We start from the raw sequence: 121103 nt of genomic DNA, 5'->3' as shown, positions 1-121103 counted from the left end.
AACTTTGCTGTCCTAAAGAATCAGTCTTTTGGATGGTGCTCTGTTTCTTTCAGGATAGTGCCTTTGGGCCTTTGAAGTGGCATCAAGTTTGGCAGGTGTCTTGTCAAAGAAAATTTTTCTCTGCTGCAGGTGTCACATTGATGTTCGTGACATGATCATCACCAGTGCCTGTAACGTGTCCATCTTGTTGGATGCAGTTGACTCAGGTGCGTTCTTCAATTGAGCATCCAGTATCTACTCCACATGACATCTCCATGTCGGATCTCAAACATCTACTGGGTACATCAGAGGTCCAGTTCTTTTAGCCATCCTACTGGGTGTCCACTTGTCTTCTCAGTAATCACACACTAGGACTTCCTGTCCAAACTTGAAGCTCCTAGATGATTCACTTGGCAAAAGGCTGAACTGTTTATTTTGCACTTCGCTCCGTAGATCTGGGTTTAGGAAGTCCACACGAGATCTCAGATTCCTGCTCATTATAACATTGCAGGTGGTTGATTTGTCATTGCGTGAACAGAATTCTGATACACAAAAAGGAGATTGTCCACCTTGTGTTGTAGAGAAATGTCCTGCTTGTCCATAGTTTTAATGGACTTCTTAAACATTTGGACAAACCTTTCAGCTAACCCATTCGTTGCTGGGTGGTGAGGAACTGACCTGAAATATTTGATGCCATTTTTCTTCATGAATAGTATGAACTCTTCTGAATATATTCCATCTGGGTAGCTTCAACCTGAAGGCATGAACATCGGTTTCTCAAATTTCCGGTAATGGCTCAACACCCCCCCCCCAACCTCACCATTCCGCATCCACTTTTTCCCTCTCCCACTTTATCTCCTTGCCTGCCCATCTTTGGTGCTCCTCCCCTTTTATTTTCTTCCAGGGCCTTCTGTCCTCTCCTATTAGATACCCCCTTCTCCAGCCCTGTATCTCTTTCAACAATCAACTTCTGAACTCTTTACTTCACTCCTCTCCCTCCCAGTTTCATCTTGTGTTTCTACCTCCCCTCTCCCAACCTTTTAACTCTACTCCTCATCTTTTTTTTCTCCAGTCCTGCTCAGCCCGAAACGTCAACTGTACTCCTTTCCATAGATGCTGCCTGGCCTGCTGAGCTCCACCTGCGTTTTGTGTGTGATGTTTGGGTTCTGGGTCATTTTCCTTGCATTGGTTCAGATTTTTAAACATTTATCAGCAAGTTCAGCTCACACTGTGTATTTATTTCCAAAATCATACCTTCAAGTTCTTCATATATCCATAACAGTACTGAAAGGATTATACAGCCTAGTTACAAGACATATGACTCACTTTTATCAGTCATAACTTGTTCCCCATTCATGGACACTGATGCCTGCATGTCTATTTAGATATCACTCTGGCAGGCCTTTAACAGTGCTATCAAATGGGCCCAGGGCCTCTGCAGCTGATTTGCTTCTGTTAGTTTATGATTACCTTAATCAATTGTTCTTTAATGTGTCTCCTCAGATGATGAAGCATTCATTTGGGAAGGCTTGCTGTTGCCTGAGTCCCTGCATTTTCTCATCCTGGCCCTCAGCAGACCTTAACTTCACATCCAGGTTTAATGGAGTTTCCACATTTCCCGATGTTGTCCGTCTTTGGCCATGGATGATCACAACTGCTGTGTGATTACAGTTGAAGCAGATTTCTGAATTTCCCATTGCCTTGCTATGGCTATTGGACTGTTTTAGTCCTTCGTTGTCTGTGTAAGGTTTCATAACTTTCCCATCTTAATCAATTCTGTCTTGTAAAATTTTCTGGAGTGCTATGCCAAAATTATCCATCAACAGCCTGAAAAAATGTGTCATTTGTTTAAGTTGCTGGCACACCCACTTGCTATCTTGGTCTTCTTATGCTGGCTTTCCTTTGTCCTGTCTCACTCCCATGGCCTGGTTTACTGGTGCTGTTCCTGTGATTGTGGCCGTTGCGGCTTTAAAAATATGCAGTTAGCGTAAAAGCTTTACAGTGCTAGTAGTAAGCTCGGGGTGTGATCCTGCCCCTGTCTGTAAGGAGTTTTCCTGTAACGACCTGGGCTTCTTCTGGCTGCTGCGGTTTCCTCCCACATCCCAAACACCTACCGTTAAGGTTACGGACTTGTGAACATGCTACACTGGTACGAGAAGCGTAACCATACTAGTGAGCTACCTAGCACAATCCTTGCTGGTTTGATTTGACATAAATGATACATTTCACTGTATGTTTTAATGTACATGTGGTTCATAAAGCTACTCTTAAAGGGTGACTGTTCCAGTTTTCAGATAACCCTTATGAGGCAAGGAATTGGACAAATGTGCCACATTAAGTTAGTTATATCCAGGTTATGTAACTGCTGGATTATTTCATACATAGAACATAGAACAAAAAAATTTACAGCTCATTACAGGCCCTTTGGTCCACAATGTTGTACCGACCAGGTAACCTACTCTAGAGACTGCCTAGAATTTCCCTCGTGCATAGCCCTCTATTTTTCTAAGCTCTATGCACCTATCTAAGAGGCTCTTAGAAGACCCTATTGTATCCACTTCCATCACCGCCACTGGCAGTGCATTCCATGCACCCACCACTCTCAGTGTGAAAAACTTACCCCGACATCCCCTCGGTACCTATTTCCATGCACCTTAAAACTATGTTCCTTCGCGTTAGCCATTTTAGTGCTGGGAAAAAGCCTCTGGCTATCCACATGGTTAATGCCCCTCATCATCTTATACACCTCTGTCAGGTCACCTCTCATCCTCCATCATTCCAAGGAAAAAAGGCCAAATACACTCAACCTATTCTCATAAGGTACACCCTCCAATCCAGGCAACATCCTTGTAAATCTCCTCTGCACTCTCTCTATAATATCCACATCCTTCCTGTAGTGAGGTGACCAGACTGAACACAATACTCCAAGTGGGGTCTGACCAAGGTCTTATGTAGCTGTAACATTACCTCACGGCTCTTGAACTCAATCCCACAGTTGATGAATGCCAACACACCATACGGCTTCTTAACAACATAAGACCATAAGACCATAAGACAAAGGAGCAGAAGTGGGCCATTCGGCCCATCGAGTCTGCTCCGCCATTTTATCATGAGCTGATCCATTTTATCCTATTTAGTTCCACTGCCCCACCTTCTCACCATAACCTTTGATGCCCTGGCTACTCATATACCTATCAATCTCTGCCTTAAATACACCCAATGACTTGGCCTCCACTGTGGCCCGTGGCAACAAATTCCATAGATTCACCACCCTCTGACTAAAAAAATTTCTTCGCATTTCTGTTCTGAAAGGGCGCCCTTCAATCCTGAAGTCATGCCCTCTCATACTAGACTCCCCCATCATGGGAAACAACTTTGCCACATCCACTCTGTCCATGCCTTTTAACATTCGAAATGTTTCTATGAGGTCTCCCCTCATTCTTCTAAACTCCAAGGAATACAGTCCAAGCCCGGACAAACATTCCTCATATGTTAACCCTCTCATTCCCGGAATCATTCTAGTGAATCTTCTCTGTACCCTCTCCAACGTCAGCACATTCTTTCTTAAATAAGGAGACCAAAACTGCCCACAGTACTCCAAGTGAGGTCTCACCAGCGCCTTATAGAGACTCAACATCACATCCCTGCTCCTATACTCTATTCCTCTAGAAATGAATGCCAACATTGCATTCGCCTCCTTCACTGCCGACTCAACCTGGAGGTTAACTTTAAGGGAATCCTGTACGAGGACTCCCAAGTCCCGTTGCATCTCAGAACTTTGAATTCTTTCCCTATTTAAATAATAGTCTGCCCGTTTATTTTTTCTGCCAAAGTGCATAACCATACACTTTCCAACATTGTACTTCATTTGCCACTTCTCTGCCCATTCTTCCAATCTATCCAAGTCTCTCTGCAGACTCTCCGTTTCCTCAGCACTACTGGCCCCTCCACCTATCTTCGTATCGTCAGCAAACTTAGCCACAAAGCCATCTATTCCATAATCCAAATCGTTGATGTACAATGTAAAAAGAAGCGGCCCCAACACTGATCCCTGTGGAATACCACTGGTAACCGGCAGCCAACCAGAATAGGATCCCTTTATTCCCACTCTCTGTTTCCTGCCAATCAGCCAACGCTCTATCCACGTATGTAACTTTCCCGTAATTCCATGGGCTCTTATCTTGTTAAGCAGCCTCATGTGTGGCACCTTGTCAAAGGCCTTCTGAAAATCCAAATATACAACATCCACTGCATCTCCCTTGTCTAGCCTACTGGTAATTTCCTCAAAAAATTGTAATAGGTTTGTCAGGCAGGATTTTCCTTTAAGGAATCCATGCTGAGTTCTGCCTATCTTGTCATATGCCTCCAGGTACTCTGTAACCTCATCCTTGACAATCGACTCCAACAACTTCCCAACCACCGACGTCAAGCTAACAGGTCTATAATTTCCTTTTTGCTTCCTTGCCCCCTTCTTAAATAGCGGAGTGACATTTGCAATCTTCCAGTCTTCTGGAACCATGCCAGAATCTATCGACTTTTGAAAGATCATCGCTAATGCCTCCACAATCTCCACAGCTACTTCCTTCAGAACACGAGGGTGCATTCCATCTGGTCCAGGAGATTTATCGACTTTTAGCTTATTTAGCTTCCTGAGTACTTTCTCTGTCGTAATTGTGACTGCGCACACTTCTCTTCCCTGCCACCCTTGAGTGTCCGGTATCCTGCTGTCTTCCTCAGTGAAGACTGATGCAAAATACTTGTTCAGTTCCTCTGCCATCTCCTCATCTCCCATTACAATTTCTCCAGTATCATTTTCTATCGGTCCTATATCTACTCTCACCTGTCTTTTACTCTTTATATACTTGAAAAAGCTGCGAAACAGCTTTAAGTGTCCTATTGACACAGACCCCAAGATCTCTGAGATACTCCACACTGCCAAGAGTCTTACCATTCATATTATATTCTGTCTTCAAATTGGTCCTACCAAAATTAACTACATCACACTTATCTGGGTTGAACTCCATCTGACACTTCTCAGCCCAGCTCTGCATCCTATCGATGTCTCACTGTAACCTCTGACAACCCTCCAGACTATCCACAACACCCCCAACCTTTGTGTCATCAGAAAACTTAGTAACCCACCCTTCTACTTCTTCATCCAGGTCATTTATAAAAATCACAAAAAAGAGGGGTCTCAGAACAGATCCCTGAGGAACACCACTGGTCACCGACCTCCATGCAGAATACAAACCATCTACAACCACCCTTTGCCTTCTGTAATCGAGCCAATTCTGGATCCACAAAGCAAGGTCTCCTTGGATCCCATGCCTCCTTACTTTCTGAAGGGGCCTTGCATGGAAAACCTTATCAAATGCCTTACTGAAATCTAAATACACTACGTCCACTGCTCTATCTTCATCAATGTGTTTTGTTACATATTCAAAGAATTCAATCAGACTCATAAGGCACGACCTGCCCTTGACGAAGCCATGCTGACTATTCCTAATCATATCATGTCTCTCCAAATGCTCATAAATCCTGCCTCTCAGGATCTTCTCCAACAACTTGCTCACCACTAAAGTCAGACTCACTGGTCTACAATTTCCTGGGTTATCTCTACTTCCTTTCTTGATCAAGGGAACAACATTTGCAACCCTCTACTCCTCCGGTTCTTCTCCCGTGCTTATTGACGACACAAAGATCATTGCAAGATGCCCAGCAATCTCCTCCCTCACTTCCCACAGTAGCCTGGAGGTATTTCTGGTCCCTGTGACTTATCTAACTTAATGCTTTTCAAAAGGTCCAGCACATCCTCTTTCTTAATGTCTATAGGCTCAAGTGTTTCAGTATTTCCATTTTGCTTTTTCCCCCAAATTTTTTTTCTTTGTGCAATTCATCCACAAGTCAGCAGATGATACCACCACATCCCAAGTAATGATGTTTCAAAGTGCAGGAAGGAGATAGAGAGCTTAATAATTTGGTATCTTACTCTCAATGTCAGCAAAACAAAAGAATTGGTCATTGACTTCACGAAGTGCACATTACTCCTGTCTACATCAATGGTGCAGAGGTGGAGAGGATTGGGAGCTGCAAGCCCCTGGAGTGAACATCACCAACAGACTGTCCTTGTCCAACCGTATAGATGTTCACCATGTTGGAAAGTTCACCAACATCTCTATTTTCTCAGGAGGATAAAGAAATTTGCCATGTCTCTATCGACGCTTAAATATTTTTAACGACACACAGCAGAAAGCATTCTATCTGGATGCTCTACTCTCCCTACCATCATGACTGTGTGGATAAGCACAGCACAAAAGTCGTCTATAAATTTCGCAGTGACACTAGTATTGCAGGCAGAATCAAAGATGGTGATGAGGAGGCGTACAAGTGTGAGGTAAGTTATAACAAAAACCTTCCGCTCAAAGTCAGTGAGACCAAGGAATTAATTGTGGAATTTAAGAAGGGGAAGTTGGAAATGGATTTTTTTTTTTGCATCTGTATTTATTCAGGAGACGTACATAGCATCTATTGAAGTGAGGCAAAACGGCAGTGAAGTCATGGACTCTATACAGATTACATAGGAGAAGGTGTTTGCTGTCTTGAGGCAAATTAGAGTGGATAAATCCCCAGGACCTGACAAGGTGTTCCCTCAAACCCTGTGGGTGGCAAATGCAGAAATTACAGGGGCCCTAGCAGAGATATTTAAATTATTTTTAACGGCAAGTGAGGTACTAGAGGACTGGAGGATAGCTAACGTTGTTCTTCTGTTTAAGAAAGGCTCTAAAAATAAACCAAGAAATTATAGACCGGTGAGCCTGATGTCAGTCGTGGAGAAGTTATTGGAAGGTATTCCAAGAAATACCTGGTAGGAGTTGTGTACAGGCCACCTAACAGTAGTAGTGAGGTCGGAGATGGTATTAAACAGGAGATTAGAAATGTGTGCAATAAAGGAACAGCAGTTATAATGGGTGACTTCAATTTACATGTAGATTGGGTGAACCAAATTGGTAAAGGTGCTGAGGAAGAGGATTTCTTGGAATGTATGCGGGATGGTTTTTTGAACCAACATGTCGAGGAACCAACTAGAGAGCAGGCTGTTCTAGACTGGGTTTTGAGCAATGAGGAAGGGTTAATTAGCAATCTTGTCGTGAGAGGCCCCTTGGGTAAGAGTGACCATAATATGGTGGAATTCTTCATTAAGATGGAGAGTGACATAGTTAATTCAGAAACAAAGGTTCTGAACTTAAAGAGGGGTAACTTTGAAGGTATGAGTCGTGAATTAGCTAAGATAGACTGGCAAATGACACTTAAAGGATTGACGGTGGATATGCAATGGCAAGCATTTAAAGATTGCATGGATGAACTACAACAATTGTTCATCCCAGTTTGGCAAAAGAATAAATCAAGGAAGGTAGTGCACCCGTGGCTGACAAGAGAAATTAGAGATAGTATCAATTCCAAAGAAGAAGCATACAAATTAGCCAGAAAAAGTGGCTCACCTGAGGACAGGGAGAAATTCAGAGTTCAGCAGAGGAGGACAAAGGGCTTAATTAGGAAAGGGAAAAAAGATTATGAGAGAAAACTGGCGGGGAACATAAAAACTGACTGTAAAAGCTTTTATAGATATGTAAAAAGGAAAAGACTGGTAAAGACAAATGTAGGTCCCCTACAGACAGAAACAGGTGAATTGATTATGGGGAGCAAGGACATGGCAGACCAATTGAATAATTACTTTGGTTCTGTCTTCACTAAGGAGGACATAAATAATCTTCCAGAAATAGTAGGGGACAGAGGGTCCAGTGAGATGGAGGAACTGAGCGAAATACATGTTAGTAGGGAAGTGGTGTTAGGTAAATTGAAGGGATTAAAGGCAGATAAATCCCCAGGGCCAGATGGTCTGCATCCCAGAGTGCTTAAGGAAGTAGCCCAAGAAATAGTGGATGCATTAGTGATAATTTTTCAAAACTCGTTAGATTCTGGACTAGTTCCTGAGGATTGGAGGGTGGCTAATGTAACCCCACTTTTTAAAAAAGGAGGGAGAGAGAAACCGGGGAATTATAGACCGGTTAGCCTAACATCGGTGGTGGGGAAACTGCTGGAGTCAGTTATCAAAGATGTGATAACAGCACATTTGGAAAGTGGTGAAATCATCGGACAAAGTCAGCATGGATTTGTGAAAGGAAAATCATGTCTGACGAATCTCATAGAATTTTTTGAGGATGTAACTAGTAGAGTGGATAGGGGAGAACCAGTGGATGTGGTATATTTGGATTTTCAAAAGGCTTTTGACAAGGTCCCACACAGGAGATTAGTGTGCAAACTTAAAGCACACTGTATTGGGGGTAAGGTATTGATGTGGATAGAGAATTGGTTAGCAGACAGGAAGCAAAGAGTGGGAATAAACGGGACCTTTTCAGAATGGCAGGCAGTGACTAGTGGGGTACCGCAAGGCTCAGTGCTGGGACCCCAGTTGTTTACAATATATATTAATGACTTGGATGAGGGAATTAAATGCAGCATCTCCAAGTTTGCGGATGACACGAAGCTGGGCGGCAGTGTTAGCTGTGAGGAGGATGCTAAGAGGATGCAGGGTGACTTGGATAGGTTGGGTGAGTGGGCAAATTCATGGCAGATATGATTTAATGTGGATAAATGTGAAGTTATCCACTTTGGTGGCAAAAATAGGAAAACAGATTATTATCTGAATGGTGGCCGACTAGGAAAAGGGGAGGTGCAACGAGACCTGGGTGTCATTGTACACAAGTCATTGAAAGTGGGCATGCAGGTACAGCAGGCGGTGAAAAAGGCGAACTGTATGCTGGCATTTATAGCAGGAGGATTTGAGTACAGGAGCAGGGAGGTACTACTGCAGTTGTACAAGGCCTTGGTGAGACCACACCTGGAGTATTGTGTGCAGTTTTGGTCCCCTAATGTGAGGAAAGACATCCTTGCCATAGAGGGAGTACAAAGAAGGTTCACCAGATTGATTCCTGGGATGGCAGGACTTTCATATGATGAAAGACTGGATGAACTAGGCTTGTACTCGTTGGAATTTAGAAGATTGAGGGGGGATCTGATTGAAGCTTATAAAATCCTAAAGGGATTGGACAGGCTAGATGCAGGAAGATTGTTCCCGATGTTGGGGAAGTCCAGAACGAGGGGTCACAGTTTGAGGATAAAGGGGAAGCCTTTTAGGACTGAGATTAGGAAAAACTTCTTCACACAGAGAGTGGTGAATCTGTGGAATTCTCTGCCACAGGAAACAGTTGAGGCCGGTTCATTGGCTATATTTAAGAGGGAGTTAGATATGGCCCTTGTGGCTACGGGGATCAGGGGGTATGGAGGGAAGGCTGGTGCAGGGTTCTGAGTTGGATGATCAGCCATTATCATAATAAATGGCGATGCAGGCTCAAAGGGCCGAATGGCCTACTCCTGCACCTATTTTCTATGTTTCTATGAAACTGGATTTTTGAGTATTTGGATAGACATAAGAACATAAGAAATAGGAGCAGGAGTAGGCCATCTGGCCCATCAAGCCTGCTCCGTCATTTAACAAGGTCATGGCTGATCTGGCCATGGACTCATCTCCACCTACCTGCCTTTTCCCCATAACACTTAATTCCCCAACTAGATAAAAATTTTTCCAACCTTGTCTTAAATATGTTTACTGAGGTAGCCTCCACTGCTTCATTGGGTAGAGAATTCCACAGATTCACCACTCTCTGGGAAAAGCAGCTCCTCCTCATCTCCATCCTAAATCTACTCCCCTGAATTTTGAGGCTATGTCCCCTAGTTCTAGTCTCACATACCAGTGGAAACAACTTTCCTGCCTCTATCTTATCTATCCCTTTCATGATTTTATATGTTTCTATAAGATCTCCTCTCATTCTTCTGAATTCCAGTGAGTATAGTCCTAGGTGACTCAATATCTCCTCATAGTCTAACCCCCTCATCTATGGAATCAACCAGGTGAACCTCCTCTGCACTGCTTCCAAAGCATGTATATCCTTCCTTAAGTAAAGAGACCAGAACTGCACGCAGTACTCCAGGTACGGCTTCACCAGTACCCTGTACAGCATAACCTTCCTGCTCTTGAATTCAATCCCTCGAGCAATGAAGGCCAACATTCAATTTGCCTTCTTGATAGTCTGCTGCACCTGCAAACCAACCTTTTGTAGTTCATGCACAAGCACTCCCAAGTCTCTCTGCACAGCAGCATGCTTCAATTTTTTTACCATTTAAATAAAAATCTGCTCTTTCATTTTTCCTTCCAAAGTGGATGATTTTGCATTTACCAACCTTGTACTCCATCTGCCAGAACCTTGCCCACTCACTTAACCTATCTATATCGCTTTGCAGACTCACTGTATCTTCTGCACAATTTGCTTTTCCACTCAATTTAGTATCATCAGCAAACTTAGATACGCTGCACTCGGCCCCCTCTTCCAGATCGTTAATGTGTATATCGTGAACAGTTGTGGGCCCAGCAGCCCTGCGGCACACCACTCACCACTGATTGCCAACTAGAGTATCACCCATGTATCCCAACTCTCTGCTTTCTATAAGCTAACCAATCATCTATCCATGCTAACATATCACCCCCAACTCTGTGCATCCTTATCTTATGGATAAGTCTTGTATGCAGCATCTTATCAAACGTGTTCTGGAAATCCAATGTCCATCTGTTCCCCTCTATCCACCGCGCTCGTTATATCCTCAAAGAACTCCAGTAAGTTTGTTAAACAGGACCCGCCTTTGCTGAATCCATGCTGTGTCTGCTTGATGGATCCATTTCTTTCCAGATGCCTCACTATTCTTCTTTAATGATATCTTCAAGCATTTTCCCAACTACAGATGTTTATCTAACTTGCCTATAGTTACCTGCCTTTTGCCTACATCTTTTTTGAACGGTGGAGTGACATTCACTGTCTTTGAATTTGCTGGGACCTGCCCAGAGTCCAGAGGATTTTGATAATTTATCACCAAAGCCCCTCCTATTACTTCTGTCATTTCTTTCAGTACACTGGGATGCATTCCTTCAGGACCAGGGGGTTTATCCATCTTAAGGCCCAAAATTTTGATCAGCACTACCTCTATAGTGATAGCTACTGTATCGAGGTCGTCACTTCCCATCGCATCCATAACATCTTCCTTTGGCATGTTAGATGTGTCCTCCACCATGAAGACCGACACAGAGTAATCATTCAAAGCCTCTGCCATTTCCTCGTTACCCAAATCAATTCCCCCTTCTCCTCCTCCAAGGGACCTATAGTCTGTGAGCCAGGACCCCAAATTTGGGCCACTGGTACCATCTGGGGGGACAATCCTTATAGTGATTTTTGGCAAGGTATACACCCCCAGTGCTAGAAAATATGTGATAGTATTGCAGCAGTGGTAGCTTTCTGAGAGGGGCACTGGGAGTTGCACTCCCATGCTATAAGAACCATGATCCCATGGTGCTTTGTCTATGATAAGATGAATTATGCCAGATACCTGTCCCCTTACTTTGCTCAGATGATGAACCTCCCAGAGAAGAATCCTTCTGTGTATGAGGCCTTCAAGACAGGCCAATTCTCAGTGCAGCTGTCAAGTGACAAGCCTTTGGGCAGATCCCTGTGGACCAGGCTATTGAAACCACAGTGAACAAAGATACACTGTCTCCTGGAGGCACATCACGGTTCAACCTGAATGCTGGAGCTATCGAGCGTTACTACATAACAGCTGAGCACCGCAGTGCATTCCTGGGACAGTTAAGGGAGATGGTGCAAGGCCACAAATCAGAGCTTTGTCACGTGGAACTACAGCATCAAGAATCCAGAAAGATGAGGAAGCAGTTTCAGCAGTGGTTAGCCTCATACATGAATGGGTCAACCTATTTGCAGAGAAGCGGGACCTCATTAGCATCTCTATGGCAAAGACAGCCCCCAAGGACATTGCCTCCGACCTGATGAAGGCATATGAGATTGGTGAGCAATGCTATGCAACCTTCAAGGATGAGAGACTAGAGGAAGACCCTCCAGCAAAGAAATTCCATGACCCAATGAAAAGCAACAAGTTGAAAATATTCAGTGATATGTGTAAGAAGAGAGAAGTGAAATCAAATGAGAGGGCGATCTTCTTGAAAGCAGATAGGTCTTTGTTTGGACGCATCATAGTGATGGCACAAGGGCGCAGTCAATTTATTAGAGGTACACAAAATTGAGAGAAGTATAGATAGGTAAATGCAAGTAGGGTTTTTCCACAGAGGTTAGGTGGGACTACAGCTAGAGGTCATGGGGTAAGGGTGAAAGGTGAAAAGCTTAAGGGGAACATGAGGGAAAACTTCTTCACTAATGAGAGATGTGGACTGAGCTGCCAGCACAAGTGGTGCATGCGAGCTTGATTTGAACATTTAAGATAAGTTTGAATAGGTACATGGATGGTAGGGATATGGAAGACTATGGTCTGGGTGTAGGTTGAAGGGAGTAGGCAGTTTGAATGGTTTACCTTGGACTAGATAGGCTGAAGGGATCGCTTCTGTGCTGTACTTTTCTATGACTCTATAACACACACTACCAAACTCCTAAGCAGTCCATGAACTCATGGACACTGCCTTACCATTCCTCTTTTGCACTGTATTTTTATTGTAACTTGTAGTGTTTTTATTAGGTCCTGCTGCCCACCAAACAATAAATTTCATGACACGTCAGTAATAATAAATATGATTCTGGATGCATCACTTCATGATAGAGCAACTGCTCTGCCTGTGATAGCAATAAACTGCAGAGAGTTGTGGACACAGCTCAGCACATCATGGAAACTAACCTCACCTCCATGGATTCTCTCCATACTTTTTGTCTCAGTAAAGCAGTCAGCACAATCAAAGATCCCACCCTGGACATTTTCTCTTCTCCCTTCTCCCACTGGGCAGAAAATACAAAAGCCCGCATGCATAGACACAAGGACAGCTTCTATACCACTGTTATAATGATTCCTCCACCAAATTGCAGCGTCCATGGAAATGAACAAATAGTCAACATTTTGGATCAAGACCCTTCTAGAGGAGTGGAAAGTAAGGGGAAGGCACCAGAATAAAAAGGTGGGAGGAGGGGAAGAAAGCTAGCTAGAAGGTGATAGATGAAACCAGGCAGGTGAGAAAGGTAAAGGGCAGGAGAGGAAAGAATCTGATAGGAGAAGAGAGTGGACCATAGGAGAAAGGGAGGAGGAAGTATAAGGGGAAACTGATAGGCAGCTGGGAAGAGGTAAGAGGCCAGAGCGCGGAATAGAAGGGGGGGAGGGGAAATTTCTTTTACAACAAAATAGACTCTTGAGTTTGCAGTCTACCTCATGACAAGTTTGTACCTTATTGTCTACCTCCACTGGACTTTTTCTACAGCTGTTGCACTGTATTCTACATTGTTGTTATTTTACTTTGTGGTACCTCAATGCACTGCGCAATGAAATGGTATGTACGAACAGTATTCAAGACCAGCTTTTCACTGTGCCTCAGTAGGTTTGGACTGTTTGTTGGGAGTCCACCTCTTTAAGACCCGCCCAAAGTGAGTGTGTCACTATCATCTCATGCTGAGTAGTACCTTGCGGTGCCGGTTTCATCCACACCCTTGCTAACTGACTCAAACGAACCCACGGTAGTAGACCCTGGCGATTCTGTCTCTTCAACCCTGAATGGCAGCTTAAAAGGTACTCACAAGATGGCGCGGCCCATACCCGTCTGCTTCCACAGTCCTCAGTGAGATCTCCAGATTGCTGTGGAGCACTTTGCGCCCATGCCTAGCACATGGCCTTTTAATCAAATCTCAGTCAGTCTTTAGATTACACCACTAGTAGGATGACTTTTCCTGTGTTCTGAGAAATTGTTTCCTGAAAGTACAGGTCACAAGTCCCCTGGCATAACATTAGCAACTATTCAAAATGCTACACACTACTCTGCTTGTTCATCCTCAATCACTATTCATTACATCACAACTAGTTGTTGTATTTCACCTGGGGTAATTTGTCCTGCCTAGGACCGCATCATTTTGACACGTGCATGTCCTTGGGTTGTTTGTACGTAAGACTTAGTGAAGCCTGTCTGAGTCCTTTGAGCTTGCACCAGGCACGTTACTGTGTTGGCTGACATACTCATCCCCTTGCAAGCTGCGATCATTCCCTTCAATGCTCATGCTGCATTAACTGGTTCCCAGCATCTCCTTCCTGACAGTACAGTAAACCACTTCAGTGACGAATTGAAAAACTGACGGTATGTTGACATTTGTAAATTGTGTAACTAAATATAATGATGGACTTGGTAGAGTGAATGAAGACATGGCAATGTCCCATTTTTCACGTGTAATGTATGTTTTTGGAGAAGAAGCACTCTACATTTTACGTGATATTGTAAATTGAATGATATAGTGTATGTCTTTTCTATGTTGCCTGGGTTGTGTAGTTTGCTCTTCACCTGTTCTCTCCTTTTGTTTCTTTCTCAGTTAGTGTTTTGTGTCTGTTTTCTTTGCATATTATTCACTTGTATTCATGTTTGGTGCTGAAGCTAAATCCCTCGTGTTACAGTTGTGATTCCTTTCCTTTTTCACTGTTGGTTCTTAAAAAAACTTTGGCTCTTGCTGTAAACCTATTGCCTTTTAGTCAGATGATCAATTCTTTTGTCATTTTATTACCTTATTTGACACTACTCTCTTCCTCATTCTTCCATGACTACTTGCTGCTCAGATACCGCCCACTAACATGCTCTGTTCAGCTGCTTTCCCACAGTTTGTGTGAAAACCTCTAAGGCTCTTCACATTTTGTGCTCTCTTCCCAACCCATTCACCCACATCATACTGCTATCCCTTAGACATCTTTCAATCTGAGTCTCGAAAACCAGCCCTTCTCAACCATTGCTTAACTTGAACAGGAAATACTCACGCTTTAATCCATCATTCCCTCTGTCGGTCATCTCCTTAGCTGTAATACTGCACATCAATGCCAATTGGCTTTCTTAATTGTAAAACCGCCCCTTGATTATATTTATATTTTTTTAAAAAAACAGCTTGTTTCAGGAAGGGGTCAAATCAGAGCTCCTAAATACAAAAAGGTTTCGAAGACTGGAATAGACATAGAAACATAGAAAACCTACAACACAATACAGGCCCTTTGGCCCACAGAGTTCTGCCGAACATGTCCCTACCTTAGAAATTACTAGGCTTACCTATAGCCCTCTATTTTACTCAGCTCCATGTACCTATCGAAAAGTCTCTTAAAAAACCCTATCGTATCCGCCTCCACCACCGTTGCTGGCAGCCCATTCCACGCACTCACCACTCTCTGAGTAAAAAACTTACCCCTGACATCTCCTCTGTACCTACTCCCCAGCACCTTAAACCTGTGTCCTCTTGTGGCAACCATTTCAGCCCTGGGAAAAAGCCTCTGACTATCCACACAATCAATGTGTCTCATTATCTTATACACCTCTATCAGGTCACCTCTCATCCTCCATCGCTCCAAGGAGAAAAGGCCGAGTTCACTCAACCTGTTCTCATAAGGCATGCTCCCCAATCCAGGCAACATCCTTGTAAATCTCCTCTGCACACTTTCTATGGCTTCCACATCCTTCCTGTAGTGAGGCAACCAGAACTGAGCACAGTACTCCAAGTGTGGTCTGACAAGGGTCCTATATAGCTGCAACATTACCTCTTGGCTCCTAAATTCAGTTCCATGATTGATGAAGGCCAATACACCGTACACCTTCTTAACCACAGAGTCAACCTGCACAGCTGCCTTGAGCGTCCTATGGACTGGGACCCCAAGATCCCTCTGATCCTCCACACTGCCAAGAGTCTTACCACTAATACTATATTCTGCCATCATACTTGACCGACCAAAATGAACCACTTCATACTTATCTGGGTTGAACTCCATCTGTCACTTCTCAGCCCAGTTTTGCATCCTATCAATGTCCCTCTGTAACTTCTGACAGCCCTCCACACTATCCACAACACCTCCAACCTTTGTGTCATCAGCAAACTTACTAACCCAGCCCTCCACTTCCTCATCCAGGTCATTTATAAAAATCACGAAGAGTAAGGGTCCCAGAACAGATCCTTGAGGCACACCACTGGTCACCGACCTCCATGCAGAATATGACCCGTTTACAACCACTCCTTGCCTTCTGTGGGCAAGCCAGTTCTGGATAAGAGATTGGCCGGATGAACAACTGAGTTTGACATGGATAACTGGATGGAAATTTCAGGAGGGTCTAAGAACCAGGTTACACAGCTGGAAAATGTGGTTAACCACAGTTTAAAAAATTCAGTGAAGTTGTTTTCTTCCAGAGAGCATTAAGAAAACTGAGGAAATCAAAGAAGCAACTGATTCAAATGTACCAGTCCCAGCATTACTTAACAGCAGGAGGGCTTTAACTCAGCAACGCCCAGTTGTTTATGTACAGATATGTTTTAAATATTTACATCAGCAGTTTTTATTTTAAATGTTTAGGGAAAATGTCAAAATGATGACAAATGACAGATTCATGGACAGAAGGTGTATGTCATATATGAAATTTCATAATATCCATTTGCTTGCATTTCATTTTGCTGCTCAGGCCTTTATATATTAACTTGTGTTTGAATTTCCTCAAAGACACATATAAAATTATTAACATTGCATCTCAGAAAATAAAACAAAATCATAAACACAAGAGATTCTTCAGATGTTGGAAATCCAGAGCAACATACAAAATGATGGAGGAACTCAACAGGTCAGGCAGCATCTATGGAGAGGTCAACATTTTGAGCTGAGTCCCTTCGTCAGAACTTTTTAAATATTTGATATTCAAAAAATGTCATTTGGCCTCACCTCACTTGGAATATTTTGAGCAGTTTTGGGCCCTTTATCTTAGAAAGGATGTGCTGAAACTGGAGAGGGTGCCAAGGAGGTTCGTAAAAATGATTCTTGGATTGAATGGCTTGTGGTATGAATAGTGTTTGATGGCTTCGGGCCTGTGTTCACTAGAGTTCAGAAGAATGAGCGATGACTTTATTGAAACCTATCGAATGGAGTAAGGCCTTGAAAGAGTGGATGTGGAGAGGATGTGCAGGCTCGAAGGGCCGAATGGCCTACTCCTGCACCTATTTTCTATGTTTCTATGTTTCTATATATATATAGGCAGAGGTTGGTAGATTCTTGAATGGTCAGAACATGAAGGGATGGGATAGGGAGAAAGCCAGGAGACTGTGGATGAGAGGAAAATTGGGACAGCCGTGATGAAATGGTGGAGCAGACTATTATTGCCGGGATTTTTTCTGCGGAGGTCAGTGATTGTTATTGCCGCTGTTCTTTCTCTGTGGGGGGTGGGGGGTGGGGGAAAATTTGCTGCTATTGTTTTTTTCCTGCCAGGAGCAAGTGGGAGATTCTGAGGTCTGCAAGTTTTGTTTCTTTTACTTTTTCATGTGTATTTCATGGCTATCTGGAGAAGACAAATATCAGAGTTGTATTGTACACGCATACTTTGACAATAAAATGAACCTTGAACTTTCAACTATGGGTAATGTGAGTGGTTCAGTAATGGGACAAGTGAAGTTGAGTGAATTTATTCACTCTGGTTCCAGAGCCTGATGGTTGAGGGGTAATAACTGTTACTGAACCTGGTGGTGTGAGTCCTGAGGCTTCTGTACCTTCTTCCTGATGGCAGCAGCAAAAAGAAAGCATGGGCTAGGTGATGGGGGTCCCTGATGATGGATGCCATTTTCCAGTGACAGTGTAGATGTGCTCAATAGTTGGGAGGGCTTTACCCATGGTGAAATGGGCCTTATCCATTACTTTATGTAGGACTTTCTGTTCAAGGGCTTTGGTATTTTCATACTAAGCCATATTGCAGCCAGTCAATGTACTCTTAATCACACATTTATACAAGTTTGTCAAAATTTTAAATGTCATGCCATATCTTTGCAAACTTCTAAGGAAGTAGAGGTGCTGCCATGCTTTCTTCATAACCGCACTTACGTGCTTGACCTAGGACAGGTCCTCTGAAATGATAGTATCAAGGACTTTGAAGTTGCTAACCCTCTCTCTCTCTCTCTCTCTCTGACTCCCTGATGAAGGCTGGCTCATTTACCTTCAGTTCTCTCCTCCTGAAGGCAATGAACAACTCCTTGGTCTTACTGACATTTAGTGGGAGGTTGTTGTTGTGGCACCACTCAAGACAGATTTTCAACCCCCTCCGATATGCTGATTCAGCACCACCTTAGATTTGGTGTTGTCAGCTAACTCAAATCTGTTGTTGGAGCTATGCTTAGCCTCACAGTTGTATTGGCCATTAAAGTAAATGTTTGGGTTTCTCTGTGAGTCTACAAGATAAAGCAGAGTGGGAAATATACAGGTCTACATGCTACTTTGACACTTTCCCCTTGTGTTGGGCTGACTGGTTCTGTTTGCAGTAACTGAATACCTCGCTTCTGTTGGACTTTCCTGATAAATGGGACATTTCTGGGCAAGTACAAGGCTAGTACTTGCTTTAAATTATGGAGTAGCTGTCTCTGCTTCAGGATACAGCTGATTTCCTTTGTGTGCTTCAACTGTTCAAGGCACAACAGAAAGGCTCTGCATCAAATGCAGAGGCACCATAGCATAGCCCAGCACAGCAGTGCCTCTAATTCCTCAGGAGTTTGCAAAGATTTGACATAGCATCTAAAAATCTGCCAACCTCTAAATGTATCATAAACACAAGGAAATCTGCAGATGCTGGAAATCCATTGCAATGCACACAAAATGCTGGAGTAACTCAGCAAGCCTGGCAGCATTTATGGAAAAGAGTAAACAGTCAACATTTCAGGCCAAGAACCTTCTTCAGAACATTTTTAGAGAAGGCACAAAATTATAGTAGTAATCTAAAATCAGGTTCTGATGAAGGGTCTTGGCTTGAAACATCGACTATTTACTCTTTTCCATAGGTACTGCCTGGCCTGCTGAGTTCCTCCAGCATTTTGAGAGTGTTGCTTCTATAAATGTGTGGTGGAGTGTATACTAAATGGCTGCATCACAGCCTGGTAGGGAAATACCAATGCTCTTGAATGGAAAATCCTACATAAATTAATGGATAAAGCTGATTCTATCCTGGATAAAGCCCTCCCCACCACTGAGCACATCTACACTGAGCATTGTTGCAGGAAAGCAGCATCCATCATCAGGGACCCCACTACCCGATTCATGCTCTCTTCTCACTGCCGCTATCAGGAAGGTGGTAAAGGAGCCTCAGGACTCACATCACCAGGTTCAAGAATAGTTAATACACTTCAGCCATCATGCCCTTGATCCAAAGGGGATAACGTCATGGATTCACTTTCAAGGACTCTATTTCATGTTCACAGTACTTATTGCTTATTTATTATTACTTTCTTTTTGCAGTTTGTCATCTTTTGCACACTAGTTGAATGCCCAGTTGGTGCAGTCTTTCATAGATTCTATTATAGTTATTATTCTTTTATGGATTTATTGAATATGCCCATAAAAATGATCATCAGGGTTGATGTACTTTGATAATAAGTTTACCTTGAACAAATTTCAGTTGGTACACCAGATTCACTCTACCTGCTGGGAGGTGGAAATTATTGAAAGCTTCTTTCCTATTTCCTCTATGGGTGATCTTTCCATATACCTTTCACCCTACTAGTTTCTTTAAAAGAAAGTGCTCGATCATGTTCTATTTCCTGTTCTTTAATCTTTTAAGCATAGCATTTTGTGATTTAATGTGTTATCCATGACAAGAAGATTGCACGTCTAAATCTTCCATTATTCTAATAATTATCCTGACAGTCTCATTTTTTCCCCCAAGAGTTGATATCCACAGTAACCAACATGTCCTCGTATGATCATTCCATGCTCTAAAGTCAACTATAAAGTCCTTTTCCTCTTTTTTCCCCCAATAACTATGTTTTGTAAGTATAAAACCAATTAACCAACATTCCAGATATTTTATCAGGGCTAAATAATTTTAGTATGTTTTTTGTATATCTGCTACCAATGTTAATTGATTTGTGCAAAATCAAAATGCATTTTAAAATCATTCTGCACTGCAGATAATATTTTGTAAACAAATAAACATCTTAAAAAATGTTAGAGGCCAATGTTGGAAAATAGTGCTTCTTTAGAATCTCCACGAAGACAGTTTTAGTCCTGCCTTAGATAATTTCCCATGGCTAAAGAGCCTATAATTATCCACAATAAAGGCTCATATGTTCAAAATATTAGTGAACTGTAACTAGATCTTGACAAGAGTCAACATGCTCAAGGGTAGAGCCAAGAGAATTAAGGAGAAAGATGCAAACAATCCCAGTAGCAAGTAAAAAGGACAATTTTTTTTTGCCTTTTGAGCCATTGCCTATTTTAATTTGTTCTCCTGCAGTTGCAAGCTACCCTTTCAATACCGACTAAGCTTCATATCATCTGGGGTGCAATAGAGAATCTGTATTGGAGTGTACCACTTCAGACCTTGTACGGGGAGCAAAAAATTCTTTCTTTAAGAGAGCTCACAAAATTAAACAAAAAAAGTTGAGCTAAAAAAACTAGCATTTGATCTCTTCTACATTTTCTATAAAATCCAGTTAAGAAAGAACACAAACATAGGAAACCTGTATTGTCTATTTTACAAATGAATAATAAAAATTAAAGTCACTGCCCCTCTAAAGTCAGACAAACTAGAATGCCCTGGAGTGATCTCAAAAGTAATGGCAAGTGTGGCTGTTATAATTAACCACAGCATTCTTCTACACTGCTGCTGACCCATGCCAAATCTGGCATTCTGGAATACTGAAAGTCAGCTGTGAGGACATCTACAGTTGAAAGACTTCCTGATAATCTTGACAAAATTTGTGTATAAGTAATGTTTGCTTGACTTGGTAGCAGTCTATAGTAAATTCTACTTGTGCATTATTTACTTGAAGATGGAGGGAAAAATATTACAGGTCACATTCCAAAATGGTATACGTACATAGCTGGAAATAAGTGAATATAAAGGAAATCATATTGCTATTGGAAATACTCAACTTTGAGTTAAAAATATTTAGATTTTCATTTTGGGAGCTTTCCCTTGATGGAAGAAAATAGCAAAATACATTCAAATGTTTATACTTAAAGCAAAATAAAAGTCATCAAAAAATGGCCACAGGAACTGAAAGTATGTATTAAAGTCTGACAAACTAGTTAAGGCAAGTTGCACTTCATCCTCATTTGAAAATACATTGTCAATCTTTATCATTGGAATTAAATCCTGGCACATCCTCCCAAACAGAACTGTGGGAATACCCAAGAGCTGCTTTAGTTCAAGAAGGCAGCTCACCACTGTCTACAAGTGCTGACGGGAATGGGCAATGTTGGCTTTGCCTGATTCAGCCAGGTTTTGAAAATGAAATGAAAGAAAAAAATGTATCGAGGATTGAAAGAATGATAAGTCTTTTGACTCATGCCAGATTCATCAAGCCAGGAAGGCTTCTACCTTTTACCTAAATGCATGTCACAACAATGCAGAGTGGAGTTAATTGGGGGAAAATAGAGCTGTTGGAAATCATAGTCAAACTTTATTGATCCCGGGGGAAATTGGTTTTCGTGACAGTTGCACCATAAATAATTAAATAGTAATAAAACCATAAATAGTTAAATAGTAATATGTAAATTATGCCAGGAAATAGGTCCAGGACCAGCCTATTGGCTCAGGGTGTCTGACCCTCCAGGGGAGGAGTTGTAAAGTTTGATGGCCACAGGCAGGAATGACTTCCTATGACGCTCTGTGTTGCATCTCAGTGGAATAAGTCTCTGGCTGAATGTACTCCTGTGCCCAACCAGTGCATTATGTAGTGGATGGGAGACATTGTCCAAGATGGCATGCAACTTGGACAGCATCCTCTTTTCAGACACCACCGTCAGAGTGTCCAGTTCTATCCCCACAACATCACTGGCTTTACAAATGAGTTTGTTGATTCTGTTGGTGTCTGCTACTCTCAGCCTGCTGCCCCAGCACACAACAGCAAACATGATCGCACTGGCCACCACAGACTCGTAGAACATCCTCAGCATCGTCCGGCAGATGTTAAAGGACCTCAGTCTCCTCAGGAAATAGAGACGGCTCTGACCCTTCTTGTAGACAGCCTCAGTGTTCTTTGACCAGTCCAGTTTATTGTCAATTCATATCCCCAGGTATTTGTAATCCTCCACCATGTTCACACTGACCCCCTGGATGGAAACAGGGGTCACCAGTACCTTAGCTCTCCTCAGGTCTACCACCAGCTCCTTAGTCTTTTTCACATTAAGCTGCAGATAATTCTGCTCACACCATGTGACAAAGTTTCCCACCGTAGCCCTGTGCTCAGCCTCATCTCCCTTGCTGATGCATCCAACTATGGCAGAGTCATCAGAAAACTTCTGAAGATGACAAGACTCCGTGCAGTAGTTGAAGTCCAAGATGTAAATGGTGAAGAGAAAGGGAGACAAGACAGTCCCCTGTGGAGCCCCAGTGCTGCTGATCACTCTGTCGGACACACAGTGTTGCAAGCACATGTACTGTGGTCTGCCAGTCAGGTAATCAAGAATCCATGACACCAGGAAAGCATCCACCTACATCGCTGTCAGCTGGGGGGAATCTAAAAATTCTGGACTCAACAGGTTAGGCAGTATTATGTGGAGCCAGGCACATTAATGAATCACAACAATGAACCTTCCAGCATTTGTTATTTTAAGAGTGTCGATCAGCTCTTATATGAATATGGACAATTTGCTAGCCTGACGAGCTAACGCTGAATGTCCAACTTAGTGAGGTGGAACTCACTCATTTATCAAACCCAATTTACTATAGCAGGTCTTCTCAAAAATCTTGAAGCAACATTCTTTTTTCTGTTCTATACAATAAACAATGATATGTCATCAAGCAAATTCAATGCAACCCATATCTAATTTAATAAAAGTTCCAACCTCGAAGAGTTTTAAGGAACTTCCATGAAAGTTCATCCCAAAATATTGCTGTTAAATTGAAAACACAATCTTGAGTGATATGTAATAATCTGAATAGCAAATTACATTTCCTCAATGAATTCTCAAATAGTTGGCATTAACTTATGAAGGAACTACCTGTGTTAAAACAAACTACGTCAAATGCCCAACCATAATTTTTTTTCTTCATGTATTTATTGCACAGAATTCTCCAAAAGTAACAAATGGTTAATACATAGTGCACACTGAAAGAAGAATATTTACAGGATGCCCTGGATGTTTTGTGCAGTTTAGACAACTTCCATTTGAGTCAAATAAATTAAAAATACTGTAAAAGACAATTACAATTGACAAAATATTAAATACAATAATATCTTGCTCTTAAATCAGCATTCATGTTGCAATTTAGAAATTACTTTGTAATAGTTATTTTGAAAAATTACTCAAAATCTCCCTTAAGACTTTAAAACCATAATGCATGAAAGAAAAGCTTTGTATAAACCCACTGCCTTTAACTACAGTAGAGGATGAGAAATTAACAGGATTTTTTCCCAAGCAATCCAAGTATCCCTTATTAAAGTAAACTCATCTTTTTAAATTGTACCTTGCAATGCATCCATTACTACCTTAACCAAATACGTTTTTATTATTGTTAGCCCATGCCTTGATGGAAATTTCCTTTAAGGCTGTGATTATATTAACAAAATCAATTCAATAGCTCAGAACCTTATGCAGAATAAAATCCAAGCGATATCAAAGATACTTCATCTTGTACTTTAACATCTCTGTGAAGGGTTCAAAAGGCACTCTCATTTTAAATTGCCCTCTCATACCTTTGTCTGGCTAAGATTTATATTTCCTTTTCTCCATGATATATCTTGACCAGGACAGTAAATGGTGTCTGCAATCCTAGCTTCTGCTAGTGCTGCTATAAAAACTAATCTTCCACTCTCTAAAAGGCTTTAGCTGGAATACTTTTCTATGAATACTGAAGAGAGGGAAAAGAAAAAAAACATAAATAACTCTTGCAGCATCACATAGATACAGTTTTGACATCAGTACAAACACCAGGAGTTCCAATGGAAAATATTAATAACTATTTAACTACTTTTCCCCAGAGTGGATGGCTATTTTAAAAGATTTTATTTACTTTGGTATTGTCTGCATTTCACCCTCATACTACTTCACACTTGAAAGATTTTAGTTGTTATAGTGATGGTCAAACTGGATTGCTAAATGATATCCTAACCTAACATTCCCAATCCTGGTTGGCACTGGGCTCTGAGAATATGCAAAAGTCTTAGAGAGATTACTATATTGTAAAAACATTGAAAAATACTGCAAAAATTAATGTAGTTAGGATCATGTACAGAATTCAGTATGAACATGAAAATACGATTGTCTTTTCACTTTATTTTATTCACATGATCGACCAGGAATGCATTAAACCATCCAGATCCAGAACCACATGTTGAAGATGATCATGCCTATTCTCACCAATTAATTAGCTAAAATTTACATTTCTTCTTCCACTTCTAGTTTCTTCTCATGAGCTCTACTCACATGTGGTGCCAGTGCCTGAACTTGGTACATTACCGCATCACTTAGCACCATGAGCTGAATAACATGCATAACATTGGCAGACAAATTATAAATAAAACCCAGCTAAACTAGAATTTGGTAGCAGAGAAATGAGAGTATGTTACATCCCTTGATGCAGAATTAACTGAGGTAGTACAGCATTGAACTGATTTTCCCTCTCCATTACAAAGCATTTTCAAATAAGTTTTGGTCAGATTCCTGACTGAAGGTCTGTTACTGATACAAATGAATGTATGTATTGAATTTTTGACTGATCTTTCCTATATGATTTTAACCAAATTGTTGCAACAATGCTTAAATTTTAGAAAGGTGAAGCAAAAGCAATCACAGATAACAATTCCTCTAATTAAAGGCAATAATTAGCACTGTTCGATTCCTGTCAGTTACATCAATATACTTAAAACATTAAAACAGACTTTTTTAAAAAAGTTTATTCTTAAGAGGGTTTTTGTAAAAGTAAACATACAAAACATCTTTCCAAATACTCTGTCCATGGAGTACAAAAAATAAAAATGCGCAAATATGTGCAGGTTCAGTAAAAACAGGAGTTAGTCCGACTTCCCTGAAGTCAAAAAATTTCCATACATGCAACATCATAGTTTTAGATCAAGTCAGAAGAAAAAGCTGAAATTTCTTGCTCTTGGTTTAAAAATGTAGTTGTTCAAATACCAGTTAAACACTGAAAAAGAATATTTCACTATTCTTTTTTTTTGGTCTCCCCTTCCAAAACTTTCTACTTGCTTTAGACAGTTTAACAGTGAGAAAAATAACTGTTTTGCTCAATACCGATCTTCTTCCTTCTACCAGCGTGATATTCTTCTGTGGCATTTTCATGCCATTAAAATGCAAGGACCTTGCCATATAAGACAAGAACATAGGATTACACGCATGGAAAATGTAAATATTTTGGTGTTGTCTTCCATTCTGTGCAGTCATTTCCTTTTCCAAATGTTTAACACAACTTGGCAATCGGGAAATTCAAAGCAATATCTGGGCCACATATGGAGAATGAGTGCTCGCTACAGCTGCCAGCAACGGCAGGTCACTGGATTCAATCCTATGAGAGAAGAAAATATGAGTAATTTTACAGAGTTCCAGAAAGCAAATTAAATATTTGTGTATTCCTTCACCTTGTGCATTTGGAAGTTTTTGTTTAAAGAGGGGCAAAAATAGCTTCCCAGTCTATTCCAGTTCAAATTGACACAGACATAATGCATCTTTACCATAATAATACAGAGCTTGCTCTATCCAATGCATTTCATTATCCAAAATTAAACTTGCTATGTTTCTGGATCTTGACCTTAAATTTTATTTAGAGATACTGCGCCGAACTGGTCCTTCTGGCCCAACTAGCCATGCCGTCCAACAACCTAATCACAGGATAATTTACAATGACCAATTAGCCTACTAACTGGTATATTGTTGGATCATGGGAGCAAACCGGAGCACCCGGAGGAAACCTGTATACACACGGGAAGGATGTACAAACTTTTTAACCAGATGACGCCAAAATTGAACTCCGAATTCTGATGCACTGTACTGTAATAGAGTTGAATAACTGCTACGCTGCTGTGGTGCCTCAGCAGCAAGTGTGACGCTATTACAGTTTGGGGCGTTGTAGTTAGGAGTTCAATTCCAGCATCCTCTGTAAGCAATATCTGTACAGCCTCACCACGGAATGCATCGGTTTTCCCCGGAGTGCTCCAGTTTCCTCCCACAGTCCAAAGACATACTGGGTAAGTTAATTGGTCATTGTAAGTTGTCCCTTGATTAGGTTAGGGTTAAATCGGAGTTGCTGCGGCTGTGAGGTTCAAGGTACCAGAAGGGCCTACTCTGCAATGCATCTCTGAATAAATACATACGTCCATTTGTTTAAGTCAGACATAGCACTGAGAGGAATTAAAATAATCCTTGGGTTACAGGAAAATAAGTAAATAAAATTGTCAGTTATTGTTTCTGATTGTTAATCAATAAAACTGGTGGTTGTTAAACAAAATAAATGACAAGAAGTTTTCAGGTTTTAAAAAACATATTACAAGGAAAAGGAATCTCCAGTCTTTAATCAATCTGATATACAAACACTCTCCGAGTCCCCCCCCTAGGTGGTAGACTTAATTCCCTGGCAGAAAGTAAAATTTAAAGGGTGAAGAGGAGGGGGGAGATTTTCCACATCCACACTCTCAACTTTATTATTCATATAACGTGAAAAGTATACAGTCAATGGCTGACAAGATTGTAGCTAAATATGATGGCTGTAGCTGAAAAGGTTACAAAAAGAAATCAAACCAAGACTCAAATACAAATAACAGGAATTCTGCAGATGCTGGAAATTCAAGCAACACACATAAAAGTTGCTGGTGAACGCAGCAGGCCAGGCAGCATCTCTAGGAAGAGGTGCAGTCGATGTTTCAGGCCGAGACCCTTCGTCAGGACTCTCGGCCTGAAACGTCGACTGCACCTCTTCCTAGAGATGCTGCCTGGCCTGCTGCGTTCACCAGCAACTTTTATGTGTGTTACTCAAATACAAATGGAACTTTACAGTAAATCATTGAGGTGCATTAAAAATGTGCTTTTGCATGGAACTGAATAAATAATTGAGAAAAAAAGTTGAGGGAAAATTAAGAACACCCCTGGAAGATGCTTGCAGCACAAAGGCATATTGTTGACGCCACACTGCCCCAATGACCTGACGTGTGACATCTGTGTGGAATTTATACATTTTTCCTGTGATCCCTTGGGATCCCCACCATCACATGTTCCTGTTGTTTTGAATATCAGAACCAGGGGGAGATCTGATAGAAATGTGGACAGTATGAAATGATGCTTAATGATTGGCCTAGACTAGTTAGGTCAAAGTGCCTGTTTCTGAGGTTTATCATTCCAAGTCGGAGTCTCAATACTTGTGTATTGTGCCACTCTGTCACTCATTCCCCAAAAGACTTTAAAATTAAACTGCAAGGCCTTCATTTGCAGCAAGAAAGGCGAAATAAATGACACTAGAGATCATGACAGATAACCTTGGGATCTTGCTAGTTTAAGTGACTTAACTGATACCACCAGTGAATGTGTACATTTGGAATCAGCTAAAATAGGGGAAAGGAAGTTACAACAGCAAAAGATAGAAATAATTTGGTTGATATCAATTAATACCCTTATTGAAACTGTGACTCAGAGCATTACAACACAGGTGGATGACATATTTCCTGTAAAAGTTTCCTCTTCATGTAGAATTTTAAAAAAAACAGCTGGAATAATGACATACATAATTCACTGCCTGAAAGATTAAAACTCCTTACCCCAAAACCATACCCAACTCCTTCACATGAACTCTCATTTGGCCCTTCAGATATTCCGACAACATCTTGCTTTTGAAGTATAGCTCCTGCAAGCGATCTTCTAGGTGCATTATACACTAGATATAAACAAGTATAGATTAATTCAATATTTTATACATAAGTAATCATTGTCCTTTTTAATATTCAAAACAAGTTGTGAAGATTCTTGGCATTCTGCTCATGACTAGCACAATGAAATACATAATGTCTTCCTGAACAGCTGGTGTAAGTGGTAGGAGGGGAGCAGCTGTCCTTTGCATGAAAATCAGATCTACAGCCAGAACTAATTACTGCAATGTTAAAGGAGAAGAGCCTCTATTTAATTCCTGGTGTTGTGAAGTGAAGATGCCCCATATTAAAGGTTAGAGCCATTTGGGGGACAACAGAACAGTAAAAATGTTACAGAATAAAATTGATTTGTTCTGAATCAATTTCTCCAACTCATTTGCAATGAGTTTCCCCAAGCCCCTACTTATCCTCTAATCACTGGTACTGCCTTGTAAACTGTACTCTTTTCCTCAGATCTGCAATTTCATCCCAAAGAGAATACAGATGTACCATGACCAAGCCTGGCTTTACCAGCAACCATTCACCAAATTTGACCAGATAATGACTTGCTATCACAGCAACAGTCAAATACCTTCTGGTGGAGTTTTTCTTATTCCTGATTTCAAACATCTTTTTAGAATCCACATGTACAGTACTGTGCAAAAGTGTTAGGCACAAATATATAGCCAGGATACTAAGACTTTTGCACAGTATTTGTGAACATGGAATGTAGAGTGAATTTGTAAATATGGTGGGAGAAAAAGATGTAGGGAACAGTGAGGGTGGAGCGCCACGGGAGGGACATGAGACAGATAGCAGAGAAGGAGTGCCAGAGGAGGGGGGACTCTGGGGCGGGGTGCACACACCCAGCCCTGAGACACCAGGCAAGATCATTTGATTCCAAACAATTGCTTTATTGATCATGACAGAATGTTTCTCTGGTGCTTTCCACTCCCTCCCCTCTTCCCAACCATGATTCCCCTCTCCCTGGCCCCTTCCCACTCACAATCCACAACAGAGACCTGTATCAGAATCAGGTTTATCATCACACACACACCCCCCAAGGCTTTTGCACAGTACTGTATATAATTGGTTTCTTTCAAATTAATTTGACCATTCTTCAAAAATAAAGCAAAGGGTTTTTCTTCATTTCCAGTCTCTTTTCAATTTGCCCATGCTTTTAACCTACAAGATTTAGTCCCATCTTTTTATCTTCTTAAACTCTTTGACTAAGTTTCTTCTTTTGGCAATTCTGCTGCCAAAATCATTAGCCCCTTTTCTCAGATGTAATAATTAAAACAACATTCACTGCTTTAAAAAAAAATGGTTTATTTCTTTTCTGTATGTATCATCCATCCTAAAGTGCACGAGTGTTACACTGTCACACACATAAACAGGCACATTGGAGGCAGAAGCAGTCTGAAGTTTTTTTTTGAATCTTCTAGTACGATTCTAAAATAGAATTTGGCTGCTGCCTTAGATATACAAACATCTGTACATGTCATTTCTTGGTAATAGGCTTTAGAATAGGTTTACACATTTATTAACCTCTGGTGGTTCTATTGAGATGAGTGATCAACCGCAATTGTGGGTTTAAGGATGATGGAAGCTAGATGTGAACATAGTCAACAGCAGCAGTGGTACTTCGTTTGACCTGATATTTTTATTTTATATCCGAGTAAACCTCAAATAAGATAACAGATCCCTCCCAGTCTCGAATACTTACAAAGTTTGGAGACAGATTTAGTTTGTAAAGTTGTAGAGTGGAATGAAGCAGATTAGACACCAAACTGGATACAAGTACTTCTTTCCCCAGTTTGTTGCTGTCCGTGACACGTCTCTGGCTACTTGCAACCTGGACTGTCCACTTATCCATATCTGCGATAATGCAAATTGCTTCTGCTATAGGTTCATCCAAAACAGGATGCTGAGCAAAAAAAAACATAAAATGGTTAATATATTCTCTATCTTGGAACATTAAACATAATGCAATTCTAAAATCAATGTCATCATAGCAAATCTGTAGTGGCTAATATTGGGAATATCTCATCCATCTTCTAACATGGAGGAAAAAATATTATTTACTTTTATTATTTTGTAATCAACAGTTTCTTTCTTCTTACAAGCTGGTAGTAACAGGGTCTTTTGTAAATTAAATACACAAATAGCATAGAGATTATTTACTGTACAATCTACAGTACTAATAACATAGGCCAGGGCTTATAATCTGAAGACACATTCCTCCCACACCATTTGAGTAATTTGAAGTCAATTGATTAAATTATCTGGAACAGGAGGAAGTGTGCAGATACTGGAAATCCAAAGCAATTCAAACGAAATGCTAGAGGAACTCAGGTCAGGCAGTATCAATGAAAATGAACAAACAATTAACATTTCAGGCTGAGAACCCTTCAGGACTGAGAAGGAAGGGTGGGGGGGAGAAGAGACACCAGACTAAAGAAGTGGGGAAGCGGGGTGGTGGGGAGGGGAAGGAAGTTAGCTGGTAGGTGATAGGTGAAGCCAGGTGGGTGGGAAAGGTAAAGGGCTGAAGAAGGAGGAATCTGCTTGGAGAAAGGGAAAGAAGAGGGGACCCAAGGGGAGGTGATGGGCAGGTGAGAAGGGGTAAAAGGTAAGAATAGGAAACAGAGGAGGAGGTGGGGGTATTTTTTTTTAAAACAGAAGGGGAAATCAATATTCATGGCATCAAGTTGGAGGCTACCAAGACGGGATAGAAAGAGTTGCTCCTCCAACCTGAGGATGGCCTCATCTTAGCACATGAGGAAGGCCATGGATTGATATGTTGGAATGGGAATGGGAATGGGAATTGGAATTAAAATTAAAATTAAAAGGCTTTGCTACTGGATAGTTCTACTTATGGCAGATGGAGTGGAGAAGCTCGACAAAGCAATCCCCCAATTTACTACAGGTCTCACCAATGAAGAGGAGGCCACAACGGGAGTATCAGACACAATGGAAGACCCCAGCAGATTTACAGGTGCGGTGTTGCCTTACCTGGAAGCTCAGATAAATTATCTGGAGTCTCATATCAATAAAAGCCACATGAAACTAGCACATTTGAAATGGAGAAGATCTGTTGTCCTTTGGAAATCAAAATACTGCAGATGATGGAAATGGAAACTGAATAGCCTGATGTGTCGTGGGAGTACATGGAGGATCGAAAGCAGCAAGCTGGCTGCATGCTCAGAGACCCGAGTTCTTTGGGCACAGAGCTCGGAAAAAGCAACGCAACAGATTAACACCATAATTCAGCGAGTTGTTTTTGTTATGTCTCCTCTCTCGCTGTGAAACGGGGACACGTCTTTTTCCCTCATTAGGGAGAGAGCGAGCCTGTGGTATGCTGAATTACCAGCTGAATGAGTAGTCTTTGAGGTACTGCAAGTCTGTGTCTTTGTTGATGCTTTGCTGCATGCTTGAGTGCTCGATGGAGGGTGCAGATGCTTTTTTGCTGGTGGGGGGGTCGTTGCTTTGTTGCTGCTTGTGCGTGGGAGGGGGGAGCTGGGGTGGGGGCTTTGCGATTCTAACATTTAACTGTCATTCATTCTTTGGTGCACTCGTGTTCTCGTGGATGTTTGTGAAGAAAAAGAATTTCAGGATGTATACTGTATACATGTCTCTGATATTAACTGTACCGACTGAAAATGCTGGAAATACTCAGCACAGGCAGCATCAGTGGAGACAGAAACAGAGTTAATGTTTCAGGTCAAAGACTAGAAACTGAAAATCTAGAAGAGGGAAATTTAAACCACTGTTCCTCTTGTCATTGTTCTTACCTCTTGTGACGTTACGTGAAACCTTTATAACTATGGGGCTCATTTTTGGCTGCTCCTTTAAATAGCTAAGCAAATAATTTAATTATGTTATAGATGGCAAATTCTGATAGGACACACAGTAAATGGCAGGGACCTTGAGGAACTTGATTCAAAAGGCATCTCATGGTGCAAGTCCATGGCTTGTTGAAAGTGGTGACACTGATGGATAGGGCAGCAAAAGCAGCACTGAAATGCTTGTCTTCATGGCCAAAGTATTGAGCACAAAACATTTACTCAACAGTGCTTGGTTATTGAATGGAGTTCTGGTCACCATGCTACAGAAAGGATGTAGTAGCAATAGATGTAAAGAAAATTCACCAGGATGTTACCTGGAATGTGGCACAGTAATTATATGGAAACTGAACAGACTGGGTTCATTCTCTTTGAAACATAAGGAGCCAAGGGGTGATCTATATATAGTGTTCTTAGTGTGAGATGTGGGAATTCTGGAAAACCTCCAGCCTCTCAGATAACCACATCTGCATCAAGCTGCAGCTTGATGACCTTTGGCTTATAGGGGAGACTGAGGAAGTGATAGATACGAGCTACAGGGAGATAGTCACCCCTAGGTTACAGGAGGCAGGTAACTGTGTGACCGTCAGGAGAAGGAAGGGAAATGGGCAGCCAGTGCAGAGTACACCTTTGGCTATTCCCCTCAAAAATAAGTGTACCATTTTGGATACTGTTGAGGGGGACAACCTACCAAGGGGAGCTGCAGTGACTAGGACTCTAGTACTGAGTCTGGTGCTGTGACTCAGATGAGAAGAGGTGAAGAGGACTCAGAGTTTCCACAGTTAGAGGAAAAGAGACGATATTTTGTGGAGACATACCCTGATGGTATGTTGCCTCCAAGGTGCCAGCGTCAGGGATGCATCAGATTGGATCCACGGCATTCTAAAGGGGAAGAGTGCAGAAGTCTTGGTACATACTTGCACAATGACATAGGTAGGAAAGGTGAGGATGTCCTGAAGAGAGGTTTTAAGGAGTTAGCTGAAAAGCAGGACTGCTGGAGTAGTAATCTCTGGATTGCTGCCTGTGCTACGTACTAATAAGGGCAAGAATAAGCACAATTGGCAGATAAATGCATAGCTGAGGAACTGGTGCAGGTGGTAGGAGTTCAGATTTATGGTTCATTGAGATTTCTTCTGGTAAAGGTAATAACTGTAAAAAGGGACACGCTACACCTGAACCTGAGGGGGACCAATATCCTTGTGGGTAGGTTTGCTAGAGCTGTTCGGCAGGGTTCAAACTAATTTAGCAGCAGGATGGGACCCAGAGCAATAGGGCTGAGGATGGGTTTACAAACAAAGGCAAAATGTAGTGACACTGCAAGGAGAGGGTGATAATAGGGTGAAACTGCAGTCAATGGGGTGAGTCACAAAGTAAAAGGTGGACAAAATCGAAAGAACTGAGTATGGGACTGAAGGTGTTATATTTGAATACATGCAGTACATGGAATAAAGCAGGGAAACGTAGCATGGTTAAAGATTGGCATATATGTCATTGTGGGCATCACTGATTCGTGGCTGAAAGTAGTTTATAGCTGGGAGCTTAACATCCAAGAATACACACTGTATTGAAAGGACAGGCAGGCAGGTAGGCAGAAGGGGTGGGGTGGCTCTTTTGGTAAAAATGAAATCAAATCCTTAGAAAGAGGTGACATAGGATGGGAAGGTGTAGAATCTTTGTGGGTAGAGCTAAGAAACTGCAAAGATAAAAAAAAACCCTGATGGGAGTTAGACACAGGCCTCCAAACAGTAGTAAGGATGTGGGCTACAAACTACAATGGGAGACAGAAACTGCTTGTCAAAAGAGCAACATTATGATAGTCATGGAGTATTTCAATATAACAAGTAGATTGGGAAATTTTGGTTGGTGCTGGATCCCAAGATGGCTTTTTAAAGCAGCTCGTAGTTGAGCCCACTTGGGGATCAATTATTCTGGACTGGGTGTTGTGCAATGAATCAGAATTAATTAGAGAGCTTAAGGTAAAAGAATCCTTCGGGGAAAGTGATCATAATATGATAAAATTCACCCTGAAATTTGAGTGAGAGAAGCTGAAGTCAGATGTATCAGTATTACAGGAGAGTAAAGGGAATTACAGAGGCTTGAGGGAGATGGCGGCCAAAGTTGATTGCAAGGGGACACTAGCAAGGATTGTGGCAATGGCCAAGTTTCTGGGAGCAATTCAGAAGGCACAGGATGAATCCATCCCAAAGAAGAAATATTCTCAAGGCAGGATAATGCAACAGTGGCTGAACAAGGGAAGTCAAAACCAACATAAAAGCCAAAGTGAGGACATATAATACAGCAAAATGGGAATGGGAAACTAGAAGACTGAGAAGCTTTTTAAAACCAACACAAGAGAAATAAAAAAAGTCATAAAGGGGGTAAAGATGGAAGATGAAAGTAAGCTAGCCAATACCAAAAGTTCCTTCAGATACATAAAGAGGAAAAGAGTGACGAGAGTAGATATTGGACTGCTGGAAAATGATGCTGGAGAGGTGGTAAAGGGGCACAAGGAAATGGCCAACGAACTGAATACGTATTTTGCATCAGTCTTCACTATGGAAGACACTAGCAGTATGGTGGAAGTTGAAGAGCGTCAGGGGGCAGAACTGAGTGAAATTGCCGCTACTAGAGAGGTGGTGTTTGGGAAGCCAAAAGGTAATTAAATCACCTGGACGAGATAGTGTGCACCCCAGCATTTTGAAAGAGGTGGCTGAAGAAATTGTGGAAGCAGTAGTAATGGTCTTTCAAGAATCAGTAGATTCTGGCATGGTTGCAAGGGACTAGAAAATTACAAATGTCACCCTTCTCTTCAAGAAGCGGGAGATGCAGAAGAAAGGACACTGTAGGTCAACTAGTCTGACCTGAATGGTTGGGAAGATGTTTGGAGTCGATTATTAAGGATGAGGTCTCAGGGTACTTGGAGGCACATGATAAAATAGGCCATGTCAGCAATCTGTGAAAATTATTGCCACAGGAGGCTGTAGAGGCCATCATTGAGCATATTTAAAGCAAAGGTTGAGAGATTCTTGATTGGTTAGGACATGAAGGGTTAGGGGAAAAAGGCAGAGAGGAAAATTGATCAGCTATGATGAAATGCGAGAGCAGACTCAATGGGCCAACTGGCCTAATTCTGCTCCTGTATCTTATGGTGATTTATTAATGTGAATTAACAATGGTTTGCTATAACAGTGTCAGTGACAGACCTTTTCCATTCAAAAAAACACTATTTTGGACATTGTAAAATGAAGTGAGCAGTACCATGGATGACATACCTGAACAGCATGTGTTAGATCTGAGGGCAAACACTGCTTTAATCTCTCATCACTGCCTGTTCCATGCAAAACAAAGTCTGATACATAATGAGGACAATAACCACCGAAAAGAGACCTTCCAAAATTTGCCATGCTGGGTTTGTTGCAGTTTATTTCAATTGCATTTGATCTATAGGGAGGGAAAAGAACAATTAAATTCAAGTTTCGGTAAAACGTTACGCAGCTGATCACCACTGAGTACATCTACATGGAGCACCGTCACGAAAAATCCAACATCAAGGAGTCCCACTACCCAGGCCATGCTCTCTACTTGCTGTTACCATTAAGGAGGTGGTATAGGAGCCTCAAGACTCACATCACCAGGCTCAAGAACAGTTATTACTCCTCAACCATCAGTCTCTTGAACCAGAGGAGATAACTTGACTCACTCCAACAGTAAACTGTTCCCACAAACTATGGACTCGCTCTCAAGGACTCTTTATCTCTCGTACTCAATATTTATTGTTTATTTATTTTTTACTATCATGTTTGCTTTTTTTTCTTTCTTTTTGTATTTGCTCAGATTGTCTTTTGCACATTGGTTCTTTGTTTCTTCCCCCAAGCCACTAGACTCCTCAATTCCCAGTCTAGTCTGACACCAACCTACACACACACACTGAACTGAACACCACTCCACTCCCTTTGCAATTTTTGCTCATTTTTCTCAATTCCTGTTAAAACATTTACATTTACATCATTTATTTTGTAATTTGTCCTTTACTGTGGCTATTGTCTTGTTTATTAATTATTGTACTGTCTTGCACTGTTTTGTGCACTTTATGTAGTCCCGTGTAGGTCTGAAGTCTAAGGTAGTTTTGGGTTGTTTCATGTAGTCTAGTGTAGTTTTGTGTTGTTTCATGTAGAACCATCGTCCTGGAGGAACGTTGTTTCGTTTTTACTGTGTACTGTACCAGAAGTTATGGTTGAAATGACAATAAAAGCGACTTGTCTGTCTTATTGTGCACAGTCCTTCATTGATTGTACTGTGTTTCTTTGTGTTAATTGATAATATCCACAAGAAAAATGAATCTTGGGGTTCTATATGGTGACATATATGACTTTGACAATAAATTTATTTGAACTTTGATCTCTTGAAATTTGCTTTCATGATCTTTTTACATTATATTTGCTTTCTTGTTTCTGAAGCTGAAACCATGTTGTGACTGAAGACACTGCAGTCAAACAAGGATTCGCAATGTAAATATTAAAGCAGGGATATAGGTATGTAGTGGTCACTTTATTGGGTACATCTGTTTGTTAATGTAAATATCTAATCAGCTAATCATGAGGCAGAAATGGAAAGCAAAAGGGCATGCAGACATGGTCAGGAGGTTCAGTTGTTGCTCAGGTCAAACATTTGAATGGAGAAGAAATGACTGTGGAATGACCGTTGGTGCCTGATGGGGTAGCCTGAGTATCTCAGAAATTGTTGATCTCCTGGAATTTTCACGCACAACAGTTTCTAGAGTTTACAAAGAATGGTGTGGAAAAAAAAAATCCAGTGAACAGCAGTTCTGTAGGCAAGAACACCTTGTTCATGAGAGGGGTGGGATGAGAATGGCCAAACCGGTTCAAGGTGGCAGTAAATTAAATAACCATGCGTTACAACAGTAATGTGCAGAAGAGCATCTCTGAACACACAACACCTCAGATCTTGGAAGTGGACGCCCTACAGAAGCAGAAAATCACGAACATATAGAAATACACTCAGCAGCCACTTTATTAGGTACTTCTGAGAATGTAATAGTGGCTGCTGTGTAGGTGAAAAAGTTAAGCAATTGCTTAAGTTTGCTTGTTTCTGAAGCAGAAACCTACATTGTAAGAAACAGGATGTGACTGGAGACACTTTGGAAACAAACAAGGATCTACAGCATAACTATCATAATGGAGATATATGAATATATAACCCAGTTAATCCTTTAAATTTCGCTTTTCATGATTAAGAATTAATGAACTACTCTGGTAAGATAATTTTGTTATATACAACTGATTAAACATTGAACAGTTGATTTTGCTTCGAACCTGGAGGTACAGTGGCATGCAAAAGTACAGGCACCCCTGGTCAAAATCTCTGTTACCGTGAATAGCTAAGTGAGTAAAAGATGACCTGATTTGCAAAAAGCATAAAGTTAATGATGGCACATTTCTTTAATATTTTAAGCAAGATTATTTTTATTTCCATCTTTTACAGTTTCAAAATAATAAAAAAGGAAAAGGGCCCAGAGCAAGTTTGGGCACCCTGCATGGTCAGTACTTAGTAACACCCCCTTTGGCAAGTATCACAGCTTGTAAATGCTTTTTGTAGCCAGCTAAGTGTCTTTCAATTCTTGTTTGGGGGATTTTCGCCCATTCTTCCTTGCAAAAGGCTTCTAGTTTTGTGAGATTCTTGGGCCATCTTGCATGCACTGCTCTTTTGCGGTCTAGCCACAGATTCTCGATGATGTTTAGGTCGGGGGACTGAGAGGCCATGGCAAAACCTTCAGCTTGCGCCTCTTGAGGTAGTCCATTGTGGATTTTGAGGTGTGTTTAGGATCATTATCCTGTTGTAGAAGCCATTCTCTTTTCATCTTCGGCTTTTTTACAGATGGTGGATGTTTGCTTCCAGAACTTGCTGGTATTTAATTGAATTCATTCTTCCCTCTACCAGTGAAATGTTCCCCATGCTACTGGCTGCAACACAAGCTCAAAGCATGATCGATCCACCCCCATGCTGAACAGTTGGAGAGGTGTTCTTTTCATGAAATTCTGCACCCTTTTTTCTCCAAACATACCTCTGCTCACTGCGGCCAAAAAGTTCTATTTTAACTTCATCAGTCCACAGAACTTGTTTCCTAAATGCATCAGGCTTGTTTAGTTGTTTCTTTGCAAACTTCTGACGCTGAATTTTGTGGTGAGGACGTAGCAAAGGTTTTCTTCTGATGACTCTTCCATGAAGGTCATATTTGTGCAGGTGTCGCTGCACAGTAGAACAGTGCACCACCACTCCAGAGTCTGCTAAATCTTCCTGATGGTCTTTTGCAGTCAAACGGGGGTTTCGATTTGCTTTTCTAGCAATCCTACGAGCAGTTCTCTTGGAAAGTTTTCTTGGTCTTCCAGACCTCAACTTAACCTCCACCATTCCTGTTAACTGCCATTTCTTAATTACATTACGAACTGAGGAAATGGCTAGCTGAAAACGCCTTGCTATCTTCTTATAGCCTGCTCCTGCTTTGTGGGCATCATTTATTTTAATTTTTAGAGTGCTAGGCAGCTGCTTAGAGGAGCCTATGGCTGCTGATTGTTGGGACAAGGTTTGAGGAGTCAGGGTATTTATGAAGCTTTGAAATTTGCATCACCTGGCCTTTCCTAACGATGACTGTGAGCAAGCCATAGGCCTAACAAACTATTTAAGGTCTGAGACCTTGGTAAAAGTTATCTGAGAGCTCAAATCTCTTGGGGTGCCCAAACGTTTGGACAGTGCTCTTTTCCTTTTTTTCCCCACTCTAAAATTGTACAAAACAGAAATAATACACTAGCCTTGCTTAAAATGTTGAAAAGAATGTTTCCTCTTTAACTTTATGACTTTTGGAGATCAGTTCATCTTCTACTCACTTAACTATTCACAGTAACAGAAATTTTGACCAGGGGTGCCCAAACTTTTGCATGCCACTGTATCTGTGTCATTCATTATGAAAAATGACTCCCACTTCATAGGTTTCATGCAGTTGTCTGCAAACAGAAATGCACAGGAATTTATAGGTTTATCATGTCCAGAACAGCAAAAAATTAAAAGCAAGTTTTGAGGGTATTCTGGGTTTAACAAAGAATAAAGCCTGTGCTTAAGTTTTACTTTATTTCTGCTTTAAAAAAACATTTACAGGGTCGTTATAATTCATGGAAGATCAACCCACATGCCAAAAGTTTTAAAGTTAACACAACAGCAAGGTTAGCAAGGTAGTGAAATGGTTGAATGATAAACTGAAATTTTGCTTGTCCTCAACTGACCTACATACTTCATAGTATTCCTGTTCAGTTCAGAAACTAATCTAGTACAGAAACAAATTTGTAAATCATTAGCAGAATTTCACCCCATCCCTGCCCAAAGGAATTTTCACAAAAAAGACAATCTGCAGATGCTGGAAATCCGAGCAACACACAAAATGCTGGAGGAACTCAGCAGGACAGGCAGCATCAATGGAAAGAAGTACAGTCAACGTTTCAGCCTGAAATGTCGACTGTACTTTTCTCTCCCCCCATAGATGCTGCCTAGTCTGCTGAGTTCCTCTAGCATTTTGTGTATGTCGCTCCAAAGGAATTTTAAATGCACAGTTATGAGTTGTTTTATTAGGAAATGCTTCATTAATATAATTTATCTACTTGATGGTGTTTTGAGCCATGAGACACCCAAAAAACTCTCTTTCACATCCAATTTCTAAAAGTATACTATATAGAACATTCTGTGCCTCAGTTATTAGACAAGATATACTGCAGAGCAGTGGTCCCCAACCACCAGCCCGTCAGTAAACGATATAATTTGGCAATATGAAATGATATGGGTCAGCTGCACCTCTCCTCATTCTGTCATGCACTGTTGAACTTGAACACCCCCCCCCCCACGTCAGGTGGTCCGCAAGAATATTGTCAATATTAAACCAGTCCACAGTGCAAAAAAGGTTGGGGACCCCTGCTGCAGAATATCCATCAAAAGCAGGAAATCCTAGAAACATTTAAGTTATAGAACTGCAAAATTTTTTTTGTTATAAGTTAGTCATTGAAAGCAACAGAATGCACTGGTCAGCAGCAGCAAAAATGAAAGTGGAAAACTATAAATAGTAAATGATTCCTAATCTTATACATCATGTAGAAGACAAAAGTCCAACATGTAATTTGTAGAGCTAAGTTCATCCTCCAGTCTCAGGCAGCAAATGTCAATTTACAAGGCAGACCCATTCTAAATAATGTTTTGCATATTGATGATATCATTTTTCCCCACTAGAATTCTGAACTGTACCCACTACAGCCAATAAAGAGCTATTCTGTAGCCACATATGTATATAATAAACTACTTCTGGTCCTGAATTTTAAAAAACTGACTAACGTTGTGCTTGAAGGTGAGAATCATTCTTCAGAGCCTGCCAACATTCTTATGTAGTAGCAATAATAAGTTTTGCTGAAAATGCAGGAAGTGAACTTTGCCTCACATGAAATAAATTCTTGCATCGATACTGCTTGATTGCCTGTTGCCTCATCACAATCACATCAATTATTCCCCATTATAAAATTTCACATCTATATTTATAGCTGCTATTGTCTCAACAATAAAATTAACATCCTTCACTGCAGAGAAATTTCATATTCAAAATCCATTTTCTGAACTGAAGCAATGCTAGTGTTTTCAATTAATGTCTACACAATTGTAGAACTGCCATGTGTACACAATTGCTGCGTGCTTAAAACAGGAGATAACCAACCATTTTGGGAATGGACATGGTTAAGTCAAACATAAAAGCACTAAAGTAATCACAGTCAATCCACTACACTGACTCTGTGGGAAATTTGCCACAACACTAGATTAGTACTTGTCTATCAAGCAGTGACAGGGTGAATTCAGCTTAATCTGCTCTAGCAATTAAGATTTTATTCACAATTTGTTTTGTTTTTAATTCAATTTCTTTCTTTGCACTATCTCCTAAGAGCAGCATGTCACTGCAAGGCTACATGGGGGCGAAGGTTGCCCTCTTTATCATTACAACCAATCCTGAAGTTTGAACTTCCAACCAGACTAAGTGGTTGGGGGGGGGGGGGGGAGAGAAAAAGATGTAATATATTCTGACTGTGTTAGATGTGAACAGTGAGTAGCATATATTCAGAGGGCTTCTAGCAAGCTTCCCGATGGATGAGTCATCTCCAACTCCACATGTCCTTATCACTCAAGCAAAACATCCAATTTCAAATTCATGTCAACTTTCCTGAATAATGCAACTCAACAAAAGTAATCTCATTTGATTGTTTGTACATATGTCACAGAAAATACACAAATTAATATAGTGCAAGATATTCTTGCTCGGTACAAAATATTTGCTCTTACCCAGGAAAAGGTATGTGTTCCAGCCAGTCATCTTGCTCTGAACTGTAGTAATTATGTCTGGACAATTCATGCCCTGCATCTTCATTCTCACTGTCACCCAAGGCACTATCTGAGCTTTCATTTCTGGGAATATCCCACTCAACCACAGGTGGTGCTTTTTTCTGTAGATGGCCTTCTGCACAGTGATTAAGAAGGGAGGCCTTGTCTCTGGTGTTCTGCCCAGCAGAACTGAGTGAATGCGATTCTAAATCCGTTACATACACTTTACAAGTGCAAATGCAACTGCTTCCATTCATGCCATATTGCTGGTCATTGTCCTGAATACCAAGCCCCAGATCCAAAATATTTTGCTGCTCGCCTTGCAAATCTTCTTTAGGAAGATCATCGATGGTCTTTGCTTCTATTAAATTGCCTTCATTAAAATACTCATCAAATAGACTCAAGCTTCCTTCATGTGACGCATCCCATTCATAACTGTGTGTACTGGACAATGTTTCCTCTATCCGATTTGTTTTGTTTTGGCCCAAAGATTTGTTCAGTAAGTCTTTCTGTGCTCTTTTTTTAAGCTCCCCAATGCCCTTTTGTAGTGCCTCATTGGTTTCTTTTCTCTTGGTTTCTGTATCAGAGTCAGGTGAGAGTGATTCACCAATCTGAAAAGTGACTTTTTGCATTGAAATGGGACAATTTTGGAGATGATTTTCACTACAGGGAATGGAAGAAGGCAACTGTTTATCAGGAGGCTGTTTTTCAATTACCGGTTCTATGATGTGGCTTTGGTCTACAGCAGCAGATCTGACAGAGAGCAATGTTTCGGTCTTGGCTTCTGGCACACTGTGTATGCTTTCTTTGTATGGCTTGATGGCATCTTCCCTACAAAGAGCCGGCAGGTTTGCAGTACAGCTGCTTGGGCCACAATTGGTTTCCCACAAGTTCCTGTGAGATTGTACCAATGCATCATTTGAACCACTTGCCTCTTCCTGCCTGTTATCATCTTGCTGTCCTTTCCTAGGATGAAGGGGACATTTCTCGCTCTGGATACTAACAGTGCTGTTCTCTGAAAGAATATTCTGATTTTGCAAAATGGTTGGAAAATGGGAGCTTTTATTTCGGTGAATTGTAACCACGACATACTCGGACTCTTCTATCTCTCCTTTCTCAAGGGATGTGGTCATTACTGACTCAGTCATTTCAGAATCACCATCCCCCTCCACCACTAGATGGGTTTCCTGCAGCTCTGAGCATCGAATGAAGTAGGTGAGGAAGTGCAGTAGGCGCTGGACCAGTTCTTGCCGCTTGCCGACCACTACTGTCCGGGCTAATCTTACAGGAGAACCTATTGCACCATGCAGATCAACTGTCACAAAATCAAATGGTTAAAATTAGAAGAGAATATTTTTGATGGTTGTATGAAGATTAAGGTAAACTGATGCTTTGAAACAGTATTATTTTCCTATGCAAAAGAACTTGAGCTTCCTCACAAACTAGATACAAAACAGTCTATGAATGGCTCTACAATAATATAAATTTCCCTCCATAACCTTATGTTAAGCATCCACACAACAAATTTTCTTTTGTATTTCTCCAGTGTCTCCAATTCAATGCAGTTCCAAAAAAATACAGAGCCCAACTGCAGTTATCTCAATGGATGTAAAACCACAGGAACTGGATTCTCAAAGTCTATTTCAAATGGATTAAGTGCACTAAGATTTTGCCTTAATCCATTCTGGGAAAATCAGGTTGGTACTGGACCCCAAGAAAGGGAGTTTGTGGAGTGCCTCCGAGATGGATTCTTAGAGCAGCTTATACTGGAGCCCATCAGGGAGAAGGCAATTCTGGATTTAGTGTTATGTAATGAACTGGATTTGATAAGGGAAATCAAAGGAGCCATTAGGAGGTAGTGACCATAATATGATGTTTTAATCTACAATTTGAGAGGGAGAAGGAAAAATCAGAAGTGTCAGTGTTACAGTTGAACAAAGGGGACTATGGAGCCATGAGGGAGGAGCTGGCCAAAGTTGACTGTAAAGTTACCCTAGCAGGGATGACAGTGGAACAACAATGGCAGGTATTTCTGGGAATAATACAGAAGGTGCAGGATCAGTTCATTCCAAAGAGGAAGAAAGATTCTAAGGGAAGTAAGGGGCAACCGTGGCTGACAAGGAAAGTCAAGGACACTATAAAAATAAAAGAGAAGTATAACATAGCGGGAAGATGAGCAGGAAGCCAGAGGATTGGGAAACTTTTAAAGAGCAACAGAAGATTACTAAAAAGGCAATATGGGGAGAAAAGATGAGATACGAAGGTAAGGAAGCCAAGAATATAAAGGAGGATAGCAAAAGCTTCTTTAGGTATGTGAAGACAAAAAAATTAATTAAGACCAAAGTTGGGCCCTTGAAGACAGAAACGGGTGAATTTATTATGGGGAACAAGGAAATGGCAGATGAGTTGAACAGGTATTTTGGATCTGTCTTCACTAGGGAAGACACAAACAATCTCCCAGATGTAAAAGTGGCCAGAGGACCTAGAGTAACAGAGGAACTGAAGGAAATTCACATTAGGCAGAAAATGGTGTTGAGTAGACTGACGGGACTTAAGGTTGATAAATCCCCAGGGCCTGATGGTCTGCATCCCAGGGTACTTAAGGAGGTGGTTCTTGAAATTGTGGGCGCATTGGTAATCATTTTCCAATGTTCTATAGATTCAGGATCAGTTCCTGAGGATTGGAGGGCAGCTAATGTTACCCCAATTTTTAAGAAAGGAGGGAGAGTGAAAACAGGGAATTATAGACCAGTTAGCCTGACATCAGTGGTGGGGAAGATGCTGGAGTCAATTATAAAAGATGAAATAACAGCACATTTGGACAGTAACAGGATCAGTCCGAGTCAGCATGGATTTACAAAGGGGAAATCATGCTTGACTAATCTTCTGGAAAGTTTTGAGAATTTTTGAAAATGGACAAGGGGGAGCCAGTGGATGTAGTGTACCTGGACTTTCAGAAAGCCTTTGATAAGGTCCCACATAGGAGATTAGTGGGCAAAATTAGAGCATGTGGTATTGGGGGTAGGGTACTGACATGGATAGAAAAAGAGTAGGGATTAACGGGTCCCTTTCAGAATGGCAGGCAGTGACTAGTGGGGTACTGCAAGGCTCGGTGCTGGGACTGCAGCTATTTACAATATACATTAATGATTTAGAGGAAGGGATTAAAAGTAACATTAGCAAATTTGCAGATGACAAAGCTGGGTGGCAGCGTGAAATGTGAGGAGGATGTTGTGAGAATGCAGGGTGACGAGTTGGATGAGTAGGCAAATGCATGACAGATGCAGTTTAATGTGGATAAATGTGAGAGTATCCACTTTGGTGGCAAGGACAGGAAGGCAAATTACTATCTGAATGGTGTCAAGTTAGGAAAAGGGAAAGTACAACGAGATCTAGCTGTCCTTGTTCATCAGTCATTGAAAGTAAGTATGCAGGTACAGCAGGCAGTGAAGAAAGCTAATGGCATGTTGACCTTCATAACAACGGGAGTTGAGTATAGGAGCAAAGAGGTCCTTCTGCAGTTGTACAGGGCCCTGGTGAGACCACACCTGGAGTATCATGTGCAGTTTTGGTCTCCCAAATTTGAGGAAGGACATTCTTGCTATTGAGGGAGTGCAGCGCAGGTTCACGAGATTAATTCCCAGGATTGCAGGACTGTCATATGTTGAAAGATTGGAGCGTCTGGGCTTGTATACACTGGAATTTAGAAGGATGAGAGGGGAACTGATTGAAACATATAAGATTATTAAGGGATCGGACATGCTAGAGGCAGGAAACATGTACCTGATGTTGGGGGAGTCCAAAACCAGAGGCCACAGTTTAAGAATAAGGGGTAGGCCATTCAAAACGGAATTGAGGAAAAAGTTTTTCACCCAGTGAGTTGTGGATCTGTGGAATGCTCTGCCTCAGAAGGCAGTGGAGGCCAATTCTCTGGATGCTTTCAAGAAAGAGTTAGATAGAGCTCTTAAAGATAGTGGAGTGAAGGGATATGGGGAGAAGGCATGAACGGGGTACTGAATGTGGATAATCAGCCATGATCACAGTGAATGGCGGTGCTGGCTTGAAGGGCCAAACGGCCTACTCCTGCACCTATTGTCTATTGCCTTAGTCTAACACTAAACCCTAATCCCTTAATATCTGGAAAAAAAAGCTTCAAATGGCTTTGAACATACTTAGCAATTAAGCACCTACAGTCTTCTGGAATAAAGAATTTTAAAAATTGACTACACCGAGTTAAGAAATTTACTCTGAGTACAGTACTCTTTGGCTGTACGCTGCTTTTGAGATTGTGACCACAGGTTATAGGCACCCTGACCTAGGGGGGATATCACTTCCGTGTCTACCCTGTCAAGCCTGTTAGGAGAAGGTTTGCAGAGATAACACCCCCCCAGAAAGGAAAACAGTCACCTTAACTTTGACAGCTTGGATAGGCATAGACATTAAACTCAAGCTCAACAATTCATGTGATCTATTGTATATTTGACCATTCCAATAGATTTTATTAAAGCACATTGGTGTGGTGTGGGTCACTTGCACAACTCAAATGGATTTAGTAATTGTCCAGTTTGTAAAAACATCTTTTAAAATAAAACATACCTAATTGGGCCCACAGCGGATTATAGGGGTTGGATTTCGAAAGCATATCAACACTTTGAGAGGAATGCTTTTCCAAGAAAATTTTAATAGGTGGTTGACCATTTGGCATAACAGTGGGGACCCAGGCAAGATGATTTGTGAGTACAGCAGTAATCAAGGCAGGTAGAAACCTGATTAAACACAAAAATAAAGATTTAAGCAAATTTGTTAAATCATGTACATCTATGCAAATACAATTTGTTCATTTAATAAGTACACAGCTTATCTCATAACAAAGAGGAATGTAACAGCTAACAAATATCTTATGGCATCATTTCACTGTGAGAGATAATAGAAGTGTTTAAATTTCAGTCTGTCAATCTTCTTACCTGATGCCAGATCAAATATGGTCAAGAAGCCTTATAAATACTGACATATTGCTGAAGGACTTCTGAACTTTTTGCTTGAGCTATTGAAACTTAGAATCAACTATCCAAAATAAAACTCTGCAATCAACGAAGAAAGCTGCCTTAATTATTGCAGAGCAACATGGTTATGCAAGCATGACACTAGATGAATATTTTGGAATCAAAAAACTGACAACCACTCAGAAATGACCAGGACTCCAATCACCTTGTGAAACTTAAGGATTGAAAAAAGGCAGGAAAAATGCTGCAACCACATGAAGCTCTAGCCCTTACTCATGGAAAGCGGATTTATCCCTGTGAAGCCCTTTGATTGTCCTGAAAAAAGGCCACACACTCGTGCTAGCAAGCTCGAGCCTTTTCTGTCTCTGTCTCTCTCTCACACACACACACACAAAACAAGGAGTGCAGAGGAAGTAGTAAATACATTTTGGCTGCACACAAAATAGCAAGGATTATTCAATAACCAACAAGACAAATGATGAGACTTTTTTTAAGCCAAAGCCATAGGTTAAAATGCATTTTAACCTATGTATCTACAAACATAGTATAGATAAGATGTACCATGAGATTTAAATTTTTGCAGAGAGTGGCAAAATGGACCTGACTCTCAGAGAGAACTAGGAGGCACTTCATCAGACGGAAGTGAGCATTTGAAAATAAGATCGTTACCATGTGCCTTTCTGACAAGTTCTAAAGTGGTTGAGAAGTGGGTTAGTACACAAAAAGCAAAGCACCATGGACAGATAATATGCAGTGTTTTTTTAAAAAGTTTTTTTTTGCAAAGATTCCTGTTTTCTTCAGATAGAGAGGAAATGAATAGATTTTTAAGTGCAATTCCTTGTGCAACCACTAGATGACGAACATGAGACAATGGACTGAACCAAAATCCAGTTTTATCTCTGTATAATGAATTTGGTCTCCACACTTCACCTCTCACCCTCCATCACCAATCAGTTCTAAGGGCAGAAACTACAGTGCAGCCCCTACCCTGTCTATGAATCACAGATTAATTAAAAAATATAATTGGTTTTTGCCATGCAACTTGAAAGATTCAAACAAGTCAAATGCAATTTTTAAAAGTCATAGAATTATACATGAACTATCGAACTTCATCAGGACCTGATGAAAACATGTCTAACGCTCCACCACGTTGTCTCCTCAGTTCTGTCAAGCTGTAGATATAATGTGGCAAGTTAAAGACCAAATTTCCAACTTTCCCTGACTTTGCTGGTAATAGGTGGGGAGAAAAGTCAGTTTCTCTTTCACCAGCCTCAGTTCAAACGATGCAGGGAAGTTGCACTAATGATCAGGAAGAATAACACAATAGGTGTGGGAGAGCACTCTGAGTACATTTTAAGAAATCTATTTATATGGAGAAGACTGGACCTTGAGAGAAAGTGCTAAAGTGGGAGAAGGTAATATTTGGCAGGAGATGAGAGCAGTTTAGGAATTGCTGTTATTGGGCAAGTTCACATCTACCATGTAGCAGTCATTTGAAAGGTCAGCTGGTCAGAATTCAGGATCAAAGTGTTCTTGTGTAGGACAGCAAGAAGAGCATGTTTTGGAAACCTTGAGTGACAAGCAATGTTGCAAATTTAGTCAAAAAGTAAAAATCATATGAGAAATTAAACAGGGAGTCAGGAAGGGTAAAAGAGTCTGGGAAATATCCATGGTGAGTAAGATTACAGTGAATCCCAAGGCATTTTATACATACATTAAAAGCAAAAGGATAGCCAAGCAGACTGCAAGATCACTTCAAAACTAAGGAGGGACTTCGTGCCCAGAGCTAGAGAAAGTGGGTGAGCTGCTAATCAGTACTTAGCATTAGTATTCACCATGGTGTGGACTCCCAAGCTAGGCTCCACAGACCCTTTGGTTAATGGTAGGGGTCCATGGCATAGAAAAGGTTGGGAACCCTGCATCAAGGAGAAGGGCATGGAGAATAATGAGGTCAGGAAGACATAAGCTGATATTCTAGGAAATGTTTTTATTGGTGTTGAGTGTCTTGAAGAATGCAAAAGTGGAAAGCCCCCATTTCTTCATGACGTCTCTCACAGGTTATGGAGATATGCAAGAGATGAGATTGCAGGCACCTTGAGAGAGGGATATAAAGATCCTCTGAAGGCAAGATACCAGAGGACTGGTGAAAAGCCACTGACATTCCTTTGTTAAAAAAAAGGAATAGGGATAATCCAGCAAATTACAGGACTTTGAGCCTAACAGTGGAGAAATTACTCAGCTACGGTACTACTACTTACTCAGTATTTACTCACATCTGGAAAAGCATGAACATGGATATTCAAGCATTGCACGGGGAAGTTATGCCACACAAACCTGATTATCAAAGTAGTAGTACCATTGTCGAGTAATTTTGAGGTGATGAAGATGATTGATGAGGGTAGGGCAGTGTATTCCACAATGTGTCTCATGGTTGGCTGATCCAGAAGATTAAGCACAAGGGACCCACAGAGACTCGGCAGATTAGATTTAAAATTGACTTGGCCGCAGAAGCTTGAGTGCAGTGGAGGGGTAAGTGCTACTCTGACTAGAAGGCCATGTCCAGTGGTGTTTACAGAGATCAGTGCTGGACCTTCTTTTATTTGTGATATATAACTGATATGGACAAAAATGTAGTGTGGCTGACTATCCACAAAAAAAAAAGCAGATAATGAGAAAGATTGCTGAAGGACACATTTGGATATAGATCAGTTTGAAATTGAGCAGAGAAGTGGCAGATGAAGATCAGTCCAGATAAGTATGAGGTGCTGCACCTTGGGAATTCAATCAGAATCAGAATAGTGTTTATTATCATTGGCATCAGTTGTGAAATTTGTAGAAGAGATGTATTGCAACAGTAGTACAGTGCAATACATTAAAGTTGCATTAAATATTTAAAAATAATAAATTGTGCAAAAATAGAGCAAAATGGTGTTCGTGAACCTTTCCGATATCTGATGGCAGAGGGGAAGAAGCGTATTCCTAAAATGCAGAATGAGTATCTTCAAGCTCCTGTACCTCCACCCTGATGGTAGTACTGAGAAGAGGTCATGTCCTGGGTGTTAGAGGTCCTTAATGATAGATGCCATCTTTTTTGAGGCATTACCTTTTAAAGATGGCCTCAATAGTGGAGAGGCTGGTGCCCATAATGGAGGTGACTGAGATGACAACCCTCTGCAGCCTTTTTCCGATCCTGTGCATTGTCCTCTCAATACCAGATATTGTTGCAACCGGTAAGAATATTCTCCACTGTACATCTGTAGATAGCTGCTAGAGTCTTTGGTGTTACACCAAAGTACAAGAAGAAAGTATACAATAAATGACAAGACCCTTAGGTGCCTTGTTGTGCAGAGGGGTCTTGGGGTGGAAGTCTACAGCTTCCTAAAAGTAGCAACACAATTAGACAGGGTGGTAAAGGCGGCATACAGCATGGTTGCCTTCGTCAGTCAGGGAACAGAGTATAAAAGTTGGCAAGTCATGACAGCTATATAAAACTTCATCCAAGTCATATTTGCAGTATTTTGTGCAGCTCTGCTTGCTGCATTACTGGAAGAAATGTGAAAACTTTGGTGAGGGTACAAAAGAGGTTCATCAGGATGTAAACCTGGATTATACAGCATTAGCTATGGTACATGGAAAGATTGGACAAATTTGGGATAATTTTCTCTGTACTTGTTGGAGGTTGAGGGGAGGCTGGGGTAATTGTGTGGCATGGACAGGATAGTCAGTCACAGGCATTTCCCAGGATGGAAATTGTCATATACTAAAGGGCATATTTTTAAGGTGAAAGGGAGAAAGTTTTAAGGATGTTTGCAACATTTTATGTTTCCATAGAGTGGTAGATATCTGGAATGTACTCCCAGGGGAGGTGGTGGAACCAGGTACAACTGCAGCATTTAATAGGTGTTTAGAAAGGCACATGAACAGGCAGGGCTTGGTTCATTTCTGACTCCTCCCCCCTCCCTTTCTTGATCTCTGTTTCCATATCTGGAGACAAACTGTCAATGAACATCTTTTATAAACCTACTGATTCCCATGGTAATTTCGACCACCCTATCTCCTGTAAAAATGTTATTCCCTTTTCTCAGTTTCTTCGCCTCCACATCTGTTCCCAGGATGTGGCTTTCCGTTCCAGGACAGAGGTATCCTTCTTAAGGAATGGGATTTCCCTCCCTCTATTGTTGATATTGCCACCCTCACCCACATCTCCATTTCCCATAGATCCACACCCACTCCATCTTCCCACCACTATAATAGTGATAGAGTCCCTCTTGTCCCTACTTCCATCCCATCAGCCTCTGCATCCAACATTCTCCACAACTTCTGCCATCCCCAAAGGGATCCTACCACCAAACATACCCCCCCCCCACCCCCCGGATTTCAGCAGGGATCGCTCCCTCCTTAATTCGTTCCTCTGATCTCCCTCCAGTCTTTGCAATCGGCCTAAGTGCTACACTTGCCCTTACACCTCCTTCCTCACTTCTATATAAGACCCCAAACAGACCTTCCGGGTGAGATAACACTTCACCTGCAAATCTGCTGGGGTCATCTATTGTATCCAGTGCTCCTGATGCTGTCTCCTCTACATTGGTGAGAATTGTCGTAAATTGGGGGAGCACTTCATCGAGCACCTCCACAACATTCGCCACAGATGGGACTTCCCGGAGGCCAACCATTTTAATTCCAATTCCCATTCCGACATGTCGATCCATGCCCTCTTATGCCAAGGTGAAGGCACCTTCAGGGAGGAGTAACACCTTATGTCCCATCATGGAACCCTCTAACCTGATGGCATGAATATTGATCTCTCCTTCCTGTGAACAAATTTCCCCTCTCCCCCCTTCCTCTATTTTCCACTCTGACCTTTAACTCCTTCCCACCTGCCTATTACTTCCCTCTGGGTCCCTTCCTCCTTCTTTCTCCTAGTGTCCATTCTCCTCTCCGGTCAGATTCTTTCTCCAGATCTTCACCTTTCTCACCCACCAGGCTTCACTCATCATCTAGCCAGCCCCTTTCCCCTCCCCCCACCTTTTTATTCTGGCATCTTTCCCTTTCCTTCTCAGTCCTGAAGGGTCTCAGCCCAAAATGTCAACTGTTTACTCTTTCCCATAGATGCCGCCTGGCCTGTTGAGTTGCTCCAGCATTCTGTGTGGACTGCTTTGGATTTTCAACATCTGCAGACTGCCTCATGTTTACAGACAGAGATAGACCACATGCATACAGATGGGATTAGTTTAATTTGGCATCAAACATCGTGGGCCTGTTCCTGTGCTATATTTTCCACGTTCTATGCTACATTTCATGGCAGTAATTGTGGGTATTTAGAATCAAACCATTAATACAAATATTTTTTCATACATGCAAGGAAAAGGGAAATGTTAGAAAAATTCCAAGTGAAAGAATAACAGGGAAACATTCAACAGAAAATTTTTGTAAGTGACAATTAACAATTAAGTTTAACTTAATTTCAATTAAGTTTGAAAGTAACAATCACATCTTTCCTGCAAAACAAAAAAGGACGAAAAGTTTTCTCAATACTAACTGGTTCTTTGAAGCTTGCTCCATCAATAAAGCAAATTCTCTCATAAGCTGTTGACAAAGGAGGTTTTTCTCAGGAGCTCCAGACATCATAGTTAACCAGACTGGCTCTGCAATCCTCGGCATTGTATATAGATTATGTATTGCTGTCCTAATTTGAGATAAAGGTACGAGAGAGAAAAAAAAGTCAAGTGTTTGTGGTCTGAAAGTATCAAACCTTTTTTTTAAATTTAAAAAGACAGTTTGTGCAGACTTCACTTTTCCTCATTCCAGCCATAATACTTAAGCAAAAACTACTGTTTCCACACTGGCCAATTAAGGTGAGTTATTCCTGTACAATATTCAAGAGTGCCCAAATATGTAGCACATCATACACTTGTTGTGGTTAGAAGGCTGACCATTTATCACTGAAGAACATTCTGCTTTCTATTCTTACAGCCTCTGGCATAAACTGCAATTGATACACCTCCCCCTGAAAGCTATCAAATTCTACTGGCATTGGACCAGCAGACATATGACCAGTTGAGAAGAAATCTAAATCTCGGGCAATTTAGTCTGCATCCAAAAAAAAAGCATTCTCCACAGCTGCTGCAATTCTTTCATTTCAAAGTGGAAGATGTTTATTTTTCTGTCTACAAAGATGTTAACAGAATAGTGTTAAGTTAAAAACTCTTCCATTTAATTCCATGTTTGTTTGCTACAGCAGTTTAAACAGACCTCAGAGCCCTAAGTCTGATCAAACAGCCAGATTTTTGATTTAAATGCTCTTCATAAATAATTCACAGGAACATTTCCAGTTATAAGGGGAGTTGGCAGTTGTTATGAACTACAGCAATTCATTGTCTATAAATAGCATTGGCAGCAAGGTACAAACAGGCATGTGTAACTGCAGTAGATGTGACAGCAGTTAGGTAACCTCTGACTCAAGGACAAGACCCCAGAAAAACCCTCAGCTCCTAATTGAAAATGCTGTCACTATTTATGAAGCTGTTTTGGTCTTATTCCAGACTATTGTAAAATGAAAGTGCTTTTTACAGCAGATTTTTACTTTATAAAATAACCTATTGATAATGTCATATCCTACATCAAAATTTGTAGTTGTGAATAGAACATGGGTACTACTACCGCCACACAGTCCTTAATATGTTGCCACCAGTTGAAAATCTAAATTGGAATGATAACTAACACCAAAGTTCAGCTCTTCCGAATTAAAGTAATGGATGTGATTGAGCTTAAGAAAATCAATGATACAAAACATTAATTTACCATAATGAATTTCATAATTACATTTTCAATTTGAAGCATAAGACAACTTATTACTGTCCATCAAACTAATTTAGCTATATTACAAACAATAAACAAGTGCAAATTATAAGTTGCAAAATGACAAACTATGTATGGAGTAGATTATTAGCATGTTGGTCCCTGCCTACTTCACTAACTTTATGAATGGAGCGCCTTGATGGAATCTTCACTGCTCAGTCAAAAACTGGAGAAGCAATCAATATTCAAATGTTAATTCTATCCAGATAATGAGTTTTTAAATGCTGCAATAGCTCATTTCAAAGGGATCTTTACTTAAAGCAAGACTTCTGCATTAATCCTAAGGCAACAGAAGCTTTCAAAATGCATGGTAAATATATTTAACATTGAAATAGTCACCTGAATTCATTTAAAGCATCCACAATTCTATTGGAACTCACAACACGCTGGTTTGTCTCAGAAATTCTATTTCTCATTTTCATGGCCTGAAAAAAAACAAGAAATCAAACAGTTCAGCAAGTTACCCATGCAAATCATACCTTTTGAAAATGTTTAAAGAAGGTTATAGCTTTATATGAGAATACAAGGATTCAGATCAATGTATTAACACTGCTTTCATAACGCTTACTTTATAGTGCAATAACGCATGTTTCATGCTGTTCTACTCAACAGCTATCGCAGTACCTATCAAATTCTTGGATTTTAACCAGTATTTAATTGATTGCTGCTAAAGCTCCTTTGAATGTATAAATAATTCTACATATATATATTTAAATTTTGTGACCAAATTATCATAGAACATTACAGATAGGAAAGTATCTCTATAGCAAATTCAGCTCTTGGCTAAGGGCACTTGGCATCCAGTGAAGATGGTTACCTGCAAACCAGACACATTGGCTCAGTGGCTTATTGCCAAAATTAGAGAGAGAATCAGTTCCCTGATTGTTCTCCACACTCTACTCTCTAATTGGGGCAGCATTTATTCACAGGGTATTGATTTAGTTCACCTTGGTCAATATTTTTGTGAACAATGATTGGAGCAGTTCACCATACTTAACTATTTCACGTTGTTATTCTTCCCACAAAAAAACTTAAAATAATACTTGAGTTTTCTAAGGCTAACTGTTTGCAATCGTTCCAATGAATGAATGGGAGGAATCGAGGTGTTTTTGAAATGACGTACCTACCGATGATGAGGAAGCACCTACAAAAACAGATTAAGTCCAATATACTTCAAGCCACTCAGTTGACTAGTCACTCTGTCCAATGAAGCCAGCAGAGATAGATATTTCACTCAGGACAAGATTTAATTCTAGTTTATTCCAAATTAATGCAGGCCTCCGATTGATCTGACAGCCCAACCTTGATATGCAGGAAGTTTTCAAGTATAGGTCTCCCCGGCTTTCCGAACGTTCGCTTTACGACATTTCGCTTTTATGAAAGACCTACATTAGTACCTGTTTTCACTAAGCGAAAGAGGATTTTCGCTTTTACGAAAAGACCCCAGCTTTAAACTTGTGTTTACCCCGAGAAAGACTACCATGACCATGAAGCCTTGCGTGGGCAGGTGTGTGCGCATGAGTGACGTGCACATGCGTGTACGTGCCTACTTTTTTCTACAAATCGGTTTTGGTTCAATCTTCTCGATTCTGTTAAGTGAAACTACACTGTACATACATTATTTCTACTTTATATTGGCTGTGTATTTATCATATCATTCCTGCTTTTACTATATATTAGTGTTATTTTAGGTTTTATGTGCTCTTGTCATCTTCAGAAGTTTTCGGATGACTCTGCCATTGTTGGATGCATCAGCAAGGGAGATGAGGTTGAGTACAGGTCTACGGTAGGAAACTGTGTCACATGGTGTGAGCAGAATTATCTGCAGCTTAATGTGAAAAAGACTAAGGAGCTGGTGGTAGACCTGAGGAGAGCTAAGGTACCGGCGACCCCTGTTTCCATCCAGGTGGTCAGTGTGGACATAGTGGAGGATTACAAATACCTGGGGATACGAATTGACAATAAACTGGACTAGTTTAAGAACACTGAGGCTGTCTACAAGAAAGGTCAGAGCCGTCTCTATTTCCTGAGGAGACTGAGGTCCTTTAACATCTGCCAGACGTTGCTGAGGATGTTCTACGAGTCTGTGGTGGCCAGTGCTATCATCTTTGCTGTTGTGTGCTGGGGCAGCAGGCTGTGGGTAGCAGACACCAACGGAATCAACAAACTCATTTGTAAGGCCAGTGATGTTGTGGGGATGGAACTGGACTCTCTCACGGTGGTGTCTGAAAAGAGGATGCTGTCTAAGTTGCATGCCATCTTGGACAATGTCTCCCATCCACTACATAATGCACTGGTTGGGCACAGGAGTACACTCAACCAGAGACTCATTCCACCGAGATGCAACACAGAGCGTCATAGGAAGTCATTCCTGCCCGTGGCCATCAAACTTTACAACTCCTCCCTTGGAGGGTCAGACACCCTGAGCGATAGGCTGGTCCTGGACTTACTTCATAATTTTCTGGCATAATTTACATATTAGTATTTAACTATTTATGGTTCTATTACTATTTATTATTTATGGTGCAACTGTAGCGAAAACCAATTTCTCCCGGGATCAATAAACGATGACTGACTATGACCATGACTATTTGGTATGATTTGGTAGGTTATTTTTTGGGTCTGGGAACGCTCAAAAATTTTTCGCATATAAAGTAATGGTAATTGCTTCTTTGCTTTACGCCATTTTGGCTTACGAATGGTTTCATAGGAACGCTCTACCTTCGGATAACAGGGGAAACCCTGTAATGTGTTTTAACAGGAAGTGCAGCTGTAGCCAATTCAACTGCACTACTTTTCTGTGGATACTTGGAAATCATCAATTCTTCCAATCCAAACATTAAAAAAATGACAAGCCTCTCATGTGGAAACAATGCTTCTGCCCATTAACAGCTCGGTGACTAAACAAATATTAAGTCCAATAAAGGGGAACTGAAGAAGAATTAACAAACTTCATATTGCAATGGAATAAGTACTCATTTCCAATCATTTTTTAAAACTGAATTTAGATGCTTTCATGAGGTCTTTCAATCTTCACATAGAGGGAGAGATGAGCTGACTGTGGGATTGGGCTAAAGTGCTTGATATGTCTCAAAGAAGTTCAGAGCCCCACACTGGAAACAACAGTGATTTGCATCCCTGCCCCATGTGCAAAGTATTTTTTGGAACTGTAACATGAAATTACTTTCACTACAAAACACTAAAGTTATATTCACACCCTTCCCCGTTAATTTTATACTTGGAACGTTTTTTTCAAATCATAATACCATATAGGTGATTTTTCTCATCAAAGGTGTACACTTTTCCCTCCACATTACCTATCATGTTACAAAACTATAAACTGTCAGTGGGTCAACAAATGATTCAGATAAATCCATGAAGTACTACTTCCCAGTTAGTAGAAGGAGGAAACACAAGTACCTGCTCAATAGCAAATTTCAGTCTGTTCATATGACTCTCAAATAGAGGGAAATGAGCAAAGAAGAATTCGTGAAACTTATTATTCTCCTCCTCAGTCTGTGATAGTGAAAATATAATGCCAATAGCAATCTTCTTTTTGCGAACAATAGAAGGATTTGAACTACAGCTTTCATCAGACATATTAAAACTCTCCTCGACTGACCTGAAAGACAATGAAAATTTTCTTAACACAGATGCCTTTAAATTGATTACATAGAAGAAAGGTCAAATGTGTAATAGCAACAAAGTGAAACCCGGTCATAGAAGTAAATGAGAATAAAATGTTGTTAATGTGAATTGCACTGCTCTCTCCGTTTTCTCTCACATGACCATTGACTACTGACTGATTACACCGTTCATCAAACTTAAAGTAATATGTAGTAGTCAACTGCCATTCAAACCAGAAAATTGAACTATCCATGAAAAGCACATCAGGATTAAACACAAGTGAGGCAGCACTGCTCCCTTTTACACTCCAGTACTGTCCAATGGATGAGTAGCAAGTAATGCACATCACCAATTTTTAAATTACTTTAAAAAAAGTTACCACCATTCCTTTTCAGAGGCAGATTAAGACTAATGAGTCTGGAACACAAGATCGAACAAGAGAGTCATTAAGTTATCCAATACCCTTATACCCACCTCACAATCTACCAGATGAGTGCTTTACCTTTAGAGATGAATGTAATATGGTTTAGCTTGGGAAAGGCAATGGCAGAATTTTCATTTAAAATATCAATCGATTTTGTAAAGCATCAAGGTTGAAAGGCAATTTACAAATGGCTTTTTCATCAAAAAATTTCAGGCTTACCACCTAGGAAAAACTCCATTTTCAAGACTGGTATTCTTACTGCGTCGCCAACGACGATGGTAACTGCTTGCACAACTACTTGGAAGTGAGGAGCTTGGTGAAGGAAAGGGTGTGATCAGCAGACTGCTCAGGGAAGCTGTGTCAAAAATAAATTTTAAAACATATTTGACAGTGGCTTTACATTTTGAAAAAGATAGTCTGTGATTTTCATTCATTTTGATGTAATGCAAATTACTACTGATCGCTTCCTAGAATAGATCTAAAAAGTATCCTTTTTTAGGAAATAAATAAAATCAAGAACTCAACAAGTATTTAAACTTTTTCTCATTATAAAACACAACGTATATAATGTTCAGCATTGATATTATTACAAAAAGTTCAAGCAGATTGACAGTGGTCACATGGTCTACAACATAATGAAATGCAAGGCACTAGTTTTGCACAGAAATTTGGTCTGCTCCTTAGGATGTCCCTGAATAGACACTGGAGAAGACACAGTAGAAATAGTGTTTTTTTCAGTCTCGTGGGTACGAACTGAGGTCAGTTATCCTCTGTTCACAACTACACTGGGAGATACCAACAGCAGCTTTTTCTTGGCCAACAATTGTTACATGATGCAAGTCAGAATCTGATTATGGAGTAATAATAAACGTTAAAAGTATTCAGCTTGGAAACTTCAGTTGAATTATTTTCCTATATCTTGGTCAGAAGGGTGCAGTTACAGTGTTAAAAAACGAGTACTTTTATAAAGGCATTTAAAATCGTAGGTACATTATTGTTAAATACTCTACGGTTCAAAAGCTTAATATATTTTACAGCAGACTATTTCTGCTAGCTTATAACAGTCATGCCCAAATCAGAAGCATAGCTTGGCCATATCAGAATACAATTTAGCCTGAATATACTCAATAGCATCAAATGACTAGTTTCAATAATAGTGTTTCTTTAAGGTTATTTATTTGAATTTTTAAAAAACCAAGCAAATGTTCCTTCCCTCAAAAATTAGAAGCATTAACTGACACATTTCAATGTAAATAGTAGCTACATAGATAGCCACAAGAACTCAACATTAAAATTACTACTATAAATGATAACTCATTTAATTCTTACCAGATCTTGTTATCCCACTGCCTCTACCTTCATTGATTCCTCTACTGGGCATGTCCATGGGGGTGCTGTGAACTGCAAATGTTAGAAACAGTCAACATTTCTCATCTTACCATTTTAACTCTACCTGACTCTTCCCACAGTAAATCAACCAGACCAAAGTGTAAATAAACTATCAGATTGTGAAACAGGCAAGCTTCAAGTTATCTTATTGTGATGCTTTGCATAGCAGCATGCGTATTTGATTCAGGATAAATGATCAGTGCATCAGCATGCAATTCACTGGCAAATAGTAAAAGTTGAAATTTCTAATGTTGTTACTGCTCCTAATGGCCCACCACCACAATCACGTCAGAGCTGAAGTAAATCAGAATCATTTATTTTGATGATTGAAATGAAATTATCAATATCATTTATGATAAACTGATTACTCAAAAAAAGCAGTTTTACTTAAGAATGCATGCATTTTGTAAAATCCTATAACAAAAGTCAAACTGTAATTTCCTACTCTAGATACCTCATTTCATTAACTCAATTTTCCAACATCCTAAGAGATTAGTTATGAACAAATCAGTCTCAAATAACTAAAAGCAGCTAGTAGTTTCTGCTAATTAAAAGGATAAAAATCTTTGCTTCCTTTCACCCGTTCATCTCACCTCACTCCCGATGCCATTCAATACTTATTCATTGTTCAAGACGAGCTGGTGTCACTCTGAAACCACTCAATATTTGACTTTCCAGTTTTAAAACAACCAATTTTGCAATCCAAGTTGGGGCTCAATTACAGTCCTGTCCTTGGATTACTAGCTCACAACAATCAATGATTTGGAGAGGGGATCAGGTATAAAATCTAAGTTTGCTGATGATACAGAACTAGGTGCAAGTGTAGGCTGTGAACAGGATGCAGAGAGGCATCAGGAGGATGTAGAAAAGTGAGTGGGCAAGGCCGTGTCAAATGGAAAAGCACAAGGTAATTCACTGAGGGGGGAAAAGTAGAAAAGTGCAAGTTATTTTCAAACAAAGGTGTACGATGGAATGATGATGTTCAGAGGGGTTTACACACCCTTTTACACAAATCACTGTTGAAATGCAGGTACAGCAAACAATCAGAAAAGCAACCATTCATGGATCTTTATTTATTGCAATACGATTCAAGTTCACAAATCAATGTGTTACGCTTCAATTATATAGGGCTTTGGTGATGATATCTCAACTATTACGTATAGTCTGATCTCCCCATCTATGATGATACACGTAATAGAAGGGGTGTACCGAAAGTTCACTAGATTGAATCCCGGATGGCAGTGTTCTTACACAAGGAGAGGTCAAGAACACTGAGCCCATACTTTTGACCTTAGAAAGGTAATTTTATTGGAATATACAAAACTCATGCAGACCCTGACAGGGTAGGTGCAGAGTTGATGTTTCCTATGGACCAGGAGTATCAAAATAAGGATTCAGGCATCAAGACTGAAGTGAAAAGAATCTTCTTCGTGCACTGAGTTGCTAATCTTTTGAATTCTGTATGCTTGACAGAAGGAAGCTTAACAGCTGTGCATATTCAGGAGGCAAAGCAACAGATTTTTAAGGTATTAAAAGAAACAAGGGATATCAGAGTGCAGGGAAGTGGTGCCTAAGTAAAGAATTAATTGGAAGTGGAAAGGATAGTTCCTATGGTGGGAGAGTCTAAGACCAGAGGACAGCCTCAAAATAGAGGGGCATCCTTTTAGAATGGAGATGGAAGAATTTCTTTAGCCAGAGAGTGGGGAATCTGTGAAATATATTGCATAGGCAGCTGTGTAGGCCAAGTCCTTAAGTATTATTTAAGGCAGATGTTGACAGATTCTTCATTGGTCAGGGCACAAAGGGATACAGGGGGAAGGCAGGAGATTGGGGCTGAGAGGAAAAATGGATCAGACTCGATGGGCCAAATGCCCTAATTCTGCTCCTATATCTTGTGGTCTTACTTAACTGAATGCTGGAGGCAGGCACAAGCACTGAATGGCCTAAACCTACTTCTATCATATTACTTGCTGCTCGTTCCTAATATTGAACTTGTCATGCACCAAAGTATTGCTAAGTGAAGACAATCCAACTTTAAGATAATTGTACAGGCAAGCATACACAAAAATTGGTATCTTAATTTGCTACAATTCAACTAAAAGAACTGTAGAGGTGACTGACTGATCCCTTAACCCAAGTGGCAGCTCACTTCAGGTAACTCCGTTTTCACAACCTCACAGACCATAAGACCATAAGACAAAGGAGCAGAATTAGGCCATTCGGCCCATCGAGTCTGTTCCACCATTTTATCATGAGCTGATCCATTTTATCCTATTTAGTCCCACTGCCCCGCCTTTTCACCATAACCTTTGATGCCCTGGCTACTCAGATAGCTATCAATCTCTGCCTTAAATACGCCCAATGACTTGGCCTCCACTGCTGCCCGTGGCAACAAATTCCATAGATTCACCACCCTCTGACTATAAAAATTTCTTCGCATTTCCGTTCTGAAAGGGCGCCCTTCAATCCTGAAGTCATGTCCTCTCGTTCTAGACTCCCCCATCATGGGAAATAACTTTGCCACATCCACTCTGTCCATGCCTTTTAACATTCGAAATGTTTCTATGAGGTCTCCCCTCATTCTTCTAAACTCCAAGGAATACAGTCCAAGAGCGGACAAACGTTCCTCATATGTTAACCCTCTTATTCCCGGAATCATTCTCGTGAATCTTCTCTGTACCCTCTCCAACGTCAGCACATCCTTTCTTAAATAAGGAGACCAAAACTGCCCACAGTACTCCAAGTGAGGTCTCACCAGCGCCTTATAGAGCCTCAACATCACATCCCTGCTCCTATACTCTATTCCTCTAGAAATGATTGCCAACATTGCATTCGCCTTCTTTACTACTGACTCAACCTGGAGGTTAACTTTAAGGGAATCCTGTATGAGGACTCCCAAGTCCCGTTGCATCTCAGAACTTTGAATTCTTTCCCCATTTAAATAATAGTCTGCCCATTTATTTTTTCTGCCAAAGTGCATAACCATACACTTTCCAACACTGTACTTCATTTGCCACTTCTCTGCCCATTCTTCCAATCTATCCAAATCCCTCTGCAGACTCGCCGTTTCCTCAGCACTACCGGCCCCTCCACCTATCTTCGTATCGTCAGCAATCTTAGCCACAAAGCCATCTATTCCATAATCCAGATCGTTGATGTACAATGTAAAAAGAAGCGGCCCCAACACTGATCCCTGTGGAACACCACTGGTAACCGGCAGCCAACCAGAATAGGATCCCTTTATTCCCACTCTCTGTTTCCTGCCAATCAGCCAATGCTCTATCCACGTATGTAACTTTCCCGTAATTCCATGGGCTCTTATCTTGTTAAGTAGCCTCGTGTGTGGCACCTTGTCAAAGGCCTTCTGAAAATCCAAATATACAACATCCACTGCATCTCCCTTGTCTAGCCTACTGGTAATTTCCTCAAAAAATTGTAATAGGTTTGTCAGCAAACAACAGGAATTCTGCAGATGCTGGAAATTCAAGCAACACACATCAAAGTTGCTGGTGAACGCAGCAGGCCAGGCAGCATCTATAGGAAGAGGTGCAGTCGACGTTTCAGGCCGAGACCCTTCGTCAGGACTAACTGAAGGAAGAGTGAGTAAGGGATTTGAAAGCTGGAGGGGGAGGGGGAGATGCAAAATGATAGGAGAAGACAGGAGGGGGAGGGATAGAGCCGAGAGCTGGACAGGTGATAGGCAAAAGGGGATCCTTTTGCCTATCACCTGTCCAGCTCTCGGCTCTATCCCTCCCCCTCCTGTCTTCTCCTATCCTTTTGCATCTCCCCCCCCCCCCCTCCAGCTTTCAAATCCCTTACTCACTCTTCCTTCAGTTAGTCCTGACGAAGGGTCTCGGCCTGAAACGTCGACTGCACCTCTTCCTATAGATGCTGCCTGGCCTGCTGCGTTCACCAGCAACTTTGATGTGTGTTGCATAGGTTTGTCAGGCAGGATTTTCCTTTAAGGAATCCATGCTGAGTTCTGCCTATCTTGTCATATGCCTCCAGGTACTCTGTAACCTCATCCTTGACAATCGACTCCAACAACTTCCCAACCACTGATGTCAAGCTAACAGGTCTATAATTTCCTTTTTGCTTCCTTGCCCCCTTCTTAAATGGCAGAGTGACATTTGCAATCTTCCAGTCTTCCGGAACCATGCCAGAATCTATCGACTTTTGAAAGATCATCGCTAATGCCTCCACAATCTCCACAGCTACTTCCTTCAGAACACAAGGGTGCATTCCATCTGGTCCAGGAGATTTATCGACCTTTGGCCTATTCAGCTTCCTGTGTACTTTCTCTGTCGTAATTGTGACTGCGCTCACTTCTCTTCCCTGCAACCCTTGAGTGTCCGGTATCCTGCTGTCTTCCTCAGTGAAGGCTGATGCAAAATACTTGTTCAGTTCCTCTGCCATCTCATCTCCCATTACAATTTCTCCAATATCATTTTCTATTGGTCCTATATCTACTCTCACCCGTCTTTTACTCTTTATATACTTGAGAAAGCTTTTAGTATCCTCTTTGATATTATTTGCTAGTTTCCTTTCATAGTTAATCTTTTCTCTCTTAATGACCTTCTTGGTTTCCTTTTGTAAGGTTTTAAAAACTTCCCAATCCTCTGTCTTCCCACTAATTTTTGCTTCCTTGTATGCCCTCTCCTTTGCTTTAACTTTGGCTTTGACTTCTCTTGTCAACCACGATTGCATCCTTTTTCCACTCGAAAATTTCTTCTTTTTTGGAATATACCTGTCTTGCACATTCCTCATTTCTCGCATAAACTCCAGCCACTGCTGCTCTGCCGTCTTTCCCGCCAGTGTCTCTTTCCAGTCAACTTTGGCCAGTTTCTCTCTCATGCCACTGTAATTTCCTTTACTCCACTGAAACACCGACACATCAGATTTCGGCTTCTCTTTTTCTAATTTCACAGTGAACTCAATCATGTTATGATCACTGCCTCCTAAGGGTTCCTTCACCTCAATCTCTCCAATCACCTCCGGTTCATTACACAATACCCAATCCAGTACAGCCGATCCCCTAGTGGGCTCAACAACAAGCTGTTCTAAAAAGCTATCTTGCAGACATTCTACAAATTCTCTCGAGATCCAGTGCCGACCTGATTTTTACAATCTACTCGCATGTTAAAATCACCCACAATTATCATAACACTGCCCTTCTGAGAAGCCTTTTCTATTTCCAGTTGTAATTTGTAGTCCACATCCCTGCAGCTGTTTGGAGGCCTATAAATAACTGCCATCAGGGTCTTTTTACCCCTGCTATTCCTTAGCTCAACCCATAAAGATTCTGCACCTTCCGATCCTATATCACCTCTTTCTAACAATTTAATATAATTTCTTACCAATAAAGCCACGCCTCCCCCTCTGCCTATCTTCCTATCCTTCCGATACACCGTGTATCCTTGGACGTTCAGCTCCCAGAGACATGCATCCTTTAGCCAGGTCTCAGTGATGGCCACAATATCATACCTGCCAATCTGTAGCTGTACAACAAGATCATCCACCTTATTCCTTATGCTGCGCGCATTTAGGTACAACACCTTAAGACCAGTATTTGATACTTTTTGCTTTGATTTCACTGCAACTTTATTGCACTTCAACTCATCCCAATGGCTACACATTTGCCCCATCACCTGCCTGTCTTTCCTGACATCTTTACTGCTCACTATCTTAGATTTATTTCTGTTTTCCCCTTCCTCTGCTCTATCATTCCGGTTCCCATCCCCCTGCCAAATTAGTTTAAACCCTCCCTAACAGCTCTATTAAACTTTCCCTCCAGGATATTAGTCCCCTTCGGGTTCAGGTGTAACCTGTCCTTTTTGAACAGGTCATAATTTCCCCAGAAGAGATCCCAATTATCCAAAAATCTGAAGCCCTGCCCCCTACACCAGTCTCTCAGCTGTCCTTATCCAAGCTCAAAATAATCTAGTGGGACCCATTCTTTTCTCTCAAACTTAATGTGAAAATCAATTAAATTATAGTCACTGCTAGCTAGGGGTTCCTCAAGAGGAGATCACTAATTAATCCAATCTCTTTATAAAATATCTGTTCTTTGGTTGGCTTCAAAATATGCTGTTCTAAGAGACGATTCCCAAAGCACTTATTTCCATTCAGTCTGTTCTTCCATATCAGATTTTTCTTGCTATGTATAGAATAAAACTCCATGAATATTTTCATACATTTCTGACAAGTATCCATTATTTCTTACTCTATACACTGCCATATCACATTGTTACTGTTAAAAACGCTCTACACAACTCCCACAAATGACTTCTCAACTTAGTTATTTCCCAGTTAAACTGCTTTCGCATTCAGATTTTGTAAACAAGTTATCCTTCACTATCACCACTCCTCCACAATTAACATTGAGCCTCAAAGAATATTAAGTCCCCAGGGCCTGATGGAATATACCACAGATAATTAAGATAGGGAAGAGATAAGATTAAACATAGAATAGGCCTTTCGGCCCAAGTTGTTTTGGCAAGCTTTTAACCTATTCCAATGTTAGTCTAGCCTTCCCTCCCACCTAATCCTCCAGTTTTCTTTCATCCACGTGCCTATCCAAATCTCTACATTATCCCGGTAGTGCATAATATGTACTCACCACCACCTATGTAAAAAAAACGCTATCACTACCCCACCCACTTACTTTACTCCAAGCACCTCTCGTATTAGCCATTGCCACTCTGGGAGAAAGGTGCTGGCTGTCAACTGGATCAATGCTTCTTACCATCTTATACACTTCTGTCAAGTCTCCTCTCATCCCTGTTCGCTTAATCTCTCCCCATAAAACATGTTCTCTAATCCAAACAGCATCCTGATAAATTTCCTCTGCAGTCTCCCTCTAAAGCTTCTACATCCTTCCTATAATGAGGCAACCAGAAATGAACACAATACTCAAAGTGTAGTCTAACCAGAGTCTGATAGAGCTGTTGTAGGAACCTTCGCCAATATTTTAATGTCCTCTGAAGCCACAGGCAAGATCCCAGAGGTTTGGTGAGTAGGCAGTGTTGTTCCATTATTCAAAAAGGGAAATAAGAATAATCCTGGAAGCTATAGACAGGTCAGTCCATGCTAATGGGAGGGAAGATACTGAAGAATCTTAAGGATAGGATTTATGAGTATTTGGGAAATCATAGCCTAAATAGGGACCGTCAGCAAGGCTTTATGTCCTAGTAATAACTAGAGAGTCTTGAGGAGGTGACGTCTCTCTCTCTCTCTCTGTATAGATGGGTGGGTTTGTAAGCTTGCAGACAAAATGAAGACCGTGGTGTTGTGGATAGTGTAGAAGACTGCCAAAGTACATAGCTGGATGCAGATCGATAGCAGATATGGTTGGAGAAATGGCTAACTGTGAAGTGTTGAACTTTGAGAGGGCAAATGTCAAGGGATTATACACTGAATAGCAAAACTGATGTGCAGTGGGATCTTGTGGTAAGTCCGTGGCTCACTGAAAGGTTGGTAAAGGCCTTATTAGACAAGGAAAAGAGTTCAAAAGTCGGGAAGTCACGTTGTACTGTTATAAAACTAGTTCGGAGGCATCTGTAGTATTGCATTCAGTTAATGGAAGGCAATGGAGGCTTTGAAGAAGATGCGGAGAGGTTTATGAAGACGGTGCCTGGATGTACGACAAGCAGAGGTTGCACAGACTTGGGCTGTTTTTCTCTGGAGCAGTGGAGACCAAAGGGAAATCTCAGAGGTTTATGAGGGGTGGTTGATAAACTCATGGCCTAAGGAGTCAATTTTAGAAAACCTAGCACATTCATTTTTCAACAAAGTCCTCTCCTACATTTACACACTTAGTCCAGTGGTCATGGAGCATACAGATCTTGGACCTCCAGAAAGTGTCCACAGCAGGGGTGATTGGTAAGTTCGTGGCCTAAGGCATAAGGAGATGAGTTATACAGCTCTCGTTACGTGCACATGCAGTTCAACTCTTAAGTGATTAGGCAGAAAGCTTGAAGTTAATAACTCATCAGGGGTGATTGATAAGTTCATGGCCTAACATAGAAGATGAGCTATTAACTTCAAACTTTCTGCATAATCACTCAAAGAGTTGAACTGCACGTGCATGTAACGAGAGCTGTACAAGTCATCTCCTCCTACCTTCGGCCACGAACTTATCAATCACCCACCTGTGGACACTTTCTGGAGGTCCAAGATCTGTATGCTCCATGACCGCTGGACTAAGTGTGTAAATGTCGGAGGGTCCTATGTTGAAAAATAAATGTGCTAAGTTTTCTAAAATTGACTCCTTCGACCTTAGGCCACGAACTTATCAATCACCCCTCCTATATGATTGGGAGAGGCACAAGTAGAGTAGTGTGCTAGCGTCTTTCTCCCAGAGTTGGAGTGTCTCATACCAAAGGACATGCAGTGAAGGCGAGAGGGAGCAAGTTCAAATGAGATGTGTGAGACAAGCTTGTTTTTAATAACAGAGTGGGGTACCTGGAATGCACTGCCAGGGGGTGCATTCAAGAGTCTCTTAGATAGGCACATGGAAGTGTAGGAAATGTAAGGATCTAGACATTGTGTAGGCAGAAGGGATTAGTGTAGTTGAGCATTTGATTAGTAATGTAATTATTTTGCACTAAATATTACATGCATTTGGGTAGAGACTTCTGGTTTGTCCTTTGATTACTTTTGTAACCTCTTGCCTTGTTTGAGGCAGACCTTACATGTTGCATCCTAGCTATCTACGTGATACGCAAGCCAGGACAGTATGATATGGTGACCAAGCTGTTGCATATGCAGCAGGCTCCCCATCTCCACGCAGCTGTGAATCCAAAGGAACAGCAGATATTGATAGTTCAGCACCAGCATCATCGCAGGAGTTTTCAATTAGTGTTGAAGTCAACATAAAACCATCTTGGGGACTCCAGTTCTGAATTTCCCTTAGTGTTTACTTCCAAAGCTTTCCTCATGAGTGATTATGGCCACAAGCCAGTGGAGGTTTGAGATCAGAGTCTTCCTTCTCCTAGACGAGTTACCAACCTTGACTGTCAAGTCCCACCTGCCCAAAGCAACTGGTTTTAAGGGACCAGTAACCTGCCCTTCCCCTGTCAGAAGAAATAATTCTGTCAGGCTTAGAAGCTAAACTACATCTGAAGGCCAGCAGCCAGACTTGGTTGTCAGAGGCAATTTGAGACGCATGTCATTGGGAGCACTAAATAGACTGTGGGAGCTTATTCTCACTACCTCTCCTGGCTATGATAATCGTAAGGAAACATACTCATTGGCACTGATATTTGAACCTGCTATCCCTTCCTGCCACATTCTGTTACTCATTTCTCATATTACTATACATCTCTCCAACCAAATATATACTGATTTACATCTTCTCACTGTTGCTAAGGAACTGAAGAAAATTACTGATGATGTCTTCAACCACAGCAGTACCAGGAAAGAAGTACTAGCAGCCTTAAGAGTGCACTAGGTGAATAAATCCCCAGGGTTTGACGACTGCATCCTAATAGACTTGTGGAAAGCTAAGGAAAAAGTTGCAAATGCCTTTGCAGAGGTGATTTGTTACATCTTTAGTCACAGGTGAAGTTTCTGAAGACTGTAGGGTTGCTGAAGTTGTACTGTTAGTTGAGGACTACAGGCCGGTGAGACCAACATCAATGGTGGCTAAGTTACTGGAAGGGATTCTGAGGGACACACAAAATGCTGGTGGAACTCAGTGGATCATGCAGTATCCATGGAGGGAAATGTCTTCTGCTGAGACATTTTATCAGCACTAGAAAGAAATACGGGAGAGAGCCAGTATATAAATGTGGGGGAAGGGTGGAGCAAAAGCTGGTGAATGATAGGTTAAAAGATCTAAGTAAATTATCAAAGTACACACGTCATAAATTTACTGTGAGGTGAATCTGGGGGTGGGGGGGTGAAGACAGGCAGGTGGAGGAGGGGGAAATGGGGATATTGCAAAAAGTCAGAAGATGACAGCTGGAAAATACAAAGGGCTGAAGAAGATGTAATCTGATAAAGGCAGAACAATAGACCATGGAATAAACTGAAGGAGGTGAGGAGGGGAATTGGAAGGAGGAATGTATGCAATGGGGGAAACACAGGAAAAAAGATTACTAGAAGTTAGAGAAATAGATATTTATGCTGTCATGTTGGAGATTACCAAGCTGAAACATTAAGTTGTTCCTCTAATCTGTATCCAGCCTCAATTTGGCAGTAGAGAAGGCCGTGGACAGACATGGTGGTGTGGGAATGGGAAGTAGATTGAAAGTGGCTGGCCACCAGGAAATCCTGGCTGTTACAGTGGTCACAGCAGAGTTCAACAAAACAATCTCCTAATCTGCGTTGGGCCTCACTGATGTAGAGGAAGCTACATTGGATGCAATAAATAATACCACTGGATTCAAATGTGAAGGATCTGCCTCACCTGGAAGGGCCGTTTAAAACCTTCAATAGTAATGAGTGAGGAAATGGAGGGGCAGGTGTAAGATTTAGTGAAGTTGCAAGGATAAGTGCAAGGATGAGTTTTTCCAAAGAGATAATTATGGAAACACTCCAAGGTCAGAGGATGGCAACTTTTCATTTTGTTCTAGAAAGTAATAGGGATAATCTTGGAAATTACAGGCAGTGAGTCTTATATCAGTGGTGGGAAAACTACTGGGGGGATTCTTGAGACAGGATTTATGAGCATTCGGAGAGGCATAGCCTGATTAGGGATAGTCAGTATGGCTTTGTGAGGGGCTGGATGTGGCTCACGAACCCGAACAAATTCTTCAAGGGAATGACATCAAATTGATGAAGGTACAGCGGTGGATGTGTTTTATATTGTTTTTAGTAAACTGTTCCACAAAATTCCTCATGGTAGGCTCAGTTAGAAAGTCATGTGGCATGGGATCCAGGGAAACGTGGTGGCGTGGATTCAGAATTGGCTTACCCATAGAAGGCAGAGGGTGGTAGTAGATGGAGTGTATTCTACCTGGAGGTTTGTGACTATTTGTGTTCCACGGGCATCTGCTCTGGGACTCTGTTCAGTTCAGGTCACCTTATCATAGGGAAGATATACAAGAGGGTGCAGAGGAAATTTACCAGGGTGCTGCCAAGATTGAATATGTCTTATGAGAAAAGGTTGAGCAACCCAGGGCTGTTTCTCTGGAGTGAAGAAAGATGAGAGGAAACTTGACAGGTAAGAGGGCATACTTTCAAGGTGATCGGAGGAATGTACCAAGGGGATGTTTAAAAAAAAATCAGAGAGAGTGGGAATGCACCGTGGGGGAGGGGGTGTGGTAAGTGGCACAGAGATACATTGGGGACATTTAAGAGGCTCTTAGATAGGCACACTGGTGAAAGAATAAAAATGGAGGGCTACGTGGGAGAGAAAGGTTAGATTGGTCTTGAGGTTGGCTAAAATGGTGGCACAACATTGTGGGCCAAAGGGTCTCCATGTCCTACGTCCCATGTTGACTTAGCAGTTCTGGCCGCATCTGTGGGAGGGGAAATAATGTTAATGTTTCAGAGCCTTCATTATAACAGAAATTGAGACAAAAAGTAAAGCTACAAGGACAGTGGAGGAGAGGGGTGTCTCAGATCCCAACAGCACAACTCCTAGTTTCCTCAGTACAGATGTCAGTTCCCCATGTGCAAAATAAAGGGTAACATTAGCCTACTTCAACATACAATACAATTGTAGCTTATTATCCATCCCAAAACCAAATTGGTGTTCTCTCTCAGTAGATTTGTGACATTCTAGACATTTAAACTTTTATACAACCTTCTGGACTTTTACATCTTGCTACAAACAACAGTATCAAACTCCAGCCTCTCTTCACTATGTCGAAACACAATCTATATTTAGTGTCTTCAAGGTTGTTATAGCCGGGGTGGTAACAGGGACAAGCTCCCACTACCTATTGAATGCTCCTCAAATGCATATGCCTCAAATAGCCACTGACAACCAAGTCCAGCTCCTGGCCTTTACATGCAGCTTAGTTGCTAAATCTGGCAGAACCGTTTCTACTGACAGGAGAAGGGGCAAAGGTGGATTACTGGTGCCTTAAAACCAGTTGCTTCGAGCAGATAAGGCTCATCAGCTGTGGTTGGCAGCTCATCTAGAAGGAAAATTCTCACCTCAAACCTCCACTGCCTTGGGGCTATACCTACTCATGGGGAAGGCTTCGGGAGTAAATCCAGAGGAAAAAATCTGGAGCTGGAGTCCCTAAGGCAGTCCTACATTGAGTTCAATGCAGATTGGCAACTCCTGCAACACCACTGATACCAAACTGTATCAGTCTCTGCCGTTCCTTTGGGTTTATCAAGTGCGTGGAGAGGGGGAGCTTGCTACGTGACCAACAGCTTGCTCTCCATATTATACTGCCCAGGCTTGCATATCCAAACAGCTAGAAAATTCATGGTCAACTCTGACTGAGGGAGGCCCTCACCTCACCAGCGTCTGCAAGGAGCTATGTGTGCATAACAGCACAACAATAACTCCAACAACAGGAATTCTGCAGATGCTGGAAATTCAAGCAACACACATCAAAGTTGCTGGTGAACGCAGCAGGCCAGGCAGCATCTGTAGGAAGAGGTGCAGTCGACGTTTCAGAAGGGTCTCGGCCTGAAACATCGACTGCACCTCTTCCTACAGATGCTGCCTGGCCTGCTGCGTTCACCAGCAACTTTGATGTGTGTTGCAACAATAACTCCAATCCTTCTGGCTGACTTTCTGCTTTAAAGAAGGCAATTGTTTTTAATTCCACTTTACTCTAGGAAGCCATTTTTAAATTTAAAAAAAACATCTGACCGAATGGGCTTGAAGGGTACAAGATAAATAGATGTGAATGGAAACCAAGATGTTATTCAAACATTTTATGTAACAACTTGTGCAGTAATTACACAGGTAACTCCTGCACTATATTGCCTGTTAAACTGTGCCTTCACATTCTGTTGTCCCTTAATTGTCCAATGCACAACCTAATGGGCAATGGTGGGTCCGGTCTCCTATCAACTGGTATTTCAAAGTTGCACAAAATACGTACAGCAAACCATCATTACCTTTGAGGTTCGAGATCCACAGTAGGGTCGCAAAGTTACTTCACAGCTACAGAATCAATGTTTCAGCATATCTCTAGCTGTTCAATACAAGTTCTAGTTGTGGTATTTGCACATGAATTCAGCTGATATTCAGGATTCAAGAGAGCACAACCTGCAATCCAGGCAAAACTTACCCAGGTTCCAAGCCCGCCAAGATTTACTGTTACTAGTTAAAGGTATTAAGAATGCTTCCATAAGCCTTAACTCACTCAAAGATTCCTATGAGCACGTGGATTTTTTTCTCCCAGGTAGATAATGAAATAGGCCTGGTTTGGCAAATCAACTTTACTGCATCTCAGTAAAACCTCTAATTTATTTATTAGTTGTTTCCTTTCTCTTGGATAGATTGTAAGACCTTACAAATTATTTGATATATGTTTTATACAGCTTCAAGTTGCTAAGTGAATGGTCAAATGCATGTTATTAATGAAAAATTTCATGCTACCAGATGCTATTAAGTTTTATACAATGACAAATTGAGAGCCACAAGCCCACTTATGACAGTTAACCTAGATGTGCAGAACTATAAATATGAACCCAGTGATAAAAGAAGAAAAAATAATAAAGGACAGAAAGTCATTATGAACAAGTCATTCTTAATCTGTCACAAAAGTTCCCTTCCAAATCCAAAAGGGTTCCATTGGAACCTTCAGAAACAAAGAACCAAAGCAAACAAACTTGTTATAATCAGTTTCTTTGAAACAAGATAGTTGGAGAAAAAGATAAGCATGTAAAAGCCTTGCAACAGCAAAAGGAAACACAAACCAATTAGATAAAGCAAAACAACATGTCGATAAAAGTTTTAATCTTACAAAAACTCTAGTGTATGTTTGGGAAGCCAAATTATCCAGAAAGAAAGTATCTCAAAAACAAAAGGGATCAGTTATTAAGCCTATTATCAGACTGCCACATAGAAAGAGACAACTACACTACAGACTAACTGCATAATCTTCAAAATTACTTGGGCGTATTAGGAATGATGAGTTCTGTGACTTGCAATCTGATTTAGTAATATCATGCAAAATTGATTCTTAAGAATTGAATATAAATTAATGGAATACTAAAAGCAATTAACTAAAAGACCCTTAACAGTGTTGATGAGCAGAAAGATCTTGGGGTCCAAATTCATAGCTCCCTGAAGATGGCTACACAGGTTGACAGGGTGGTTAAGAAGGAATATTTATTCCAGGCAGGAAGTTATATTGCATTCTTAGGAAACTCTAGGTCGCATCTGGAGTATTGCATACAATTCTAGAAACCCCACTGTGGGAAGGATGTTGAGGCTTTGGAGAGGGTGCAAAAGAGGTTTACCACGATGCTGCCTGGATTAGAGGGCAGGGCACATGCTATAAAAGAGAGGCTGGGTAAACTTTGGTTGTATTCTCGGGAGAGGCAAATATCCATCTTTCTGGCAACCTGAAGTTCCCCAATTGCTCAACAAAGCTACTTCCAACTATTCTGGGTAAAAACATTGTAGCATACGTTACTGTGCAACATATCCAACAGAATAAAGGAAAATGTGAGATAATGTAATTTGGAAGGACTAATAAGGCTAAGTCATAAACTTTGAATGGTAGGACACCTGGAAGTATTGAGAACCGAAGGACCTTGGAATACAATTTCAAGGATTCATGACACTGGTAGTGCAATAGAGAAGCAGTAAACCAGTGGCCCCCAACATCCGGGCTGCAGACTGATACATTGCCGTGAAGCATGTAGGGGTGCAGCGGTGGCCGGAACACACCCAGCACATCTTTAAGAAAAAAGCCAAAATAAACAAGCTAATTAATTAGGTGCCGCCTGGCACGTAAATGTTGGCCCAGATCAGAGGCCACACAAAAACTTAGTGGAGTAAAATTTCAGCTCTTTGACTTGAAATTCACCTAACCAAGTGTTAAAGGCAAATATTTTCCAAGGAGAAGATGCGGGAAACCTTTGTTCAACAATTGCTAGGTGAAGGTTGCTTCTCAAATGGAAAGCATGCAAGCTAGCATGCTACTAATTATTAGCAACAGTCAGAAAGTACCTGTCACCCTAAAGAAACTTTCATAACATTATAACATTTGAGAACAGGTAAATAAGGTGCACAGAATTCAGAAGTATGATACCAACCATATCAGCTCTACTGTGTATAATTCTTTGTCTGTACTTTAAAATGTACATAGTACAGTAAAACTCCAATAATCTGCTATCTGGCCATTTGGAAATCTCTAAAGTTTAGCACCTGGTTCATTAAGTGCCATTTCTTGCGCTCCCTTGAAAATTGCTGGGATGTTCCCTTTAAACCTCCCAGGTCCACTGGAATATTTATGTTAATGCGCAGCATCCAATTGTTAATTAAAAGGTTTTTATGATTTTATTTGTTCTTTTATTTAGAGATACAGCGTGATAACAAGCCACACCACCCAATTACACTTATGTGACCAAGTAACCTACTTACCCATAGATCTTCGGAATGTGGGGGGGGGGGGTATCAGGAGCACCCAAGGGTGACCCATGTAATCACAGGGAGAACAGACAAATTACTTACAGACAGTGGTGGGAATTAAACCTGGGTTGCCGACACTGTAAAGTGTACATTAACAGCTACTCTCGTGTCGCTAATTAAATGTGTATCAATAACATCCAGTAGTGCAGAAAATATGCCAGTTCTGCAAAACCAAAGTCTTGACCATGCTGCATTATTGACATTTCATTGTAGAATTGAAGAATGAGTGGAGAGATATATGCAAGCACAGCACCAAAATAGTTACCACTATGGCCAAACTCCAACAGTGCCGCAACTCTTAGTACTCTGGTAGGTCAGATTATTGGAGTTTTGCTGTACTGGGAAATACAAAAGTTACAGAATCATACAACACAGAAATGGGTCCTTTGGTTCACCTCAAATGCACTGTTCCATTTTCCCTCTTGCATCCCCATTAATGCCTTCTTCTCTGATTCTACATTAGGGACAATTATTTTGCCAATTATTCTACCAACCACCAGGTCTTTAGCAATGTGCTAGGAAACCAGAGGACCCACTCAGCTCAGAGTCCAAATTTCACAAAGATTTCACCTACAGTCAGAATCTAACTTGGGTCCACGGAACTGCTAGGCAACAGCACTAACCAGTAGACCACAAGTCATCAACCCACCAAAAGGATGGGCAAAGGGCTTGTTTAGGAAAAGAAGGATTAGTCACAGTATACAAGAAAATGTTTCCATGTGGAAGAATACAAAACCAAGACAATTATTAAAAATAACTACTAGAAAAGGAGGATGACACATTTGTATATTATAGATAGTTAGAATGTGGAACTTATCACAAGAAATGGTTGTGGCAAACAGCTTTGATACTTCCACAACAGAATTTGAGTGCCTGAGGGAAAAAATAGAAAATGAACTGAAAATTTGATAAGATAGGGAGAATGGAAAGGTATTATCAAAAAGAAATATTAGATTGGTTGGGTCAACCAATATATTCTAAAAGTACATCCAGCACACATTTAAGGACAAGAAGAATCAAGAGCAGATAGTCAGCAGAGATTAAGATTACTCTAAAGTGTATTTTAGGTTGCCAATGCTTATATTGATAGAAATTACAAAAATGCATAAAAAATAGAAACTGTAGAGTATTTATCAAAGAAGCAGAAAGACTGACATTGCATTCACAAGATCACATCCTTGTGTGTGAAAGGGAGGCCAAGAGCACAAGCAGGCATGCAAAGTAACCAAACGAAAAGTAAACACACACTTGTTTTTCTTCTCTCATACAAGCACGTGCATCTTGGCATCTTAAGAGTTAGCAATACATAAAATGCTACCATCTTACAGGAATAATTAATGGATGATCAAAAGCCCTTTTTTTGGGAACTTGAACCAAACAGTGTAGTTTTGTTATTTTACAAAACAATTATGAACCTCATTTCCACAGCTACAAGTTCATGCTCAGCCAATGCACATTGACACACAGAGTCCAGAACCCAGAAACACTATGCAAACCTGCAAAGAAAGAAGCGCTCCGGATCAGGCGGAGCGGTGCTGGCTCAGAAACACCTGGTGCCCGCCTAGGGCTGCAAAGCTGCGAAAAACCTATGGAGCAAAAGGGTAACAAAAATAGAAAAAAAAACACAAGACAGAAGTATGGGATTAGTAAAGCCATCAGACAGAAGTTAGATAACAACAAGGACTTCCTTTTGAAACCAGAAAGCCAGAATTTTCATAAAATTGAAGCTTAGAATTAATTCTGGGCAAAAACTTATTTTACATGTACATACACAAATACTAACAGACACTTCCCTTTACCGTTCGATAGTCAAAAAAGCCGAAAACAAGTGATTTGTGCACATTGCTGACCAAAAAAAAATCTTTCAAGAAATGAAACCAACAAAACTGACAATAAATGAGTTAAGTTTTTTTTTCTGTGAATTTCTGTCACATGGACCAAAAGTAAATACTGTGGGGGGGGGGGAAAGAGCGGGAATATACATCAATGATTGCTTTAAAAGTTGGTTCAATTGATACAGGGCACATATATTATCTGGGATAGGGATGATACATTAATAACTTGTGAACAAAAACTTTGTGATGAATCTGAAATACAAAAACAGCCACTGCCCCAACCTGACTTTTGAGGCTGTCACTACAGTATCAATGGAAAACAAAAATGAGACACAAAATCTCTTCACCTAGTTAAAAGATTGCATGAAGGCAATTTTTTAAAAGATCAATACTTTTAATATTTTTTCAATACTATGCCGATAATAAACAGCAAAATGAATATAGTCACTGGATTAATAAGAGAAACTGTGCAAGTTATCACTACAGTTTTTAGTCAACTATTTCCTTTAATATATGTTGAGTCAATGGTACTAAATCTACAATCTAAAAAATCTTACAGCAACATTAACGTGAATACCATACATCAATGATACCAGTTAACAGCTGCAATCTTGTATACTTTAATTTCCTTAATCTTGGCAATGCCAATGTGCAAATTGAGGCAGAAGAATGAAAGACATTCAGCCTTTGCTGACATCAGTAAATTACTCATTGTGCCAGACAGAAAAATACAGAGAATGTACCTACCACAATCTCAATTGCCGAGGGAGGAAAGGTATGGCTGCAAAATTTAAAGCTAATATTTTGTAATGTTCACAGTAAATTACTACTTCAGTATATTGTGCTGCATATTAACGTGCGGAGTCCCGCGCAGTGCTTAAGTTAATCACTAAAAGCAGCTGAGGTAAGGTATACCTTTGTAGGATTGGCCAAGGGAAAAACATCAAGTCTTCAAAGTATATCATTTAATGAGAACCCCAAATCAGAACAGTAGCAGCTCAGGTCCCATTTGCAGGTAGGGGACTGCTGAAATTTAAACATCCAAGACTGTGCACTTAGCAGCATAAATAAAAATAGATGAACTTACACTTACAGTATAACCATTTAGTATTTAGAAGTCAGGTAGGATATTGTCAGTGGGAAAGGTACTTTGCAAAAAGTATTCTTGATTTTATTTTTTAAAAAAAGGGGGGGGATCTTATCTCATAGCTGCCAACTCAAGTTTAGAAAATCTTCATTTCCAAGTTCAAAGTAAATTTATTATCAAAGTACATTTATTATCAAAGTTTCAGGCATTCACAGTTGATACAAAGAATCAATGAAAAAAATGCACACACAAAACATAAATAACCAATGTGCAAAACCAACAAACTGTGCAAATATAATAATAAACAACAAACATGGAGAACATGCGATAAAGAGTCCTTGAAGGTGAGGTAATAGGAACAGTTCAGTGTTTGGAGAGAGTGAAAGTGAGTGAAGATATCCCTTCTGCTTCAAGACCTTGATGGTTGAGGGATAACAACTGCTTCCAAACCTGGTGGTATTGGTCTTGAGGCTCCTGTACCTACTTCCTGATGGCAGCAGCAAGAAGAGAACATGGCCTGAATGGTGGGGATTCCTTGAAGATGGATGCTGTTTTCCAATACCACCACTGCCTATAGATGTGGTCAGTGGTGGGGAAGGCATTATCCGTGTGGATTAGGCTATATCCACTACTTTTTGTTGGCTTTTCCATTCAAGAGCCCACATAATGTAACCAGTCAGTATACTTTTCACTGCACATCCTTTTTTTTCAAATTAAGTTTTTTTTCAAATATATAAAGAGCAAAAGAGAGGTGAGAGTGGATATCAGACCACTGGAAAATGACGCTGGAGATAGCAATGGGGGACAAAGAATTGACAGAGGAACTTAAGGTTTTGTATGTCTTCACCATGGAAGACACTGAAAGTATGCCAGAAATTCGAGAGTGGGAAGGGGGGGTGGGGTGGGGGGGAGGCAGAAGTGAGTGCAGTTGCTGTTACTAAGGAGAAGGTGCTCAGGAAGGTGAAAGGTCGTGGGCCGGCTGGTGGCGCAATGACATCAGCATCGGACTCTGGAACGAAGGTTCCCGGGTTCAAACCCAGCTGGGTCCGCTTCTGAGTACGCTTTCCATCCAACTCGACCTCATAAAATAAAAAAGGGAAAAATACTGCGAAATGTCTGTGTGAGGAGTGATGCACCACACAGTCTCTCTCTCTCTCGCTCCACACCTTGTAAAGGCACAAAAAAAGAAATCGTCCCGCCAACATCGCACATGCACGGATGCAGACGCCAAAAAAAAAGGTGAGAAGTCTGGTAAATAACTTACAACGACCAGATGGACTACACCAGTTCTGAACGACGTAGTTGAAAAGATCATCAAGGCATTAAAATGATCTTACTAGAATCACTACATTCTGGAATGGTTCTGGAGGATTGGAAAACTTCAGATGTTTCTCCACTCTTTAAGAAGGGATGGAAGCAGAAGAGAGAAAATGAGAAAACCAGTAAGCTTGACATCAGTGGTTGGGAGGATGCTGGAGGCCATTATTAAGAATAAGATTTCAGGGCATTCGGTGGCACATGATAAAATACGCTAACGTCAGCATGATTTCCTCAAGGGGAAATCTTGCCTGACAAATCTGTTGAAATTCTTTGAGGAAATAAGCAAGAAGGACAAAGGAGAGTCAGTTGATGATGTTTACTTGCATTTTCAAAAGGCCTTTGACGAGGTGCTACATGAAGCTGCTTAACAAGAGCCCATGGTATTACAGGGAAGATACTAGCAAGGACAGACCATTGGCTGACTAGTAAGGAGACAAAGAGTGGGAATAAAGGGGACCTTTTCTGAGTGGTGCCATGTAGTGGTTGGTGTTGGGGCCACTTCTTTTCATGTTATATCTCAATGACTTAGTCAATGGAATTGATGATTTTGTGGCTAAATTTGCAGATGATACAAGGACAGACTAAGGGGCAACTAGTGTTGAGGAAGTAGGGAGTCTGCGGAAGGACATAAGACAGAATAGGAGAATGGGCAAGGAAGTGGCAGATGGAATATAGAGTAGGAAGTGTATGGTCACGCACTTTGGTAGAAGGAATAAAGGCGCAGACTAATTCCTACACACAGAAAATACAAAAATCAGAGATACAAAGGGACTTGGGAATCCTTGTGCAGGATTCACCAAATGTGCCTGGTAACTTGTAGGTTGAGTTGGTTGTTGAGGCAGGCAAATGCAATGTTAACAGTCATTTCGAAAGGACTAGAGGAAGTGAGTAAGGATGTAATGCTGAGGCTTTATAAGGTATTGGTCAGATTGCATGTGGGAGTATTGTGAACAGTTTTGGGCCCCTTATCTAAAAGATGTGCAGGCATTGGAGAGGGTACAGAGGAGGTTCACGAGAACCATCCCAGGCGTAAATGGGTGAATATATGGGGAGCATTTGATGGCTCTGGCCCTGTACTCGCTGGAGTTTTGAAAACTGATGGTGGGGGGGGGGGGGAATCTCATTAAAACCTATTGAATATTGAAAGGTCTGGATAGAGTGGATATAGGGAGGATGTTTCCTATAGTGGGTGAGTCTAGGACCAGAGGGCACAGCTTAGAAGGATGACCATTTAGCACAGAGATAAGGTGAAATTTCTTTAGCCAGAGGGTAATGAATCTGTGGAATTCATTGCCAGCAGTTGTGGAGGCCAAGTCATTAAGTATATTTGTAGCCGAGACTGTTAAAGTGGGTAGGTTCTTGATTAGTCAGTGTGTCAAAAGCTGCAGGGAAAAGGCAGGAAAATAGGATTGAGAGGGATAATAAATGAGCCATTATGGAATAGCAGAGCAGATCTGATAGACTGACTAGCCCAACCCTGCTCCTAGTTGGTCAGTTTTAGATAATATGCCGGATCTTAGTAAACTCCTAAGAAAGTAGAAGCACTGCCATACTTTCTTTGTAATGGCACTTACATGCTGGGCCCGGGACAGATCCTCTGAAATGTTAACACCAAGGAATTTGAAGTTGCTGACCCTCCCCATCTCTGATCCTCTGATGAAGACTGGCTCATGAATCTCCGGTTTCCTCCTCCTGGAGTCAATAATCAGCTTCTTGGCCTTGCTGACATTGAGCGAGATGCTGCTGTGGCACCACTCAGCCAGATTTTCAATCACCCTCTGATATGCACACAAGAAAGGTTTCGGCCCAAAACGTTGATTGTTTACTCTTTTCCATAGATGCTGCGTGGCCTGCTGAGTTCCTCCAGCATTTTCTGTGTTGCCTATATGCACACGTTTGGTGACGCCATCTTTACAAGAAGTCCTCTCTTCACGGCGTTGAGGCTATGAAGACTGCCCCAGCTGCTGTGCCCCGTGCCTGGTAATATGATGAACTAATAATTGAGACTTTTGGGCCTACTGCAGGCCGCTCCGGGGTTCGGATTTGAGGACTCAATTCGGTTTGCAATGTTGTTTCTCGCTTCAATTGTTTACACAATGTGTTTTTTGTTAATTTTCTCTTGTGCATCGGGTGTTGGTCTTTTTTTTTCTCTTATTGGGTTCTTTCAGGTTTCTTGCTTTGTGGCTACCTATGAGCAAACAAATCTCAAGGTTGTATAATTTATACATTCATTGATAATAAATGTACTTTGAACTTTTGAATATGCTGATTTGTCACCACCTTTGATTCAAGTCAACAGTGGTGTTGTCAGCAAATTTAAATATGGCATTAGATCTGTGCTTAACCTCACAGTCATAAGTATAAAGCGAGTAGAGCAGGGGGCTAAGTATACAGCCTTGTGATACACAAAATTTATACATGAATTTTGCTAATAGAGCTGATCAAAGGACATGCATGCCCTTGCATTCATTCGATTAGATGCCAACTGCCTAGGTCAGATCCACAGACATCTTTAAACCTGAGGAGGGGAGAGTGATCTGTAAGATTGACTCCTCCCTCCAAAGGAAGCATATGAAAGCATTAACAAGCTCAAAAGTGAAACTTACCTACAAGACTGTTCATCAGATTATTCTGATCTGAGCAAGGTTTTGATGTGGTAGTATCTTGATTAATGAATTCAAGGCTGTCTTGTAACCTTAAAGTACAATTAAAATTCACATATAATTCTTTGACAAGACGACATCTCACACAAGGCAGAAAAGATTCCCAAGATATTGACCAATACCCAATTTATTAAGCCAGAGATTTCTACACAAAATTTATCTCAAACCACCTGCAAGAGTTCATTCATAAGCAAATTTAAAAATAAAGCACAGAATAATGCTTCTTTAGTACCTTGAACACAAGAGATTTCAGATGTTGGAATCTGGAGCAGCTCAAGGATAGTTAGATAAATTTTAGCACTGAAGGAACTCAAGTGTGTCAGGCAGGATAAATGGACAGAAATGGACAATCAATATGTTGGGTTGAGACCCTTTATCTATACCGATCTAAATGAAATAGCAAATATATAATGGTGGTGGGAAGAGTGGAGGCTGATAGCCAAATGAGGGAGTGATTCAAACTGTCCTCCCACAAAAATCATGCTTGTTCCAATTATTTGCCATTACAAATGTCTAATTTAATTTTTATGCTTTTTCTCCTTTCACAATTTACTACAGAGAGAGTTTATAGTGATTTGCTGCTAACCCAGCTTGATAACATCACAGTAATCGTACAGCAGAGATTCCTTGAATTAATGCCTGATAGCATCAGGAAAACTCTGACAAATGATCGCTAAGTCTTTGTTGGAAGCTTTCTGGTAAGTCATTGCCCATTGTTCCCTTATCAGTTCTGGCAAAAAGTTTGTATTCCAATCTTACCAATTGTATTCAAAAGTGTACAGAAAAATATTTGTTAAAACCAAAATAAAGTAAATCCACTCATATCCAAATGAGACAAATAATTTTTGAATCAGCAGCCATCTTTCCAGAGAAACAAAAAAAAATGCTGGACTGTAGCTTATAAGGTACTGTTATGTCTCTTGGTGTGTGGCTCACTGCGTGGGTTGCAAACTTGGTTTGCCCATAATTGTTTTTGTTCCCGTCTTCCAACAGGGGGGAAAGAAAGGCAAATCTAAAAATGGTATTTTAGTTACTATCTGAAAATTAGACTGCCCACTGTGGCCAACTGGAATCTTATATCAAATCTTCCCAAAATATTAACCTGTTTTACTTTCAGGTGTAAACATCTACAGTGCATCCTTGTCATGTTTCTTTTATTATATATTTTCAGCATTCTTCTTCTTTCAAAAATTTTCTGATGTTACAAAAACCTAAACATTTTACTAGTTAAATGATCCAATACAGGGAATGTGAAAGTCAATTTAATTTCATCTTATTTAATAGAAATGGTACCCACGTATTCAAACTTCCAGTCACACTACCTCCAGTGCGAGCTGTGAAAACCTTGCTGAGCATTAATTGGGGTGGAGACCTAGAAGAGGGGGAAAAATAGCAAGGTTTAATTATTTGGAAAATAGCACACGTACATGAAAAAAAAATTTAAAAATTAAATGCCAAATTACATGATACCCAAAAATCGGTGCCCACCCAACACTTTAAAGCATGCTTAATATAGAGTCTAAATCAGTGGTTCCCAACCTCCAAACTGGCTAATCAATCAACCCCAAAGTCATGTTATAATCTGGGTCAAACTGTGAATATCAGACAAAATCTAACATTTGGCTGGATTGTTTTTAACCAAATAAACCTAGCCAAATTTTAGATTTTATTTCTTAAAAGAGCAGTATGAACTGTGTATTGGCTACATAAAGATTTTACAGTGTGTTAGAACAATTACTCTCACCGTATCTGGTGAATTTTTAACGTGGAACCTTTGTAGCTCATTGCCACAGAACCAAACATCATCTCTTCAAGCATGCTGGCATCAGAGGATTGTCGAGAGCTCTGGAAAATCAGATTTAAAAAATAATAAAGGTTGCTTAAAAATCATTTTAGCAATTATTTTATCTGAACATTACAAAAGATAAAACGATATCCAACCTTAAAATATTCAATTATGTACTGAATTGTTGGGGCTGAGAAACTTTTTTTGGCCAGTTCTACTTAAAAATAATAATGAAAATCACATTATGTGGAGAGACATGGAACAACAACTTAAACATTAACATAGCAAGGCTGAGTCACTGTACATTATGTGCACAATATTGAAGAAATGTTGGCACAAATATTTCTGTAAAAACTATCCCTTCCTCAAGGTGTCAACATTTTGACAGTTAAGAATGTATTCAAGCTGCCAAAAAAAGCCAGTGCTCACTTTGTAAAGAAGATCCTTATATAGATTCCAAGGATATATTATTTATGGGAACAACAAAAACGCGGTTCAGTAAATATTGATCTTACTGTCAACAATCCTCCTATTTCCTTTTGAAATGTACTGTTTCCATTTTCTTACAGTATATTAGACACATTTTATACTTTAGCCTCATAGTACTTATCATGATTTCTTTGCCATTTCTGTAGGTACAATTATTCAAATTAGAACGGAACATATTTTACTGAAGAAACCCTTTCCCAAATTAAAAATCATTGTTCATTAGACCTTAAGACACAAGAGCAGAATTGGGCCATTTGACTCTTCCAGTGTGCTCCACCATTCATTCATGGCTGATTGATTTTCCCTCTCAACCCTATTTTCCTGTCTTCTCCCCATAACCTAATGCCCTGACTAATCTGAGAGTAGCACATTAACATAGTGGTAAGTGTAAAGCTATTACAACGCCAGCAACCCAGGTTCCATTCCCGCCACTCCATGTCAGGAGTTTCAAAGTTCTCCAGGTGACATGTTATTAAGCACAACAATGTATCAAATTCATTCCATGTATTACACACAACTTTAAATAGACTCATATAACTGTAGTAATGACAAAAAAATACCTATAGCATAAACAAATGGTAACTTCTACTTCAGCCTCTATGATAGGTTCTGCACCCCATCATTCCTTCTCCTTCACTGCCAATTCCTTACCTGGGTTTCTCTCTTTTTTCCTTCCCTCATCCACTGCACCCCCACCCTCCATTTTAGAATTTGCCTTAGATCTATTTCTTTCCTCATTAAAACCGTCATCTGGGAAACCAACCCCCCCCCCCCACAAAACAATGCACCCAAAATCCTGTTGTGCTGGGCTACAGCGCACAGAGGAATTGCGATAGTTTGTCCAGATTATTAAATAAACTGTTATGCCTTAAACCACAAAAGCAGGGAGTGAAGCAAGTCTTAATCTAAAAGCTTCCAAAAAAAATCAGACAAAATGTGAGAGCTGGCTTAAAAATGAGTCTTTAAATTAATTTTCCAAACTTTATATAAAAGTTCTTTGTCTGTACCAACTTACATTACCAATTTCTTTTGCATTCTGTATTCAGTGTTTTTTTAAAGTCCAGAGTCCATGATACTCCTTCCAGCACTGACTCCCCTTCTGTAACATTAGATTGGTCTTGTCTATGAGTTAAGATTTCTATTAGTTTCTCATTTTTTTCCCTAACCATCACTATTCACAATCTCATCCTTTGACTCCAGTATTTTCTCCTGCCTTTTCATCAATCCACCCACATAGGAGACCCATGGCACTCTTCCCTGCTTAACACTCAAAATCAGTGTTATATTTTTGTTTTTGTATGTGACCTCAGACTGTGTTACTCAACTTTTTGTTTAGTCATCTCTTTTACGGCGTTCCCAATCTTCAAATTGTAACATGCAAGTGTTTCCCTCCACCCCCCGCCGCCTCCAATTTCCTCCCACAATCCAAGGATGTACTGGATGAGTTAATTGGTCATTGTAAACTGTGCCATGATTTGGTCTGGGTTAATCAGGGGTAGGTGGGGAAGCATGGTTCAAAGGGGTGCAAGGGCCTATTCTGCGCTGCATCATTAAATTTAAGAAGTTGCTGAAGGAACCCAGCAGGTCAGGCAGCATCAAGAGAAGTGAATAAACAGTCTTTGTTTCAGGCAGAGACCCTTCTGCATGACTGGAAAGGAAGGGGGAAGACACAAGAGTACAAAGGTGGGGGTGGGAGGGAAGGGGAAAGAGGACTAGCTAGAACTAGGAGTCCCATCCTGGAGTCCACAGATTCCTTGCTTAACGGTATTCATCCATGGCATAAAAAAAAAAGACTGGGAACTACCAAGCTCGAAAGTCTCAGGTTAAGTCAGGTGGGTGAGGAATCTGATTGGAGAGGAGAGTGGGCCATAGGAGAAAGGGAAGGAGGGGCAGCAGGGGGAGTTGATGGGCAGGTTTGGAGAAGATGGAAGTGGCCAGAGTGGATTAATAGAAAAGGGAAGGGCAAGGGAAAAAAATTACCAGAGGAGAAACTGATGTTTATGCCATCAGACAGAACTTGAAGTGTTGCTCCTCCATCAAGAGTGGCCTCATTGTGGCACAGGGGTCAGCCATGGACCAACTTGTCAGAACTGGAATGGGGACAGGAATTAAAATAGTTGGCCATTGGGAAATTCTGCTTTTGGTGGATGGAGTGGAGATGCTCAACAAAGCGATCCCAAATTTACATTGGATCTCACCAATGTAGAGGAGGTTGCATTGGGAGCACTGGATACAATAGACGCAAGTGACTGTTGCCTCATCTGGAAGGACAGCTTGGTGCCCTGAATAGAGGTAAGGGAGAAGGTGAACAGGCAAGAGTCTGTCATTTGCAGGGTTACGTGCCAGGAGGGAGATTAGTGGGGAAAGACGAATGAACAAGGGAATCATGGAGAGAGCAATCCCTGCAGAAGGTGAAGAGTGGGTGGGGGAGGGGGAGGAGGAGGAGGAGGAGGTAAAGATATGCTTGGTGATAGGATCATGTTGAAGATGGTGGAAGTTGCGGAGAACAACGTGTTGGATGCAGAGGCTCATGGGGTGGTAGGCAAGGAAAGAAGAACTATCCCTGTCAAGGCGGCATGAAGATGGATGTTTGGGGAATGGAGGAGATGCAGGTGAGAGCGGCATCAATAGTGGAGGAAGGGTAAACTCATTTTTTGAAGACAGAACACCTTCAACACCTTAATCAATTAGCCTTCATTATTAAATCAATTTCAAAAATTTATCTCTGTCAGCACTTGGTGTCTCATCTTCAAATCTTGTACTCATGTGTCAAATGTGTTTGTTGCTTTCCTATAAGCAAAGCGTGTTGAATTGCATACAATGTACACTTAAAAAGTACTGGAAATATATCCACCAAATATCTCTGCAAAATCCTCCACATACACTGGAGGGATAAGTGAACAAACGTCGGCACCCTCTCAGAGGCCAATATGCTGAATACTGACAAAGGTGGTGCCACTGTAGAGCTCAGACAACAGCTCAGATATTGCCCCAGAGGTAATCCTGGAACATGACCCCATCAATGAACGCCACTGTGATGAGACCTTGCATAGTCACAGATCTCATTTCAAGAGATCTCACGTACACAACCTCCAACCCCATACTTTTCGGTTCTATCCCTTGAACAAGTTCCACAAACAAGATTGCCCTGCTTCTGCCTAGTCCTGGCCCACTGAATTTATCTCCTGATACATTGCATTTATCTTGTCTCACCTTTTCTAGTCCCTTCCCACCTACCTTTGGGACATCTCCACCATTTTGAGAGCCCCCAATAACTGTTTTGCAGAGTTCCTGTGTTCGGCTCACAATGGTCACTAACTTCTCTGCTGCATGCCATTCAATTCCGTGTTCTCATTCCCACACTGACCTGTCCATCCTCTACATTCTCCATTGTCAGGGTAAAGCGCAACACAAACTTAAAACAACACCACCTTATACTCTATCAGGGCAGTAAAAAAATCCTATGACATGGACATGGAGTTTTCCAAAATTAAGTAGTCTTCCCTCCCTTATGTTCCATCTGGTATTCACCATCCCCCAAAGTTTCCAATTCTCACTTCCCTTACTTAACATAGTTTTGATAAACTAAAATACAGGAATTAAAATTTGCATTGAGTAACTTTAGGCTTTACCTGGCTCGAGGACTGATCTTTAGAGTTCGAGGAAGATGAGGAGGTGGATGAGAAGCTATCTGATGAACTGATACAAGTATTGCATTTTGAATGACAATATTTCTCCAGAATCTTCGTTTGGATTTCATTGCAAACCTTCTGTAAAGAGGCAAGTTTTAATTATTAAAATTATTTAGTAAACATTCTGTTAAATCATCTAAAAATTTAGAAAGGAAGAAGATGGAAATGAAAATCAAGCTACTGTTTTGTTTAGTGCATGAATTGCCATGCCTGTAGATGGCAGTGCAAAAGTAACCTTAGCTAAGTGATTACAGTGAAGCAGCTTCATCAGTACTTTACAACGTGCCGCTCATGATGTAGAACTTGCAGGTAACAACACCCAGAACAAAATACATTAACGATAGTGGCAAGGCCTTGCATGCCGGCAGGAGCTTTTCAACATAAATCTATCCTGTGCTGCTTGTGCATCCATAAGACCACTGGAAAAAAGAATCAGAAGCAGACAGCTAAGCCACACCTCTTGGCTTACCCAATCGAGAAAGCAAACAAAGATATTTGGGATATATAGAAGCATTAAAATATCCCAATACGATAAAAAATAAACGACAAAAAAAATTGAACTCTTTTCAAATGTTATCACATTTTAAAGTTCAAAGTAAATTTATTATCAAAATACACGTCACCATATACAACTCTGAGATGCATTTTCTTGCGGGAATGCACAGTAAATCCAAGAAATGCAATAGAATCAATGGAAGACTACACCCAGCAAGATAAACAAACAACCAATGTGCAAAAGACAACAAACTGCAAATACAAAAATAAATAGGGGAAAAAATAATAAACAAACAAACAATAAATAATCAAGAACATGAAGAGTCCTTAAAAGTGAGTCCATATGTTGTGGGAACAATTCAGGGACGGCGGCGAGTGAAATTGAGTGAAGCTATCCCCTCTGGTTGTACAGCATGATGGGTGAGGGGTAATAACCATTCCTGAATCTGGTTCCTGTACTTTGGCAGCAGTGAGAAGAGTAGATGGCCTGGGTGGTGGGGATCTTTGGTGATGGATGCTGTGTAGGTGTGCTCAATGGTGAGCAAGGTGCTACCCACAATGGACTGGGCTGTATCCACTACAAGTTTGTCAAAGTTTTAGATGTCATGGCAAATCTTTGCAAACATGATATAGAGCACTACTATCACAAACAACAGAAAATCGGCAGATGCTGGAAATCCAAAGCAATACACACAAAATGCTGGAGGAACTCAGCAGGCCGGGAAGCATCTATGGAAAAGAGTACAGTTGACGTTTCAGGATGAGACCCGTCTGCTGGACTGGAGAAAAGCAGCTGAGGAGTAGATTTAAAAGGTAGGGGAGGGAGAGAGAAACAGAAGGTGACAGGTGAAACTTGAAGGGGGAGGGATGAAGTAAACAGCTGGGAAGTTGATTGGTGAAAGAGATACGGGGCTGGAGAAGGGAGAGTCTGACAGAAGAGGAAAGAAGAGGCACAAGAGGCACTACTATGCTTTCTTTGTAATGGCATTTACGTACTGAGTCTAGGACAGATCCTGAGCCTCGTGCGCAGGTGCCATTATGAAGAAAGCACAGCAGCACCTCAGCTTCCTTAGAAGTAAAACTGAAAAATGAGAATAAACTCAAAGAATTAAATAACTCTTTAAAATACAAACATTAACTTAATATCTTGCAGCTTTCATCTAACACAAATCGATGGAGAACTTTCTGGGCTAAATCTAAACTGGTGAGATTTTCTTGAATAGATTCTCCAAAAATGTTGCTGAATTATCACATCTATTTCCACTGATGAGCTCTGTAAGGGAGTCTCATGTCAGAGCTTAGTTGGCAATGCATCAGCAAATAGCTGTGAATTAGTATGACATAGCCAGTCTTCATACGTGCACACGGGGAAATCCCAAACAGTGGCATTTCCTAACAAAAATCCAACCACAATTTCCATCACACATTCACAGCTAAAATTATCTAATTTTGGAATCCAAGGAATTTTCTGGGAAAATGCAGCTGAGGAATTGCAATTAAATACCAATTTTAAACTCCTCGACTTTAAGTCAGTGACTTTAAATTGCTCTATGTTATCATTTCTGCTCTCCCAAACTCTGCACCAAAATAATCTAATGGTTAACCCATAACAAGGCCACCTCAGAAATCATAAAAAGTCAATCCCCCACATTATCACTCTTCTCCTCCCCAAGTGTCTTCTCATCCAAGGTTACTGAAGTGACCTGGCTTACCTCTTTACACCCATTCCTCATTTCTCTCCCTTTTCCCAGTCCCACACCCACTGTAGTCACTCATTTGTCCTCAAGAAATCGTTTTCAAAAGTTCAAAGCAAATTTATTATCGAAGTACATACATCTCCCCATATACTATCTTGAGATTCATTGTCTTGCAAGAACCCACAGTAAAACAAATGGGGAATTTTAGGTTCCCCATTTGCAATCCGAAAGATACATCCAACATCTGTTTAATTTTCCAATTCAGAACTTCAGGTTTCTGGTTAAAGATTTTATCTACATTTAATTCCTTCATCCAGAGCACTGAGTTATTGCAATTTGATGACCACCCTCAAGGAAGCTCTTCAATCTGAAATTATAACTAAATTACCTAAAAGTGAACTATTACACAAAATCACAAGAAATCCTCATGTACTTAAAACTCTATTTGACATTTACTCCCCCTCCTAATCTCCTATTCACTTTTGAAAAGAAAAATGCAAAGTAGAAATCAAATATTAGTCAAAAGGTTCAACTACTCAAATAAAGTGCTCATTAAGAAACTACGTTTAAGATTTTTTTTAAGATCAGAATGTTTCTCAAAAGAACTGCAACTGCTTCTATTTTTTTTAATTCAGACTCATTTTCATAACATCAGTCACCAACACATCATGCTGTTGAATGATAATCATATGACTTCCTTAAAAACTCGTGAGATAAAACTGCACAGAGACCAGAAAGAAATATTTCTTTCATCATTCTTACCACATGGTAAAGCACACATCCAAGTTGGGGGTGGGGGGGGGTGTGGAGCCTGGGATATAAAATATTGGCATTTTGGTGTTTATATTTCAGATGTCAATTGCCCATGAGATTTTGTTTTACTGTCATGAAGGGAAAATAGACTGCATAGCTTTAAAAGCTTTTGGATCATGTAAACAAGGAAACTATTGACCTATCGATTTTTTGATGTATAAACAGACCTCAAAAATTCACTTTCACTATTTTCAGCAAACAATGGACAATAGATTATTTTCCATTCAAGTCACAAATAAAATTATACAATTACATTTTATAGATTTAAAGCAGATGATGTAAAACATCAATTATGAATTATGAATTCCTGTATTTTGCTTTTCAAATGCTCAGAACATCCACAAAGCAATTTACAACCAATTCTACTATCTTAGAGTTAGGGCTATAAACCTTGACACATCAGTAGTAACTTGGAACTGCCTTGTAACTTTTTGTTTTGATTGGATTTACTCTTGCTCAGTTTTACAACCCTTGGGCATCTCCAACAGACGCAGCACAAAATGATTCCTTATCGAGACCACAGATCTTTAGGGAGGGGAAGAAATACACAGATCAGGTCCTATAATAAATCTTAATATATTATGACTGCTGTTTCTGCTCCATAATACACCGCTCACTCAAAAGGCAAACGTGATCGTAAAGAGAGCTTTACGAGAAGTAAAGAGCTTTACGAGAGGTGGAGTTGTGGATAATGACACAAACACGAGGAATTCTGCAGATGCTGGAAATTCAAGCAACACACATCAAAGTTGCTGGTGAACGCAGCAGGCCAGGCAGCATCTCGAGGAAGAGGTACAGTCGACGCATCGGGCTGAGACCCTTCGTCAGGACAATGAAGTGTGGATAATGAAGTAGGTTTTCAAAGCTTGCAGAGAGATTTAGGCCAGTTAGAAGAGTGGGCTGAAAGATGGCAGATGGAGTTTAATGCCGATAAATGTAAGGTGCTACATGTTGGTAGGGCTAATCAAAATAGGACATACATGGTAAATGGTAGGGCATTGAAGAATGCTGTAGAACAGAGGGATCTAGGAATAATGGTGCATAGTTCCCTGAAGGTGGAATCTCATGTGGATAGGGTGGTAAAGAAAGCTTTTGGTATGCTGGGCTTTATAAATCAGAGCACTGAGTAGAGGAGTTGGGATGTAATGCTAAAATTGTACAAGGCATTGGTAAGGCCAAATTTGGAGTATTGTGTACTGTTCTGGTCACAGAATTATAGGAAAGATGTCAACAAAATTGAGAGAGTACAGAGAAGATTTACTAGAATGTTACCTGGGTTTCATCTCCTAAGTTACAGAGAAAAGTTGAACAAGTTGGATCCTTATTCTTTAGAGTGTAGAAAGTTGAGGGGGGACTGGATAGAGGTATTTAAAATTATGAGGGGAATAGATAGAGTTGACGTGGATAGGCTTTTTCCATTGAGAGTGGGGGAGATTCAAACAAGAGGACATGAGTTGAGAGTTAAAGGGCAAAAGTTTAGGGGTAACATGAGGGGGAACTTCTTTACTCAGAGAGTGGTAGCTGTGTGGAACGAGCTTCCAGCAGAAGTGGTTGAGGCAGGTTCGATGTCATTTAAAGTTAAATTAGATAGCTATATGGACAGGAAAAGAATAGAGGGTTATGGGCTGAGTGCAGGTAGGTGGGACTAGGCGAGAGTAAGAGTTCGGCACGGACTAGATGGGCCGAGATGGCTTGTTTCCGTGCTGTAATTGTTACATGGTTATATGTTAGTCTATGGAGAAAAGAGATGCCATTACTGTTAACTCTCCTCTAAGACTGACCAAGACACAAGCACAAGTCACAGGTGATACATGGTTTCTTTTTCGCAAACAACAGGAATTCTGCAGATGCTGGAAATTCAAGCAACACACATCAAAGTTGCTGGTGAACGCAGCAGGCCAGGCAGCATCTGTAGGAAGAGGTGCAGTCGACGTTTCAGGCCGAGACCCTTCGTCAGGACTAACTGAAGGAAGAGTGAGTAAGGGCCAACTTTCAAATCCCTTACTCACTCTTCCTTCAGTTAGTCCTGACGAAGGGTCTCGGCCTGAAACGTCGACTGCACCTCTTCCTATAGATGCTGCCTGGCCTGCTGCGTTCACCAGCAACTTTGATGTGTGTTGCTATGGTTTCTTTTTAACTGTTTTCACTACCTTTTCTCAATGCAATATGATAAATCCACATGACTGCCAGTAAAAATCATGCAACATTGCAATGGGGAATTATGAGACATTGGTTTGGAGGCAGCCACTGCTGGGATATAAGTGATTACCATTTTTGATAAGGAAATAAAAGTTCAGAAATTGTCTTGTGTAGTTTCTGTTAGAATACTTCAGACCCAATTAAAATATTGTAGAACTACATAGGTAAAAGGTGTTTTATTCTATCTTAATCTTTAGATAAATAGGAAAAAAATCCAACTTACTGAAGATGAAGTTTCTTCAGTTTTCTTGGAATCAAACAGCACATTTCTCCCCCGTCGCTCACAATCCTGGTAGACTAGAAGTCTTATCTGGCTGGGATTGAATTCTGGAGCAGGCCAGCTTGAAAGAAAATGGTCACATGGTGATTGATAACTAATACAGAAATTTATATTTACTGGCAATTTATAAGTTGCTAATATGAGTTAGAGTGACATCCCAGAAAACTTGATCACATATTTACAATTTGCTTTCTAATCTCCCTTGAGTTTTGCAAGGATTTGCCAAGATTAAAGTCTGTCACGAGCCTTGTGGCCCATTAGACCCGTGCTTATGCCAGTTTCCATGGCGGAACGAGTACGAAACTCCCGCCCAGATAGGACGCCAGTTAACCTGTTAAATGTGAGGTTAACCCCCAGGACTTTTGCCAGTACCCATTCTCAGCTGGGTGACTGGAGCATTGCTCAAGGACACACACTCTGCCTCGACTGGGGCTCGAACCCACGACCTTCGCTAGTCCAATGCTCTAACCACTTGGCCACGTGCCACACAAGGATTTGTCCAAGACAAGACTTTATTTTGCTGAAAACCAAACCAAGGATGGATTGATGGAAGGCATATACCTACAATAATGCAGAAAAACATAATATCTATGTACTTTAATTGAGCAAATTATAATAACTTGCTCATAATAACAAGTTTTCCAAGATCTCTACCTTTTTGGATTGTATTTTTGTTATACTGCTGAAACTGCTCTTTTTGACAGGGTGGCCTACAGAGACCCAAAAATTCCTCACTAATAAGCCAATAGCTTCAGTGCACAGAGAAGATGACTCTAAATGTTCACATACTTCTCATGGCAAGTTAGGAAACTATTTTCGCTACCAGTTTCTGGAATCTCACATCCTTTCAAAAATCATCAAATCTTAAATAAACATCATCAACCTACTGGGAGGAGATGTAAGAACTAAGCAGTGGAAATCACAAACAAAGACAATTATTTCATCCTCTACAATATTGCATGGAAATAATCAGTAAGAAAAAATAAATTCCTCCTCCCACTAGCCCTTGTACTCCTCCACCATCAGACTGTCAGAGGTCGAAAGCATTCTGTAAATGATCTTTAGGAATGTATTGTGCATTGAAGAGTTGCAGTTCAGCAAAGTAACATTTCTGAAAATAACTTGGGCCAACATAGGCAAAAAAAAATAATTTAGGGTGTGGCATACTTACAGGTTCACATTACTGAACTGCTAGTAGATCTAATTGTGTGATTTAATTCTGAATCATTTAGGGAAAAAATTGCATGACTGATTAATGGAATTACAAGATGTTTATTGAAGTATGCTATTTAGGCTGAGAAAATGAATTGCTTTTGCTTGTCTCAAATTTCTCAGCTGTGTATTGGAACAAATGCAGAAGATTACATGCCTAGCTGAGAGAATAAACAACATATTGTATTAAATGAAATCTCTAGAATGCTGGCATAGCACAAAGCTTAGAGATTCATGCTACATAGTGCATTACTTTCATCAGTAATATTTATAGCTTTCCTGCCCACTCGCCTGCTTTACTCATTACAATGCTGCTTGAATTTTCAATTCAGAACCAAGCCCATCTTCATACTACTTCTTAACTTAAACTTTAAACATAAGAAAGGGACTGAGTGCCATGGAGAGAGAGCGAACTGTTTTCTCCTGATCCCACCATTCTAGAGTCAGAAGTCAAATGGCTAACAAATGTGAGCAACTATACATTTACATATTAAAGGTCCAAAACCAAATGAGTTTGAGAAGTATGAAACCAATATTTATTGGATGCAAAACATTTATCTCCCATCCAAAGGTAGCACTAAGGTAGCTGGCAAAACAAAAGATTCAAAAGAAAACAGATGTTTTCTTCAATGAGGCAGATAATGTTTTACTTTGTAGTTATAATGTAAAATTATTACAGAATTAATATTAAAATACATGGAGGATATTAGTTTCTTTAACATATGCAAATGTGCTTCACAGGAACTTTCATAAAATTTAACACCAAGTCACATTAGGAGATGACACAAAGAGAAGTTTTTTGATGGAAAGCTTAAAGGAAGCATGAGAAATTGCAGAGTTTAGTACTTGTCAACCCAAGGCATGATAACCAGGAAGAGCAGATTCAGTTGGAATGAATGAAAAGCCAGAACGCAGGGTTGCACATGGTTTGTACAGTGCAAAGTTTGGAGCAGTGTGCGATGTGTCAATGCATATCAGAAAACAAAGGGATTGAAAGCCAACAGGGCTTACTGTGAGACATTGCTTGAACAGCTGAGTTTTGGATGGCCAAAAGTTTACAACATTAACACGAAGGGCTGTAGTCAGAAAAAAAACAAACACATGGGTATAAATAATTGCAGCAAATGATCTGAAGTAGGGATAGAACTGGGGAAGAATAAATGGATGGCTTTATTGATAGTGTGCCCAACTGGTTTGAAGATGATCTCAGGTCAAAGGGCTAAAGAATAGAGATAATGCCCACTGAAGAACAGTAGCTATACTAGGAGTGGACTATGTCATCCTTTAGGATATCAATAATTGCATCTGCTATAACTAGAAATTTGATAGTGCTATAATTACTCAAATATGACAAACAAGACAAAATCTGCAGATGCTGTAAATCAAGGTAACACATGCAAAATACAGGAGAAAACTCAGCATATCCTGAAGAAGGGTCTTGGACTGAAATGTCGACTGTTTACTCTTTTCCATAGATGCTGCCTGGCCTGCTGAGTTCCTTCAGCATTTTGTGTGTGCTACCTTCTACATTGTGTTTTTTTCCTCCTCCAAAATAATAACACATGTCGGGATACTTAATATAATGAATTCTGTCTTCTAATATTTCTCCACATATAACTTTAAAGGAACATAGTGGTGACAGAACAGAGATACTATTTATCAGAGTTTGAATGCACTATAAACAGAACTGCCTAATGCTGGGTGCCAGAAATGGATAAGGCCACTTCCTAGCACTGATGTCTCTCATTTAAATTTGCACAAAGCAAAAATCACATATGAAGTTACTCAGCTGCAGCAAAATCCAATTAGATCTTGTTAACCAAATTCTATGATAACCATCCTTCAATTTGTAAACTGGTAAATAAAACAATAAAACTTACAACTGGTTTTAAAATCCTGTGAGATAAAAAGGCAGAAATGCAGCATTTGCTACCTCAGTATTACAAATTCTCTCAGATCACTTTTCCAAAAGATTATGACACAATTGGTCTGGAACATAAAAATGTATTTTGTCTCAAAATTTTAACTTTTCCCTATATAGCAGCACAATTCTATGAAGTCTCACAAATCTTCTGAGAAGCAGAAGCACATCCCTCATACGGTACGGTTTGCACACAATTTCAGTAAAAGAAAAATGTTAAAAGCAACATTTTCTACTGTTGGGTTTACAAAAATAAACCCCTAAAGTTTCAGCCTCTTAATCCTGCTTAAATGCAATATTTCAAAAGAGTTGGATATAACAAGGAATCTTTCATAAAGAATCTTAGCTGTTCGAAGATTTAAAAGATTAAGAGAATACTTAATGCACAAGATCAACACCAGCAGTTATTTTAAAGTATACCTGGGTAACATTGTTGCTTGGGAAGTCCAGCAATGTAATCCACAGAAAGGTTTCTTTGCTTGCACACCCTTACTAATAATAGCTCTGTATTAGGTTCATCCTGCAGCACAAGGCTGTCAGGTGACACACACACAGTGATGTGAACACTCTGTCAAAGGTAATTCCATGTTCAACCGCACAAACTGCACAGGAGCTTGTAATTTTCTAGATTCTTGGTTACAGCAGATGTTGCATAGTCTAGTCACTCCACAACTGGAAAACATTACTTGTTTCGAGATCAGAGCTATTTGTTCTTTACAGCAGTACAATCTTGTTCCCAAATGGTCATGCAGATGAATAATTAGGAAGAACAGCAAAAGGCACAACTCCAGCCCCACCCCTCTCCTCCTCTTCCCAACATTCTTTGATGCATCAGGGTGCCTTGCATAATCACAGATAGGGAGCCTATGTTGACTCAAGAACTGGCATATATAACAATCATGTGACCTGACTCAATGTACCACCTGGATCCATATGGAACATTGCCAACCAATCCCTGCATCAGGAAGCCTCCAAAAGCCTGCACTATTCCAAGTAAACTCTACTTTTTTTTTCCATTTCACTCAATAACAAAAACCCTGCACATTCACCCAGCTGAACACAACAGCACTTGTTCAATGTCCTTTGTCTGATATAATAAGGCGTAGTTTATCAAACAATCCTGTGCAATACTGGCTGGTACTGAATTTTTTTTTCTAATCACCCCCTGCCCCATTTTCAAAACAAACCATACTCCATTTTTAAATATGTAATTAGCAACTGGACATCTACCAATAAATGACATTTTAAAAAATCAATTGGTTAAAAAATAAATTAATTTCCTTATACACACTCAAGAATTTCATCCTTTCTTCGAGGATGTCCTTCAAGGATAGTGGAGGGTTATTTAGGGTGATAATAGGAAATATACTTATATCTTTCTTCAGTGGGTTATTGAGTAGCAGTCACAAGGGAAACACAATCTATGATGTATAATACTAGAAACTAGGTCATCACAAGTCTACAGTGCAGTTTAGTTCATTAATTGCTCTTTTTAACCTACTTTACGTAACGTTATCACAACGGACGGCAATACAAGAAAAATGTTCCCAATAATATTAAAGAAAATGTATTACATATAGCATGCAAAAGAGTATTTAAATAACTTCCATAAAACTCAGCACTGTGCATCTATACACTAAACATTATACCATTTAATGGACAGTAATGATAACAATCAAGCGATGTAATTTTGCTTTCTGCATCACTCACATATGGAGTGCTACCAGGTGCCACAGGTTTCCCAAAACATCCACTTCAATCGCCAACCTCTTATAGCCTTCATTCCTTGTTGATCTGCATCTGATATTTCACGTTAGATCAAATTATGGGAAAATATTAGTAGTTTAGTTTGGATGATTTGGGGAGAGCTGAATATTTATTCAAATGTTACAGCTAAGGCTTTCTATCTTTGCAAATTAAATACATCAAATGTTCCTCTAACCCTCATTTCCTCCTTCCATTAGTACCCACAGCTGCTGGCAACTAATGCTGCTTTACCCCCAGAGTCACCAATTGTTCAGTTTCGCTCTCATGCAAGAAGTTTATAGTTTCAAATGACCACTCCAGAGACAAAAATGAAGGCTGAAAGGCTGACGTTCCAGTCCAGTGCCAATAAAGTGCTGCACTGTTAGACAAAGAAAAATCTGCAGGAAAAACTCTCTTTCAGGGAGCATTTATAGAGGGGAAATGGACAGTTGAAGTTTCAATTTGACATATCTTTTATGTGATACTTAAATCACCATCCCATCTAATGAAAAGGATCCAGTAGCACCCTTGCAAAAATGAGAGTGCTATTCTCAATATTTGATCAATACCCATCCCTCAACCAAATCAACATTACTAGATTGTGTTAAGCTGTCCTTTTTTCCTCTCAGGCCACCCAAAAATGTGCTGAATAGCCCTACTGATTAATTAAAACAAACAGTATTTTAAAAAGAGGCCTGAAGACTTTTAAACTGATAGACATGTTAAAAGCAATGGCATTACAGTTGATTTCACACTGCACAAAGTATATGGTTAAAAGTATTTGAACCATATACTTAGATGCAGAATATACAACAATATACAAAGCACAGTTAGATTATGACAATAAGAATACATGGTTATACATATATAGCTTTTTGTATTTGCCAAAGAAATTGCAGAATGATCACTAATTTGCATTTTTCAGAATTCATCACACCCATTATGACAGCAGTAAAAGACTAGCCTATAGTGAAAATTCTTTGAAAATGCATTCCTAACTGCATTGTAATTAAGGTGTGTTGTGTCTATCCAGCTCATGTGACTCTGCTCATGTGTTGTGACTCAATGTCACAAGATAGAAACCAGCTATGAAAAAAAAACAAGGATACAAGTCCCGAACTTTTGATTGCAATAAGATGCATTGTTTACAGCTCAATTTAAATATTCTTCCTTATTTTTAATGCATCTTTTGGCATGATTTTTTGTATTATTTTAAAATAATTTTTTAATTAAAATCCAGGTAAAGACACAGGACAGAATTTGCAGGTTAGCATTTCCCACTTAATTATATAAAATCACGTTCTCCATATCTCATTAGAGAATTAAAATGGGGACCATAGCACAATACACCAACATTAGCTAGTTATCACCAACTAATAAAATCTCATTTAAAGAATACTGAGGAATGGAAGGAGAGGTGAAAGCAGGAAATACCTAATTCACGCCAGCTCTCATTGGTAAACCTCAAAAGGCTTTGTTCAAGTTAGCAGATTGGCAAATTGCCAATGAGTGACATTTTATAATTAAGAGCTCAAATTTCTCAGTTTTTACGTTTGGTATAGTTTGTCAACATTTTCTGACTTTTTTTTAAAAAAGTGTTTGTCAAAATTGAGTATTTGTTTTTCCAAATAAAAGCACTCCAGTCTCTACAAATCTCAAATCAAAACTAGTCACTATGGACTAATTCAAGCTCTGCCTTAATTATTTCCACAAAATCTTCATCTTCTTTCATCAATTACTACCTGCATTTCTGCTCTTTTTCACCAACACCAACCAACTCATCCCACAGACAAGTATAAGGCTGGTCATAAATCTATGTCAGCACCCTGAACTACTATCACTACTATGTCGACTCAGGCCTAGGGGGCCGGCGTCGGACACGATGACGGACTCTCCACTTCTCCCTCTCCCTCATCAGTGTGTTCCGTTCATCTACATTAGCCGCACCGCTGTCTTCTAGGAGCATGTTGACCATAGTCTTGGGAGGGTGTCCAGGGTTCATCCTCCCGTGCTTGGGCTCCCATATGATGACTAGGCTGGCAGGTAGCTCGGGGTGGTGTAGACAGTGCCCCGCTAGTTGCAGTCTTCCCGCCTCGATTTTAGTGGTGAGCATTGGTAGGTTGTCATACAGCTCAACGTTCATCATGTGCTGCTGCCAACTCATGTCAAGAGCCATCTGGAGCATTCGTGTATAGCAACCATCTAGAGACTTTCGCATAGTCTTGGTGAGTGTCCATGTCTCGCATCCGTACATGAGAATGGACTCCATGACTGCTATGAAAATCCTCTTTTCATAGCACTTTGAAAGTTCTATACAACATTAAAGAAAATTAATGACAGTGTCATCTTGAATTTACATTACCAGTGAAGAGTTGTATCAATAGGTTAAAAGAAATCCATTTGGGCTTTCAGGGCCATTTTTAGTGTTCACATATATTAAATGCAAAAAGAAGATGTATTGTTTTAACAAGAACTTGGTTTTTTACCAACATCTGTTTTTTCTATGGTGTGCGCCTTTTGTACCAGTTTTGAAACAATATTGAGAGCAGATGTGGTGCTGAACAGCTGTCTTTTAAAGTATTTATCCATTTCCTGTTTACACCTTCTTCCTTATTTTCTATTCCTCACTGATGTCTTTACCATTCTATTTCATCTAACTCCATCACCTCTTGTCATTTCTCCTCCTACCCCCCTCATCACTCACAGTTCTTTGTTCTCTCTTCTTCCCATACTTTACCCCTTTTCTCATTCAGATGCAAAGACATTGACTCAAAGTACTATCTTTCCTCTCCACAGATAATCTTAATTGCTGCTGTGGATTTTCTTTTTGTATGTTAAGAGAGGGACAAAAGCCTCCTCAACCATATTGGTGTAACAGACCTCAGGAAAGAATGCAGGAAGGCGAAGTTTCTTCTCTATAAAAAACACAATTTTAAACAATGAATTGAGTACCTAAAATAGTTTCCATAAAATTATTTTTCCTGTTTTTTCTAGATTTCACCTATTTCTAACATATGAAGAAGCCATTTGATATTATTCTCCTACCACTATCTAAATGAATCTTACCCAATAGGAGCCACTGAAGCAGCATTGTACTAATCACTAGTTATCTTTCTCCATTCACCTTGTGTCCCTTGAGGTTACTACAGATTATCTTTTAACACACATCAAAGTTGCTGGTGAACGCAGCAGGCCAGGCAGCATCTGTAGGAAGAGGTGCAGTCGACGTTCGCCAGTTAGTCCTGACGAAGGGTCTCAGCCTGAAACATCGACTGCACCTCTTCCTACAGATGCTGCCTGGCCTGCTGCGTTCACCAGCAACTTTGATGTGTGTTGCTTGAATTTCCAGCATCTGCAGAATTCCTGTTGTTTATAGATTTTCTTTTTTTGTGATTAGGCTAATAACAATGGGTTTTTATGCAAATACAAACAAGATTAAGAATCATCAGTGGAAGTATAGACAATTTGGCTTTTCAAGTCCTTTCTGACATTCAATACCAAACTTATGGTCAACCACATCCTACATTCCATATTCCCATTCTACACCCTATCTTGCTGTCTTCAGAGATCCAAATTACTTCCTGATACATGCAATATTTATCAAAAGTACTTCAAAATATGCATTTGAAAGTATTGTCTTAAATAATTTCAATTGCTTGCATAATAAAGAGTGGAATAAAACTTTAGTAACCCAAATTTGTCACAAAAGACCATCTTGAATTCATCTAATATTCTCTTTTTCAGTTTTAAGGGAATAATAACAACCTACAAATAGGTTGCACAACAAACACATGATACTCCCCCCACTTTCTAGAACTTGTACAATGACCTATCATACAAATGATGCACGTATCCTTCCATCATGGTATGAAATAAGTAGATAAAACAAAAGGTATGTGAACTTACAATAACATTTATTTTGTAAATTGATGTTATCTGCCAATAATAAACCTGTCAACCCCACCCTAACCCCCAAAAATATTACAGTAGAATGCCTGATCATGATATATTGGAAAATGTATCACAATATATTGATAAAACTGCAACTAATATGTATTTTCTTAGCCATGGGATCAGAATTATTGCTTAAAAAAAACAAACCTAACTGTTAAGATTTTCAATATTAACCTTATTGATGTACTAATTAAATGCAAAAAAGTGGCAGTTCAATATTAAATTATTGATAAAGCAAACAAAACTCTAAACAGTTGAACAAGGGTCTGCATAAGGGTCTTGAGAGCCCTTAAGTGCTGTCATATTTTAAGTTGTTTTGCATGAATATGATCACATACTGTAAGAGAAACTCTAATCAAAGTATGTCAACGCCACCCATTGTAAAGCCGGAATTGTAAATATTACCATACTCATAGCTATCAAACGTCTAATCTAATCTTGATCTTTTGGTGTGAACTAAAATTGTGCTTACAATGCCTATGGGAGAGCTCATGGAGATTACTGCCGAAGTTTCTATCGTTCTAAATTGAACAAAAGAAAATTTCCAAAATAGTAATCACAGTCAACCAGAGTGCCTTCCTGCACTAAGAACATCTGCCTGTGTTATGACAATGGCATAGCTATGTTGTATGGGGAGCAATCACAACTACAGTGAGGTTTGGTGATTTTAGCTGGACTCCACATGGAGAATTGGAGGGTCACTGAGTCATTGATCTGAAATGTTAACTCCACATGTTCCTCTCTATAGATATTGGCTCACCTGCTGAAGTGCTCACAGCACTTTTGGCATTTTAGTTATTATTAATATAATTACAGCACATGATTCTCACTGAGCTGAATTAATGTCCCAAGTGAAAGGGCACTTTTCTGTCTTTTGATTTTGTACATGCAGTTTAATAAAACTGACTTCAATACAGAATTGGCCAAATGTACAATGATCAAGAACGTGACAACATAGACCTTTGAATTCTCGCATAGACTTAGGACAGATTATGAAATCTAACATGAAATAATGCAAATTATTGAAAATATTGCAACAATCAAAATTATTATGACACTTTACCCAAAATGCTTTAAAGTGGAATTATGATTGGTCTGTATCACCCTGTTGTTTTGGACTAATGCATTTTCTAAAGAGATTGCATCCTGCATGATCACTTTACAACTTATCTTGTGACCAGAAGGATGAAGCATGAATATTTGGAAATGGGAAGTAAAAATGTGCTTTTGGTATCATGTGAATGATATGACTATTGCATTCCCTATTGAAAGGAAGACAAATTCTTGATGCTGCTGACAAGAATCATAGTTGACTCCAAGCGTGCTGTATTGTAATAAAATTATGCATTCATTTCTGCTACTTGCAGGTGTCAAGCAAAGGATTCTGTGTGAATAAAAGTCCTAACATAAGCAAGTAGAAAAAACATTAAGGAGAAAGCCATCCATCTCTTGAGCTTGCTCAGCCATTCAATAATATTGTAGCTAATCAGATCAATGGCCTCAACTTCATTTTCCTCACTGATCTCCATTATCATCAATGCCACTATAGTCCACAAAAAAACCCAGCTTTGAATACATTTATTGGCTCTGAAACCACAGCCCTCAAGATTGAGATTCATTTAGAATTACATTATCACTACCACATGACATTAAATTTACTGTTTTAGACTATAAGATATAGGAGCAGAATTAGGCCTTTCATCCCATCTAGTCTGTTCTGTCATGTCATCATGGCTGATCCTGAATCTCACTCAACCCCACACGCCTGCCTTCTTGCCATTTCCTCTGATGCCCTGACCGATCACGAATTTATCAACTTCCACTTTAAAGATACCCATGGGCTTGGCCTCCACCGCAGTTTTGTGGCTACAGTACAGCATAAAGACCCCAAATTCTATAAATTTACCAAAAAAAAGGAATAAAGAGGTCATTTTCATTGACCATTCAGTAATCTAATGGCAGAGGGGATGAAGCTACTCCTAAACTGTTGAGTGTGGGTTTTCAGGTTCCTGTATGTCACTCTGATGGGAGTCATAAGAGGAGGGCTAGTCCTGGATGATGAGGTCCTTGATACGGCACTGCGTCTTTTAGATATTCTTTGATAGTGGGGAAGGTTGTGCCTATGATGGAGATGGCTGAATCTACAACCCCCTGCAGCCTTTTTTGATCCTGCACACTGGGGCCTCCATACCAGGTTATGATGCAACCAGTCATAATGCTCTCCACCATACATCTGTACGAATTGGAGAGTCTTTCGAGAGATATCAAATCTCCTCAAACTCCAAATGAAGTAAAGCCCTAGAGTGCCTTCTTATTGATTGCATCAATGTGCTGGGCCCAGGACAGATCCTCTGAGGTCTTGAAGCTGCTCATTCTTTCCACAGCTGACCCCTTACTGGGGGGGGGGGGGTGTGTGTGTGTGTGTGTGCGCGCGCTTGTTTGTTTGTTTGTTTTCTCTCCTGACTGCCCCTTCCGGAAGTTCACAATCACTTCCTCACCACCATCTGAGATTCAACCAACAGCACTTTATTATTGGTGATTTTATTGATAGTGTTGAGCTGTGCTTGTACTGATTGCCAGCGAGGAGGAGATTTTACTACTAATCCACATTAACTGTGATCTCCCACAAAGGAAGTCAAGGATCCAGTTGGAGAGGAAGGTACAGAAGTCCATATTTTGAAACTTGATATTAGTACTGAATTAATGCGGTTGTCTGGGTTCTCCAAACCAGAGCGGAGAACTACTGAGATTACATCTGCTGTAGACCTGTTGCAGCGATTGGTGAATTGCAATGGATCCATATCCATGCAAAGGCAGGAGTTAATTCTAGCCATAACTAACATCTCAATGCATTTCATTATGGTCAAAGTGAGTGCTACACTCACTGGGCATCTCATCCTGCTCATCCAGGGCACTAGAATGACTGCTGACTTTTTGACGAGGGTGAGAACAAGCAAGTGTTACGAAGAAAGCATGGTGGTGCCTCATTTTCTTAGAAGTTTGCAAATATTCAGCACTTCAGCTAAAACTTTGACAAACTTCTATAAATGCATAGTGAAGAGTATATTGACTGGTTGCACCACGGCCTAGGTATGGAAACACCAAAGCCCTTGAATGGAAGTGTCTACAAAAAGTATTGAATGCAGTCCAGTCCATCAGGGGTAAAGCCCTCCTCACCATTGGGTACATCTACATGGAGCGCTATCGTAGGAAAGCAGCATCCATCATCAAGGATCCCCACCTTCAAGGCCATGCTCTCTTCTCAATACTGCCACCACGAAGGTGATACAGGAGTTTTAGGTCCCACACAACTAGGTTCATGAAGAGTTATTACCCCTCAACCATCAGACTCTTGAACCAGAGGGGACAACTTTATTTAATTTCACTCGCCTCATCACTGAACTGTTCCCACAACCTATGGACTCACTTTCAAGGACTTCATCTCATGCTCTTGGTACTTATAGCTTATTATTTCAATTTTTTCTTTTTGTATTTACACAGTTTTTTGTCTTTTGCATTGATTGTCCTGTTGGTGGTGGTTTTTCATTGTGTTTCTTCTATTTACTGTGAATGCCCGCAGGAAAGTGAATCTCAGAATGAAATGCATTGAGAGGTTGGTAATAGCTAGATTTAACTCCTGCCTGAGCAAAGACACATGTACTTTGATAATAATCTTGCCTTCAACTTTGAACCTCAGACCACAACAGTGAGAGGTTGAAGATGTCTTTGAATACTCCAGCCAATTAGTTGGCACAGGCTTCAGTACCCAGCCAGCTACACTGTCCAAATATTCAAAGCACTCCAAGAAGAATTTAATTATCAAATGCATGTTAAATAAGTGCATTTTTCCCCAGAAATGATGATTGCCAACTCCAAACAATCATCCAATGAGGGAAAACATTCATCATTTATCCCCTCAAGTATCTCAATATCACTTCACTCTTCTAAACCCTAAGTATGCACGGAATTTATCAAATCTTTTCACCCCACCCTACTCGGAATCAACTAACTCAACCAGGTCAAGCATATCTTTCCTTAAATCATACTAAAACTGCATGCAGTCTTCTACTGCCCTTCTTTGGTCCCTCATGTTACGTCGGCAACATTTCATTTGCCTTCCAAATCACTTGATCCACAAGATATACACCACCACTTGAACACTAATGTAGTCAAACCTCTATTGTCTAATATCAGGTTACATGGAATTCCAGATGTTCTAGAAACTTAATTTGGTTTCCAGTGATTCACTGGAAAGTTTATTACTCTACTGCATAGCCTTCAAGAAAAAATAAATTAAGAGTATGTTGGGGTATCAGTATCAATGATATTGAATAATCTGGAATATCTGCCAGTCCAACACTAAAGTTCCAGAAGTGCTGAACTCACAGTTTTATTGTATTTACTCACCATTCTAATATTTGTTATATCTTCATACCACATTCCCCCATTTTGTATTCCATCTGCCTTTGCTTTCCTACTCAAACTTATAACATTCCAAACAAGAATATCTATAAATATAAACATACATAAAACTGGGAAGGACAAGAAAAAGTTAAATTGATCCAGAGCTAAAGCGTATCATAGTTCAAACCGTATACAAGCTTGATCATAGTGACCGCTTTTAGGTGCTCATTTAATGCAAATATCTAATCAGTCAATCATATGGCAGCTACTCAATGCTTAAAAGCATGCAGACATGGTCATGAGGTTCAGTTGTTGTTCAGACCAAACATTAGAATGGGGAAGAAACGTAATCTAAGTAACAAACCGTGGAATGATTGTTGGTGCCGGATGGTGTGGCTCAAGTACCTCAGAACTGCTGTTCTCTTAGGGTTTTCACACACAACAGTCTCTTAAGTTTACAGAGAATGGTATGAGAAACAAAAAAAAATCCAGTGAATGGCAGTGCAGTGGGCTGAAAAGCCTTGTTAATGCGAGGTCAGAGGAGATTGGCAAGACTGGTTCAAGCTGACAGGAAGGCAATGGTAACTCAAATAACCACACGTTACAACAGTGGTGTGCAGAAGAGCATCTCCGAATGCATAAGACGTTAAACCTTGAAATAGATAGGCTATAGCAGCAGAGGATGAGGAACATACACTCAGTAGCTACTTTATTAGGTACATTATGATGGCATCCGTCTGTCTCAAAGGACAATGGATGGTGGCACAGGAGTAACCTCTCCAGGGCACAAGCGTGGACAGGAAGTATGGAGATCCTGGGACACCCAGTCATCAAAATCCCCTTCTCGGCCTCACCGGTGTAGTCCAAAGGGAAGTGAAGCAATATGTTTGGCACCAAGCTCGACTGCAGGAGCTACCGGCAGGATGTTCAGTAACGTCCAGCTGCCTTAGGGGCTCCACTCCGGATTTTCTGTATGGGTATACACCCATAGCCGTTGTCTCTCCCAAGGCTGCCCACAAGGTAGTGGGGCCATCTACCCATAGCTGGAGATTAGGTACAGGAGATACCTAATAAAGTGGCCACTGAGTGTAAAATCAGTCAGATGTTGATTAGATTTAAACCCAAATAATCCTGGTATACCCCAGGATTACCAGAAGTGACATTTGAAGTGCCTTTCCTGCAGACTCTGTATTGCTAGCTACTGCTGCATACTTCTCATTTGCAAAGATCTTAGGGGAAGTACTTCTGCACTGAATTAATCATGCCTCTTAAAACTTGTGACAATACCTGTGACACTAGCAGGAAAACAAAATGCAATACACCAGCACTTGCATCAATTCCTGATTTCATAATTAGATCATGCAAGAGAAATCTTATGATAAGGAGAGCAGTTTAGATTGCATCATCGATCCAACTTTTCTATATAGCCACTGCAGCACAAGCAAAAAGCTGCTAGATTTTAGCGTAACAGAATAAGGAAGAATTAATAAAATTTAAATTGAATATTATAAATAGCTGTTAATAAAACTCAACTAATCAGATAGGAACTGCTAAATATAGTTTCGCTTCCATTGTCATTTAAGTAAAATTGTAACAAAACCTCAGATAAAAGTATTCAGGATAAACCAATTATCTTTTATAAGTAATTGTGCTTCCAATTTAGTTAGAGTATGAAAAAAAGAGGAAATAAGACATCAAACCTCATCAGCAAATCTTCAACCTAAATAGATAGCTGTACTTTTTTTAAAATATGGAACCTACCACACTTGTGAAATCAACTGATTAGTCTCCAAAATTTACAGGAATCCAACGGCTGCTATTTATTAGGTATACTGATGAAAGCCATACGTTCCTACTCACCTCCGACTGGACCCAGGTACCTTGCCAAACAGCTGAGAACGCGAACACTTCAGTATTCATGAATATGGCAAATGGGATTAGTTTAATTTCCAAATTCATTCAATAAAATATCAGGCTTCCCAGGGGTCCGAGTCCATAGGACGCTCAAAGCAGCTGCGCAGGTTGACTCTGTGGTTAAGAAGGCATAGGGTGTATTGGCCTTCATCAGTTGTGGAATTGAATTTAGCAGCCGAGAGGTAATGTTGCAGCTACATAGGACCCTGGTCAGACCCCACTTGGAGTACTGTGCTCAGCTCTGGTCACCTCACTACAGGAAGGATGTGGAAGCCATAGAAAGGGTCCAGAGATTTACAAGGATGTTGCCTGGATTGGGGAGTATGCCTTATGAGAATAGCTTGAGTGAACTTGGCCTTTTCTCCTCGGAGCGACGGAGGACGAGAGGTGACCTGATAGAGGTGTATAAGAATCAAGGACACAACCCACCCAGCCAACACACTTTGCATCCCTCTTCCCTCCAGGAGAAGGCTCAGGAGCTTGAAGACTCGTACGGCCAGATTTGGGAACAGCTTCTTTCCAACTGTGATAAGACTGCTGAACGGATCCTGACCCGGATCTGGGCCATACCCTCCAAATATCCGGACCTGCCTCTCGGTTTTTTTGCACTACCTTACCTTCCATTTTTCTATTCTTTATGATTTATAATTTACATGTTTAATATTTACTATCGATTCGTAATCCAGGGAGCAGGAAGCGCAGAATCAAATATCGCTGCGATGATTGTACGTTCTAGTATCAATTGTTTGGCAACAATAAAGTATAAAGTATAAAAATGATGAGAGGCATTGATTGTGTGGATAGTCAGAGGCTTTTTCCCAGAGCTGAAATGGTTGCCACAAGAAGATACAGGTTTAAGGTGCTGGGGAGTAGGTACAGAGGAGATGTCAGGGGTAAGTTTTTTTACTCAGAGAGTGGTCAGTGCGTGGAATGGGCTGCCGGCAACGGTGGTGGAGGCGGATACGATAGGGTCTTTTAAGAGACTTTTAGATAGGTACATGGAGCTTAGTAAAATAGAGGGCTATAGGTAAGTCTAGTAATTTCTAAGGTAGGGAGATGTTCAGCACAACTTTGTGGGCCAAAGGGCCTGTATTGTGTTGTCCATTTTCTATGTTTCTATGTTCTATTTACTGATATTCTGTAGATTTGCAGCAGTTACACCCTTGTCACAATCTGTGCAGTAATCTCTTTGACTCCCCTACTCAGGCAGGAGGTACCGTAGCATTCAGACAAGGACTGTTAGGAATGGAAGCAGCTTCTTCCCCCAAGCCGCGAGATTGCGGAACTCCCTGCCACCACCCAAGTCTTACCACATATGAAGCGCCAAATGCATCTTACCGTTTACTTTTTAAACTTGTGTCATAAATGCACATTTATTTATGGTAATATTGCTTATTGTGTCAGTTATATGTACTGTGTTCTGCACCTTGGTTCGAAAGAACATTGCTCCTTTTGGTTCGGTTGAAAGCAGGTTAAAATGACAAACTTGAACTCAAAACACTCAAATTAGTAAAGGCAATCATGTCTTCTCTTTCATGAAACTTGTCTATTAAATAGAAAGTGAAGTAATTAGCAGAGCTTTGATGAGTAGCATTTAATTATTTGTAGTATCATGTTTGTATTGTCAGTTTATATATGATTTGGTTACAAAGTAAAGTGTAAAAAAAAAGTTTATTCCCCCATTAAAGTTCTGAAACATTTGCTCTCTGACAACTGGAAAAGGGGTGGCAGGTATATAATCAGAACTTTTGTCGATTAATCTCTCCTACCTTCCAATCAATCACTGACTTCCCTTATTGTTCTTTCCTCACAGTTACAGATGATTTTTTCTTCTCTGGCTTAATCTAGTATTATGGAAAGGTCATTACTCTGATAATTCAGTTTCTCTTGTCACACATGCTGCATAATGTGCTGAGTACTTTGAGAATTTTGCTTTGCATCTGCAGTATTTTACTTCTGTAGGTCAAGTAAAATCACTTTGGGAAGAATAATGGGAACAATATTACAGTATATTAATTGGCCTTTTCTCCACATCATCTTTTTGGTCCGATCTAAACTTTATCAAAATAAGTGCATTGTGAATATAATCAAGACCATAAGACCATAAGACAAAGGAGCAGAAGTAGGCCATTCGGCCCATCGAGTCTGCTCCGCCATTTTATCATGAGCTGATCCATTTTCTCCTATTTAGTCCCACCCCCCTGCCTTCTCACCATAACCTTTGATGCCCTGGCTACTCAGATACCTATCAATCTCTGCCTTAAATACACCCAATGACTTGGCCTCCACTGCTGCCCGTGGCAACAAATTCCATAGATTCACCACCCTCTGACTAAAAAAATTTCCTCGTATTTCTGTTCTGAAAGGGCGCCCTTCAATCCTTAAGTCATGCCCTCTCGTACTAGACTCCCCCATCATGGGAAACAACTTTGCCACATCCACTCTGTCCATGCCTTTTAACATCCGAAATGTTTCTGTGAGGTCTCCCCTCATTCTTCTAAACTCCAAGGAATACAGTCCAAGAGCGGACAAACGTTCCTCATATGTTAACCCTCTCATTCCCGGAATCATTTTAGTGAATCTTCTCTGTACCCTCTCCAACGTCAGCACATCCTTTCTTAAAGAAGGAGACCAAAACTGCCCACAGTACTCCAAGTGAGGTCTCACCAGCGCCTTATAGAGCCTCAACATCACAACCCTGCTCCTATACTCTATTCCTCTAGAAATGAATGCCAACATTGCATTCGCCTTCTTCACTACTGACTCAACACAGATTGATTTGGCCATATCAGTTATTTCTGCACATTATATTAAATGTAATTTGGGGAGTATCGGATGCTTCACAAACCTGATCAGTAATCAAAATAACTGACTTTGACCAAGTAGAGGCAATGTACTAATAACAACTCCTACAAGATGTCAGCATGAACGTTGCTCAGGGGTTAAAAGATTGTGGTCTTCAACAATCATTGTAAGACAAGCTAATTGGGAATTTTGCTTTCCATCTGCAGTATTTTGGTCATCACTGGCCAGTGATAAATCTTCACAGTGGGACATTGCATGTCATCTAAAACTCTGACAAGCTTCTATCGATGTGATGTGCAGAGTATATTCACTGGTTGCATCATGGCCTTGTATGGAAACACCAATGACTGTGCACAGAAATGCCTACAAGAAATAGTGGATACAGCCCAGTCCATCATGGGTAAAGCCCTTCCTACTATGGGCACCTCTACATGGAGTGTTGTCGCAGGAAAGCTGCATTCATCGGATCTCCACCTTCCAGGACATGCTCTTTTCTCACTACTGCCATCAGCAAGAAGGTACAGGAGCCAAGCACCCTCACCACCAGGTTCAGGAAGAGTTATTACACCTCAACGATCAAACTCTTGAATCAAAGGTGATAACAACACTCAACTTCACGTGTCCCATTACTGAACTGTTCCCACAACCTTTGGACTCACCTTCAAGGACTCTTCATCTGATATTCTCAATATTTATTACTCATGTTTATTTTTTTTTTCTTCTATATTTTCATATTTGCAGTTTGTTTTTTGCACATTGGTTGTTGTCCATCCTTTTGGGTGTGGTCTTCCATTGATTTCATCGTGTTTCTTGTATTTGCTGTGATTGCCCATAAGAAAATGAATCTCAGGGTTGTCTATGGCAACATAATGCTTTGATAATAAATTTACATTGAACTTGAAACAATCCCATTCTCTCAAGTCTTCTGCACACTGCACCTTGATTCAGCTTGAACTAACTTTGAATCTACAGTGGAACTGATGCAGGTTGCAGTTTCCCATTCCAATCCAACAGGAAGCTTATAGGCAGGATGCAATTCCATTGCAAATGAGGTTGACTGAAGTTTCAGAGTGATGACAGTCAAATTTTTGTCATATCCACAACTACATATTTGCACAGGTACAATGAAAAGTTCACAAAACACACAAATCATACAGTTTTTTTTAAACCAGAGGAAAATAAAAGTCCATTGTAGTCAGTGTAGCTAAAATACAGTGATTAGGGTTTTGGCGGTTGGCTCAAGAACCAAGTGGTTGAAGGGAAGTAGCTGTTCTTGAAACTGGTGGTGTGGTGTGGGATTTCAGGTCCATTTAAGGGCATTGGTGTTTCATACCAGGCCGTGATGCAGCCAGTCAATATACTCTCCACTATACATATATAGAAGTTTGTCAAAGTTTTAGTTGTCATGCTGAATCCTCGCAAACTCATAAGTAGAGGCACTGCTGTGCTTCCCTCTTCACTGTACTTACGTGCAGGGCCCAGGGAAGGTCCTCTAAAATAATAACACCGAGGAATTTAAAGTTGCTGACCCTCTCCTCCTCTGAAGCTCCGATGAGGACTGGCTAATGGACCTCTGCTTTCCTTCTTCTGAAGTCAATAATCAGCTCCTTGGTCTTGATGACATTGTTATGAGACCACTCAGCCAGATTTTCATTCTCTCTCCTACATGCTGATTCATCACACATTTGATTTGCCCTATGACAGTAGTGTCGACAGCAAACTTGAATATGCCATTGGATATATTGGCTTTGGAAGCAGTGCAGAGGAGGTTCACCAGGTTGATTCCAGAGATAAAGGGGTTAGACTACGAGGAGAGATTGAGTTGCCAGGGACTGTACTTGCTGGAATTCAGAAGAATGCGAGGAGATCTTATAGAAACATATAAAATCATGAAAGGGATAGATAAGATGGAGGCAGGCACGTTATTTCCACTGACAGGTGAGTCTAAAACTAGGGGACATAGTCTCAAGATTCAGGGGAGTAGATTTAGGATGGAGATGAAGAGGAACTGCTTTTCTCAGAGTGTGGTGAATCTGTGGAATTCTCTGCCCAATGAAGCAGTGGAGGCTACCTCAGTAAATATATTTAAGACAAGGTCAGATAGATTTTTGCATAGTACGGGAATTAAGGGTTATGGGGTAAAGGCAAGTAGGTGGAGATGAGTCCATGGTCAGATCAGCCATGATCTTATTGAATGGCGGAGTAGGCTCGGTGGGCCGGATGACCGACTCCTGCATCTATTTCTTATGAGCTGTGCTTAGCCACACAGTCATAAGTGTAAAGCAAGTAGAGTAGGGGAATAGGCACACAGCGTTGTAGTGCATCTATGCTGATGGAGATTGTGGCGATGTTGTTGCCAATCCAAACTGACTGGGGACTGCAAATAAGGATAGAGGATCCAAATGCACAAGGACGCATTGAGGTCAAGGTCTTGGAGCTTATTGATTAGTTTTGAGTGGATGATGGTATTAAATGGTGAGTTTTAGTCAATAAAGGGCATCCTGATGTATACATCTTTGCCGTCAAAATAATCCAGGGTCGAGTGAAGAGCCGATGAGATAGCACCTACTGTGGACCTGTTGCTCTGGTAGGCAAATTGGAGCAGATCTAAGTTGTCATCAACAGATCTAAGATCTCATCAGCAACCTCTCAAAATACAACATCACTGTGGATGGAAATGCTACAGGGTGATAATCATTGAGTCAGGTTACCATGTTCTTCTTTGGCGCTGGTATAATTAAAGTCTGATGGATACAGCCCAGTCCATCACAGGTAAAGCCCCTCCCACCAGTGATCACATCTACATGAAACGTTGTCATAGGAAAGGAGCATCCATCATCTGCCAACCCACCCCCCCACCACCCAAGATATGCTTGCTCTCTTCTCACTACTGCCAACAGGATGTGGTAAAAGAGCATCAGGACTCACACCACCAGGTTCAGGAACAGTTATTACCCCTCAAGCATCAAGCTCTTGAACCAAAAGGGGGTAACTTCACTTGCCCATCGTTGAAATGTTCACAAAACTTACAGACTCACTTTCAAGGACCCTTCTCCTCATGTTCTTGAAATTTATTGCTTATTTATTATTATTTATTTCTTTTTGTATTGGCGCAGCTTGTTGTTTTTTGCAAACTGGTTTAATACCCAAGTTCCCAAGTTGGTGTGGTCTTTCACTAATTCTGTTATAGTTATTAATCTATGCATTTATTGAGTATGCCCACAGGGTAATGAATCTCAGAGTTGTATATGGCGAGATACATGTACTTTGATAATAAATTTACTTTGCACAGTTTCTCCTGCCTGATGGTAGTTACAAAAAGATGGCACAGGGATGGTGGGGATCTTCAATGATAGATATTGTCTTCTTGAGAGAGGACCTTCTGTAGATACTATTAACAGTGGGAAAGTAATGCCCTTAATGAATTTGTCTTACTGACTCCCAGTTTGCATTGGAATTGGAGGTAGAGTGAACCTATTGGTTGGAATTACAACATGCATGCCAGCGTGTAACAAATGCAGAGAGGTGATGAATTTCTGAGGCAAATAAGTTTGAGAAGGATTCTCCACAGGTCCTCTCAAGTGAGCAAGTCCAATGACAAAAAAGTCACATGTCATGGCTGATGTTGCACTTTGCATTTCTTTTGTAATTATTATGCAATTTTGTGCTTCTAAATGGACAAAATCATAGTGGAAAAAAATGTCAGCTGAGTGCAAAGGACACAGTTTATTAAAATACATGCAATTCTAACCCAAATAGGTAATGAAGAATTCCATCTACTACACACATTCATAAAAACAGATTTTAATACCAAGGTTCAGAAAAGTGAACAAGCTTTAAGTCAAATAATGCAAGTCTCTTTTACAATAAACATCTTGTAAATGAATCACAGAAATTAGCATGGTGAACTAGAAGGCCAATTTCAATGTTGTAAACAGGACCTGGCAAAAGTAGATTGAGAACTCTACTTGAAGGTAAGGCTACATCCAAGTGGGAACCATTGAAAAGTTAAATACTTAGAGTCCAAGGACAATATGTTTCCATAAGAGCAAAAGGTTCAAGGAATCCTGGACGCCAAGGCATACTGAGGATTGGACAAAGCTAAAACCAGAAGCAAAAGGCAGATACACAAAGAACTGAAAGCAAGAGAGGTCAACAGGAGTACAGAAATTATAGGAGAGGGACACTTTAAAAATAAGGGAAAAAAGAGGGATATGAATATTATGATGGACAAAATTAATAATATTTCATAAATATTTTGAAATTTTCAAGGCTATGGTGATAGCTGGGAAAAAGCTAGTGCCCAAGAAGGTGATCTGCACCCCCACAGAGTTGGAGGATGCTGGCAAGTTCTTACATGACCATTTCTCCACTGCAGTCAAAATAGTTGGAGGTGGACAGTGAAACTCTATCTTTAAATACTATTGAAAAAGTGGCAGATATCTTAGCACGCTTAGAGGTAGATAAATCTCCCAGTCCTGATGAAATGGATCCCTCCTTGAGAGGCAAGGAAGGATATAGCTGGGGCACTAAGAGATTTTTTTTTACTGACCATAACTGATGTATCAGATAACTTGACAGCAACGAACATGATAACTGTATTCAAGATAGGCAGCACGGATAAACGAGGTAAGACCATTAGTAAGATGCACAAGACAATGACCCAAAAGGCTCAGAGCCTATGGCATCCAGAGCAGGTTAGCAAATTGGATCCAAAATTAGCTTGGTATTGAAGCAAAGGACAATGGCAAAGACATTTTTTGTAATTGGAAGTCTGTGACTAGTGATGTACCATAGCGATCAGTGCTATACTGTTTATAATAAACATTAATGATTTGGATGTTAACATAGAGAGCATGATTTGTAAGCATACAGATGACGTAAAAATTGTGGGCATTGTTAATAGTTTAGAAGGTAACTAAGACTACAGGGCAATACAAGTTGATGAGCACAACAATGGCAGATGGAACTTAATTCAGCTAAAAAAAAATATGCATTTTAGGAAGATCATTAAGGATAGGACATTCACAATGAATGTTAGCATCCACAGAAATATTGAAGAGCAGAGCTTTGCTGCACAAGTCCAAGTATCCCTGAAAGTGGCATTTCATAGGATACTTAGGTGCAACTTTACTGGCCATTGTTTGAGTCAAAGGTGGAGTATCGTAAAGGAAGGACATGCTTGCACTTCTTCAGAAGAGATTGACCAGAATCATGCCTGGGATAGAGCAATAAAGTTATGAGGAGAGAATGGATACACCGAGTTAGTCTTGGAGGAAACAAAGGAGAGACGTGACGGAGCTAAACAAATTATAGATGGCATAGGTAGCAGACAGTAAGAAACATACCCCCAAACCATATGTACAATATAGGTTTAAGCTGAGGTCATTTATGGAAGAATTCTTCCACACATAGAGTGGGACTGAAATTAAACCCACACTGCTTGGGCAGTAAGTTGAGATGAAGTCTCACAACATTTTATCAATCAGACAAGTACCTGAATGACCAAGGCACAGGCTACAGACTTTAAGTGCTGAAAAATGATTAGCGTGGATAGGAAACAAATACTGCAGTTGCTGGAAATGTTGAGCAACACAAAATCTTGAGTTCCTCCAGCATTTGATGTGAGTTGTTTAGCATAGATAGGCATTTGATGATTGATTCCAGTTAATTGATTACTTCAGGACCAGGACCACCCAATTAAGCAGCTGCCCCAGCTAGCTAAAAGTTTTATGTAGTTAAAAAGAAAAAAAGACTAAGTAATAAATTATGTACTTAAATGAAATGCAGAACAACTACAACAATATCAGTAGTACTATAGTATTATAAAACTGTGTATTAGTTCCTAACAGTTACCAACAGAGGAATTCATCCAGTGTGCGCAATGAACAAAAATCAGTGCAGATAATGGACTGCCTTCATACAATGCTATCAATAATTGCATCCTCCAAATCTTCATTTTCTTTGTAACATTCAAGATGATTGTTGATACCTTCAAATTCTTCAAAGTCCCTAACTCGTTGAAGGAGTGGAATTGTTTAATTTTCACTTCCAGCCATTTCAGGCATCTCCAAGCCTGAATGCTTGAAATCACAGCAAACCAAACAGCTCAGAATTATCTTACTGCTTATTTCTTACCAACTATCAGTGACAAAAAAAATCACTTAAAATCACCAATACACACAACTGACACTATTTAAAACTATTCACTTTAAGCATGGTGTAGCGTCTAATGGGGACACAAGTGCATGACTGATGCTAGTCAGAACCTGTTTGGAAAGTTGCCTGTCCCATTTAAGAAGCACAGTGTCCCAAATAAACAAAGAGAATCCTGGCAAATTTCTCCATTTGTTTTTGATCTTTAAGAGTTGACTACCCTGTCTCTTATCACCAAGCCAATTAGTTAATGTATCTCACCTTGGAGCTCTTAGGAGCCTTAACTTTTTGGACCAGACTTTCATGCACAATCTTGTCAAACACCTTACTAAATTTTATATAAACAACATCTATCACACTGCCTCAATCTTCTTAGGTATCACCTCAAAAATCTCAAACTCCTGAGTTAAGCTTTCATCCGTACAAAGCCACACTGACTGTTCCTGATCAGCCTTTCCTAATTTACCCAAATTCTATCTCTCAACATTTTCTCCAATGATGTCTCTACTACTGACACAAGGTTTAGTCGTCTTATTCCTACTGTCCGTAAAGAGGGGTCTAGGGGAAAGATGGGGCTAATAAATGTTATTTAAAAAGCTGTGATCTCCATCAAACAAAGATTTTACACGGTCTGGCAGTGATGCCCATTTATTGGATATCTAACTGCCTTTCATTTGAGAGGACAGTCATATTATTCAAAAATTTAAGGAAACAGCAAACATTAACAGATTAAATGTGAATAGTAATTAACATTAATAGATTCTGGCCATTTACACAAGAGAAACAGAATGAACTGGATTTCCTGCATTCTTTCTAAGCAGTTCATAGAAGCAATGGCAGAGACAGATAGATTTGTTTGAAATATTTAGTATATTTTACAATATTATAATATAAATAATACAAGATTAAATGTATAACATAATATATAATACTGCAATTATAGCATAGCTGAGAACATGAATTTCAAATGTTTTCAGTAATCTGTACAGTAATCTGAAAAGGAAAGTTTTCCTCTTCATTCATAAAAATCTTTTATAGATATCTAAGATAATATAGTTGGATCAAAATGTTTAAAGAGACATTAATTTGAAATTATTTTAAAGAAATAGAATCCGTTAGCTATTCTAACATATTATATTATGCAAACAACAGGAATTCTGCAGATGCTGGAAATTCAAGCAACACACATCAAAGTTGCTGGTGAACGCAGCAGGCCAAGCAGCATCTATAGGAAGAGGTGCAGTCGACGTTTCAGGCCGAGACCCTGAAACGTCGACTGCGCCTCTTCCTATAGATGCTGCTTGGCCTGCTGCGTTCACCAGCAACTTTGATATTATATTATGCATCAGTTGCTGTTGTCCACCTATTTGGATGAAGGTTAACATAAAGATCTGCATTATAAGCAACTTATCACAATCTCTCTCTCTCTCTCTAGGACCATCTAACAAAAATTGGCAGTGACATTAATGTCCTTGTTTGTACAATACACAATGATACATCTGTACAAAGTAAATATACAACTAAACAAGTACGTTTAGAAACATTTCAGAGAGAAAGTTCAATCCTGATGCATTTTATTATTAACATATATTTCATTAATTATATTTGAAATCATGCAACACTAAAAACAATTAAGTCATTAGTTTATTGAAATTCTCGTAGCTATCATCTTCACTCTATACACTTCCAAACTGTCTATTCCAATGCACTCCAGGAATACTCTACCTTCTGTGTACTTCTGGATATTCAAGTTTTGTTTCTGATTGTACCCTGGGGCCATTCATTATAAGCTCTGTATTCACTGAACTACACTGAATCCTGTTTGAGAAAGTCTCAGTTTTAAAATGTTCATCTTTATTTTCAAACCCTTCCATGTTCCCAGCTTTCCTCATCTCCAATCCTACAAGTCTTAAAGACACTTGCTCTCCTCCAGTTCTAGCCTCTAAATCATCTAGACTTCATTACTGTTAGCTTCAGCTGTCAAGATCCTGTGCCCTAACTTCTCTTTTGCTCCTTCCAAAAACTCCATAAATTCTTGATTACATGTTCATGTCACTTGCTGACAAATTTTGTTTGACAATTTTCCTTTCAAGTGCCTTATAAAAAGCTTCTACTATGTCAACTTTGCCATACCTGCTACTGACAGATTCTGATATCAAAACACCCATATCCAGTGACAATCATTAAATGGCCAGCAACTAGTGGTGATTGACCACTTCAAAACACATCAGAAATTGAAGTACTCCCATTGGCAGAACTAAAATCGGCACAAGGAAGAAAATTCATATGCTTCCATTCTTCTCTGCATACTGCTATAAAAAAGAATGCACTTTGGAAAGGAGTTAGTACTACTCTTGCCACACCTATATTTATTCTAATAGGTTGTTTTAAGTTCCCCTATGCAACGAAACAATACCCTATTTAATAAAAATCGAATGATGAGTGCTGTTTATAACGTTTCACTTCACTATATCACACACAGGTTTATTGTGTATGTGATCTGCCAGAATGCGTATTAGTTCCCATAAGAATGTATACATTTATTAGAAACCTTGTGACCCCTTTTATTATCTACTTTCAGGGCAACAGTTTTAAAAGAGGAAACAAATTAGAGTTAATCCGGGACTCATCTTCTTCGTGATGGCTGAAGTGGCGCATCTTTGGATCAGGTGGGGGAAGGGGGGGAAGTTTATCAGAAAATGTTAAAACATAAAAACTTCGTTATTTAGGAAAAGATAGCCTTCGGTTATATTTGGAGGAAACAATCCTAATATTAATCATAACCCAAGAGCACGGAAATCAGCAGTATGATTTTTTGATCAGCAGTGTGATTTTCTTTTAAATATCAAGTTCAAAAGCACGGTTTCAACCTCTCGTCGGTTAGTTTTCTCGTTTATTTTAACTGTGGATACAATCAAAGGGTTTTTTTTTGAGTATTTGATTTTCAGCCAAGTCTTTATCACAGTAATTGTCACAAGCACGTGGAGGTCCACCCATCTACTGGTAAATGTTTCTTACCCGACAAAAAAAAGCTCCTCCCCAGACTAACGAAACACAGAACAGCAGTCATCCAGTAAATCAGGTTTCAAAATTAACATAATTGCATTCTCTTAAAGGACTAAATACAACAAAACACTCAGAAATAAAAATGCAACGATTCAGCACTAGAATACACTTCCGTATTTTGATACATTCTATCTGCCAGGGCTGGGCTACAGTCACTGGTCGTATCACTTCAACCATCGATACTCTGGTGCAATTTCTTCCTTAAAGAAGAAAAGGAATATACAGAACACCAGCTCATACCTGAACGAACTATCTTCATTCGAACCTTTCGTGGGGGAAGTTAGGCCATTGCGTTTGTTGAAGAGTTTCTGAAATAAAGTCGGTGGCATTTTCCTGGTAGGTGTGAGAACCGCTGCAAAGCGATACTCCACCGAGCTTCACTGTCATATGACTGAGGCTGGCTTAGAGACGCCGCTTCAGGGGAACTCCAAACGACCTTGCTCATTGGTCCTTTGCAGACAGACCTGTTCTATACCGAATGTAATTATTGGCTACTTCGCATCGGGTAACCCACATGCTAAAAGATTTTTTTGAAAAAATGTTTTGGTTGTTCTGGGGAGTGTTTCATGTGTGCAAAGATCTGGCTTCATCTCATCCGCAGAAAATACCTACGTTTGTTTGTTACAAATATTGTTAATGATTTGCTGAAATGGTATTGTATGCATGGAGAAATCAATCTTCAGGGTATTTTTTTTCCAATTTGCACCACTTTTTAAAATAATACTCTGTAGTGCAGTGGGTGATGTTGGAGTGCTTTGTGTCGCCATCTGTACAGTTGAGTAGTTTCGTTATCAACAAAACTAGCCGAGCAAAGAAAAGTTGTAACGTTTAACCGGGATACCAAAAATAATTCTCCCGCCGATTCAGCTATTTATTTCGAGCCTTCTAAAATGCATTCGTTATCCCATTTCTTTTTATTACTTTCTTCGGAGGAGTTTAGGTCCTAGTAGAGAAAAAAAATTATACTTTAATATATTAGGGAGAAAGCGCATTGTAAAAATACAAATGGCATAGTGTCATAGAAAAGTTAAATACAGAAACAGGCCATTCAGCCCATCTAGTCCGTGTCAAATCGCTATTTTTCATAAAACTAATTGCATTTTCTTTAGAATCCTCTTTACAACTGTTCATTTTTTTTCAAAGTGTATACGTCACTAGCAAGGCTTTCACTTATTCCCCAACCCTAAATGCTCACTGATCAGTGTGGCTTTTTTTTAAAAAAGGAGAAATGCATCAATTTAAGAGAAAAAAAAATTTCTGTAGGTCTGGAGTCACAAAAATGGTAGACTGGTAGGAACAGCAGATTTCCTGTTCTGAGCTAGATGGGTTCCCACAGCTGCTATGGTGAGGTTGAACCTATGAATTATTAGTCCTGACAACTACTTATACTACAACAGCAAATTAACCATTGCATCACCACTCCACTTGGCCAACTTCTTCATTATTTTCATAGGTGTTTCCCGAAAGAAGCCCAAATTGGACCAGACATGAAAGTGGTCTTGCAGCTACTCTAGACTATGTTTGTCTCCAGTG

At 40.3% G+C, this 121103-nt stretch overlaps 1 protein-coding gene across 3 annotated transcripts; it reads right to left on the bottom strand.

The window, feature by feature from the left end:
* Nucleotides 1-23122: 23122 nt before the first annotated feature.
* Nucleotides 23123-119967, bottom strand: fnip1 (folliculin interacting protein 1). Of its 3 annotated transcripts, none has more exons than XM_063053263.1 (18): nucleotides 119811-119967; nucleotides 92336-92453; nucleotides 86849-86986; nucleotides 82686-82786; nucleotides 82239-82313; nucleotides 80885-80973; nucleotides 75533-75622; nucleotides 58418-58489; nucleotides 57308-57443; nucleotides 56458-56659; nucleotides 53377-53462; nucleotides 51719-51865; nucleotides 45773-45942; nucleotides 41138-42491; nucleotides 35032-35200; nucleotides 29644-29844; nucleotides 27831-27946; nucleotides 23123-25591 (listed from the first exon to the last, which is right to left on the bottom strand). In XM_063053263.1, exons 1-18 carry the CDS (start codon nucleotides 119897-119899, stop codon nucleotides 25513-25515), a joined length of 3432 nt encoding a protein of 1143 aa, XP_062909333.1. In that variant the 5' UTR covers nucleotides 119900-119967; the 3' UTR covers nucleotides 23123-25512. The 3 variants fall into 3 exon arrangements, with proteins under 3 accessions (XP_062909333.1, XP_062909334.1, XP_062909335.1); XM_063053264.1 differs by lacking the exon at nucleotides 119811-119967 and adding an exon at nucleotides 95946-96300; XM_063053265.1 differs by lacking the exon at nucleotides 75533-75622.
* Between the last annotated feature and the right edge of the window lie 1136 nt (nucleotides 119968-121103).

The sequence above is a fragment of the Mobula hypostoma genome, chromosome 7, assembly GCF_963921235.1.
Source record: "Mobula hypostoma chromosome 7, sMobHyp1.1, whole genome shotgun sequence".
Lineage (NCBI taxonomy): Eukaryota > Metazoa > Chordata > Chondrichthyes > Myliobatiformes > Myliobatidae > Mobula > Mobula hypostoma.
Note: the sequence above shows the minus strand (reverse complement) of the source record. Positions and strands in the feature narration are given on the sequence as shown.

What these genes read in the sequence shown, in the direction of transcription:
- fnip1 (XM_063053263.1), bottom strand. Translation starts at nt 119,899, where the DNA reads ATGCCACCGACTTTATTTCAGAAACTCTTCAACAAACGCAATGGCCTA. An exon ending in AATGGAGTTTTTCCTAGGTG is followed by an intron (nt 56,660 to 57,307) that starts GTAAGCCTGAAA and finishes ATTGTCTTTCAG; the next exon opens with GTCAGTCGAGGAGAGTTTTA. An exon ending in GAGTTGGGTATGGTTTTGGG is followed by an intron (nt 25,592 to 27,830) that starts GTAAGGAGTTTT and finishes CTTCTCTCATAG; the next exon opens with GATTGAATCCAGTGACCTGC.